At 43.2% G+C, this 144,179-nt stretch overlaps 3 protein-coding genes and 1 long non-coding RNA gene across 9 annotated transcripts; 2 read left to right on the top strand and 2 right to left on the bottom strand.

The window, feature by feature from the left end:
* Positions 1 to 10,270: 10,270 nt before the first annotated feature.
* Positions 10,271 to 26,497, top strand: LOC128407951 (zinc-binding protein A33-like). 3 transcript variants are annotated; one of them, XM_053377008.1, is made up of 7 exons: positions 10,271 to 10,489; positions 11,657 to 11,932; positions 13,080 to 13,175; positions 19,757 to 19,990; positions 23,905 to 23,924; positions 25,420 to 25,535; positions 25,695 to 26,497. In XM_053377008.1, exons 1-7 carry the CDS (start codon positions 10,286 to 10,288, stop codon positions 26,234 to 26,236), a joined length of 1,488 nt encoding a protein of 495 aa, XP_053232983.1. In that variant the 5' UTR covers positions 10,271 to 10,285; the 3' UTR covers positions 26,237 to 26,497. The 3 variants fall into 3 exon arrangements, with proteins under 3 accessions (XP_053232983.1, XP_053232984.1, XP_053232985.1); XM_053377009.1 differs by lacking the exon at positions 10,271 to 10,489 and adding an exon at positions 10,671 to 10,749; XM_053377010.1 differs by lacking the exon at positions 10,271 to 10,489 and adding an exon at positions 10,751 to 10,858.
* A 17,253-nt stretch (positions 26,498 to 43,750) lies between these two features.
* Positions 43,751 to 128,055, top strand: FLT4 (fms related receptor tyrosine kinase 4). 3 transcript variants are annotated; one of them, XM_053376961.1, is made up of 30 exons: positions 43,751 to 44,238; positions 71,581 to 71,677; positions 76,507 to 76,781; positions 83,984 to 84,096; positions 85,444 to 85,606; positions 86,844 to 86,983; positions 88,817 to 88,988; positions 89,892 to 90,009; positions 91,474 to 91,628; positions 94,349 to 94,511; positions 100,611 to 100,752; positions 105,134 to 105,242; positions 107,167 to 107,526; positions 108,192 to 108,338; positions 109,528 to 109,659; positions 109,971 to 110,077; positions 111,070 to 111,205; positions 111,803 to 111,907; positions 113,580 to 113,693; positions 114,859 to 114,947; positions 115,853 to 116,009; positions 117,474 to 117,568; positions 118,908 to 119,030; positions 119,846 to 119,957; positions 120,753 to 120,852; positions 121,186 to 121,291; positions 121,999 to 122,138; positions 123,038 to 123,158; positions 124,048 to 124,133; positions 125,849 to 128,055. In XM_053376961.1, the coding sequence occupies exons 1-30, from the start codon at positions 44,181 to 44,183 to the stop codon at positions 126,063 to 126,065; spliced, it is 4,152 nt and encodes a 1,383-aa protein (XP_053232936.1). In that variant the 5' UTR covers positions 43,751 to 44,180; the 3' UTR covers positions 126,066 to 128,055. The 3 variants fall into 3 exon arrangements, with proteins under 3 accessions (XP_053232936.1, XP_053232935.1, XP_053232937.1); XM_053376960.1 differs by having other exon boundaries at positions 43,754 to 44,238; positions 125,846 to 128,055; XM_053376962.1 differs by lacking the exons at positions 43,751 to 44,238; positions 71,581 to 71,677 and having other exon boundaries at positions 76,508 to 76,591; positions 125,846 to 128,055.
* On the bottom strand, positions 108,276 to 111,762 carry LOC128407948 (uncharacterized). Its single transcript, XR_008328937.1, has 4 exons — positions 111,473 to 111,762; positions 109,965 to 110,318; positions 109,599 to 109,688; positions 108,276 to 108,358 (listed from the first exon to the last, which is right to left on the bottom strand). It is a non-coding gene; the product is annotated as an uncharacterized LOC128407948 (long non-coding RNA).
* LOC128407942 (transmembrane protein 200C-like) lies at positions 112,596 to 143,935 on the bottom strand. Of its 2 annotated transcripts, XR_008328935.1 has the most exons (5): positions 142,435 to 143,151; positions 122,932 to 125,276; positions 121,725 to 121,881; positions 113,281 to 113,355; positions 112,596 to 112,757 (listed from the first exon to the last, which is right to left on the bottom strand). XR_008328935.1 is itself a non-coding variant. In XM_053376998.1 (2 exons), exons 1-2 carry the CDS (start codon positions 143,933 to 143,935, stop codon positions 125,063 to 125,065), a joined length of 831 nt encoding a protein of 276 aa, XP_053232973.1. In that variant the 3' UTR covers positions 122,931 to 125,062. The 2 variants fall into 2 exon arrangements, 1 of the variants encoding a protein (XP_053232973.1); XM_053376998.1 differs by lacking the exons at positions 112,596 to 112,757; positions 113,281 to 113,355; positions 121,725 to 121,881; positions 142,435 to 143,151 and adding an exon at positions 143,319 to 143,935 and having other exon boundaries at positions 122,931 to 125,276.
* Between the last annotated feature and the right edge of the window lie 244 nt (positions 143,936 to 144,179).

The raw sequence follows: 144,179 nt of genomic DNA, 5'->3' as shown, positions 1-144,179 counted from the left end.
CTTCCAGTTACTGGCTCCTTGTTCCCGATTTCTGTTTCCCTGATTTGCTGTGTTATTTCTTGCCAGAATTCCCTGTGCTATTGACCCTGAACTACTGTGCAACTTCATCTCTAGATCATGTTTAGGCCTAGACTGATTCTCTGTGCTTGACCTTGATTTGTTTGGACTGTATAGCACTTGTAACCCTTCCCTTATGGTAACTGGTGGCATGGGTGTAGCAAGGATTTATGTTGGAGGGCAGGCTTTATGTTGGCAGGGGCAGAACCTCAGTTAGTTAAGTATTTTGTATTGATTTACTTAAGACACCTGCTTCTTGGGAGAAAAGCGATGACAAAGCCTAGACAGCACCTCAAAAAGCAGAGACATCAACTTGCCGACAAAGGTCCGTATAGTTAAAGCTATGGTTTTTCCAGTAGTGATGTATGGAAGTGAGAGCTGGAACATAAAGAAGGCTGATCGCTGAAGAATTGATGCTTTTGAATTACAGTGCTGGAGGAGACTATTGAAAGTCCCATGGACTACAAGAAAATCAAACCTATCCATTCTTAAGGAAATCAGTCCTGAGTGCTCACTGGAAGGACAGATCCTGAAGCTGAGGCTCCAATACTTTGGCCACCTCATGAGAAGAGAAAACTCCCTGGAAAAGACCCTGATGTTGGGAAAGATGGAGGGCACAAGGAGAAGGGGACGACAAAGGACGAGATGGTTGGACAGTGTTCTCAAAGCTACCAGCATGAGTTTAACCAAACTGCGGGAGGCAGTGAAAGACAGGAGTGCCTGGCATGCTCTGGTCCATGGGGTCATGAAGAGTCAGACACAACTAAATGACTAAACAACAACAAGCTGCCCATGGACCTTGGGGTCCCAAATTTCAGCAGTGCCCATACCTATCACCTTCTTTTCTACATTATACTTGCAGTGCCCCCTGTGGCACCCCCGAGACTCTGCTCCCAGTACAACCAAACTAGCCGTGATGCCCTAAATCCACCTCTGCCTATTGGGCAGAATGCAGTGAAGGCTTATATTTTCTAGAACTGGGACCCTAGTCCTTGAGGGCCTCCCTTGGACAATGGGCACCATTACATCACCTTGTAATTTTTTTAATAGAACATGCCTATGGTCAAAAGTTGTATGAGTGGGGAAGGGATTCCAGTTTGGGACCAAGGCCAAAGCCCAAGTTAAAGCTCCCATTCTACCCACATCACAATCCTGATCCCAATTAGGGAATCCGTAACCACAAATTACTTTTTTATTTTAAAGTCATTCACACAATCATTTATTCATATAGATTTTTTTTAACCCTGCCTTTCTAATGCATATGCATTACTCAGCATGGCTTACAATAATTTAAACCATGTCAATATCAAACAAAATGCAGCAGAGGCAGCAAGTAAAACACAACCTTCAAATAAAACACAGTATCTGCCTGGCAGGCTAAATACCTGTTTGAACTAAAAGAAAAAAAGAAAAAGTATTAACCAACTGACATAAGACAACCACGGGGGATTGGACAGTTTCATGAGACAAAGTGTTCCACAGTATTAGGAAGCCTGTTGTGTTCACTAGACACAGAGTATGACCTCTTTCTTGCCTACACCAACCGTGCTTCCACCAGATACAGATAATAGCTTCCATGCTTGATATTAATGAGCAGGCAGCTAGGTATAAGAAGAGGTGATCCCTCAGCAATTACTGATTGCCAAATAACTTCGCATCTGTTTTAGTCAGTGGGCGACTTGTGTCAGAGAAGGCATTCTGAGCAGAACAACAGTACGATTTGTTTCAACCAAGTCATATGGTTGAATGCCTAGCAGCTTGGATGCAAAACAGTTACCCCCAAAATAAGAGAACTCCCCAGGTATATTGAAATACAGACACTTGTAGATTAAAGGAACTCCGGAAAAAAGTAGAAGATGGCTTGACAAGGGCCTATTAACTTCCATATTATCTGTTTATTGAGCATTCATTCTGGGGGTTTTGCACAAAGCTTGCAACGTTAGACAAGGTCAAACTTTCCAGTTCCTTTTCCTACCACTTTCCTTGTTGAAAGCCATCCAATTTAGACTGCTAGTATTTTTGGATTGGACTCAATACATACCAGAAAATTCAAGCGTTAATTATTGTTGATTAGGAGGTGTTGTGCAACACACCTGTTTCCCCCAAAGATTTTACTTTTTTGTGATAAGGATAGTGGCAGATAAAATGGCTGGAAAGTGCAGGATAACACTTTCCTTGACTTGGCATCATCTAACCTCCCTGCAAACTAATCAGAATGAATGCTCAATAAATAGCCAACATCATCTAATCTTCCTGCAGACCAATCAGGATGAACACTGATAATAAACAGGGTCTCTGGGAACGTCCTTAGCTGGGGAAGTAAGGCTTCTTGGGCTAAGTGTCAAATCATCTTTAATTGTGCAACCTGAATGTGCCAGTATGAGACCAACACAGTGTCTAGAAGTGCCTTTACAGGTATGTTGATGTGTCAAGCTGAAGAACAGGATGGCATTGGAAGCAGAGGACTGGCCTGCTCAAGCCCTCCTGGAAAAAGGAGATCCCTCTCCTCACCACACTGGGATGCATTTTGAAGGCAATGTGACTACACATTTTATAGAGTGAAACTCAGCAGACTCTTCAAGAGGCCAAGCTCTTAAAAACAGCAATTCATTTTTGTAGAGGATTATAGATGATGGTGGGCAGGGGTGGGGTTGTTATGGAATTTTTGTTGTTGTTAGATATGTACAAAAGATAGAAAATGCTGCACTCATACACACACATACATATGATGATGCCCAAATATGCTTGATGGTAGGACATGGTTGTGGATGTTTAATTCCTCCTTCTGCCTATGACTCTGCTCTGTTTGCTTCCCCTGTACTTCTGCCCTGTACTTCAGAACCATCAACGCCACAGCCAGCAGCTGGCTTTTGAGTCCTAACTTTCTAACAACCTTCCTTCCTTTTGGTGGGCGAGAATGATGCAAAGGTTTTTATTATTAGTAGTAGTAGTAGTAGTACCACCACCACGTTGCTCAGCGACACTGCCCACGTTGATGAATCATACTGAGGCATCTGATCATAGCCTGCATTTTTAATCAAGGCTTATATTTTGATCAGATTCCTGTATTCTAAAAATGACCTTAAAGAAATATATATTTGTAAATGTTTGTATCTCTCATGCCAGGCAGAAACCATACTCTGGCAGCTGTTTATCTTCTTGATCAAGGGCCCCCCTGATCTATAGCAGTGTCTCAGGGTTGTAAAAGGAAATTACAGGCTGGGAACAAAAGGTCACACTGACCATACAAATTATAGAATACAATCAAGGTTGCAAAAAACAATTAATTATTGTGCCTCCCATTAAACTTGAGCCACATCTTCCTAAGGTTAAAAGGGCAAGAGCTAATACAAACATCAGCTGGCTAGGGAAGAGGCAGCTCTCTGAAACTGCTTTGAATCTTTAGAATTTAGCTTAGCTTTTACTAAGTTCCCTTTCTTCTAAAAAAACTATATATGTTATGAAATATATTGGCTTAAATGTAATTATGCAAAGGATTTAGAAAGTAAGAAATTATAGAATCATAGAAGAGTTGGAATAGACCATGAGGGCCATTGGGTCCGGACCCCTGCCAGACAGAGAGACGCCATCGGAGCACTCCTGACATATGGTTGTCAAGCCTTTGCTTAATGACCTCCAAAGAAGGAGATCTTTCATTGATAATGTGTGAGGAGGTGAACCCAAAATATCTGTTTAAGATAAAAATTAGAACCATTAGCCACCATCTGTTTTGGAGTGAATAGGGCAATAGGGCAAAAGATGAAATGTTAGTTAAGGCGCCTAGTCTAGGGCAAAAGGTTATCTGGTAATTAAGGTGCCTGGTCGAGGTAAATGTAAGATATATGACTACTTATTTGCCAATTATAAATAGAAGGAAATATAGCTCTTTGTCTCCCATAAAAGGTAATAGGAAATGGGTGTATCTTTTATGATTGGTTCTAGCAAACAGCCAATAGGAATTTTAACCAGGCTGATTGGACAGAGGCAGCCAAAGGAGGAGCAAGGGGGCTGAGCTGAGGGAATATAAGTGCTGGCCATAAGGGCAGGAAGCCAGGCCAGAGCTTGGTAACCATATACCACTGTGCCTCTTATTTATTTGTCTGACAAATAAATTATTATTTTAATTTCTCTATTGCTGCGTTGAATATTTCATTCCAGCTAAGCGTTAACCACAAGCAGGGTGCTACATTTTATGGTGCCTCTGTGACTCGGATAAGTGGTCTGCTGGAACGCAGCCCCTTCGCCTTACTGGGCAGGGTACAAGAGGGAGGACCACTAACTGCTTACCCAGCGCGCACTGGAACATTTTTTCCAGGGGAACGCAGAAGTCTCGTCTGTCTGATACCCTGCTCACCGACGGCGACGGACCGGGGGGAACCAGAGAAATAAACTGGGAACCAGCTAAGGGTAAGTGCACAAAGGGTTTGGCCCTCCAATTAATTAGGAGGAAGAGAAGTCCTGATCAAACTTCTGCGTCTCAGTAAGGGGAAACTGAGTACGCTACATGGCTGGGTACATCAGATGGTGATCTGGTGTAGGGAAAAGGGAAAGGTTGGGAGGTAGAGTGTGGTGAAGTATCCAGCGCATTGTATGTGTGAGAAAGTACAATCTGTAAGTGTGGAGTGGGTACTACTTCGTTTCTCAGTAAGGCGAGTGTGTGAGTGACTGAGTGGATACTTCACAGGCCCATATAATGGGAGTTGGAGGTTCAAAGGGGGGAAATACACCTCTTGAATGTATGTTAAATAATTTTAAGAAAGCCTTCTCAGGGGCATATGGAGTCAAAATGACGCCAGAGCGCTTGAGAACGTTATGTGAATTAGAGTGGCCGAAACAAAATACTGAATGGCCATCTCAGGGAACCTTTGATATAAATTTAGTAAGCAAACTTTGGTCTAATATCGCCAAAGAAACTGGAGGGTGCCCAGAACAATTTTCATATATAGATTCTTGGCTGAGCACATTAAATAAAAATCCTCCATGGATAAGGGAATGCAAAGTCCAACGATGCAAATTATTGGCTGTAAAAGCCGAAGCTAGGAAAGGAATCTTGCCAAATAAACTCAAACCCATTTTTGAGGGACCAGAGGAAGAGGTGCTTCCACCTCCACCCTATGCTCCACATCGAGGGGAGCCTAATCCAAACACTCCACCAGTTGTAACCCCAAGGCAAGAAAGTGGAATGAATAATGGGGGTGGAGTCACAGAACTTGATTCCTTGATAGATTATGATAAATATCTTCAGGAGGCCTTGGAGTCCTATAATAAAGCCCAAGCAGAAGTGGTTATTCCACCTGTGAGTCCCAGTAGAACTCCATCTACAGTCTCCTTTAGTGGAACAACCAATTGCCCACCCCAAACCCCTGTACATCCAAGTCCTAGAGAATTATTACAGGAGTTACAGGGAGACCTTGATCGGTCAGCAAGCAATACAGCAAGGCGTATAAAGCTGCTAAAAGAACGCCTTGGGACAGATACCATCCCCTATGATTTGAGGCCCCTAGAGCAAAGCGAAGAGAAAGGTCACGTAGTAGCCCCTCTTAGAAGAGTATTTGATGCACTTGAGGAGCCTGTGCTGGTTAACGGGCAACCCAGACCACGGCCACCTCGAACTTCGACCCTCCAGTACATTCCATTCACAACTACGGATCTGATGAATTGGAAAACACACACCCCATCATTCGCAGAAAAACCTCAGGCTATGATGGACTTGGTGACTTCAATAGTAAATACTCATAGTCCTACTTGGACAGATTGCCGCCAACTCCTGAATACTCTGTTCACCACTGAGGAAAGAAGAGACATAATTGAAAAGGCACAGATATATTTGCGTGAGCAGGCCAGAGTGGGAAATATTTTTAATATTGACCGTCATCTCCAGGATAACTTTCCCTTGGAAGATCCTAATTGGGATCCAAACAATGCAATTCACCTGGCCAGGCTTACCACCTACCGCCAGACGCTTGTGCAAGGTATCCGCAGGGCATGCCAGAAGCCCACTAATATGTCTAAAGTCTCAGAAGTAGAACAGAAACCAAATGAGAGTCCGGGAGACTTTTTAGAGAGGCTGCAGGAAACCTATCGTATATGGACTCCTTTTGACCCTGAAGCCCCTGAAAACAGCAGAATGATTACTGCTACTTTTGTGGCCCAGTGTGCTTCTGACATTCGTAAGAAAATTCAGAAATCAGAAGGATGGGAAGGAATGCTGATGAGCCAAATTATGGCCATTGCACGCCGAGTTTATCGGAATAGGGATGAGGCTGAGAAACAAGAGAAGAAGAAGAGGCAGAAGGAAAAGATGGTAATGCTGGCCACAGCAGTGATGTGTTACCCATAACACTGTTTCGTGTTCAGTGTGCACCCACAAAAGACTTAAGTTGTCACCTTTTGAGCTCCTGTATGGGAGGCCGCCCTCCTTTGTTCAGGATATTCCAGCTGACCTCAAACAGATAGGAGACCATGTGACACAGGGACAAGTGCAATCTCTCTCCCGTGTTTTTGTCTCTCTCCCGTGTTTTTTGTTGTTGTTTATCTTAACAGGTGGGCCCTCAAGCACACGCCTTGCAGCATTGCCGAGCCGATTCATCAGTTCCAGGCTGGCGATAGCGTATGGGTGAAAGAGTGGAAACGCGATCCACTTGCACCTAAGTGGCGTGGACCTTACACCATCTTGCTCTCTACTCCAACAGCGGTGAAGGTAGCTGAGGTGACCCCCTGGATTCATCACTCCCGTTTGAAGAAGTCCGAAGGCAGTTGGACGTGCAAAGGTGACCCCTCTAATCCTTTAAAACTGACTCTCTCCAAAAACCCCTGTATCTAGCCCTACGGGGAACGGGCTAGGTCACGGGCAACATTAGACGACTGGCCTGCTGCAGCCACAACCTGGAAGCTGGCTGACCTGCGCACGCCTGAAGCTTGAGGAGCATCTGAACCAGCGATTGTGAACAGGAAGATTCTCTTATACAATTGATTGACTGCCCCCCCCCGTGGAACAATTATCAGAGATATTACTCATTGGGGATCCTTGGGATATATGTTTTGGTCTTGGTGGTTCCCCATTTCTGTCACTGGAGGAATTATATTGGGGCTAATATTTTTTGTTATCACAATAAGGTAATCTTTTGTGGAAGGAACGCATATACTAGATATCAACATGATTTTATTATTAATCCTGATCCCTTGGGAAGGGGAAGGGTCCTTGAATCTGAGCAAATTTGCTAAATATGGATTCCGCCATGACCACAATATGTGGGTAGGCTTAGCTGAGATGGTAGCCAATGTTACAAATAGGACCAATTGCCTTGTTTGCTCTCTTGGGCCAGATGATTCAGAGGGAGGTATGCCCTTATTACCAATACCATTAAATGCCATTGGTATGGTAAGCGAAATGCCACACCAAACAGAAGTACAGAATTTCCCCGGATGGAACTCAACTAAACCAATACGAGTTATACCTGTACAAGGGGAATTCTGTGTACATAAATCATCAGAGGCAGCTGATTCTACCATGATAGGCTCTTCTCATTGCCACTATACTTGGGATTATATTAAGAATAGTCAAACCTGGGCAAACGGTACTACTTATCGAACTTGGAATACCTTGCCCTGTGCACCTCCTTTTATTCATGCATGGAAAATGGTGTGGAACATAACTGTGACAGAAAAAGGCAATCTAACATACTGCACTGTGAGCTCTATGCCCCTTTTGATATTTCGCCTTATGCACTCCACGTACCAAAAACCTCAGACCCGATGGTTGTGGTGGATATGTGGAGAATGGGCATACAAGAAACTCCCTTCCAAATGGAGTGGGACTTGTTTCCTGGGATGGGTATTACCACCAATGTGGATTATGCCCACTAGTTCAGCCAAGCGTACACGAAGAAACGCTGATATTTCTCATATAGCAGGAGGAAGTACCCAAAGTTGGAGCGATACTGATGATTGGCCACCAGAGCGCATTATAGCCTATTATGAACCTGCCTCCTGGAATCCTGATGAGCTCATACAAGGGGCACGGGATCCTATTTATAATCTAAACAGAATAATTCGGTTGCAAGCAGTAGTGGAACTTGTAACCAATGCAACGGCCCAGAGTTTGAGACTTATTGCACAACAGTTGGATGAAAGTAGAGCCGCCATTTTGCAGCTGAAAATGGGAATGGATTATGTACTTGCCAGGCAGGGAGGCCTATGTGGAGTCTTGAACTTGACAGGGAATGCCTGTTGCTTTAACATTTCTGATAATGGTGAGGCAATCCGTGTGTTGGCCACAAAGATGGAGAATATAGCACATGTCCCAGTACAAACATGGGAAGGATGGGATATGGGATGGCTCACCAACTGGTTACCAAATGTCGCAGGACTCAAAGGGATACTATTGTCTTGCTTGTTTTTCTTGACGGTAGTAGTAATGGTTTTGTGTATGGTGCCATGTATCATTTCATGTTTTAGAAGTACAATTAGCAAGATGATTTCAAATGAAACTCTACCTCATATCATGGCCCTATACAGAGTTTTACCTCAGGAATATGATGAAGGACAAGCTATCAAGGACACTTGGGAAGGTCCTTGAGCTTGAAAGGGGGGAATGAGGCATCTGATCATAGCCTGCATTTTTAATCAAGGCTTATATTTTGATCAGATTCCTGTATTCTAAAAATGACCTTAAAGAAATATATATTTGTAAATGTTTGTATCTCTCATGCCAGGCAGAAACCATACTCTGGCAGCTGTTTATCTTCTTGATCAAGGGCCCCCCTGATCTATAGCAGTGTCTCAGGGTTGTAAAAGGAAATTACAGGCTGGGAACAAAAGGTCACACTGACCATACAAATTATAGAATACAATCAAGGTTGCAAAAAACAATTAATTATTGTGCCTCCCATTAAACTTGAGCCACATCTTCCTAAGGTTAAAAGGGCAAGAGCTAATACAAACATCAGCTGGCTAGGGAAGAGGCAGCTCTCTGAAACTGCTTTGAATCTTTAGAATTTAGCTTAGCTTTTACTAAGTTCCCTTTCTTCTAAAAAAACTATATATGTTATGAAATATATTGGCTTAAATGTAATTATGCAAAGGATTTAGAAAGTAAGAAATTATAGAATCATAGAAGAGTTGGAATAGACCATGAGGGCCATTGGGTCCGGACCCCTGCCAGACAGAGAGACGCCATCGGAGCACTCCTGACATATGGTTGTCAAGCCTTTGCTTAATGACCTCCAAAGAAGGAGATCTTTCATTGATAATGTGTGAGGAGGTGAACCCAAAATATCTGTTTAAGATAAAAATTAGAACCATTAGCCACCATCTGTTTTGGAGTGAATAGGGCAATAGGGCAAAAGATGAAATGTTAGTTAAGGCGCCTAGTCTAGGGCAAAAGGTTATCTGGTAATTAAGGTGCCTGGTCGAGGTAAATGTAAGATATATGACTACTTATTTGCCAATTATAAATAGAAGGAAATATAGCTCTTTGTCTCCCATAAAAGGTAATAGGAAATGGGTGTATCTTTTATGATTGGTTCTAGCAAACAGCCAATAGGAATTTTAACCAGGCTGATTGGACAGAGGCAGCCAAAGGAGGAGCAAGGGGGCTGAGCTGAGGGAATATAAGTGCTGGCCATAAGGGCAGGAAGCCAGGCCAGAGCTTGGTAACCATATACCACTGTGCCTCTTATTTATTTGTCTGACAAATAAATTATTATTTTAATTTCTCTATTGCTGCGTTGAATATTTCATTCCAGCTAAGCGTTAACCACAAGCAGGGTGCTACAATACCACCAAGGAGATCTCCGGCCTAAAAACAACCAGGTGTTTCCGTGTTTATAATGTATATACAAAATCACTGTGAACAGGTCAAAACCTTAGCAGGATTTTAAACACACTTGTAATAAAATAACAGAACGTACAGATAACTTAGGAAGATGAAAAATTGGAGAAGTACTGATATGCAGTTGAAAATAGAATTAAAAGGGCCCATGGAAGGGACAGGGGAAAAATCAGGAGATTCAGAGTAATCTCGAGATTTGGATTTTGTTTTATGTTTATATCTTTGAAAATCAATAAAAACGATTATGAAAACAACCACCACCAGGTGCCGAGACTGCCCCTTTCCGCCTCCCGCAAGGGCAAGCCTGGTGCAACAGCCAACCCGCCGCCTCGCGTCCTAGTCACGCTCTCGAGACCCGCCGAGGGCCCCGGCGGAGCAGATCTCCCTCGCCGGCCAATGGAGGGCGACGCAGCCTCCCAGGGCCTGTCCCAATTGGCGGGGAGCGCCCGTCGCTCAGCTACCGCGGGGCAGGCGCGCCGTGCAGGGGAAGTGAAAGTTGGAGCGCCTGGGCCGAGGGGTCCGTGGCGCGCGGGGAGCCAAAGCGCGAGAGCGGGCGGCGGGTGGGGTTCCGGCGGAGGAGAGCGGCGTCCCCGTCAGGCGGTGAGTCCGGAGCCGGGGCTCGGCGGCAGGGAGCCCCAGCGCAGCCCTTCTCCTCTCCCGTGGCCTGCGCAGGGGGGAAGAGGGATTTGGGGGGGGGGGAGCTGGGGTCTCTGCTCTCCCGACTGTCTGCTTCGCGCCTTCCGTGGGTCTTCCGACGTAAAGGCTCCTTTTTGCCTTGAACGAGCAGCAGTTCGACAGGTGTTGCTTTCCTTGCCGTGGAGGTGTTGTGCTGCATTTTTGCCTGTAGGGCAGCTGCTAAGGTGGCAACCTCCTATTTATTGTTATTGTTACTACATTTATAGCCCACCTGTCCTCCAAGGAGCTCGTGGTCTCCCTCTCTCCATCTTCACCTCACAACAACCCTGCGAGGTGGGTTAGGCTGGGAGATAGTGACTGGCCCAAGGTGGCTGAATGAGGGTTTGGACCCTGGTCTCCTGGGCCCTTGTCTGACATACTAAGCTGGGGTAGCTTACAGCTTCCTTCATCTCTGACCTTTGGCCAAGTTGGCTAGGGCTGTTGAGACCAACAATGTATGGAGGGCACCCTTTCTAAGCACTACACTGACTTTGCGTGTAGGCCAGTGGTTCCCACTAATAATTCTTCTTATTCAAAAAGTGAACTTCTGTTCAGGTGGAGGAAGTCTAAAAGGCCATTAACTTGGTCTAACTCATTCTCGAATTGCCCCCCTTAAAAATCAAATTGCCCCCCTGTGGGGTGTGCGCCCCATGTTGGGAACCATGGGAATAGGCAGAAATGCATCTGGTGCTGCTTTTCTCCTTGGCACATCTGAATTTGTAGAGGTCGTCCTAAAACTCTTTTATTACTGCTGTTAAAGGCCTAAAACAGGCATCCCCAAACTCGGCCCTCCAGATGTTTAGGGACTACAACTCCCACCAGCCCTAGCTAACACGACCAGTGGACAGGGATGATGGGAATTGTAGTCCCAAAACATCTGGAGGGCCGAGTTTGGGGATGCCCGGCCTAAAAGGACAGCTGTTTGTTTCTGTACCTGCCACATTTTAGCATGAGTGTGCAACAGAACCATGCACACAGCTGGCTTGTTTGCATGTGTTGCAACCGCAGGGTTTTGTGAATGTGCAGGAGAGGACCTTGGAGTCTGGGGGTTTGTGGCAGGTAGAGTGAGGAATGTATCTTGTGTCTGTGCAGGAAATGGCCCATAGGAGCGGGGAGCAGAGCCTCCGGGAAGAGCTGACCTGCGCCATCTGCTATGATCTGTTCCGAGACCCAGTCATGCTGGAATGCATGCACCATTTTTGCAGGGAGTGCATCCAGAGCTATTGGGATAAGAGCTCAAAAGTTGCGACCTGCCCCCAATGCCGGCAAAAGTTCCCCACCAGGTCCTTCCGTCCCCAGTACCTTGTTTCTGGAGTAGTGGAGACAGTTCGGAGGTGCACCTCTGAGGAACACAAGAAAAAAATGCAGGTGAGCAGCTAGGTGGCAAGACAGTGATTATTACTTCCTTTCCTCCTGGAGTGCTTCCCTCAATGAATTGTGGGGCTTGGCATTTCTCTCAGGTGGTCAACTTAGCTACAAAACAGGATGGTCAGATATGAAACTAGGCAGGGGTACCTTGTACAGTAGTATGAGGGTTGCTTGGGACTGTACAGAAAGATTCAAGGAAGTGTGGGACAGACTTGTTTGGACCAAGAATTCTGGACAAGTGGAAAATTCCATTTGTCACCTTCTGATTCTAACAGAATCTCCCATCAAGCAGTCTTCCCTGCAGCCTCTGAAGCAAAGACAAATACCACTTTGACAAAGATATTTGTGTGTCTTTTTAAAATCTCAACTCCCTGTTTCCAGCTCAGTTTGCCAGCAGATGGCTTGCCTGTCATTTGGCTGTGCAGAGCCCAGTGGATTTCTTTCCCCTGCATAATTTGCCTTACTCCTACCCCAGCGTCTTAACTCCCTGGGAGTTTCAGTCCAATGGCTGATTGTATTCTTTCTGTAGTTATTCCTCTTTGCTGTCTTGGGTCATTGCAACACTATTGTTTGCACTGGACTACCACATCACGAGAGGCGCTTAATCAAAGGTCACAGGTTTCATATTCTGTTGATTCTGCACAAAGGCTAAAAGGCATGTCAAATATTCCGGGAAGGTAAATTCCCATCATAGGCCTAGTGTGGGATTTTCAGCTTTGTGGATTTCAAGGTAAGTCAGTGACATTGAGCAAGTCATGCTCTTGTAGCTTAATTTACAGCTGGGGTTATTGGAGAGTGAGGTTTGGGATTGGCAAGTGAATAGAAGAGGAAAGGGTAGCAGTTGATCAAGCAGTAATGGAAGAACAGGAAAGCTGGGGCTGCAGAAGTCAATTCTAAAGGAGAAAAAGAACATGGCAGTTATTGTTAAGGGTAGTACCATGGCTTTTATTTAAGAAACTCAGGGAGGAAGGACTTACCTCATTTTGCTCTTCTATCAACCCTATGAGGTGGGAAAGCTGGCTAGGCCAGAAGTTTCGCATCCTTGCTCTGTTTATTATTATGCCATCCTGGCTCTAAAATTGATAGGCAGAGACTGTTGCACACATAATGATTAAGTGTTCTATCTATCCATCTATTTCATTCTTAGACACACCTCCAAGAGGCATTTCAGTCTTGCCAGGTGGAGTGTGAGAAACTGATGAGAATGAAGCATGCAGCTGAAGAGAACATCTGCACCCTGCTGGTACCAGTACATTCCCCACTTTTCCTTCTGTGGTCGCTTTTGTTTCGTGTTGGCTTGCTCAGATGAGAAATGCCAAAGTTTCTAAAGGTGGAGGCTTCCCTACAGAGGAAGAGATGTGTTGCTCTTTTGTATTGCCGGTGAGAAAGGGCTGGAAGAGATCAATTGGGGAGTCTTAACTAGAGAAAAGAATGGACAAAAATAGAAAACAGCTGAAAGCTGGGCCTCGGCAGGCATATCAAATCAGCAGGGCTGCAATTGGGGCGTCTTGCTGTTTTGTGACCGCCCATCTTAATGGTTGCTTTAAATCACAGGCAAAAAGATAAAGCCGCCAAATAAATGACAGTTACTTTGGGGTTGGAGCAAACTAATTATCTGCCCAGATAACCATTGATCTGCTGACGCACCTCAGCAGAAAAGAAGATTAATACCTCTAATTGCAGCACTTTCACAGAGGGAGCTGAGCAGTAGGGAAATTACTTGGGAGTGGTATAGAGAGAGACAGCTGAAAGCCAAAGAACCTCAAATTTCCCCATGTCACCAGGCTTCACATGCCAGATTTCACTTAGTCAAATCCAACCTGTTGGGTTTTTATCTTGGGGAAACAAGCAAAATGCCTCTTAAATAATAGAGGGAAGAGGGAAGCTTTTGTACACCAGGGTTTATGACACAGAATTAAACAAGACAAGTTGATTTTCTATAAGCTTCTCAGGGTCACAGACAAGGAAGGTGGGATTACCCCAAGGGCCTTTGGACAACAATGCCCATCAACACTCCCATCAGTCTTTTCCAAGCATCTTCAGGCAGGGGTATCAGAGCCACCTCAGCCTCTCCAGCACCAAAGCAAGTAAGGACCGCAGTGGGAGTTACACTGAACATGCAGCTGTTCTTAAACAGCTCTTAGCTGGACAGGTGGTAGGGAGTGTCACACAGCTGCTTGGATAACCCCCACCCACCTCCACCACCACAGCTTCAAAGTTGGAAGGAAGGAAGGGTTGGCTGCTCTTCATGCTCACCATGGGGTAGCACCTCACTCGCCATGCTGAGTGGAATAATGGAAACCCCTTAGGGCTAGAGCGTTGGTGTAATAGATGTCCTTCTTCACAGAGCACAGAGTCAAACAAGAGGCAGTGATGGCCACCAATGCAAATGGCTTTAAAATAGGATTCGGCAAATTCATGGAGAGGACAGCTGCTTGTGGCTACCAACCCTGAGGGATATGGTCTCCTTCCACTGTCGGAAGCAATATCCTTCTGAATACCAGTTGCTGGAAACCAAAGGAGGGGAGGACGCTGTTGTGCTCGGGTCCTGCTCATGTGTTTTCTCAATTGGCATATGTTTGGCAACTGTGAGAATAGGGTGGTGGAGTCAGTGGGCCACTGGCCTGATCCAGCAGACACTTCTTATGTGGTGAGCTTGCAGCTGGGGATTTGCCAACTAAGCGTAGTCCCTGGCTAACATCTTGGGTTGCGTCTTCCCAGTGACTTCTGTGTATTGGCAACTTTGAGAGTTGTTGGCACTAGTGACTCTCCCAAATTGTGTTTTTCATTCACAATTATTTGTTCAGCTCTAAAAGTCCAAGGGAGCCGTGCCAAGCTAATTCAAAACAGCACCCCATAGAATCTCCAGTAAAATTGTCTGTCTGCTGCTCAGAGCAAAGAAATATGTCAGCAAGACTCCTGGCAATGTAAGCACTTAGTAGAGCATCATTAGCTGGTAGGGCAAGTCCTAGACAGGAGCCAGATGGTTCAGCGACTGCTAAAAGCAGCTGATATCCGGCCTGAGCAGGCGCTAGCTTTGGAGAGCTGCCAGTCCTTGATTAAAAAGGATCCCGATCTCGCATGTCTCATTCTTTCCTCCTTTTATGCTAGATATGTTACAATTATTGTCATATTTAAACATAGTACACATTTGAAAGATAACATCGCCCCTGAAAGCATTTAGGTACACTCTTTATATATTTAAGCCTATCATGCTCTTTCCGAGCTCATTGTGCACTGTGGCTTTTTCACCAGTCGAGGAGACACAATGCAACAGTTCACTCTAAAACAATTGTCAGGGATGCCTAGAATGCCAATCTGAAAGCAACCAGAACCTGTGATCAGAAAACGCAAATTTTCTAATGAAGCAAGTTATAGTAACTGGCATACAGATTTTACACACACACACACACACACACACACACGAGTGTGTTGGTTTCATTATTATTTTATTTTGAAGATTGACCAAATGGGCAGATAAGAAATGGTTATGTGTTCATATGTTATGCATTGAGTTTGCTTGTTCTGGAAAGCTGCTGTTGCTAGTGCTCAGTGGCATGCGCACACATGCAATATATTTTTCGCCCTATAGGACGCACCTTTTCCCCTCCAAAAATGTGTGTGCATCCTATGGGGCGAATGCAGGCTTTCGCTGAAGCCTGGAGAGCGAGGGGCATCGGTGCGCACCGACCCCTCTTGCTCTCCAGGCTTCAGGAAGCTATCCCTCCAGCCCGGCAAGCTCCCAGAGCAATGCCAAAGCTGTGCACAGCTTCGCCATCGCTCTGGGACCCGTTCTGGGGGCTGGGGTCGGGGGAAGCTCTAGGTGCGTCTAGGTGCGTCCTATGGGCCGGTGTGTCCTATAGGGCGAAAAATACGGTAATTTTGCCACCTATGACATGGAAATGGGTTAGATACATCCTTATAGTCCCATGGAAGAAGGAAGAAAATGGTTGCAGTTGCAACAATGTGTAATTGCTGTTCAGACATCTGTCTCTAAACAGTGTGGTGACCTTCTGACTTTCACACTCCCTTATCTTCTCCTTTATTTGTTACTCTGTTTATATCCCACCTTTTCTCCAAAGAGCTCAAAGTGGCATATATACTTCTTCCCCTCTCCATTTTATCCGCACAAGAACCCTGTGAGGTAGGTTAGACTGAGATGCGTGACTGGCCCAAAGTCACCCCATGGGTTTCATGGCTGAGTGGGGATTTGAACCCTGGTCTCCCAGGTCCTAGCCAATACTCTAACCACTGTTCCATGCTGCCTCTCTCTTTGCACATGACAGGATGAGAGCGAAAGCTTTCACTTTTGACTGAACCAGTTTCTTGTTATATATGACTTCAGGAACTGTGGTCTATTTCAAGGGAAAGCTTGGGTGATCTTTTTAAGGTAGGATATGAATAAGCATTTCCCACACATGTTTTCCTCTTTGATCCTCCATTTGTTTGAGCCAGCAGACTTTTGGATTCTTACACTGCTTGTAGACTTCACAGAGGTAGCTGGTTGGCCATTGTAGGAAATGGGAAACTGGAGTGGGTGGAACTTTGGCCTGATCCAGACAGGATTTTCTTATGCTCTTATCTGTTTGTACGAGAAGACCCCCATGGGTTTGGGGTGGGGATAGTTAGTAATTTCCCAGGAGGCAAAGGCAGTGTGATTAGCAACACAAATGGATTATCCTGCACCAACCGTTCTAATTGGTGGGGATTGAAGGTTGGATAAAGATACCCTACCACAAGCAGGGTTGAGGGAAAAGTGAATGAGCTGTGAGTTGGCCTAACTTTAAGAGACATAATATTGTTTTAGTTGAGGCTGAAGTCTGCCAGCAACATCAAAAGGACTTGGGTGGCCTAGTTTAGGAAGCATTACTAGACACTATTGATATTGGCAAGCTGCAAGTAATGTGCACTTCAGAAGGAATAATTTGAAATCAAAATGAACTCTAATCACTGATAATGCATACTGATGTTCACTATGGAAACCCTCATATGTGATGTGTAGCAAAGACTTTTTAAAAATGGCAAATCAAATAATGAGAGACATGGATAGAGGATATATCTATTGAGGCTGTTTTGATGCCATCCGTGAAGTGGCTTCACCTGGGCCTTTATATTTCATACTAGTCATGTCATCAGAAATTTCAATACTGTACAGTTGGAGGTCAAAGATGGACAATGTGAATGATTAGTACTTTGATAGTATTTCTTTGTCTCTGTAGTGAAAAGACCTGAATTGCTTGCAGGGGAGTAGTAAATTGGAGAGGCCAAAGGCTGTAATAGATGGGTGGGGTATAAATAATAAATAATAAGAATAAGAATAGTCAATACAAAATAACCCAGTGCTACCAAGAATACAGAAGAGGTGAGGGAGCTTTTGGTTATTCTTCTCCAGTCCAAGAATAGGGGCACCACCCACCACTCCATTTCAGTCTGGTGGGCTCTGGATAGAACATTCCACCTTGTGAAATTGTTCTTCAGAATTAGATGCTTTTTATTCTTCAGAATTAGATGCTTTTGCACTACACAATTTACAAGTGCTCCCACTGGTGAGTTGCTGGAGGTTCTGCTTCAAATTCTAGACCATCTTGCTGAGAAGCTGCTTTTAGGATGGGCTTCTGGAGTGGATCTGGTCTCCACAAGACACCTGTGGCCAAAGCTCAGCTCAAATTGGGGTTCTTGCACTCCGCATAGCAGAGATGAGCATCAGCGGCACCATTTGACAGGAGAGGAGTGAGTATCTCAGACTCTCACTCATGCTGCCGTATCGATAAAAAAGAGAGAAAGAAATAGCAGGCTTTTCTTCCACTCTTTACCCCCTTATCTGAGACTCTGCCTCTCCCTCTGCACTTCTTATGTGGAGAAGGAAAGCTGACATGTCTATCCGTTTCCAAACCTTCCTGGAGTTCAGAAAATGCTCCTATCTCTTCTTTGAGTTCTCTGTCAAGCATGGAGAGAGAGAGACAGGGTCTTGCAGGAAGCTTTGAAGGATAGAAACAGCAGGCATCTCTGGAACTGATTACATAAGGTCAACTCCTGAGGCAATTTATCAGAAATTTATCAGGTACACTCAGCAGGAAGCAATCAGAGGAATAAGCCATAAAGAGGTATGTGGCGATCACACAGGGTCCCCGGACGTTTGACGGTCTATTGACCCTGTGCCACCACTCTGATTGCTTTCTTCGCTGCCACCAACCCGTTTCTCACGGGTACACACAGAGTCCAGTCAGTTGTTAACATTAACAAATAATCAAATTTATTTTATAGGCATGAACAAGCTTATGGTTTCAGTTAATTTTTCTTGTCAGTTTCTTAATCTTAGTTCCTTAACTGTCCTATTCGTTCCTAACAACTTCAAACTGATTATCCCAACTAACTATCTGACTCCACCTAACAATTCCTCTCACTCTCTCGCCACACAACTCGACCAACCCACAGGCTGTTCCTCCCTCTTCCTTCTCCAACTCCCCACTCTCAACTGATTTTCACACACCTCCAACTCCTCCTATCTGTTTCCACTGGCCAATCACATCACACTCATTTTAACCCTTTCCTTATGACCCACCTAGGAGGCAAACGCCACAAGGTAGCTTCTAATTAAAACTGTAGCAGCTCTGAAAAAGTTTAATCCATGCCGAAAAGACTGGCAATGCAGTTAAGCTTTATGGGGCCAAACAGTTGCCACCAGTCAGTCCTGAAAAAAGACAGGTGGACCAAAGAAAAATGGTATTGTAATGAAACGGCATCAGCAGTTTCTTGTAAACAGTTCTTGAATGGTGGATGGCAATTCCCGATTACCATATTTTTCGCTCCATAAGGTGCACCTGACCATAAGACGCACCTAGTTTTTAGAGGAGGAAAACAAGAAAAAATATATTCTGAACGAAATAGTGGATGTATGATTTTTGTGGTTCATGCTGTGGCCACAGACATGTGATCTGATGGTGAATTTGGGGTGACCCAATGCAAAATCCTGAGGATCCATGTGGATCCGTGCTTTGTAACCACATTTTTGCACCCAGGAAACAGTGGATGTGTGATTTTTTTTGGTGCCGGCTGTAGCCATGGACATGCTATGTGATCTGATGGAGAATTTTGGGTGACCCAATGTAAAAATCCTGAGGATCCATGGGCTTTTACCTCCCCCCTCCCTGGCAGCCTCTGCTAGCGGCCCTTATCTCTCCTCTGATCCCACCGATCAACTGTTTCCTTTCAACACTCCCTTCCCTCTTGTTTGCCTTAGTGTCTTAGCTGGAGCAGTTTTTTGCTCCTCCTTTTCTTCTAATTTCTCTTCTTATTGCTTTAGTCTTCCTGTTTCCCCTCTTTGCAAGTTTGCTGTCTTTATCTCCCCCCTCCCAGGCAGCCTCCTTTATCTCTAGCGTCCCTTATCTCTCTCCCTGATCAGCAAACGATCAGCGGCTTTGTTTCAACACCCTCTTCCCTCTTTCAAAAAAAAAAAGCATGATCTGCTTTTTGCCCCTGGGCAATTCAGCTCCAGGGACCACACATTTGCTCCATTAGATGCACAGACATTTCCCCTTACTTTTTAGGAAGAAAAAAGTGTGTCTTGTGGAGCGAAAAATACAGTACACATCTGTTATGGAAGCAGCCTAGCTTTGTGACAGCAAAAATCGCTATGAAGCCAATGAACATGGATGCAAATGTTTTATATTAGAAGGGCCATAGGCTGCTCTCCCCTTGACCAACACCATATTGTGTTTTCTGTCCCGCAAATGTTTTGGCTTTACAATCCTCCTTGAATTACACAGAAGTCTGTGGATGTGGCTGAACGTGCTGCTTTCATACATAGCCCTTTTGCTGTTTCAGACAACATCTCGTGAAGTGAACTCCAAGATCCGGGCAGAATTTGAGTATCTTCATCAGATCTTGCAAGAGGAAGAGAGAGCTGTGCTGACGGGGCTGGCCAGAGAGGAAGAACAGTGGTTGATGAAGCTGGACGGAGATGCCACACGTCTCAGTATGGCAATAACTGAGCTGAAGAAGAGCATGGAGCACATTCAGAAAAAGCTTGATGAGCTGGGGAACTCATTGCTGCTGGAGGTGAGACTCATCATGCTTACAAGGCTGCGGTGGGAGGAGTTTGGGTCATGGGTGTCGGAGGCAGATTTGTATTTTCTCACGTTTTCTCAGCCATAGGCTCCACCCTCTCCACATTCCCAGACACGTATCACACTGCACACTGGCAAACGCTATAGTTTTCTTTTCTTTTCTTTTAATTTCTTTTTATTAAGTTCTTTTTTAAAAAAACAAAAACATACAAAGTGAAGGAACAAAAACATACAAACGAACAACAAAGAAAAAGAAAAGAAAAAGAAAAAAGACAAAGCAACCCATAGAGAAAGAAAACAAACAGAAAACAAACCAACATCAATTTATAACATAACATTGATTGACTTCCCTCCATCTCGGTTTTGGGCTATATAACCACAATACCTTTCTGCGGTATCTTTTTACAACCTCTATACATCGCAGGTTTTATGTTACACCTACTGTGATTTTAATATTTCCTAAATTTGTTTCTATGTATGTTATGAATTTGTTCCAATCGTTAATAAATTTTACGCTTTTTTGATGCCTGATTTTTTGTGTCATCTTTGCTAATTCTATATATTCGAATAACTTAATTTGCCATTCTCTAACAGTTGGGATGTTAGGGGTTTTCCAATTTTGCGCTAGCAATATCCTGGCGGCTACCGTTGCGTATTGGAACATTATTTGGTCTTCTTTCTTGATCTCCTCTCCGACCATTCCTAGGAGGAAGGCTTCGGGTTTTTGGGGGAAAGTATATTTCAATTTTTTTTTAATTCATCATAAATAAGTACCCAAAACCTTTTCACTTCTTCACAAGCCCACCACATGTGGTGGAAATCACCCTCTTTCGTTTTGCATTTCCAGCATGTTTTGTCCCTGGTCTTATACATTTTTTCTGATTTCACAGGGGTGATGTACCATCGGTACATCATTTTTTCCATATTTTCTCGGAGTCCAACACATGCTGTGAATGTCCTTGTTCCAAAGTTTCAGCCACCTATCGTAATCTAGGTTGTATCCAAGGTCTATGGCCCATTTGACCATAACTTCCTTTATCTCTTCATCCTTTGTATCCCAATCTAGTAATTGATTATACATTTTGGATAAGAGTTTGGAATTACCTTCTAGTATTTCCACCTGGTATCTGGACTTTTTCTCATTCATCCCTGTTTTTTTATGTTCATTCCATAAGGCATTAATTTGGTGAAATTGTAGCCAACCCGTTAATTTATCCTTTAAATCTTCATATGTTCTAATTTTCCATCCTTTATCTGATCTTACCAAGAGGTCTTCATAGGTCCATCTTTGACTTTCCATGTTTAATTTTTTGATTGTTAGAATATCAATTGGTGATAGCCACCAGGGGATGTCTTTTTCTATAAGTCTTTTATTTCTGTCCCATACCTCAAGCAACGCTCCTCTAATGATATGGTTAGAGAAGCCTTTATGTACCCTCTCTTTATTGTGCCATAGATATGCATGCCAACCAAATCTGGTGTTAAATCCCTCTAAATCCAACAAATCTGTGTTTTTCAAAACGATCCATTCTTTGATCCAACACAAGCACGAGGCCTCATAGTATAGTTTCAAGTTCGGGACGGCAAACCCTCCTCTATCTCTTCAATCTGTAAGTAGTTTAAATTTAATTCTTGCTCTTTTGCCCTGCCAAATAAATCTGGAAAGGGTTTTCTGCCAATCTTTAAACATTGTCGTACCTCTAATCACCGGGATGTTCTGAAATAAAAACAGCAGTCTTGGAAGAGTACTCATCTTAATTGCGGCCATTCTTCCAGACCAGGAGAGTTTTATCCTGCTCCAGGTATCTAAGTCTTTTTTAATCTCTCTCCAGGTCCTAATATAGTTATCTTCTACTAGGTTTATGTTTTTCGTGGAGACCCAAATACCCAAATATTTCACCTTTTTCACCACCTTGATTCCTGTTTGCAGCTCTAACTGGGTTCTTAAATCTTCAGCCAAGTTCTTTGTCAGCATCTTGGTTTTAACTTTATTTAGCTTAAAACCGGACAGTTTTCCAAATTCTTCTAGTAGCTCTAGAACTTTACCGATACCTTTTGCTGGATCTTCTAACGATATTACCAAATCATCGGCGTAGGCCTTTAATTTATATTCTTTTGCTCCAATTCTGATTCCTCTTATTTCTGAAGTTTTCCTTATTTTATTTGTAATTACTTCCAGCACCATAATAAATAAGAGATACCTATAGTTTTCTATGGATTGATTTACCAAGCAAGGGTGTCATCTTGTATTTCATTCTATGCATTCAGGAAGTGGGGTGAGGCTTAAAAAATCCTGGAGTCGGAGCTGGAATGGACCTCAGAGGTCATCTAGTTCAACCCCTTGCTAGTGCAGGAAATCCACCATGGCAGCATACCTGATTGGTCACCATTCGGCCTTTGTATAAGATGCAGTGAGACCTGGGAGTGGGTCATGGTTTTGTGGGGGGGGGAATGCGTGTTCGAAGAAGTCTTTCCATATTTTAAACTCCGGACTGAAAATGTTTGTCTCTATCAATAATATGTTTTTCTGCCCTAGACCAGAATTAGGCCTTGTCAATGTCTGCCAGATAACATTGTCATAGAAGGCAAATAACTGTTGGCCTTTGCATTGAGATGTAAAGAAGTTTATCTGCCATTAAAAGTGTGGCTTCCCAATTCCCTCTCTCTTTTAAACAGAGGTGAGACAGTGGCTGGAACACTTCTCTCACCACAAAAAAACCCCCCAACATTACAGCTTTCTATTTGCCACTTCCAACATAAAGGAAAACGTGTGCCTGCCATTTTCTTCCCCAGCCTCCCCTCTTGCCCCATGGTAAGAGGCAGCCCTTTCCATCTCCCTCTAAGATTGAAGTATTGCTGGTTGCTTGGTGTGATGCTTTTCCATAGTTGGTTGCCACGGTTACTGCAGCAGGATTGTGCTGTGAAGTGACCGAGGTAGCCTTTGCTAGGAGGTTTAAGCTTGCTTCTCCAGCAGGATCTGCTTGTGCATGCTGTGAGAATCATGGTCCTTAACCTCTGACAGGCATAAAGAAGCAGTTCAGGCTTGGAGACCGGTTCTGTCGTAAGAAATAGCTACTCTTGGAAGTAGGGATGAAGTGCTTAGTTTCAGCCAAGGTTACTGTATTGTGTGCCTTCGGACCATACTGCGCTGTGCTGTGCAGGTCTGCATGAAAATACTTGCGTGTTTTTTCTAAATGTCTCAAATACTCCTTTCCTTACCTGTCTCCTTCCATCATCAGACTCCTGTGGGGTGGCTGGTAGTGATACTCCCTTGGCTTTTATTTTACTGCTTGTATATAATTCTGAAATTTTAAATGCAAGCTGCCTTGAGGGTGCTTGTTAGAGCCAAAAGGTGGGTTATCATTTCTTTTGATAGGCAAGTACATGTATGTCCTCACTTCTCAGTCAAGATTATGCATATTTTCAGCCTCTTTGCAGGCCAGAGGTACAATATGACTAGGGAAATGTTGTTATGTGTGTATGGCATGCTCTCCTGACAGCTGACAGTGATACCATCTAGGTTCCAGGCTTTTGAGTCTTGGTGATATGAGGAACCTGCCTTCTCTTGCATCTCTCTTTTGCTTACAGAAGCCAGTGTTTATATATCAGAACTAGCCCATACCCCTTCAGAATTTGCTGCCACCTCATTCATTCATTTATTCATTATATTACATTTATTTACCAACTTTCATCCGTCATGCAACTCAAGGCAACATCCCATGTGCTTCCCAGGCAGCCGCTTCAAATTGTAGGGCCATAATTATGTTTTTAATTGTCTGTGCTTCAGTACAGATGCAAAAAATGGACAGGAGAATTTACTTGACAGGAGAATTTACTTGAGCTGCAATAAGGATTAAGTGAGGGGTTTTGTTAATTTTCTCCTTTTTTTTCTTTTTCTTTTTGCAGGTGGAAAATGTGTCTGTTAGGTACGTGCCTGGAAAGAAAAAAAGCAGCTTTTGTTTTCATGAGCCTCTTATTTTACCTGCTCAGCTGGCGGGGGGGGGCGGACTGTTATCGCTGTAGCTTTTAAAGCATTGGAAAATAATTATTGGGAGCAAAGCTGTTGGGGAATATAGGAGATCTCTCCTTCTGGGCATTGTTGCATAGATGTGCTGACCTCAGGGTTCAGGATGTGAATGCAAAAGCACTGAGGTGCACCCAGGATTTAACTGCTTTCATAAGGTCCTCCCACATTACTTCAATGGTCTTCTGGGGCCACTATGTTTATGTTCTAATAGCCTCAGAAGACGAGTTGCCAGAAATCACAGGTGGGCAGAGTGTTGTTTGCCTGCTTCCTATGGGCATCTGGTTAGCCGCTGTGGGAAAGGGAAGCTGGAATCGGGGCCTTTGGACTGGTCCTGCTGGCCTCTTTTTGTGTTCGACAAGGAAGGTTGGCAAATGAGCCTAAATAAATTTTGCAGGTCACCAAGGCGAATGCACCTCACCTGCCATATAATGTTGTCTGTCAGCTGCTTGAAAACCTTGCTTTTTTATTTTATTTTATTGTAGCCTGGGAAAGCAAGGATGAGGGGACAGGTTTAATGAGCCACCCAGGGGCTGTGCTTTGGTGGCCTGCCTTAAAATGATTATCGCTCTCTCAAGTTGTGGAGCTGCCAAGCTTCTCTAATGGCTAAACTTGGGCGAATCTCGCATGCACAGCCATATCCCACCTCTTGGCTGAAAGATTGCCAGAGCAATTCATTTCCCAGCTTACTTTGCTGGGGAGAAAGGAGAGCAAATACATCCATATAAGATAGGTTTGAGACTGCTCCTTGGCTGCTGTCAATGTTGAGGAGAATTAGGGCATTTGGCTCATGTTTCTAAGGAGTACTGTGCAGAAACTGGTGGATTCTATTTTATTATCATGCATGTTTCCATTCTGGAAGTTGGCTTCCATGGAACTTGTGGCTGACCACCTTCTGTCTCTCTAGGCAGTAGGCTACTTAGCCACTGAGGCAGAGGAGAACCAGTGGCCTGCTTATGTCAGAATCCACCCCACTCCAAGGTGCTGAAACCCCTAGGAGTTGCGTCCTTTTCCAAAGATACCTCACTCTTGAAATACCTGCCTAAGAGGGGTTGTTCAGCAGAGATAGTGTTTTGCCCTTTGACCTAGGATCCCAGGGAGTACTTAGACTGCAAGGACAGGAGAGGCACATCTTTTGTGATGGCCCCTTAGCTACTGTTTTTAGAAAGCTAGAAGGAAAGGGGGAAAGACATGATTTGGCCCCCACAATAATTTGAGGACGCTCCCTGCCATTATGTGCGCCAAGCAAATGGCTCTGGCCAAGCCACAACTGCCTTATTGTCCCATCCTTATGCTGGATGAAGCACTTTCAGATTGGTTAGGAGTCACTTTCTAAACTCCAGAACTTCCTTATCTGGAATCTTGTTTTGCTCAGCAGACATTTCTTTCTGCTCCAGGCCAGCGGTGCAGGTGAAAGAGTTGACCGCCTTTAATATAGAGCAGCACAAGGACCGGTATGATGGACCTCTGCAGTTTATATTTTGGAGAAGGATGCTGAAATCGATCTGCACAGGTGAGTCACGCCCGCCCCCCAATTGCAACAGAGCATACTGGGGATATGGGAACAGAACAGAGTTCATAGACTCGTTTGACGACACCCTACCCAGTTTCTTTCTTAGAATTCTCATTAATTTGATTAATAGTTGAATCCTGGTATATTCTCTTCCTACAGCTCCTGTTCCTCTGACCTTGGACCCTGAATCAGCTCACCCTAACCTTGTCCTCTCCAAAGACCTGACGGCAGTGACAGAGAGGAAGACGCCCCAGTCTGTGCCCAGAAGCCCCAGCCGCTTCCTGCAGTGTGTGAATGTGCTGGCGAAGGAGTCCTTTGAGAGTGGAAGACATTACTGGGAGGTCTGGGTGGGCACCAAGACCAAGTGGGACCTGGGAGTGGCAGCGGACTCAGTGGACCGGGCAGCAAGAGTCAAGCTATGCCCCAAGAATGGCTACTGGGCTATACGGCTGCGGGAGAAGTCTCGTTATTGGGCTGCAGCCTCTCCCTGGGTGCGCCTGAATCCTGGGCGCTTGCTGAGAAAAGTAGGTGTCCTGCTGGACTGCAAGGCAAGGAAGGTGGCCTTTTATAATGCCGAGGACATGTCCCTTCTCTTCACCTTCCACCAGGTCAGGGCACGCAGGTTCTACCCTTTCTTCAGCACTTGTTTCGGCGATGGCGAGAATGCTGAGCCCATGAGGATCTGCCACCTGAACCTGTAGGAACATCCTGAAGTCTGATTCCATTCAGCAAGACTTGGTGGGTCCCTCTTGTTTCCTGGGAACACATAAGATCTACCTTGTGTGTCTCCCCGCTGTGATGAACAAGTTAAGGGAAACTGACTGGTTTTGCAAAAAGGTTTAAGAAAACCACAACCCACTCTTCTATTTCATAGGACAAACACCACCTCTTAGAATGCATAAAACAATATCAACATGATGGAATGTATTAGAATAGATATTAAAGCAGATGATTAAGAAGAATCAGTCGGTTCCTGGTTCATTTTCCCCCCTAATTATAATTACGTCCCCTTCTCCAGGTTAATGCCTTCTTCTGTCTGGTGTACTTAAAGGGCCTTGTGCTTTGTGGATGGTGCTGCCTGGTCATTTCTGCCAGCTGTATAAGATAGGAATACAGCCCAAAGCACTAGGGGTCAGTAACACATACAACCACAACCATTGGACACTTTGACCTGCATTCTGACTTACACATACAAAAACACAGGTGTAGAAAAGCTGGAGCCAAAAGTGATAATGGCAGAGACTAGGATAGTTTGTTTGTTGGTTGCATTCATAGCTCGCCTTTTCTCCAAGGAGCTCAATGTGACATATATGGTTCCCTCCCCTTCTCGTTTAATCTCCACGTCAACTCTGCGAGGTAAGGTAGGCTGAAAGACAGTAACTGGCCCAAGGTCACCCAGTGAGCTTCATGGCCAAGTGGGGATTTGAACCCTTGTCTCTCAGGTCCTATTCCAACACTCTTAACGACTACACCACACTTAAAACTACTCCCAGGCTCTGCAACACATACACTCATGCAATAGCACAGCACAACATAATCGTTCATACTAGTTGTGGAGGAAATTAGATTGTCAAAATAAGACTGGGCACAGTGAAGAGCTGAATAATGGTGCTGAATAAAGCAGTGCAACCTAAGTGGCAACAAGAATGGCAGATTGCAGGAGAGAGGATTGGGATTGGTGCACCTTCATGGACTAAGTCCGCATTGGCAGAGCTATGCTCCATGGACGAACCATTGAATGATAGAATTGCAGCACAGTAGTTCAGAGTAGCTTGTATATTTGGCAGAGATGCATAAGAGGCCTTTGTGCCAGTTTTGGCCTGTACCTGGACGTCACGGCTTGTTTTCATTATATTTCACATCCTCTTGCCATACCGCTTTTTAAAAATAATAATAAATGCTTGCTTCTGCCCATTCTTCCACAAGAGTTTTCAGTTTCACAAGCTGTCATTGTTTTTGCAGCAGTGCACAAAATGCTCAATCAATCAGTCTTTTACCCAGTGTTGACACTGAAGAATTTCTTCATACGAAGAGTGGAATTTCCTTTTGCAAGGGTGTTTTTTCAGTGGGTATAAGGAGTTCCTGTTCTTGGTGCAGGGCTGCATTTTGCCAGCAGAGGGCTCTGCATGCTAACAGAAGGCGCTGAGTGATGGGGTTGATGCTCAGCAGTTGCTGCATGCCTTTCATATTTGGCATTGAATTCTTAGCCAGTTATTTGCAAGATTGTTCTAGCATGCAGCAGCCTTTCTTTATCAGGAGCCATATAGAAAGGGTTAACAAAGTTATCTGCTTGTCAAAATTAGCTATTTCAAAGTATAGCAGACTGAGTTGTCCTCCTTCTGCCTGCCACTAAGATAGTCAAATTTTACAGTAACAGCAATTTTACAAATCTGCCTCTCAAATTTTACTTCCATCGCTGCCCCCAAGACTTACTTGGTCATAAAAGATCCAAAAATCTGCCAATCTGTTTTAGAATTCTTTACTAAATCTGACAGTAGTAGTTTTTTTTTAAAAAAAATTGACAGTGTACAATTAAATTAATGGAGTTGAAAAACTATTAATTTAGTTTTAATACAGATATATGTATATATAATTATAGTTTTAATTCTATTAATTTTTACTTGTTTTTAAATTTATTTTTTCTGTTTTTAGCTGTTCTTATAGTAAGCTGCCTTGAGTCCCTTTGGGGGGGGATGCAGGGTATCAACAACAGCAACAGCAATCCTGCAAAACAGGGTGGACCAGCTGCTCAATTGATAGAACACAATAACTTAAGTATTTAAATGAATATTTTCCCATCAAATGTCCAGTTTGACACGCTGTATTAAACCATTATTTTGGGTTTATCACAATACAAACTAAATTATCTTAGCAGCCTACACTGTTCAACCTATGAATCGGAAATTAAAGTAACATCATCAGCACAATAAAAGGATAGCTATCTGATTGCAGCCTACTTTCACAGTACAAAGATGATTGCTTTTTAAGAAGGGCGCTACATCCTTTAAAAACAATTTTAAAAATTACATTCCTAGCAACTGAAAGGCTATTTGAAAACTGGTCATTTAACCCAGTTCTAGCTGGTAAAGTTGTTCCAGAATACATCCTTATGAAGGAGCTTAATAGTTTTAAATAAATACCTACTGATTGCAACTTTCTCCAAAAAGCATTAGGGAGGGATAGAGTCAAAGGCTGCTTTCGAGTCATTGAGAGCCGTGAATCGGCTTCTCTGTGCTTGCCAAGGTATTTGTTGATAATGCGCTTCAGCAACAAGCATTGATCAATAGTTGAATAGTCATGACTCTTCCACTCTGAGAGATTCAGTGCCTGTCTCATGCAACCCATGCGCATGAAGCCATTGCACAACTGCTCTGTGTTAAGCATTCAACTGCACGAGGGAAGCTGAGAGGTCACACTTGATGTGACTGACTGAACCCCTTTTAAATGAAGGCAGTGGCAATTTGAAGCAGGGACCAAAACTGGTGCTGGGCCTTTCCCCTACCAAGCTGTGTCCATCCAGATAGAGTTGGATTCCCAGCTCCCATCATCCTTGACCATTGGCCATGCTGGCTGGAGCAGATGGGAGTTGGAATCTAACCTGTGGGTTAACCACCAAGGACACACACATTGTTGGGGGCAATTTGCTAGTCTTTGAACCTGGCCAGGACAAATGTGAATGGGGGGGGGGGAGGCAGTAGATGCAAGAAGAGATCAGCTAGCTCCCCCCGCCCTTTCCCTGCTTGAAATTGCTTCCACCCCTGCAATGTGGTTCAACTGAGTTTTGAAAACACAAGATCCCATCTAGATCTGCCCCACAGCCTTCCTAGTGCAGCTTTAGTGGCTAGTGCACAACTGTACTGCACAGGGGTTAGAGGCACAATGTGCTTGTTCAGGCTCCATTGCTTCTCCTTGACCTGCTAGAGCTATTCTCCACAACTTTTGGGGTTTTTTAAATATAAAAAATACTGTTCTCAAAATGAAAGATGAGAGTCCCATTCATTTGAGGAATGTAACAAATGGCGCCTGATTCTGCTATTTGTTTAGATTCCTAAGACTGAGGTTGGAGTGACAGGTTTGGACTCTTTTCAGAGCTGCTTTAATACTTGGAGGAAAGGGGCGGGGGTTGGGGATCACCTCCTGGCTAAGAAACCCTCGTCTGTCAGCAGCCTTTCTAATGGGTGAGATTATATGGAGCCTTTCTGTAGCTCAAGGCTTTCAACAAGCCTGGTGGATCCAGGCCCAGTGGGCAAAACAAACATATCCATTGGCAGAAGCCAGCAGCTTTGAGGGGTGAGACACTGGTTGAAGATACTGTACTTGATGGATTGGTCACAGTTATCTAATCTTAACAGCAGCCAGGGATTGCCAGTGTCCTATTATTTTACCCTGGCACTGAATGAAGCAGATCTGTTCGTTTTCCAGAAGCTCATCAATCTGGTTTAAAAGTGTTACAGGAAGGCCCAAAGGCTTTGTGAGAAGGCTCCTTCCCACTTTCCCAGTGCATAGGTGCGGCCTAATAGGAAATGTACATTCACATCTCAAACCTGTCCTCATTAAAACTCAAAATTTTAATAAAGCATGCCAAATGTATGTGAAGTCAATGATTGTAAGCTTGATTACAAAGTGTGAACAAAAGCAGTAAGTGGGATAGACAGAAAGTGTGGTAGAGGTATTGATCCAACCAAGTGGCCTTCCTTCAGGGAAATTCAGAGGACAGTGTTTCAAAATTCAGGTGTGCTACACCTCTTCTATTTCTTAGGACAGCATAGGAAACAATTAGAGGTAGCACATTTGAATTTTGCATTACTGTTCGCTGAATCCCTATAGCGTCTGAAACATATTAGGTCAACAAATCCCCTCCTTTCTTTGGTCGGCCCCATTGCCTTTTGCATTTGTTGCTACTTGCTTTATTTTGAGGGCAGGTTCCCATTTTTGCTGGGGCTTTGATCACTCAATGTGCTTGTTTTTGCACAGTTTGGAATATTTTAGTAATGACTTGGAGCATGTAAGGAAGCAGGATAAATGCATTCCTGCAGCAAACAAAAAGTACTAAGCTTTTCTCAGTTCTGAGGTTCTTACAAATGGTAGGAGCTTGTTCCTTTTTAAGTGAAAGCTGAGGAACAGGGCACTATGGTTCACCTTGGGGGGAGCATTGTTCTCATGCACATGCACCCCTGCAGATGTCCGTGCATCTCCTTGCATGTATATCATGGTATCTGGCCTTAGCTCAGTCTGCCTCTGACACATGTAAGCCATATCTAAATTTTCTAACAATACCTAAGTACAGAAGAGTTTTGCCCTCCAAGATCCTAGATGACAGATTTACCCAAGTTCCCTTCAATGGCAGATACGATCCTTGTAACCATTTAGAGTTTGAAACACTCTTAGGTCTTCTACTAAAGCTTCTGTCAATGTTAGAGAACCCATAACGGGTGGAGGAATGCATAATTTATCTCCTTAGGAGGCAGCTTCCTGGTTGATCCTTGGAGACCCTTTCAAGTGTCTACTTTGAGGGGTCTAATAAATCCAGTGCTTTTTTTTCTTAAAAAAATGTTTAGGGGTACTCTCATTTTCCTACTCATATTGAAATACTGCCCCTCAATGAGGCCAACTTTAGATTCACAAAATGTTTAGGGGTATGCGTACACCCAGAAAAAAAGCACTATGACCAAACAGGTGCCATTCATCATTTGAATGTTGTAATTAATTTCCCTTATACCTGCTATGATTGTGAGTTCCCAACTTTTCACTGTTAATAATTAATCATTGGTTCTACTGAGGCTGTGATTGTACACTACTTTTTCTTTTGTACTTTATTTAATGGTTGATCAAGCATAATAAATATTTGATTGATTCAATTGATTTACCTAACCCATTCTTATGGAGCAAAGTCTTGTGGAGCAAAGCAACTTAGAGTTGACAGAGATGCTGACTTTGTGTATAGCAAACCAGATTGGGTTGGGGGAGAATAATTTATGGAAGAATGTGTGTTGCAGATACTGTATTATTTGAAGGTTGGGGGTGGGGATCTCTTTGAGGTGCATCCATGTGACTGCTACCCACGTTATTGGTTAGGCACTGTAGAATATAGTCAAAAATTAAGGAAGAATGCTTGGGAAAGGCATAGAACCCTTTCCCCAGAAAGTGCTTAGGCTGAATGGAAAACTTACTGCTTGTGCTGGTGCTGTGAACATCACCATAAAACTGAGTGGATGTATCCATATACCAATACAGGCTAATTTCCCTTTAAAAAAAACTTTATTGAAAATTTTAAAAACAATTACCAAACATAAAGTGTTGTCTTCCAAGACAAATACATGTACAGATGTTAAGTATTGTATGCAGTCATACACATGGCATCAAAACAAACTTGGAAAATCTTTGTACATTACTGAATAAGTTTGCATCTACAGAGTAGACTTCAATCTAAAGCATTAAGATAATTTATGTTGTAAGTGGCTGCTGTAAGACAGAAGGGAGATTACTGTACTATTGTTAATAAATGATATAAATTAAAGAGTCAAGCCCATCTTTGTTGTTGTTCCTCTTATCACCACTCAATGGTGAGTTAAGCATTCCATAAGTGCCATATTCCACACATATAGGGTCCGAGATGTGGGTTACAGACAGTGGAGAGAAGGCACACTGCAACAGCACCTCCCAGCCACACAATAAACAACCCACAGATCTTAAGAGATAAGAATATGGACCATAGCAGCCAAGCTTCTCTTTTCCTGCTCCTGATTCATTTCATTACATTCATGTCCCACCTTACTGAATGGAACCCAAAGTAGTGTATATGTGATTCTCAGGCAACCACCCATCCAAGCACTGACACACACACACACACACACACACACACACACACACACACAGCCTGCTTAGCTTTGCATGCTTTCAAACCATATCCCCTCAGAGGAAGTAAAAGGAGTGGGCCATTATCCCATGGTTGCTTCTTCAAAACATCCTACATGGAGGAGCTGATCTAACCTGTACAGTGGTACCTCGGGTTAAAAACTTAATTCGTTCCGGAGGTCCGTTCTTAACCTGAAACTGTTCTTAACCTAAGGTACCACTTTAGCTAATGGGGCCTCCCGCAGCTGCCGAGCAATTTCTGTTCTCATCCTGAAGCAAAGTTCTCAACCCGAGGTACTATTTCTGGGTTAGCAGAGTCTGTAACCTGAAGCATCTGTAACCCGAGGTACCACTGTATTAGCTTAAGTATACATGTCACATTCAGCTCGCCAAATGGCCAAAGTCTGCCATTCCCCTGCAGTGACCATGCAATAGGCCACCATCTGTTTTCTCCAAGGTATGCGCCCTCTGTGTATGATTTGTACAAATCGGAAAGGGAGCTGCTTTTGGACAGAAGGAATACTCTCGGTGGGAGAGTCTCTGCTGGGTGTTTATTTGATTTTTCGTTCTCTCGGGCTGTTATGCTAGTGTGTCATCTTCCAAGAATCAGCTTCTTTTGTGTTAAACAACAGCTCTGAGTCTTGGCCTGTTCCTTCCAGAGTCTCAAGCCATTTGTAGCTCCACCACCCAGCGTTGCCTGTGCGGGACCCAGGGAGTTTATGCAACCCATTTTTGTCTGTGGATGTCCTGGAACAGAGCTAGCTCCCTTACAGCCTGCTGGCCACAGATGAAATGAAAACAGAATAGCAAAGGGGTTGTTTGTTTGAGATCTCCTGTGGGGAAAGGAAAAATAAAGTTCCTGGGGATGTTTTGTCCGTGTGCAGCCTATAAGAAAAGGTGAAGACTGTTTAATTCAATGAAGAAGCTGGCTGACCCACACATATGCAGCAACAAGACTAAATCTAATGTCTCTGGAACAAGAAAAAAAAATCATTTTTTCTTTCCTGGCTGTACCAACACAACAGTGATATAGGGTTAGCCTGGGTGATTTGTATAAATTTACCTTTACAAAAGACTTTACAAAACAATATTAACTTCTGTTTTTTAGAAGCCAGATAATTTCAATCTCTGCTTTAAAAGGAGGGAGGATTGGAAACGGCTGGCCCAAGGCATTGCGCTGCCTGTGACAGAATAACAAATGCCAACTGCCCCACTCCCCAAGTCAAGCTGCAAAATTCTCAAGGCTGACCAGATTATTTTGCAGCCTCCCATAATCTCAAAATCACCTGCTCATCACAATCTCCATAGTGATATTTTGTTGCTGCCCTGATCCATCTCCTGACCTGAGCACTTCTGACAAAAGAAACAAAGCATACCCATTTACAGTGGTACCTCGGGTTACATATGCTTCAGGTTACAGATGCCTCAGGTTACAGACTCCGCTAACCCAGAAATATTACCTCGGGTTAAGAACTTTGCTTCAGGATGAGAACAGAAATCGTGCAGAGGCGGCACAGCAGCAGCGGGAGGCCCCATTAGCTAAAGTGGTGCTTCAGGTTAAGAACAGTTTCAGGTTAAGAACAGACCTCCAGAATGAATTAAGTACGTAACCAGAGGTACCACTGTACCTGGATAGTTACCTGCTCTGCTCCCGCTTGCCTTTCTTCCTTTTTTTGTTTTTTGTTCTTTGTTCTTTTTTTGCTTCCATCGCTGAGCTAACCAGGCGCTCTATGGTAGCCTAACATATTTATGGAGCAGGAATTTTATAGAGGGCAATTAGGCACTGCAACACACCGGCTCGTCATGGGAAGGAAATAACGCTAAGCACATGTTTTGATGACGAATAAATGAAGAGCAGGTTTAGAAAGTTTCCTTTTCTTACTGAACTTACATGATTCTGGAAGAGTGTTCTGTACTTGAATGACAAATTGTGGTGTTGGGAGAGCATTAAACAGTTTTGTGGTGTGTTTTTTTAAAAAAGGGGGGACATAATTTTATGCACATTCCCTGTGCAATGGACTTGGAAGGACTTGTTCCAGTTCCCAGCATGCACTTCTTCTTTGCTCCATGGGATATGCCCTTGACCCATCTGCCTCCCATACAAGGAAGAGACTTGTATTGGGAGAGAATGCTCTTTGGGTCAGGAGGGGAGGAAGCACATTGAAGCCCCTGCTGGGGTCACTGTGAGGAAATGGGTTGCTGACAAGCATTTTTTTAAAAAAACAAAACAAAACCCTGCCAACATGTCAAAATATCTATATATTAATCTGTTTACCCCAGGTGATACCATAATTCGGGCCCTGTAGCCCCTTTCAGAGCTGGCAGTGTGGTTGAAACAAATAAATTGTGCTGTGGATGGATTGTAAGTTTCATATGCTGTATGTGCAGATGAAATTCTGGCTTTTGTCTGTTAGAGGATGTATGGGGCAATTGTATAATCTAATAAAATACACAGAAACAAGCACCATTCATGAACTTTTATGTGTCACCTAGTCCTACACTGAAACACATTTTAAAAATAACCCAAAGCTTTCCTGTTTTTCCATGATCTGTGCTTACTCCCCCCTGCTCCCCCTATTAAGAATGAGAATTGCTTTGGGTATCATGCAAATCCTTTTATTTTCCAAACACAGGGTTGCAATGCAGCTCTGTGGGTTCATATGCTTAAGTTAGCAAGGACAACCTAAAAATCAGTTTACCACACGCCTTTGGTGGTCTGGTGCAAGAAGGATAGGAAGCTTCTCCTATGTTTGATCTTACTGTAATGACAGTGGTGCATCGCTACATACACGTGTATCATACAATCCATAGTCTGATAGGTGGATTTTGCACACACACCGGGACTGTGCCATCAGCAGGGACCAAATTTTTCCAACCCCCAGGTATGCCTCTGCCCATCAGTCCCAGCCAGCGCAGTGATGGAAGTTGCACTGCAAAACATCTGAAGGGCACCAGGTTGGTGAAGGATGCTTTAGGGTGCTTTCACTGAGGGCAAACATAATTTATCAGGAGACCTCCTTGGGGAGACAGCCTAGAAATATGTAGTGTGGCCTACCAGACCCTCTGTAGCAAAACATTTCTGTGATTCTAGATAGGGCAGTACTGGGGTTTGGAAAAAAATTCTTTTCATTTTGTAAGACTCATGTACAATATCATTATAAAACTGGAAAATGCTTTAATATGTTTAGTCAACTCTTCTCCTTAAAAATAATAATAATTCAGGGAAAGGTTGTAATTTTTGCCAAAAATATTTTAAATATTTTTCTTCTCTTTATTTGTATGTGTGCAAATAAAGTGTGGCCATTTGTACAATCTCTCTCTCTCTCTCTCTCTCTCTCTCTCTCTCTCTCTCTCTCTCTCTCTTACTCTCTTTATGTATGTCCTGTTTCTTCCCCCTTATCTCTGAGTTGTTTGCTACCCTGATTTCAGTATTAAGCTGCCTCACTTTTCCTAATTAGCTACTTTGAAAAGCCTGAACGATAGCAAGAATATTGTGGAAACAAAATTTAAAAAATCCTTCCAGTAGCACCTTAGAGACCAACTAAGTTTGTTATTGGTATGAGCTTTCGTGTGCATACCAATAACAAACTTAGTTGGTTTCTAAGGTGCTACTGGAAGGATTTTTTTTATTTTGTTTCAACTACAGCAGACCAACACGGCTACCTACCTATAACTAAGAATATTGTGCATCATCTCATGTCTCAGGTCTGAAAGCACATGAAGCTCATTGCTGAAGCGAAACAGGTCTAGGTCTGGTTAGTGACTGAATGGAAGGCTGCCTGGAAGCCACTTGGGTTCCATGATGGAAGAAGGGTAGTATATAAATGTAAGAAAACAAATAAATCTCAACTCTCAAAACAGCAAGCAACTAATATGCGCTTTCAGTCCTTTACCTTATGTTGTTAATTGGTCATACTGGGCTTGTCAGGGGCAGTATTTTTCAGATTATAACAACGAAGAGTTCCTGTTGTTCACTAATAGCCATTTATCTACAGCTTATGTGTAAATAAAGTCCTAATTGCTTCCCACCATTAGGTGGCAGTGTGGTAAAGCTGGGTATTGAGACCTTGGCGATTGCTTGCATGGCGTGCGATTCAGCCATTTTGCATATAACAGATTGTACTGCCAGGTGACACCTTGTCCCTGTCCTTCAGGTTGAACACAATTTGCCCCTCCCCACAGTCACACTATTGAGGGTCAGATGTTACTCAGTTGCCAAGAGACCAGATAAATATGTGGAACTGAAGCCAAGTTCTCATGATCCCCCATCCTTTGCTTTCCACTGCCATCAACGCTCTTTTCAGCGCAATGACTCTTTATTTCCTTTGGTGTTTTAATATATCCCAGTGCCATCTCTCAGTCTGTTTATCTCTCTGTCACACTTTTGTTACCTCTCTTTCCCAATACGAATGTTTGCATTAATTCTCACTCTTTACAGCCCAGTAAAGCACTCACTGTAGCACCAGATTCTGTGGGGGCAGGCAGTCTCCACACACAAAGATTCATATTGGTGCCACAAACAGAGCAACAAAGGCATTTCAGTCTTCATCAGCTCAAAGAGACAGGAAGTATAAAAGGTGTCAAGTGATGTGAAAGACCTTCTTCCTGAGACCCTGGAGAGCCACTGCCTGTCAGATTAGATGGTTCTGGAATAGATAGACATGGTAACCTTGTTTGTAGGTAATGCTAAGCCAAACCATGGCTTAGCACAGACAAGCACATGTGTGCACTCCTGGGGAGAGGAGATTACAACCACTTTGCTCTACTTCTGGTCAGGTTGCTGCTGTGCTACTCTGAGCTAAGCCGTGGTTTGGCTTAGCACAGGGGTCAGCAAACTTTTTCAGCAGGGGGCCAGTCCACTGTCCCTCAGACCTTGGAGGCTGACCATGTATGGAGGCCCACAGGTCCCTCACTCTTGCTCTGAGCTGAGCACATCCTCTGGGATGGGACAGGAGAGCCATCAATAACATAAGCATTCAAGGAACCATTTCTTGTTGCACTCTGTTGAATCCTACTCGTGTGTCTAGGTGTAGGTTCCTGCCCCCTACTTTGTGTTCTGGGTCTCTGCATCATATTGTGTCTTTGGCCTTTATTTTGGTAGTCGGCTTGAAAGTACTCTGGTTCTCTGAACAGGTTGAATCTATGTTCATTCTTACAACTAGTGTGGAGTTCAGTTTCACATCTTGCTCCTGGAAAGGCCTGCTCCCTGAAGCCTTGCCCGTGACACTTCTGAACAGTTGTTACCTGTTGCAGCTTGTGGGGTCCAAAGGAGGAAAGGCTTGGCTTTACAGAGAGATTGTTGGATCATGAAAAGCAGGGGTCAGCAAACTTTTTCAGCGGGGGGCCAGTCCACAGTCCCTCAGATCTTATGGGGAGCCGGACTATATTTGGGGGGGTGTGAAGAAATTCCTATGCCCCACAAATAACCTAGAGATGCATTTTAAATAAAAGGACACATTCTACTCATGTAAAAACACACTGATTCCTGGACTATCTGCAAGCTGGATTTAGAAGGCGATTAGGCTAGATCTGGTCCCCGGGCCTTAGTTTGCCTACCCATGGCTTAGCATGTCATCAGAACTTGGGTTCATGGTTTAGCTCTCCCAGACAAACCATAAACAGCAAACCGTAATGCAAACATTGGTTGCAGGTCATGGTTTGGAGAGAGCTAAACCATAAACCTGAGCTCTGATGATACTCTAAGCTATAGGAGCCAACTCCTAGGAGTCTTTGCCCCCCAATAAATATTTGAGGGCCCCCCACTGTGTCATGTGATTGATTATGTGGGGCAGGGCTTACCTGCCCCCCACTCCAATCTTTTATTCAAGTGGCACCCCTGCTCTAAGCCAGACCATGGTTTAGCTCAGTTCAGCACAGCAGCAGAAAAACCGGAGAAGCATAGCGGTCAGTCTCCTCTGCCAGCCCTGGTAGTTGATGGGAGACATGGGAGGAGTCAGAGGAAATAGGAAAAAGGAGAAAAGAATATGCTGAGAATGTGCCTGGATGTTACAATGAAGATCTCCTTTGAAATAAGTTATATCTATTCTTAAGTAGTTATGAAAGACTGGGCAGAGAGGCCAGAGCTACATTTGGTGCCTTCCCCACCCCTGCTTTCTATGAATGCCTTCCAGGTCTTTGTCTCATTTATGACTAGTGTCAAGACATTGCTCAGCCTGGCCCAGGAGCCTGTGGCAGTAGCCAAGACTATAGCTGATCTAATACATGAGAAATGAGAATAAGAATGGCCCAACATGAAATCCAGTACATCTCCCTCTTGCTAAATGAGAAAAGAAGCTTGTATAGAGAAGTCTGCTGGTTCATCTGGGCATAAATAACTTTTTGTGAAGTGAAAGAAGTTGAGCCTTGCGTTTCCTAAGTTCTGTAGACGTACAGTCGCCTCTCCACTGTTTGTGAAATTCATATTGTTTCTTTGATCATGGTGTCTGTTGAGTAGCTGTTTTTGTTTTTGTGCAAGAAACATCCCAAGAGACTCAGGTGACCTTTGTACTGTTCTTTAATGGAACTTGTTAGAGCAGTTCCCTGCTGACAGGCATCCTTCCAGACTCCACTGTCATCTCGACTGGCACGACTGAAGCCCCTCACCAGCAGTGACATGCGGAATGAATATAGGTGTTGAAGCAATGTGTTTTCTCGTCTCCGAAGGCTTGCTTGACTAATGGCCTGGAAAGGGAATGAATAGCAAAGCGATTAAAATGTGCACAGGAGGACCTCTCAAGGCTAGGAGACCGGGTAATAAAATGCAATGCTTAACAAGTGCAAAATTATGTACAAAAAAACCCCTTGACAGGCTTAACTGTCCTTAACAGAATTCTGGGTTCTGAAGTAGGTCTTGCCATGGAAGAGAGATTATTATTTAATTGTGGACAGCTCCCTGAAGACTTGATGCAGTGGGCTGCAGCTGTCAAATAAGCAGATGGGGCATTGGGAGAAAATATCACAATGCACAGTGTCTGCCTCAAGTACTGTAAGGATATGACAGACTAGAAATGTGTCATGCATAAACCACATTGGACCATAGAATATTTGCTATATGAGGCAGTGGCTTTCAGCTTAGAAGTTAGATGGGGGAGGGGGGGATACTATAGAACAGGGATGAGGGATCTATGGCCTTCCAGATGTTATGGAACTATAGTTCCCATCAGCTCCAGGCAGCATGGACAATGCTCAGGGGTGATGGATGCTGTAGTCCAGCAACATCTAGTGGGCACCTGGTTGGGGAAGGCTAATCTAGAAAGTGACAGGTTTTCTATCCATTCCATAGATGCATAAAAAATTGATGAAGAAAAATAAAGCAAACAGAAAATATCTTGCAATGTTAGGGGATGCAATGACATTATCATAACCCAGATTCAAAAAGATGAACAGGAAACATTTTTCTCATTGTGCACTGTTATTCTTTATGGCTGAGTTGAATGAGAATCTAAGTAGCTTTAAAATAGCTGTAGTAGAGGTCTTTATCGCCAACAGTATCTGTACTGGATTTGAAACTGGTTTTTTATATGCAGTTGTTTTATATACATTTTTTATTGTATTGCAAAATCACTTTGAGATGCCTCAAAGGGAGCTGTTCATAAACGAAATAAATAACAGCAGTAATATTGGTTCCAGGGGGATAATAGTAATCTGCGAGAGATGTGAGCATAAATATAAAACTCCTGTATACAATCCTGTTCCTGCTGAATTCAGTAAAACAAGAATTCACTAAAACAAACATACATTTAAAAAATCTGGAACCTGTGCAAACATGAGCAGAACTAAAACCTTACAATTATGTATAAAGTATTTATATTAAACGTGGGGGAAAGCCCTATTTATTTGATTCTAACTAGGGCATAGATTGCATGAAGGGTTTTTGAAAGAAACAAATTGCAGCAGAAATTTTAATAGTTGCAGAAAACAGTTCTCATGTCTCTTAGACTCACCACATTCATACTGGTGGCATACATAAGAAGGTAAAGGGATGCAGGTGGCACTGTGGTCTAAACCACTGAGCCTCTTGGGCTTGCCGATCAGAAGGTTGGTGGTTCGAATCCGCACAATGTTCTTTGGTACAATGTTTGAGGTGCCTCACACATGACTCTGTCCTGCAAAAAGCTCGGTTTGAGCTGGTCTTAACTGTAGGTCACCCAGTAAAGTCAGGAGCACTGTAGCCTTCTGCTGTGACATGCAGTCTTTCAACCACTGCAGGGGCAGAAAATAAAGGACATGATACTCTACGTAGTGCTGTCAATCTATGTTGCTCTGCAAGGCTAAAGCAAACCAGGCTTCACTGTGTCCCCTGCCCATCCACCTCCAATCAAGCATTTATTTACTGTGGCAGAGAAACTCAGGGTCAGAGTGTAATCCACAATATACCTAAGCAGTTGTACTGATTTTAATAGGACTATTCAGAAATAGGTTGTAGATTGAGGTTACACAGGCATATATGTCTGGATTCCTACATACACTCAGTCAGAAGGATGCCATGTTGACCTCTGTGGGACTTACATGTGACAAATAAATGAAGGGCAGGTTTAGAAAGTTTCCTTTTCTTACTGAACTTACATGATTCTGGAAGAGTGTTCTGTACTTGTTGTTGCCATGTTGACCTCTGTGGGACTTACATGTGAGTAAACATACATAGGGTCAGCTCTTAGAATGTTTAATACTTCTGGGGATTAAGGTAAGAACTGGACATTATATATGCCATTGGCAACTAGATTTGTATACTGAAAATGATTAATACTACAGTGGTACCTCGGGTTACATACGCTTCAGGTTACATACTCTTCAGGTTACAGACTCCGCTAACCCAGAAATAGTGCTTCAGGTCAAGAGCAGGTGCTTCAGGTTAAGAACTTTGCTTCAGGATGAGAACAGAAATTGTGCTCCAGCGACGCGGCGGCAGCAGGAGGCCCCATTAGCTAAAGTGGTGCTTCAGGTTAAGAACAGTTTCAGGTTAAGAACAGACCTCCAGAACAAATTAAGTACTTAACCCGAGGTACCACTGTACTACTACTACTACTACTAGCCATTCAGAAATAGTTAAGACTATGCAGGAGGGCTTGATGCGGCAAATCTCATTATGATATAAACAAGACACAAGGTAAGAGCTACAAGCTACTTTGCACCCAGCCAAATATGTGTCCCATGTTGCCACCTCATATCCATGCTGTGATCACCATTATTCCTGAAGAGGCTTGCACCTGCAGTGATGCACTAGATATATCTTGGAGAGCACAGGCAACCACAGCAGAACCCCCACGCGGTATCCCCATATGTTTACAGAGGCATATCTTAACTTTCATACATGACTGCAAGACACATGGTGGGCACATGGGAAAACATGCTTCCTATGCAAAGTGTGAAATGGCCTTCAATCCTTTAAGCTTCTAAAAAGCCCGGAATTCTGTTATCTGCCATCAAGGAATTACTTAAGAATAATTGCCTTCTCTGCAGGACATCCTCAAAAGGATAACATCGCATAAGAATGGTGGACAAAGCCTGCACTTTACAGGCTGTCAACACCTGTAAGTCCACAAAAAGAAAATTGGTAATAAGCTCCGCTTTTAGAATAAGTTGGTTGTATTCTCCGCCAACTAGAGCAAGAGGCTACTGGACTCATTGTTTTCTAGCATAACTGCTCTTAAGTAATCACAGCAAAAGAGCAGCTTGGCTGCAGATGCCAAGAAGTGGTCCTGATCCTTGGCACAGCTTGGCTGCCTTTGTCCTTACTGTGCTTTGAAAGGTTAGTGATGCACTTATTAAAGCAGACTTCTCTAAATTGGGGGGGGGAGGGAGGAGGAAAGGAAACAAAACAACAAACAGCTGGAGGAGGAAATAGCAGGTCAGGTCCCCGAGGCGCTGGTTTCTGCAGATGGAGAGAGATCTTTCAATGACTCCCATGTGTTTAAAACGCTTTTTTACATGGTGAGAGCTACAGTGTGTGCTTATCTGTGTGTTTCACACACACATATGAATCCATGTGTATGTACCTGGACATGTAGTGGCGAAGTGATAGACATACTTATGTCAAGCATTCCGTAAGTTTGTCCCGATTTGCACATTTGTATGGCTGGGTGACCCCCCCTTCTACTCATCTATTTCTGCAGCTGGCAATATGCATGGCAAGTGTGTTTGTTAGCATGGAACCAAAGTCAGCAAGTATGATTTTATAGGGTCACTTAGTGCCCCTGTCCACATGTCTATGCATTCCTGTCTGTGCACTTGTTCTGTGTTACTGGGATTGTTGCACGGCATTTTCATGCTTCCCTTTCTCCACGGAACGAAGGGTAGTGTAGGGTTGATTTTATCTTCACAGTAACCCAGAAAGGCAGGTTAGGCTGAGGGATCATGACTTGCCCAAGGGTCACCCACTAAGATAAAAGGCTGGGCAGATATTTGACATCAGCTCTACCCACTATTTATGTTATCTATATGTCTTATGTTGCCTTTGCGTTATCATCACTACTTTTTATATAGCAGGGATGGTGGACCTCAGTCCTGGGGGTCCTCTTCAGGCCTCTCTTCACGATCTACCTGTTGGACATGCCTGCTCTAAGGCACAGGGCGCATTGCTTATCCACGTGGAATCACAAAGTCTGCACGCAGGTAGTGGAGTCCACCCCTCTTCCCATGGTCCCATGGAAGAGACTATTTCTGGTGCTTCTGGCTTTGCACAAAAAGCACAGCAGGAACTGGAAGAGCATGTTCAGGAGTGAAAAGGGATATAAGCAAGGAAGCACATTATACTATGGATGCCACTATTTTTCTGGCAGAGCTCCTGCTTCTCTAACACGGGCAGCGTCGGCAATAAAAATAAAATAAAATCCAACAGGTGAAGCTTTCCCCTCATCGAATGCCAGTGTCAGGAAATTGCTCATTTATGGTATTGTCCCGTTGTTGTTGTTTGGTGGTTGTTGTTGTTGTTGTTGTTGTTGTTGTTGTTGTTAAGCGCACACAGAACCGGCGTCCTCAAAAGAGAAGACTCCAGACGCGCCCCTTTGCCTGACGAATCCATTTGCCTTTACAGTGGTATCTCGGGTTAGGTACCACTGTATAATAATAGCAAGGCGGTGGTGGAGCCTCTCACCTGCTCCTTGCCGCGTTTCCCCCGTCCCACAACGCTGCGTCTGTCCATCGCTTCCCTCAGCAAATTTCTCGGCCTCCCACGGGGAGCCCATCATGACTCGCGACGTGATTTCTCCCGCCGTCCAGGCCCCCCCCCCGCCAATTTTGCTCTAATTGCGCGCGCTCCCCTCACACACCTTAACGCTCCTGCCCAACCCGTCGTCGAAGAGCTTTTATCTCTCCCCACGCCCACCCCCTCTCCCGCAGCAATCCCTTGGCGGGTGAGGGAGAAACTCCGCTTTCCGACCCAGCAAGCCCCACCCCACACTCGGTGCCCTTCTCGTCGTCGTCCCCCTTCTTCACACTTTCCCCCCTTTGCCCACCAGCCCGCCCGCCACCTTCGCTCCCCGCCCCCGCCGCGCGTTTCCCGCCTTCCTTCCGCCCCTCACACCGGCTGGGCTGCCTCGCGCAAAGACGGAGCAGCTCCCCGCCGAGCTGCTGCGCCGGGGCAAACTCGGCCAAGCCGCTCCAGCGGGATTTGCTCCCGGCAGCGGGAGGAAAAGGAAAGGGAAGCGCGCCCGAGGCATCGAGTGAGCGCGTCCGCTTTGCTTGAGGCGGACGGAGGAGGCGCAGCCTTGCGCCGGCCCTCGAGTAGAAGCAGCCGCGGAACCCCCGTTGCCAGACGTGGCTTCGCCTGCTGCCGCAGCCCCTTCGCTGGAAATGAAGAGAGTGTGCACGCTCTCCTTCTGGCTCTGGATCGGCATCGTCTCGGAAGCAGGTGAGTGAGCGCAGGCGCGCCTTCGACGGAGCGCACGCCGGCGGCGCCGCGCAGCTGCTGCGGGCTGGCAAGGGATGGGACGGGGCGGGGGGCGGCGGGCATCGCCTGGCTGCGGGATGAACCGGGGCGGAAAGCTCCAGCCCAGCAACTCCGCGCTCCCTCCGCCCGCGTGCGCGGAGTTGCCCCAGCGGCTCGCAACCGCCTGGCACCGGTGAGGACGGGCATCCCCTGGCTCCTCTCGCCCTTCTGCTGCTACTTGCACGCTCTCCGTGGTCTCGGTCCCCAACCTTGCCTTTTGCCTCCCTTTCTTCTCTAGATAATATTTGCCACTTTTCAGCTTTCCCCGCTTTTATCACTTCTTTGGATTCTGAGTCCCCAGCTGTGCGCTCTTCCTCTGTCCCTTCATTCCCTTTCTCATCCCTTTCCCTCTTTTGTTCTACTCCGCCGCTCTCCGGGCAAAGCATCTGCCAACTTAGTAGTGCTGTACCCGCTTCCTTCGACGACTTGTTCATCTTTTTCGACTTCAGCTGGATGACCGAGCGCCATTCAACCACCAGAGGGCACTCTTGGGTGACTAATCTTTTCCTCCAGCTGCACGCAAAGTTCGGGCAGGAAAGGGGGCTTTAGACATCCCTTTGGTTTAACCCCGCAACAGGGATCAAACCTGCGCTGGTTCCTCAGGAAGTGCCTTCTGGTGTGATCCTGTACAGTTTATCCTGCCTTTGTGTTGGTTTTTTCCTTTCTTTTCCTTTTTAATGCATTGCCTGTTGTTTGTGTGCTGTGATATATAGTCTATGTGCAGACCGAGACACATAAGTTGGTTCAAGTTACTGCATTTATTACCAAAACACATTGACTGGCCCAACGCTAGGGCTGCAGTCACAAAGTGAACAAAGTGGGACCATAGGGGCCAAGTCCTAGGGGCTGAGGTCCCTTCACCCTCCCCCAATAAAATATTGGAGCCCCCTCCCAATTGATCAACATCGCCATTCAAATGGTGTGTGCACACTGCATATTGCTATTGATTATGTGGGGTGGGGCTTACCTTCCCCCCAAATATTTTATTCAAGTTAGCACCCCTGAGTGGGACTTTCCTTCTGAGTAGATCTATACTGGCTGAGACTGCATGAGATGCCTGCCAGACTTGGGAGTAGGGAGGTGGTCTGCCTGCATGTCAGAGCTACTAATAAAATAAAGTTGTAGGTAACATTTGCTGAGATGCAGAAAAAGTTTCTGTGGAGGAGGACTATGACACATGATTTGCTAGCGTTCAGGTGGGAGGCTATAAGGAACCAAAGAGACCACAGCAAAAGTCATAGTGCAGGAAGCTTTGCATGCGGTAAGATCAATTTTTGCAGTGTAAGACCATTTTCTATCATCACAGCTCCATGATTCATCACTGTTGTGGTGCATTGTTTATTCCACAAAAAAAGTGATTTAAAAGCAGGGTCTTAAGCATCTGAGAGGTATAGAATGCAGCACCATGCGCATTGCAAGTCCAGACAGCTGCTGCTCAGCAAAGGTGCTTTTAAGGCATAGTGCTTTGCAGCTGGAATTGGACACTGTGATGAATTATTTGTGGGTGATGTTACCTTTCTCCTACTAACCTAATGGGTCTGAACAAGGCTAATACACACTGGGTTGCTGCCTCTGGCGTGGAGTGCAGCACAGTGCACATGCTTGGTTTTTCATGTCCTGATACAAAGAGAACTGAGTTGATATAACTCTTCCTTCATAAGGATCAGAGTTTCTGTAAGGCAGGAGGGCAGTGTGGATTAAGAACACCGCCTTTCCTAAACAAATAGCTAGAAAGGAATGAAGAATAAACAGGTGTGAGATAAATCTGGCATAGGGGCTTGAATGTGTTCTGAAAACCAATGGTGGTGATGTTCAAACCCATGTTCAGCCATGAAGCTCACCTGATGACTTTGGAGTACATTAGTTTCAATGGCACACATTTTTTTATAGTAGCTTTAACACTCTTTCTCTGTCTCTTATGCTATCATGAATGTCTGATGATCAGGTGCCACTATTGGCATACTTAGCTTTGATTTGTAAATATTTCCTTTTACATCCAGACAGTATTGCACCATAGTTCAGGGGTGGGGCAGGTGATTTTAGCCGGTCACTTTGTCAGCCTGTCCTATCTCACTGGGTTATTGAGAGGCTAAAGCAGGAGAGATGACACATAATGTTAAGAAATGTTAAGTTTTGTGATTTGAGTGAGCAGGTTTACAGACTCCTGTATTTGGGCTCTTTATAATAGGGATGTCTAAACTGTGGCCTTTTAGATGCTGTTGGACTGCAGATCTCCCTGGCAGTAGTGGTATAGTGGGGGGGGGAATCACAGGGGTGGTTGTCCCAGGTGCAAAATTCTTAGAGGTGCAACATTTCAACACCCGGTGCTGCCTCAATACAGCTGCATGCTTCCATTGCTGAGTTCTGTTGAAAATGGCTTCTCCATGTAAACCAGGAAGTGTCCTCTCCAGGCAGCGGAATTATTTCTCTTTTCTTAATCTCTGCGGCTGTGATCTCCTGGTGCCATGGGTGTCATTAGGAATGTGCATGCGTACTCTGTCCTTTTCCCTCCCTCCTTCCCTCCCTTGTCAGCCCTGGGCACTGGCAACCCACACTATGCCAATGCATACCAGCATGGGACAAGGCCCATTCTTTGCTGGCTCCTTATTTTGTATGATAAGTTGTAAATAAACAGGCACAGTCGGTTCTCCTCAGGCCCATCCAGCCACTTGGTTAAGGGTGCACCAATTTGTTCGGCCTGCAGTACATAGCTGGACTGCAGATCATACTGACTCGCCTGGCTCCATGGATCAAGTCTCCATTTACAGTGAGAGTGCTAAAAGCATCCTTTTGGCACGAGGCCAAGTAAAACTCAAACCTACCGCTTCCAGGAATGTAGCTGAGGGAGGCAGACAAATCCTTGTAGCAGACGTAGTGGAGCATGCTGACATGATTGCAGAGGGCATATGGAATATATTATTGCCGCACTTTTCCCCGATAGATCCCCAATTGCCGCAGCACCTGCTGCAAGGACGACGCTTGACACAATGTGTTAAACAGATACCCCCTGCTCCTTGTAGCTTGGGACTTGGTGCTAGGCATTCCGATGGATTGCAGCACGATCATAATTTCTCCTCTGTGGGCATAGAAATACTTCTGCAGCTGCTCTGATATCCAGTGACTGTTTAAATTAATCCCAGGATTTTTATTGCCTCTGGCTATCTTAAAGCTTTGTTTCTTATTTCAAGCTGCTAATGAGGTAGGTTGTGTTAGTCCCATTGGTGGATTTCTCCTAAGGTCAAAACTGTAATGGTGCTTAATGAATCGCAGTGGTAGCATTGCTCCTCCAAAGTGCCTCGTCATTAAAAGGACACAGCCAGGCTCAGCGCCGAGGCTGGCTCTGTGTTTTAAGCCTGGTTCTACCCAGCGGCACAGGAAGCCTCTCTGGCACCTGGGGTGGTGCACCCATAGGGGCGGGGCAAGCCGCCCATAGGGACGGCACGGGGAGTGCGGCACCCATAGGGATGGGGCAGGGCACCCGGCACCCATGGAGGGGATGGGATGGGGCACGCAGCGCCCATAGGGATGGGGCGCACCACGGGGGCCAGGGCCTCAGCCACCCTACAACTGGTGGGGGGAGGCAGTGGGCAGACATTGTGGAGCCTGTAGGTGTCTGAGATGCGTGGCTCGGGCATGCTGCAGGCCCTGCAGTGAGTGCCACCCGCCATTTTGTCACCCCCTTCAGTGGGGACACCTGTGGTGGACCGTACCTACCGCACCCCCTTGCTATGCCCCTGATTTCTACCCCCTCACAATAATAAGTCTACATATACTCACATGCTTTGCATCCAGAAAGTCCCCACACACTTTACCAGTAGGGCTGGTAAAAGTCAGAAAAAGTCAAAAACTCTGGAGAGTCATTATTAGTCAGTGTAGACAATACAGTGTAGGCTGTAATGGTCTGACTTCCTATGCTCCTATTGTGCGTGCAGACAGCTTACAAAGGGAGATTTCCAGTCCACCGTCCCACCTTATAATTCCTCAGTCCTTTTAGTTTTCTTCTTCTTCTTGCAATAGCCTTCTCATGTTACACTTGACTAAGACATTCAAAGCCAGCTCAGCACAGTTGTGGCTACTTGGCAGTGAGGCCAAACCAAGAGATGATGGAAAATCCAAAACAAGCTAGCAAGTGTCCAAATGGAATTCCAGTTATTGTGCTACAGTCCATTGATGCCCTTCATAAAAAAGAGACAAAGATAATATTGCTGCAAAATCACAAGGATATCATGAATCACCAGTCACTGGAGAGACAAGAAAGAATGCAAAGTTGTGTAATGCAATAAGGGCAGAACCTGGCGAACTAACTTATTGAATCTGCCCCCCTCACATTCTGCAACTGTAGTCATCCACTTGCCCTCCTGACTATTTCCAATATATTAAACAGTATTGCTTTTCCACAGTTACTCCTCCTATATAAATAATGCCTCTTCACTTCTCTCCATCTGTGTTATGAATTTACAGCAAAGATTTATCCCCCTTTCCTCCATAAGAAACCCCAAGTTATCTGATCAGATAGGAAAAAATAATAACCCAATATGTTATTCACAGAAAAGAGAGTGGACCTTCTGGAATTTATCTTTAGACATTAGGAAGTTTCTAAAGGATACAGGGATTACCTTTTCATAGTAGTAAACCTAGAGTTCACCAGATGTCAGCTTCATAATAGGAAATAACCTGTTCAGCATACTGGAAGTGTGTGAGTATAGTTGTCACATAGGCAAGCAACTGTAAACCTGTCTATAAGGAGATAAAATAATCACTGAATGCTTTCAAGACATGCATATGCTTAACTTCCTGGCATGAACTTAATAGAGGTACATAGTCAACTGTTTGCTGTTACAAATGGGTTAAATTTATACACTGCTGAGATAGGCATGCACTGAACTGAAGTTGGGTGATACATTATAGAGATCAAACTGTGCCAGAGATCTGAACTTTATGTAAAACTGAGTCACGCACTATGATTAATCCAGGTATCTGCAGGTCCCTGGCTTTTAACAGGTAGCCTGCAAAGAGTTAAGTGAAGATGCTTAGCTATGATGCCAGGCATGATGTCCAAGCCTTTGCTGGCGGAGGTCAGCAGTGGTTCATGGGAAAGGAAAAATTGGCAGCTGGGCCGGATGTCCTGCATTTCCCCTCTTCCTGCAGCCGCCTGAACTGCGGTCCTTATTTAGCTTTCCTGATGGGCAGGAGGAATCCGATGGCGGAAACTGTCATAGCCTGATAACAGTTCAGGGACCCCTTTATGATGGGTGTCTAGGTAGGCAATGGGTCAGTTTTCATTTTGGTGAGGATGGGGGAGGAGAACAGCATGCCCGGTCAACTCAGGCATGATTGACACTGGCCATTTAATATATATTTTCCAGGGGGAGAAAGTATCTGCACTTCAGTGTGTTGATCTGCTCACTTACTTGTACACAAATCACGCTGCATTTCTAGTCTGAAAATAATCCAACAATGAAATGATGACGTCTTTCAAGGAGGTGTTTTTTTCCCCTTTCTGTGGGCGGTTGAGCCAGCTGACTCAGGGAGGAGTTCATGGGGAGAGGGGAAAGGGGGATCCTGGAGTAGAGCCTTCTGGCTGGAGTCCAGGCCCGGGCAGAGTTTTCCACTGACTTATGGTGACAATGTGTCAGCAAGGCCAGCAATAACAATGGCATGGTACATGGTGACGCAGGGCTTGTCAGAAGTGAGAGGCAGTCAAGAAGGAATCTGTGTACAAGCAGCATGAACAAAACATTCGGACGTGTATTTTCACCATACATGGTGCTTTGATATGATCTGTGTACTAGAGTCTAGGTTTACAGTTACATACAAAACAAACCCGTATTAGAAGTGCTGAAGTAAATATATTTCCAATAAAAGGAACTCCACTATATTTGTATTGACTTCTGCCATTTTTTCATGGAGCAACATGCTCCATGAGAGCTAGGTCAGAACTAGGCAAGCACTGATGATTTGGGGGGTAGCTATGGTGAAATTCATTGTGGACATCCTAATGATCACCAGTGTTTGCCCAACTGTGACTTGAAGCTTAAGCATTTCTGTGTCAGTGGTTTAATTTTGCATGTGGTGACTGATACATTTAAAACAAAAACCAAGAAAGGCTGCTTGAAATAAGAGATAGGAAACATGCTCCAATTTCCACTTCACTGAAGAGGGCAAAGTTACTCTGGATTTAAAACAAGACAAGATGGGGCATGCAATTTTGCAAACATATCCAATTAGCATAACTCATGTCGTTCACCAAATGTTGGTTTTTCTGGCTCCAGAATTGTAAACTGCACATTAGTAGGCAAACACAGTTTCCCAGTTTGCCTAATACCGTTAATGCATGGATAGGCAGGGCATTAGCAAGGGAGTGTTACTGGGCAAGAGTGAGTGCTTAAACATTTTCAGCTCACCAATGTCCCCCATAACCCTTCTCTCCCACCAGTTCCCCACCCCTCTCTTTCTCTCCCAGCTCCCAGCTCTCTTTGCTTTGCCCAGGTGGCTCCAAGGCCATGCAATAGCCCATCAGTCAAGCAACAAGTCCAGGAGAATGGTTGTAGGGAAGGGCTAAGCACTTCCAGCCTCTGATTCTCCTCTGTAAATACCCGCTGCTGCATCACTGTTGACTTTGCTTGCTGAGTTAAACTGTACATATACCCCGATTTTATGTATTAACAGTGCACAGGATTATTTGAGTTGCAATAATAATAATAATAATAATAATAATAATAATAATAATAATAATAAATTTATTATTTGTACCCCGCCCATCTGGCTGGGTTTCCCCAGCCACTCTGGGTGGCTTCCACAGAAACCAAAAGTACACTAAATTATCACACATTAAAAACTTCCCTGAACAGGGCTGCCTTAAGATGTCTTCTGAATGTCTTCTGAATAAACCTCTAAAAGGCAACATGGAAATAAGTGACTGTTATGTCCAACAATGGCTGCGCGCACATTACCCTGGCTCCAGTGTGCTCTCATTCTGGAGGTACACCTGACATTAGCCACAATCCATATCTATCATGTAGTTCTTGATTGTAGTGCATTGGATGAATATATCCTTGCCAGGCAAATGCAACTTGAAATGCAGCAGGCGGGCATGTCTCATTGTGTTTTAAGTCACTAATATGTACATAGCCTACGTATTTTGGAAGAGCCTACGGCCTATTCCAAAGAGTAACCATATTTGCTCCAACTTGCTGGTTGTTCTGTTTTCCTTGCAGTTTTAAATCTTTCCTCATTTCCACCCTAGCAGCACCTGCAGGAAGGAATAAGGGTGATCAACCAGAATAGCTGATGGGTCTAGTCTCAAGAGATGTAGACAGAGCAGAAAGGAACATAGGAATGCCCCGCAGAGTGTTCCACAGAAAGAAGGAAGGAAGTTTTTATTACTAGGCTAAATCCTAAATTTCTTGTTCTGCACTCAATGACGTCCGAGGGACTGTTGGCTGATTGAAATTGAGAATGAAAATTCCAAGAATCACTGCAAGGGCCTGGGGTATGTAAAACGTTTGGCAAACCAGAAGTTTTCAGAAATTGCACATTAGTAAGTTGAAACTGCACTGTTTCCACAGGTAAAACTGAGATGATGTGGACAGCCAAGGCTCTTATGGAATATAGGCCCTAAATCTAGAGGAGGAAATAGCTGTATTTTAGTCCTGTTGAAATAAGTGGGTCAAGTTTAGTCATGGCTAAGCCTAATAAGCCTGACTGTATTAGGGCCAAAGTATACAAGGATTTAGTTATCCTTCCTCCACATGCCTATATTGCAAATTATAAAATGTACAATTCAAGTACATATGCGATTTGAGAACCAAATGTTTCAGCCTTGTTATTTGATTTTCTGATCAATCATTTTATTTGCATGCCATCTTTCCATAGTTAAAAGTATGCACGAAGCAGATTACAACATATAAAAAATGCAAAACTACAAACATAAGAATAGTAGTTATAAACAATAAACAAAACATCAAAAAGTACACAACCAAACTGAACAATTTCCACATAAATCATAAGATCCAGTATAAAGATATAAAAAACTAATATCAACAACAGCAGCAACCCCCCTGCAACAAAATCCCCTAAACAGTATCCTGGCCCCTGATAATAAAATGATATTTATTTTATCGGTTGGATCATCCTTTATATTTTTATTTATACAGGCAACAACCAATTTATGTGGCCCGAATGACATGTGCACACGCACAGCACCGAACCTGGAAATACCCCAAAATGTCATAAAGACATCACAAAAAGGGGCGGAATGGGGTACGGGCAGAGCAGGCTTATGTGTGCTCTGCCAACACATGGGAGGATGTGGGATGTAACCCCCCCCAAAAAAACGAGGATTGCCTGTATACTAGGGACTGCACCACTGTTTTGGTTGCTCACCAACCCCTGCCTGACCACCTCCCCTTTTCAACCCCTCTCATCTTACACCTGGCACTAAACCCATCCCCATCCCTTTACACCTAACCCGAACCTGCCTTCTCTCTGTTTAGTTTGTTATTCTATTTTTACTGCCAGGAAAGGGGAGACTTGCTTTTGAGATTTTCTGCCTCAGATACCCAATAACTTGGTTGGCTTTGGATACTATGCACCTTGATTTGAGTGTGTGTGTGTCCATTTATTGCTCCACTTTTGGGCAGCAAAATGTCCTGAGTTGGCTCTGTTTCTGCTGGTATTAATATTCCAGGGAAAATATCCTTGAGATAAGAATACAAATGAAGGGAGCAGGGTAAGATTTACCGAAAGGAATGAGAGTAGAGATGTATTTGAAAGAGGTGCTTTGCCCAAAGTATTGTCCAAAATATATTTGGGAGGAAAACGTGTGTGTGTGTGTTTTAAAGTTAGTACCTTTCCTTGTGCCTTCCTCATTCTCGAAGAATGAGCATCCACTGCCTCATGCTGATATGTAGCTTTGGCATTCTGCTTGCTCCTGACTTTGCAGTTCAGTGGCAGAGTCAGACAAGGACTGTGCTCCCAGGGCTTGGCATTTCCCAGTATTTACAGCTCCCTCCCCACCCCCAGCTGGTTAGACAAATAAAATCTAATGCCGACTGAATCCCTAGCTCTCTGTCCTCAACAGCAATAACAAGACTGGGTGGCATTTCAAAGAATTTATCCGTAGGAGATGGCTTGAAATTAGCTAGCATTGGAATATATTCTTTTAATTTGGGGGGCTGGAAGAGAAATGTAATACTTTCTTTGTAATAGACTGGAGACTCTGGCTTAGCTGCTGTTTAGCTAGTATTGCTATGAATTGGAAAGATTGCTTAGAGCATTGACCTCTCACTAACCCCTTCCCCAATCCCAATGAAAACATGTTTTATTGCAAGAGTAGATAAAAGGAATCATAAATAAATGTGGTCTTGCGCAAGCTCTATGCTACCTGCCCAAGTGCAAAAATATGTGTTGGGTCTGACAAGTTTGATTAAAAATCAATGGCTAAAGTTCCTGCTTGCACTAAATTTACAGTTTTATAATGTTTTAAGAGAAGAGAGACTGTATCATCCGCTTTACCATACAAACCACCAAGCTTTGAGAAAAAGATTCAGATCCATCGCTGATACAGCAGATTGGTAGAAATGAAAGTTTCTAAATTCCTCCTTGCAGCTGCAGTAGGGGGTACATGGGCCCAGGGTACCCATACCAGTAGGGGGTACATGGGCCCAGACTAGGCCCATTTTTATAACACTAAATTGTGGTTTAGTGTTCTATCCAAACCAGGTGTCCAATTAATTCATCAACACAACAGATTATAGAGTTTTTGGAGACCACACTGTTGTGGATTTCCCTATACCTTTCTGCTACATCTTGAATGAATGAGACCAGCTAGTTCATCTGATTTTCAACCCCTTTCAAGCACACTCAGTTATTAAGTACAACATCTTTGTTAGTAATTACCATCCTTAATTGAGTCATTAGCATATATAAACATTTCCCTGCTATTGTATTCTACTTGTGAGTACCTCTGGAGTTTGAGTTATTGTGTATGGAAACAATTTTAAATAGGAAAACAACAATCAGTAGAATTAGAATTTTTTTAAAAAAAAAATTGGCGATTTATGATGGCCTGCAAACCATTTATAAAAAAATATTTTCAACTTGAAGTTCTAACTATGAAAATATGATTGATCTGAACACAAGTAGCCTGTTGAGAAAGTCATAGCATGGCATTTCAATGGACATCTTTTTTGTTTGAGGGACAAAATGAATTTCATGCCTGCCTGTGATTATTATTAGTAGTTTTAAGATGCCTGAGGTATCTGTGCAGATTCATTGACTGTCTCTTTGAACTTGTAATCATCAGGATTTGTACTCTGCAAAGGTTGCACTATTTGATTGTTTTATTAAAGGGGGAGGTAACTGAAGTACTTCAATCCTGGGAGGCTGCAGAATAAAATATTAGATATGCATTGCTTTAAGAATTAATTATATGATCAAAGCATTTTCCATCCATTTCCTGCTCTCTATACTGCTATGATTATAGCTCATCTCTCCACCAGAGAATTCAAGAAAACTGTAATGCATTTATAAACCTAAATAGGGAATAATGTTTGCACATTGGGGGGAAATGGTCTGTTTCAAAGGCTATAAATTTAGCCAGTAACTCAAAAGTAATGAAAGTAATCAAGGACCAAACCAGGGATGGCACCTCCTCACCTCTCTGTAAGTGCTCGAGCATTTTTCACACCTTTGTGATGTGAACAAATTCAACAGATGAAGTGTTTCCCAATATGGAGATATGAAGTATCTCCTGTTAGGTTTCTGTGTCAGGCAGCTGTTAAAAGAAGTCACAGGAACACTGATCGAAAAAGGCCACACCTATATTTAAAGTACTTATTCAGCTTTAATGGTAATGGTTTTCCACAAAGAATCCTGGGAACTGTAGTTTGGTAAAGGCACTGAGCTCACAGACCTACAGTTCCCAGCACCAGCTCCCAGGATTCTCCATGTGTGGTGCAAAGAGTGCTTTGAAAGTATGGGGTGAATGTAACTAAAGAGAACTGGCAGTCCTAGAGAAAGAGATGGCTAGCCCCATTGCCATCAGTTGTTGGCAGGCCAGATCCAAAAGGAAACACGTGCTGTCAGATGTGCAAAGAGCACCCTGCCCCTCTAACTTAAAAGCAGCACATATTGAGCTCAGCAGAGGGATGGAAAGGCTGCTGACAGCCCAGATCCGAGAGGAGGCCTGCAGGGTGGCCCTGGCTGACCTGGTGGCTCTAGGCCGGACATGTGGCTACCTGACAGGCTAACTTTGGCCTAGGACATCTCCTCTCTGAGAGGATGGAGCCGGGGAGGGAAAGGGCACTGCGGTGTGGCAGGGGGGAGAGAAAGGAAAGCTGACAGGGAGAGAAATGCAAACATGGCCTAGCAGTTATGGTGTGGGGGAGGTGTGGAGGAAGATGAAGGGTAAACCTGGCAAGAGAACTCAGGAAGTCAAGCTGAAGCAAAGTGAGGGGAATGATGAGATAGAGTTTCCTGGAGAGGGCTGGAGAGAAAGGCAGACAGATAAACAGCCAGGAGGACCCAAGGAACGGATGCTGTTCCCTGAGCAAAGTCCTAGAGGGCGCTACGCAGCTGGCAACTTGCCAAGGCCTGGTTTCTGTTCTCTCTCTCTCTGTTTCCTTATGCCTTTTGATTTTACTTCAAGGACTTCCACATATGGCAAACATATTAGAAAGAAGAGGTGTCACTGCACCCCCTCCCCACTACTGTTTTCTAAACACTAAATATTGTTCATAATATCTAGCAATGTGCCGGTAATGCTGCATATTTCAAGGGAAGGCCAGGCGTTAGAAAGGTCAGGTTATATTCCTCAGCCACACAGCCATCAGGCTTCCTAAAGGCTGCAGCTTGTAGTGCTGCCTCTTATGATATCAGTGCTATATTGTTCTGTCACATCTTGGTTGCCTGTGTACACTTTACTGCAGGGCTGCCCAAGACGTTTTGGAACCTGAGGCAAACCACAAAACGGCACCCCCTCTCCCTGCCAGGTGAGAAGGGGTGAGTTATAATTCCTGTTACGTTATTTTTATGAAGAATGCATAGGTTATATAATAGGCCTGCATGGGGAAGTTTGATGTTTTTATTGTAAATTGAAAATAACAATGGTGGTGGGTTTAAAAATTTTTTTGACAAAATTATACTGACCTATAGTTAAACAGCAAATTATCCAGTACAATTATACTTATTGATCTACCTCATGGTGATATTGTGAACATGGGGTTGTCATTTCTCATCTAACCTAGCATTCCTACCAAAAGCTTTGCTGCAAGGAAGGATATCCAGGATATGTGTTGCCTGTTCTAATGCTGTAGGGCTCAGGATGCAACCTTTTTCTGGGTGTGGTATTGCTGGGTTCAGCTCCATTCTACAGGAAATGAACAAACAGGAAAGGCAACAAGAGCTCTATAGCACTTGGAGCAAGCAAGAAATGCAGGGCTACCCATCTCCTTCTTGCAATGTAGTCTTTATAAGTGTTGAGAAATTAGGTGTATAAATGAGACCTACAACAAAACGTTGCAATATATTTTCTCTCACACACCTCTAACAGTAGCGTTCCTGTTGAGGAAGGGGGCCAGCCAGCCAGTTAACCATGTCTTCCTCCAGCTTCCTAAACTCTGCTAAGGGCTCAAGCAAGCCAACTCTTTCTCACTCTTCCATTCTTGGTTTTCCATTTTTCTTTTCCAATTGACATTCAACATTCCATGGCTCCTGATGATCATGGAGCATGCTTAGTCTGCATTGAGCTGTTTGGGGGCATGGGGTTGCCCCATTTTGGTATTTGTGGACTTTTAAATATTGTTTGTACTTTGGCAAACTTTGGGGTCGCCCTGAGCATTCTGATACCTCCCTTAGATTTCTTAGTAGCATTTTCTATTGGCATGAGAGCACATAAGTTCACCAGCCAAATTCAGGCTATGGATTTTAATCCTTGTTTTAATTCTGCCTGAGTTTTGTAAGAATAAATGAACTGCCTGTGGTGGTGTGTTCCACTGTAACAATTTCCACAGGAGTAGGGATGTTAGTTTTCTTTAGCAAAAACAGCAAAGTCTTGTGACAACTTTATTATAGCATAAGCTTTTGAGTTCAGGTGCATGAAGTGTTATCCTGTCAATGCATCTGATGAAGTGGACTGTAGTCCACAAAAACTTATGCTGTAATAAATTTGTTGTCCTTTAAGGTGCTGTACTGCTTTTTGTTCTTTTTGCACTATTGGCTCTGAATAAAGGGCCTCAGACTCCCCCCCCCCCGCCCCCGGAAATTTGGCATTTGTAAGGTTTTTTCATTCTGTTTATCTCCCAAGACAGTCCCAGGAGGGGTGGGGTTTTTGTTGCTGTAGTTTTGAAGAACCTAAACAGGCAAACTGATTCTGGTCTCTTTCTCCAACTATAATAATGTTGTCTCAAGGAACAATTAGAGTTGCCAGATTTCCCATATTATTATATCATATTTCAAAATATCCCAACTCCATAAAACAGGCACTCCTAGATTCTTGGCATGGCCCATTTTGATCTAGTGGTTTCATGACAGTTTCATGTACAGCATTAAAATATCTGCCTCCCTTCCCCATACTCTTGCCCTAAAGTATTAAGAGCTGAGACCAAATTTCACCATGTTGTTCTAGTAGCTATATTTAACCAATAGTTTCACAGTTTTCAGATGGGAGACAGGCCTCCCAGAGAATATATGGGCAGCTGGTAGGTTTGAGAAATATGACATCTGCTCACTCAGCCCAGTAACCAATTCCTTTCAGTTGTGTTTCATCTTGCCCAGCATGATGTATTGTCATATCCGTCAGTATAACTTGGGTGTCTATGCAGTAGTCAGGTGCTGCATGTCTTTATTGTTAATCCGAAAGGTCAAAGGAGCTGCCACCTCTGCCAGTTATTGATGTGGACTTCTAGCTTCCGCAAACCTCATTCTTTGGGGACATTAAAGCACTGATACCCAACTGACACCTTCCCTTTCCCTTCCTTTATCTGCCCATGCATCCCCAAACTACAATGACAATTCCAACTCTGAAGTTGACTGCCATCTGCATCCACCCTTTGTTATTTTAAGGAGGGTCCTTTATGACAAACTTTGAGGAGCCCAGCTTTAGGATGCTGCATCTGCTCTGTAAGGCCTACATTGCCAGAGGAAGCAGCTCTCAAATTTGTTTGGGCTCTCATTTAGGCCACCTAGTTAGTCGCCATATACACCAAAACAAAGGATAAGTACATGTCCTTGAATTAGGTGGATGGCCTATTCTGGGAGGGGTTGCACTCCAGCAAAAGTTTAGGACTCTGGGAGTACTTCTGGATTTCAGCTTGTCACTGCAGTCCCAAGTGGTTTCTGTGACTAGGCCTGCTTATGTCAACCTTAGGCTAGTACATCAGCTGTAGTCATTCCTAGGCTGAGAATGTCCTCACTTCTCCATGTGGTAGTGACTTTCTGCTTGGACTGCTGCAATGTGCTATATGGGGAGCTGCCCTTGAAGATGGCCTAGAAGCTGAAGCTAATGAAGAATGTTTCTGGAGGCTGGCATCTTCAGCAAAAGAGATCTAAAGTGAGATGATTAAAACCTGCCCTCTATGCTTTCTGAGCAGGGAAAGTTGTGAATATTGCTGCTTACAACACTGGATGTTCTGAAGTTCCACCTAGAGGTTTTGTGCTTTTCTTTATTTGTATAAATACAGTTTTATTTTTTTCCAGACCACAAATTATTTCTAAGTGTCATTTAGCTGGGAAAAGCTCTAATCTTCATTCCATATCTTCAAAGCATTGCTTATATTGAGATACTTATTTAATTAGTTAATGAGTAGACTTTACAACATTTCAGTGGTTTTTTTCTCCCAGAATTTTAATTTAATGGTGACCGTTTATCTTAAAACTTCTCTATATTGTCGTTGTGGAGTAGATTCCACTTTGGAAAGGAGCTGGACATTGCCCGTGTTAGGAACTATTTTAGGATAGGTCTGGGAGCTCACAGTTTAATTAATACCATGTGGAGCAGGTTGGAGGACATTAACTAATCCTTTACTTATTTTGTTTATCATCACTTGGGATAAACAAAGACTCTGGACTAACTCTCGGCATGATTAACTCTGAATGGGTGGGCAGACTTGACCTTGTTATAATCAACACCTTGTAAATTATGGCAAAAGTGTGACTATTAGCTATACATTAGCTATACATTTCTAAAAGTGAGGGTGTTAGCAATTAATCTTGTATGAGACGGGGCAAGACAGTGATGGAAGACTTAAAATTAACCCCATGTGGAGCACACATGGGATACTGTCAGATGCCCTCATGTGAGAAACAGAAAAAGGATATTGGCACTGATCCTATAAAAATAGTACACAATATAAATGGATTGTGTGCCTCTGGTGTGGATTTATTTGTTTACATGCATATTTAGTATACTTGAAAATTTTCCTCGCTTGCTACGACTCAGAACAGTTCACTGTATATCTCCGTATCTATTCTTTAAAATAAACTAAAAATGTATAAGTAACATGGTTAGAATAAACCTGTCTTCATTCTTATCTGTATTTGTTGAAACTTACAGCATCCCAGAAACATTTTTGTGTGTGGAAGCAAGCTTCAGAGTTGGGGAGTCAACATAGGGTACATCAGACTAGTAGCCCTAAGTGTATCAATCCGACACATGGAGGGCACCATCAAGAAGTCAGCTAGCTTGGCTGACCAATCAAACTGCAGAGAAAAAAGTTGCTCTGGAGTCAAACAAGCATATCAACAAACTGAGCTCTGGTCCAAGCCTGCCAGCCTTGCCCCTTCCCTCTCACTACCTTGCCTTCTCCCACTGCCTCTTCTTCCTGATTGCTACAGAAAGCATCAGTATCTGGGTTACTGAAATGGAAAGCTGGCTGCAGGCTGCTTTGTTAATGGTCTCTAGGTGGAGGCAGTGGTGGACAGGTGAAGGAAGCAGTACAGGAGATGGGGAACAAGAGTGATGGGCTTGAATTAGTACTTGCTGTTGTTGATTACCTGACAGGAGTTGTGGAAGCAGCCATAGTGAATGGAGCCCTGTTTGTCTTTTATTTCCGCTTATGGCATTTACCGCCCAAACAATGTAGATCTTTATAGGTTCACAATGGTAGCTAGAACTGTAGCTTGATAGCTATATTTCCTGAAATTGTGATACAATACTGTTTTAGCAAATGTACCTATCAAGTAGCATCACTATTGTGCTGTTGGTTTTACCTCTTTTTTGCCCCCTAATTATAAATGTAGCTCTATTTTGTGAGACCACTTTGGGGCAGCTGTGGCTGTTAAAGTCTGAAATAAATCCTTGGAAGGTGTTTGTCTGTGTGGACCAACTTTGTGTTTATAGAAAAATGATTTGGTGCAGGACAGGGTGGAGGTACAATTCCTGCCACTACATCTGCAAAGGAGAAGTGGAAGAACGCACACACTTTGAACCAGGAAGACAAAATCTGTGGCCTCGTCCTGACACTTCTGGTGCTGACATCACTAGTCAGCAGTAACCTCTACTCTTGTTGACACAAGGAACAAACCCCAAAGGCCGTCTAGACATTGAGTTGGCTGCCAACTTATTCACTAATATCTGGAAATGCTCAGAGATCCACTTGGAGGCAAACCAGGGGGAGAAGGAGGCTTGAGAAGGGAAATGCCATTTCCCGTGTTATTTTTTTAAAATGGATTCCATTCCCTAGGCCAAAGCTGATTCTTGCACCTCCCATTTCCCCACCATCTGCTGACTGTGAGGTTGTGTTTTCTACAGATCAGTTAGATTTGTTGTGAGACACTGGCGTTATATGCAGTATAGGGTTGGGAAGAAAAGAAGTGGGGGGGCGGGAGAGAGGGGGTGGTGTAGTGTTGAATGTCCTCCTAAGAGAGGCTCAGTTGGTACTTGGTAGGATCTTTTGGCACCAGGTGAAGATCTTTTTATTCTCCCAGGCCTTTCAATTAAATGCTCTGGTGGGTTTTCAATTCTGAATGATTAAAGCTGGTTTAAAGTGATGTTATACTTCTCTGTGTTGGTTTTATGCTGAATTTTGTAAAATAGCATAGACATTATTTGTTTTAGCTTATTTTTTATTGCATTTTGTTTTGGGTTTTAAAAAAATATATATATATTAAGTTTTGTAAACTTCCCAGAGGATTTGGTCGATGGCAAGTATAGAACTAATGTCTAAATAAAAAAAATTAAAATAAAATAAATCTTCCGCGGATCAGTGGCAGCTGCTAACTCTGCTAGGATTGGCTGCATTCATGAATTCCTAAGTGCTGCTGATCCCTGTTGAAAATCAGGTTTGTATCCAGTGCAGATCAACTGATGGGCAGTGCCTGCAAGCCCTGTTTTCATTCTGGATCTTCCTTTGCAGCTTGACTTGAGTTCAATACCAGACTGCAAAAGAAGAAAGGAAAGAATTGAGATCACACTTAGAGCACTTGCCCAATTCTTTCCTTTGAAGCTGGGTCAGGTGATTGACAAGTGGGTGCCCCTGCTCACTTGTCAGAGTGGCCCACATGAGTGTGGGAGCCAAAGATGTGGCTGACCAGATCCTGTTCCCTAACCCCGCCTGTGTTATTTCAATCAGAAGGGTGAAGTGGACTTGAAGAATGCCGTAATTAGGGCTTGCTCTTCTAAGCCTGTCACAAAACCAGCCCATGGTTTCAGTTATTATCAGACTGGAAAGGGAGTCAGCACAAAGGGCATAGTGTGGACTAAATACTTCACTGAGAGGAAACTCTGTGAATCAGCAGATCTGCCAAATCCTCCAAGAGGGAGGCAAAGGGAAGTGCAAAAAATGCTGAAGCATTTTGAGACTTAGGGATGAGGATGCAGGAGAGGATTTCCTGCTGGCAGGAAGGGAAGCTTTTAAAAATGGCTCTGAAAGGTCTTGAGTATTTCATCCTCAGCTTTGAAATTCTACACAGCTCCCATTTGCTTCTGTGATCTTCCCACTTAGCAAAACAAAGAGTCCGTATCCCTCTGGCTCTGACCAAACACCTGTTTTCGAAACTGCAGAGTGCATAAATGGAATTAAGTGTGAAAGTTTCTTAGACTGAGCTGTCATGAGCTGTGGCAGCTGAGTGATGATAGGTATGTGGAGCTGGGGACACAGTCATGCAGCCAGGGGTTGACTTTATGGAATTGCCCCCTCCCTGAATAACATGCACATGCAACAAGAGCACTGGGAACAAACTGGGAACCAGCACATATCATCTGCTGCTCATGGGTAGGAACGTAGTGTTTAGAAGATAAGCACAGAAAGGCAGAAATTGATCATAAAAAAAGAAAATCCAAAGGCTCCTATAATAAAGGGCAGGGGATAACCAGGAAGGACAAAGGAAGAATTCTGTGTAAGCCACTCACACAATTAGCCTTTGGCAAATTGCAATAAATTGCCAACATCCTTGGACCAGTAAGGAACAATTGTTTTACTCACCTCTCAGTTTGCCAAAGGGTGTTTCTGATATGTACTAGTCACTGGCCAATGTTATGCTGTGGGGTAAGGGTTCATAGTCCAGGAGGGCCAACTTGAATAAGATATTGGGAAGCGTGTGTCAGATAAACTCCGCCCCACATAATCAATCACAAGACATGGCACGCACACACCATTTGAATGGCAATGTCCATCAACTTGGGGGGGCAGCCCCCTCAAATCTTTTATTGGGGGGCGAAGGGACTTTGGCCCCTTGGAGTCGGCTCCTCTGGTTCATACACATAACCAGGTTGTAAAGGACAAATAGTCACAGATCATAAAGCACTATGCAAACTATGTGTTTGCATGAATTTCTGTAGCAGATTCTGCATTACGATGCCAGTGTGGGCACAGTCCTACAATCCATGGCAAATGTATATCAGTTTCTGCTTGCAATAAGCATCAAGTTGCATCAAGAATATACTCATGCATCAAGTGGCATAAGAGCAGTGGCACAGAATAATTGCAAAGAAACTGTGCTATGACTGAGCAATCTGAATGTTCCACAGTAAGTCCAAGGAATCAAATGAATAGAAAAATAGGTACTGCCTAGGGAGGGCAGGAGGAAGCAGACCCCTTCTCTCATGACTACATAATCATTTATCATCAATATCTCTGTGAAAGTCCAATGCTTCTTTGTAACTTGGTGTTGAATATATTCAATATGAGGACTTGAAGTTTGCTATGAACTTTATCCCCACTTCTACCACCAAAATTTGAAATGGTGCCCTTGAGGAAAAACATGATAATCCAAACTTCCAACTACAGCATTAGTAAAAATTTGGCCCCATTGGAGGATTTCAGATTGATATTCACGGATTTCTCTGCCACCCATATGAAAATTAAAAAATGAGATTTGCTTATCATAATAAATATTGCAGCTGTTACATTTTCAGGTGGTTTCTTAAGATCTTCATTTACAACATTGCAGATAAATCTGTTTGAGTTCCCTTATGTAGGTTAGAGTAGTAAGGGTTACACGAGGGGCTTGTGAAAAAGTAACAGCATGTTTTAAAAGAGACAGAACCCCAACCACAAGATTGATTCCAGAAAAAATCAAAAAAGTATTGTGGCACCTCAAAGATAGGAATAAATGTATCATGGCTTAAGCTTTCATGAACTGATGAAGTGGAGTGTGGGCCATGCAAGCTTTTGCTAATACTGTAGTTAAAAGTGCTACAAGATTTTTTGCTTTTGCTGCACAAACTTAACACAGCCACAGGTACCCCTGAAAGAACTCAATTGTGCATTTTCTCTCTCTCTCTTTACAACTCATGACCTGTGCATATCTTGGTATTGTTTAGTTCTCATGGGTGTTTTCTGTAATGTTAAAAATCAACTAAAAACATAGGTGGGATGTTCACTCCCCCCCTTCCTTTGTTTTAGTAAAAACAAATTACAGTGAACAAAAAAAAGTAACTGGACCATTAAATCTTGTTGCTAACCTGTCAGTACACCGAGGACTCTTTCTGATTATGCATGTTGCAATCATTAACAAATGCTGTTTTAGGGAAATTACCCCCCCTTTCCCAGCAATGAGCTATCCATATCAAGAATAAAGAGGAATGGAAACATGCCAATAATGATATGGTTATGCACAAGATATCTTGAGTCAACAATCTCAATTAATAGAAGACGTTTGGTGACAAGTACATTTAAGCAATGGCAGACAATGAATCCACTTTGGATAAAGACCCTTGTCTGCAGTTTGCCCCTTTAAAAACCATAAACTGAAAGATCAAGGATAGGACTAGGAAACCCAGTTTTCCAGAAATAGACAAGGTGTCAGCGGCTACAGAATCCTGCTTCCTTTTTCAATGTCCCATCAATCCAGTGGTGTTTATTTTACTATCCTGCTGCCAGCTCTCTTGGAAACCATCTTGAGAAAACAAATATTACTGGAGTTGCTGCATGCCTTTTTAATTACACTAATTCTTTCTCCAGGTTAATAGTATGTGAATATTAGAATAATATATGCACATATGAGACACAATGACTCATACTTTTTACAGCTGCATGGATGCTATATGTTAACTCGTCATCATGTATGCCTGTGAGCTCACTTGGTTTCCTCCATGAGGCTCTGGAGAAAAAACCCAAAGGATGAAGGTCACAGCATATAAATCTTGGAGAGAGAGGAAGGGCATTATAGTCTAGCAGGAGTATCTCCTTCACACCTTGGGGTTTTACTTGAGACACAAACCATCTGCATGTCAGTCAGCTGCCATTTCATAGCAGACCTCCCTGCGAAAATCAACTGTCTGGAGGGGCTTGTTGTGCCTTTGCAGGCACCAGTGAGAATTTCAACCTGGTGGGGTCAACTATACAAAGTGTCTATACAAAGTGGTGATTTTGGATTAGAGGGAATAGAGTTGCAAATGAATCTGGAAGAAGGGATTTTTGAATTTGAGGATCAGATCCTGCCTTTGTGTTTACTTCCAAAGCTGTGAATGTAACAGCAAAATGACTACCCAAAGATTGCTGTCAACCCTCTGAAATGCGCTCAAGCATCCAGTTGTTGCCAGACAACCATCATTTTAAGGGGCTTCTTGTTTTAGAGCAGAGATGGTCACCTTTTTTCGCCTGAGGGGCACCCTTGGTCAAGTCTCGCAGTCCCCTTTCTTGAGCTGATCCAAGTAGCTCAGCTAAGTAGGATGCTGTCTCCCCAGTTATCAAATGATTAATCTGATAACAGGAACAAAACCTGCCCTCTCCTTTACTCCACATACTTTGCTGCTTTAATGTTCTTTCCCCTCCAGCCAGCTTACTTCTGGTATCAGAACTAGGCTGAAGGGGAAAAAGTTTTAAAGCAGCAGAGCATAGAGAATAAGGCAAGAACAGGCTTGATTCTTGTAGGGTTTATCACTTTAGAGCCAAACTGGCAAGCATGAATGCTATAAACACGCATGCATCTGGTTTGGTCCTTCCTCCAATGCAACATTACATCTTTAGTTGCTACTGGTTCAATTTAAAATGTTATATTTACAGCCCAAGAAACCATGATTCACTGGTGTAGGAATGAGTGAAAAGCTCTACCACTCCCTGCTCTGAAACCTTCCCTCTTCTTCTTCTTGTGTGTTTAGCTGCAGAAGAACTTTCCTGGTTTGTTAAGACATAGTTTCCTGTGATGTCTGAATTCAGAAACTTATCCTGAAGGGAGCACTTAAATCAGTTTCCCAGCTTGACATCACGGTAAACCATGGCTTAACAAACCAGGAAGTCTTATTTGAAGCCAAGCATGGGAGGGGAGAAGATAAAACATGCAAGCTCATTACTTAAGAATGAGGTGCCAGGATGCTCAAGAACAGGGCCAACCATCCAGATGTGGAATCAGAATAACAAGCCTGACTTATAACATGTGCTTTTCCAGATTATTACAAAGGCAATGTACCTAGAGCAGCAATTATGATTGTCAGTAACTTATTTTGAAAGCTCCTTTTTACTACGGCAAGAGACAGCAGTTAAAAGGGAACAAAAGATGAATCAAGGAATGTAGGACACATTGATAGGAGGGGGGGTTCCAAGATGACTGGTCAATACTACTGTCATCCTATGTTTCCCGCATTCCACCCCCCCAAGTACAATAAATGCAGTTTATGGTGTATTCCAAAGGATAGTTTGTTCCTTTTCCTGTTGTACTTGTGGAGAGCCTCAGACAGGATACATCTGCAGGAATCCCAGAACCTAAACCTGCACAGACTGTACATTTTCTTTCTCTTCCCCTCCCACCCCCTGCAACCCTAGTATAGTGCTGTTGCCTAACAGGTCATAAAGCTAAGAGAGGTGTCTTCAGGTTTTGTTATTTTGCATCCTTCCTTGTATCCTCCACCCAGTTCCACGGGACAATATTTGTGCCCAGCCCTCTGATCAGTTCTCATGAGCAGAACAGAGGAGCACCTATCTCTGCCCCAACCATTGTTTGCGTGTTTTGCCTTTACCTAAAGGAAGCAACATGGGTTAGTTGCTGGCAGGGACGTTGTTTCTAACAATGTGTTAGATAAATAAATAAATCCCAGCATTCGTAAGGAGGGGAGCTGTTTCGCAAGAGAGCCATGAGTGACACAGTTACATCTGCAGTTTCCCCATCTTCCTGCTGATGTAGCTCCGCTCTTTGAGAGCACCAACAAAGAATCCCCAGCAGCAAAATTTGTGGAAGCATAGAGAAAGGTTTAGTGTGCAAAGAAAGATGGTGTTGTGCCTTAAATATGAGAAAGCAAGACATTTCACATAGGTTTCTAGAGGATACTTAACCCACGACACTTAGAGCTGTCATCCTTCAGAACCAATTACCTCCCTAATACACACACACATTGAATGCAATCCTATGTATGTTTACCCAGAAGTAATGGGGCTTGTATCTCAGTAAGTTTGTTTAGGATGCAGCTGCAGTGACCCATGTTTTAGAGGCAAGGAGGTCTCTCATTATATAGTGATAATGTCCTGCTTCAATGGGGGGGGGGTGTCCTCAAGCCCTTAGTACACTGATTTCAGTCCCTGTTATGATTCTCCTCAGAACACCTCTAAACATCTACTGAGGGACAGTGAAATTGTTCCTGTGTCAATAGTGTCTAGCCATCTGGAGCCCAGAATTTATACTGGAGGCAGATATGTCCAGCAGTAAATTGGATATAAAGATTTGTATTCAGGGCGGATCGGAATTATTTTTGTTTCAAAATGGTTATATTTTCATGGGATTTCACAAAAATGCTTTCATTTATTTTCATTAACACAGAACACATTTTTTGTACAACATCCAAAAGTTTTCCCCACCCCTTCTGTCTTTTCAGTCTAACTGTTTTGTTAAGTGATAGCTTCAGGGAGAAAAAAGATGCTTAACCCTTTCTAACTGTACCTCTTCCCTTACTCCCACTCAGTCATTTTGTTTTCTTTCATCCTGCACTGCAAGTTTAGAACAGGTTCCCATCTTCCATTTGCAATTCCATCTCAATGTCAGGGATGCAGGGCTTGAACTAGGAATCTTCATGTCCAGGGAAAGGATCTAGTTTTGTGAGCAGCCAAGCATGTATTACATGTGCTCAAGCCACATAGACTTGTTCATGTTCATAAAAATGATTTGCATGAGCACCCCAGGCTTTCCTATGGAGGGAATTATTTATTTATGTTCACAAGGACTGAATCCCCATTCTGCACCTCAAAATGTACCCTTGCCTGAGAAGAGACTGGGGAGGTGTTTCATGTACACTGCATCACAGCCAACTTCACACTCCAACTACTTCTAGATATATGTCATTAATATTTATTTCTCATTTCATTTCTATACTGCTTTATATTTTTACAGAAAAATCTCAAAGCGGTTTACAACACATTAAAACATCAAATAAAACCATCCAGAATAAACATTACTAAAGAAAGTCAAATATAAAGTATACATTAAAAGTGACATAATTAACAGGAAACTAAAATATTATTTTAAAGATATCAATATAAAACATTGTGAGGGGGGTCAACTACAGAAAACACATTTAGCATAGCAAAGTTCACAAAAAAATTAACCATTTCAAAAGAAAGCATTACTAAAGGAAGTCAAATATAAAATGTACATTTAAAACATCATAATTAACAATAGAATAAAATATTATCATAAACATAGAACATATCCTCTGCTGTTGCTGCCAAGTCCTGCCCATAGTAATTCATGGCAGGTGGAGGCTGCAGAAACTCGGGCTCAATGACCTGGGTCTGCACTAAGAGAGTTTCTGATGTACGTGGTGTTCTGTATGCACTTCTGTGAGAGGGGTAATACTCCATGTACATCCTCATTGCACATGGCCATTGTCATCTTCACATTGAAATGAGGTGGGAATGCAGGAGTTGCGTGCACATGTCAGAATGCTCACAAAGCTCAAAAATCTACAATACTGAAAATTAGATGTGTAGCTTGGCAGACAGAACAAAGCCTCCAGATACTAGGAGCCAAGACTACGCTTGCTCAACTGAGCAGTGCGTTCCTCTTGCTTTTAGCTTCAGGGCCTAACAGTTCAGGCCACTAACTCCATTGGAGTGTCAGGGGCTGGATTTGGGTGTGGCTTTAATTGAGGAATGATATGAGGAATGAAAGACACAAGTTAACCATTAAAAAAAAATTAAAGCCCTTCCTCTTGACTAACGTGGTGAAAATGAAAGCCAGAAGAACTTCAAAAAGCAGAAGGCAATAAAAATTTGTAACCGTGACCCTGATTCCTTTAAAGTTAGTGGTGGGAAAATGCATGTATATAGGGACAGACCTCTCAGCTCAGTGTCTTCTCCATCTACATTATCTTTCATCTCTCCATCTCACATACTCACATGCAGCCTTGTGCGTGATGTACATGGATGCTCAGTCTTGCTCTGATTCTCCATCTCATTATTCTCTTATTACAGTTCATTGGTTGCTGCTGAGTGGCCATGTGCTAAGTGCACCACTGAGGGTGTATTCTTGCTTTACTTTACATGTTTTGCTTTTTTGGAAGCCACCATAAAGGATGCTACCTCAATGGTTTTGCACAGTGAACGTTTTCCATAGGGGAAAGAACCTCTGAAAACTAGAAGTCAGAAACTCATCCACCTATGACAAGTATTGGCTCCTGGTGCTTAAGGACACTTCCTGAGCTGAATGCACTGATCAAAGCTTTCTCTACTATTTTGACCTCTAAGTAGTCCACCACCTAAGACTAGGCCTCTGTAGTAGCTATGTTACCAGCACAACTATGTATCTGACAAGTGTCCAGGTACTTGTATGCCAAGGCCGATGGTTGACCTATCAGAGCGCTGATCTGACTCAGATCTGCCGAGCATCATGTGCTTTCAGACCATTCATTGGCCCCTCTGGACCTACCTATGCCCACTGTGGGAAATGAACAGTGGAGGTGCTATAACTTCCACTTGTTGCATCTGGGTCCTTGTCAACTGCTGTAAAGTTTTCTGAATGGAGGGAATCTGAGCATTGTCTAAAATATAGCCCACCCTAGCAATAGGGTGATGCGTGTTCCCTCCACCGCCACCCTTCCTTCTGGAAGTTTCTTCACACTTTAGAAATCATGGTTCTAAATTTTGTGAGCAAAGTGGGGCAGGGGGGAAGCCACAATAAGAAACTTGAGAGTGGGATGTGACGGATCCACCCCCATCCTGCCATTCTGTATTGCTGCTGTGGCTCCTGTCGCTCCCATTATTACTCCTATTACTCCGGCCGCTACTACAGGAAAAGCATGGTTGGGAGACAAGCATGTCCGGCAGAGATAGAAGCTCGAGACTGCTGATGCCAGCCCAGTTTCTAAAGATATACCTAGTCAAATGACTACAGTCTGTGTGGCTTCTTGGCAGGAAGGAAGTGTAAAACAATTAAAAGGAGCAAGGATGTCTACACAAAACTAGGTTTTGGACAGGTCATTCTTATGACCTGGGTGCTGCCGTGCACGTTTCTCAGCCGCCTGTGGGAAATTGCTCCCCAAATGCCTTTTCTCTTCTGATTCCCTGGTATTCCTCTTACCTGCTTTCCCAGATTCTAATTTAGCCCGGGGGAGCATGCCCTTTCTCTTCCTGATTGCCGTCCCCCTCAGCATCCCACTGTGGTTGTAAGCATATAAGATGAAGCGGCCAAGGAATGCAAATATTTTAAGTTCCTCTGGCCATGGTGCTTCTGAAAAACAAATACTGTTTTACTTATAAAGCACCATGTATATAGATGTTCGAAGTGTGATTTATTTCTTATCATTTATTAATACTGTAAGGGGATATTGCACTGCTTAACTCATTCATTAAAGTAGCAGTCAAAAGTGTTACTGGGATATGAATCAACATAAGTTCAAGTGCTTACAGATATTTTCTCCTTTTGTAAAAGAGAATGTGTGAATTTAAGGTGACAGATCTTTCCTGCCTTTGCAGGATGCCCGTAACCAGTAGACTGAAACTCGTGAAGCAAATCTTGATATACTACTACTAAGTGTTTCCTCCAATGTTAATTTATTTTCTATTTATAAAACACTTTTAAAAAAACACCTCTTTAAGTTTTGTGCAGCCTAAGGGCTTATCCACACTTACCTTTCTGCTGCTCTTTCCAGACACAATCTGCGCTTTAAAGCTCTGTGTCTGAGCACCGTTTTTTTTTTTTTTTGCTCTGCAGTTTCCCCCTCCCACTCTTAAAAACTCAGTCAGAGCAAATGGCAATCCAAATGGACATTTGCTCCAGTTGAGCACTAAAGAGTAGGTTTGGGGTAGAGATGGGAAGGCCTGGGGTGGGGAAGAAAAATTGGGGGGAGGGGACCAGCCCCTCCCTTTTCCGCCCAAAGCCGTTTTGTTTTTTTCCAGTTTGGAAAAAAACAGGGGGGAAACCTGGTTTTCCAGGTTTTTCCCCGGCCTTCCCTTCTCTAGTTTGGGGCAAAAAACAAAAACAAAACACGCAGACACTGATCTTTTAAGTGTGGACCTGTGCCTGGAAATAGCATGGCCAAAGGTAAGTGTGTTGTTGTTTAGTCATTTAGTCGTGTCCGACTCTTCGTGACCCCATGGACCAGAGCACGCCAAGCACTCCTGTCTTCCACTGCCTCCTGCAGTTTGGCCAAAGGTAAGTGTGGATAAGCCCTAAAAAAGAACAATGTATAATTACAACACTGAAACAAAAACAAAAACACAACCTAAAACCTATAAAACAACAATATAAAAACACATATAAAAGTGAATAAAAAAAATTAGTCAAACCTGAAATATCAAACGTAGTTAGCTCATGATGGATGATTGATAGAACTACTAGAGTAGATAATAATGAGTGACTGTTGTTCTGTACTATGAACTTGTTTCTTTCTCTCCCTAGATCTAGTGAGTGGCTATTCTATGACCCCACCCACACTCAGCATCACAGAAGACGAATACGTGATCAACGCTAAGGACACACTGAATATTACTTGCAGGTAAGATTAAAAGAACAGTGCCTTTCACAGTTGCCAGCTGTTGTGCCAAAGATTCTGAAAGACCTTTCAAAGACACTCAGTGGGAAACCTCTTTCTGGTTTCTGGACTGGTGGAAAAGCTGAACTTAAGTTGACTGGTTTGAATACTTGGGACAGAATTGTGGCTCTCCATTTGTGATGGGGGAATACTGGGTCAGGGCAGCCAAGAACTGTCAATCATAGCCTATTATACAATCAGGGGGAACACTATACATTATGATCACAACCTCCACATTTACTGATTACAGACACTTGAGGGCTTATAGTAATAGTTGACCAATGGATTTTAGCAGGCTTTTAAGAAAATGCATGGAATTAGTATTATTTTCACCTGAGCTCCAAAATTCAAAAAAGCAACAATAAAAGCAAGTTCGAGGGCATATATTATCAATGGCTGAGTGCCAAAGAACATTGCAACTCACTCTGCATGCTGAAAGAGTCTTGAACAGCCCACATAGCAATTCACTTAGGAAATGAAAAGGGCTTTTAAAGGTGTATAATCATTACAAAGAGCAATCCCATCTTAGTACTGCATGCTTTCCAGCAGTTTACTTGGAAGGAACAGGAATTAGGTTTGTAGGTCTTTGCTGTGGCAGGCAACCATGCAGCCAGGACCTAAAAATTAGTGCCCGTTCCAGCATGCACAGGCAATGTGGTCATGTAGCTGCACTTTCCACAGATTCCTTCAACCTAAAGCCTGTGTTGCCTGTTCTTTTCTTCCCCAGGAAACCCTGATCTGCACCTTTAAAAATGTAGCATAATTTAGTATGGTTGAGTGCACATCTCCAACCTACTATGTACCCACTTACCTTTTTGCACATATGCCCTTATCCTAAGCCTGTTGGGTAAAACCCTTCCTTCATTGCCTCCTCCCAAGGACAGAGCAGCAACTATGCTAAGGTTCCAGTTACAGAAAGGTAGCCGTGTTGGTCTGCCATACTCAAAACAAACAAACAAACAAATTTCTTTCCAGTAGCACCTTAAAGACCAACTAAGTTAGTTCTTGGTATGAGCTTTCGTGTGCATGCACACTTCTTCAGATACACTAGTGGGATACGTGGATTGTAGAGGGTTCTTAATTCTAAGACCCTTGGGTATAATGTCCAGGTTCTTGCATTTAGTAAGAAAGAAGATATCAGTCTGTACCTGTGCAAGTTTCTTGGTGAGGTTGATGGACTTCCATTTCATGCGGCTCAATGTGGTGCCTTCCATAGTTCCAGTTACAGAAAGGTAGCCGTGTTGGTCTGCCATACTCAAAACAAACAAACAAACAAATTTCTTTCCAGTAGCACCTTAAAGACCAACTAAGTTAGTTCTTGGTATGAGCTTTCGTGTGCATGCACACTTCTTCAGATACACTAGTGGGATACGTGGATTGTAGAGGGTTCTTAATTCTAAGACCCTTGGGTATAATGTCCAGGTTCTTGCATTTAGTAAGAAAGAAGATATCAGTCTGTACCTGTGCAAGTTTCTTGGTGAGGTTGATGGACTTCCATTTCATGCGGCTCAATGTGGTGCCTTCCATAGTTCCAGTTACAGAAAGGTAGCCGTGTTGGTCTGCCATACTCAAAACAAACAAACAAACAAATTTCTGAAGTGTATCTGAAGAAGTGTGCATGCACACGAAAGCTCATACCAAGAACTAACTTAGTTGGTCTTTAAGGTGCTATGCTAAGGTTATAGCTTTATTTATCTGACAGAGGCTTACAGGGAGCAGGAAAGTGTCTTATTTCCAGTCTGAGCTCTTATGTGCAAAGCTGCCCTTGCCAAAGCAAAGAGGCTGATCTGTTCTTTGAGTTATCCAAGGGAATCTTCCCAAATAGCAGTTAACTCTGTTTTGAGCCAGCTCATCTTTAAATCCCAAGGGGGATATGACCAGAAACCCGCCTCATGCTAGGATGAAAACAGCAGGAAGGAAGTATTCCTATCTCCTGCTTCCAGACCACATATTCAATGCAACTTAAAGCTGGTCAACAGATCTGGAAAAGAATGGGGCCCATATCCTTCATCAATAGCATGGCTATCCTGCCCACCAACACTTACCTCCCCCAAAGTTCAGCTTCCGCATTTTTCATTAACTTTCAGTGATGTGGAAGAGCCATAGCTCAGTGGTAGAGCTCATGCATTGCATGTAGAAGTTCAGTCTCTGGTGCCTCAACTCCACAGACCAAGATCCCTGCAAACCCTGCTTGTTCTATCTGGGTGATTTGAAAGCAAACAGCGAGGACAATGGCTCAGGGGTGTGTGGACACAGTTGGTCAGTGCTGCATGCAAACAGTGCTTTCAGTAGGGAGCTGCATCTCTTTACTTGCTCCACATCTAAATGTTGTCTATGATGTCAAGCTGTAGGGCACATGGGGAAAATAGCCTTGTGGGCAAAATGGTTTCACCAAGAAGGAGATTTACCATATCATTCTTACTTACCTAGTACCGCCATCTCCACTACCTTCTCCCTGCAACAGCTGCTTAATTTGAATCAAATTCCTACTTGTTCAGACGTCTTTAATCTTGCCCAGCTGTGCCTCAGAGTCTCTCCTCTGGAGCATAGACCATCCTGAATGGACATGGTTCACATTAGTGAGAGCCAGGGGAGTTGAAATGCAGAAATATGCAACATCTCGGCCATGGGGGAAAACATGGTTGGGAGGATGCTCAGAGGAGCCAGTAGGAGATTTCTGAAATAAAACATAATTATTTCAAGTGAGTATGAAGCAAACGCTCTCCTCAGATTTCACTGGAGAATTGGAGATAGATTTGTTTGTCCATGTTGTAACTCAAAGAAGAATGTTCTGGCTGCTGCTTGTGAGCAGCATTTAAATTTACCTTAACCATCCCAACTTTCTCTGCAAACCTCTGAAGTTTTTGCCTGTTTGCACATGTAATATGATGCTGGTTTTCGTTTACTAAGTAGCAGTAGAATATACACAGTGCACCAACTGCTAGTTCCTGTCCAAACGTTGAATCCAGAATGACTGGATATTCCCCATTCTATTTTGTTATCATCCTGACCTTGATTCCACTCCACATGCCTCACACTTTTACTTGGAGAATTTATACAAATTAGTTTCATAACTTGAACATGTTCAGTTTTCTGTGCTCTTTGGGGTACCATATATCTTCAACCTGTCCTGTGCTAGTTATTGATGTGAAGAAACTTACATGTGCATTGATTACACTACAGCATGAAAAGGAGTCTCGATGCGATTGTATACTTCCATCAGGCTTTTTGTTCTGTGGTTTCAACTATGAATATATAGGCACATGAGCATTGATAAAACCACAGTACAAAAAGGAATCTGGATGTGTTCAAGTAGTCACATCAGGATTCCTTTTTGTGGTATGATTTCATCAGTGTCTGCACACTGGCAACTAATAAACGGGGCAGGGGGTTATGTTGAAGTGAAAACTGTAACAATGCACAGCCATTGAAAGTCCAGGGAAAAAACCCAGAAAATTAATCACTAACTCATCAGTGCAGCTCTGCCAACATGATTAGGTAATTTGGAACCCTGGAGAAAAATCTCTGGAGAAATTCATATGAGGATAACTTCACAAGCATCCCTAGATTAAACAAAAAGATTTAAAACAAATTCCTACATAAACATGCCTTGGGCAGCTTCATTATAGAGAGGATATAAAAGATGCATGCAATTCTTATTCAAGAACTGAGAAGTAGAGCATATGGAAACTGACAGCTCAGCTCCAATAAGAGATGCATAAGAAGCTGGTACTACCAGGCCTTACTTTGTACAACATGGATAAAGCAAGTACCTAATCAGTCAGCATTCAGACAGAAGTGTGAACTTCTGCTATCTGCAGTTTGATAATGTGACTGTACAGTGGAGTCTTGTAATTGCCGCAATAGAAAAGAGGGAATATGAACACACACACACAGAGTCCAGCAAAGATAAGCAGTAGCCAAATATAATTAGTGGCATGAAATAACAGGATGGGCCTGCCTTGCAAAAGTGCCTGGAGGAATTTTGCTGTTGTGGATTGTCAGTTTTCCAAACTATCAGCATCTCTAGAAGCTGGGAGCCTTTAACTGGGATACTTCTGTGAGTTGGATGACACAAGGACTGTCAGCCTTTGTAATCAGATGAATGTAGTGACCACCACTTTCCCTCTTCCTCTCAGATGATGAGTGGGCCTTGCCTGTGACATTTCACTGTACTTTGGGAATGCTCACCAACCTTCAAGGTTCAGTACAATTGCAAGGGCAGGCCCACTCTCCTTCTCCACCTCTAAGTTGGGAGACAGGCTTAACCCTGGAAGTGCTGGACTGTGGAGAAGCTTGCAAAGCAATGAGACATCTTGCAGCTCTGTAATTCTCTCCATGGTGGCATTACATTTGTGACACTTTTTGGAAAAAACAACAACCATATATATGCTGTTTTTATAGTAATAAATAATAATAAATGCTGAGAATCATACACTAAATATTTCTCACTTCTACATGCTTAGTGTGCTAGATAGAAAGGGTCAAGCTTTCTTCACAGGTGAGAAGTTGTCACACTTAGGCTGTGTACACATTCCTATTTACTCTTCATCCAGTGTGCTCCTACCACTGATTTGGAAAGCAGGGTACATACGACATGTTAGCCACAATTCACATCTATCTTGTGGATTCTATGATTCTGTATTAGAGGAGGAATGCAGCTGAATCCCTAAATTTGCAGTGCAGACATTAGAAATGGAGTAGTAAAGGAATTTTAGAATGCCATACCTTTTATCGAAGGCCATAGTAACACATCTAATTCTGCTTCTGTTATTCCTTTTGTTCTGGTGAAGAGGGCAGCACCCCCTGGAGTGGTCGTGGCCTGGAGGCCAAGAGGACACCGTCCAGATTGGGAAGGAGAGCGATTCAGTGGTGTTGGTGAGTCTCGACGGTGTCCAAACAGTCAAGGAAGAGGATTGTGAGGGCACTGACACAAAGCCCTACTGCAAGGTCTTGACACTGACAGGGACTCAGGCTAACGACACGGGCTACTACCGCTGTTACTACAAGTACATCAATGCCAAAATCGAGGGCACCACTGCAGTCAGCACCTATGTATTTGTGAGAGGTAAGAGGGTAAAAGACCTGCACAGCCAAAACAGATTGAACTCCAGGTGGAAGAACGTATTGGCCAAACTGCATTACAGCCTTAAAAAAAATTTTTTTTTTGTTGAAACTCTGTATTACATAGCAGGTTGCTTAAGGAAAAGCTACTTGGAGTTAAAATCATTGTGAAGAGACAGAGGTTACACTGTCCTCTGAAAGGGAAAGGTTATCACAGTTTCAAATGATGTAAGATTGATGTGCCCATGTGCAGTTTTGCCTGCCTGCCTGCCTCTATCCTGACTTACTCTATCATGGCACAGCAGTCAATTTGCAACGTTGATACTGAGTTCCTACACCATGCTGTTAAGGCTTCTCTGTTATCTAGGTCAGTAGTTTCAGACCCAGGGAGCCCACTTTTAACCTAAACATGCATTTGGAGACCCAATTCTTTTTTTCCTTTTCCCTTTTTGTGCCATATATTTGCATGGCAGTATTGCTGCTGTTTCGGCCCACATTGGATCAGGCCACAACCCAGTTGTGGACCCCAACCGCCAGCTGAACACCAAGGATCTAGGTGGGCTGGAATTACATTAAATATACATAGCCGCATATGTTGTTCTGGAAGGGCACCACCTGTACCTTTGTGCATCAGATAGAAGGACAGTGTTAAGAGAGGCTGCAATAGCAGCTACCCAACCTATTTGCAGCAAAATGTTTACCTGAAAGTATGTCCTTCTATTTTCAGTAGAGAGCAGGAATTCTACATCATGACTGAAACTCCATGCTGCCTATGCAGACACACCGTGTTTATTAGTTTATTGTGTAGAAGACATTGAGAGGGCACCCGGTTGGGGAAGACTGCTCTAGACTACTCAGATGTTGCCTGTGCCCTGGGCGTAAGGAATGGTGGGGGTGCACAGCACAAAGTGATAGAGGCTGAGGACATACATGAAATAGTTTTTATTGTTTAGGTTTCTATGGTGAAATTGCTTTGAGTTGTTCTAGTGATTCATAAATGGAATGAAATAAATAATTGAATAATAAGAAGGGGGAACCCCAGAGTATATAGAGGAATCTGTAAGAGAAATTTGATGTTTCCCCATCCCCACCAGTTCTGAGGTGGCAAAGGTTCCTCCCACGCCCATCTCTAGCACCTGGTCATCCTTCACGTCTGCAAATGCTTCTCTGTATTCTGGTTTCCTCTCTCATCTGCATAACGATGATTAAATCCAGGGGAGTTGAAGAGGGGTGTCAAGTCTTCTGCTGAGAACAAATCAGTATTCATCCTCTTGTGTGGGATTTCTGATTATAGGCTCTGACTAGGGGATTCAATTACACTGGTGCCTGGGGTGAATGTTTCTGTCAGGCTGGAATGCAGGAATTTTTAGTTCAATGGCACCCTAGAACCACAGCAGTGGCCTTGTCTAGGTTTTTTTGGTTGTTTTTTTAAAGAGAGGAATTAAATCAATTGTTTGGAAGGGAAGGGTGAAAAGCAGGAGCTGTTTTGAATAAAACTGAAGCAGAGAAGGATGAAAAACTGTAGTGCTGGAGTCAGAGAGGGTGTAGGAGGCAGAGATTCTCTTTTTCCCAATCGCATACTGTTTTGCCTCTGGCACCTGAATCATAATTTGTGTGTGATATAGCTGGATCTTCCAAACTCCCTAGATTTTTGCCAGTTAATGAAGTCATGATGTGCTACATTTTCTGCTTTTAAAAGCCTTAAAATCATCCAATGAGTATGTCCTAACTGTCAGTCAAGAATAATTTTAGTTTAAAATTAGGAAAGATTGTGCACTGGGGTAAAAATTCTAGACTCTCTTGTTCATATAGACCTCACTAGTGCTTTGTGATTTTTGTGACTGTGAGGACATATTAATTATCTAGATTTCTTTAAAACACAGATGCTGTAGGATTCTGAGAACACTTTCTAAAGCATTCCACTTTTCCAAAAAAACAAGTCCTAACCTTTCGTCCCCATTCACCAACTCTGTTTGTAGGATCAAAAGTGTAACTTGAAGGAGCAATCCTAATACCCAGACGGGTTTTGCTGTGCTAGCTCTTGACTGGTACAGCAGAGAGGTCCAGATTAGACCCCTCACCCCTTCCCCACACAATAATACCCCTTTCTAAGGGTTTACACTGACTACCACCCACTGCTTTTAGTGAGTGCAGTGGGGAACCAGTGGGTGGACTAGAGTTTGCTCTCCCCCTCACCCACGCCAAATGAAGAGGCACATCTTCCACTCTAGGGCAGTGGATTGCATGTTTGGATTGTTCTGCCATCTACCTAGTAAACTTGGGGATGAGTTTCAAAATGAGATATAATAATTCTAAAGCACAAAAATGCATTCATCTGGTTTGTGGTGGCTAAGTGAAGAGCAAGCATGTGCTGTGCAGAGTGCTGTGGTGAGCCGGTCATATCTATCTGTTTCAACACAGATTGGCAAGCACCAAAAAAAAATGACAATGCAGTATTACGATTACATCTCTGTGCCAAAAATCTGCCTGTACAAGCAGTAATGAGAAATTAAAGCAGAACATAACATCTGAATTGGTGACTGACTTTGCCACTGGTGTTCTGCCTCACCTTATTTTCTTAAGAGTCTTGGCTGAGGGCCTTTGTGAAATTATATTTTATAATGGAATGACATGGACTTTTACTTGCAAGAAATACTCACATAAGTATCACTGGCACTTTCCATACTGGTTACCCTGGCACATAGTTCAGGCCACTTCTAGTTCTATAGTTGTGGTCATTACAATTATCAACAAGAAGATGCATGTCATCTGTGATGTCACTAGGCAGGGTGGGGAACCTGTAGCCCTCAGGATGTTGTTGGACTCCAACTCCCATCAGACTCAGCCAGCATGGCTATTGATTATGGGAGTTGTGGTCCAACAACATTTAGAGGGCCAACAGTTTGCCCAGTTTTGTTATAAGTGAAACCTGTGCATTCTCTGTCACTTCTCCACTCCAAATCACTCTCCTAACTTCTTTCCCCCTGCACACTTCGAATTGCCTGTTCCCCCTGGCAAACTTGCATTTGGAACTGCAAAGAGAAGGAGATAGAAAGTGCCTGCATGGGCAATTTGGAACAAAGAAGGAACGAGCGAGAAGGAAAAAAACCCCTAAGCCTTGCCTGGTCTCTTCTCCAAATTCCCCACCCGCAATGCTGCTTTTCTTTATAAAGTAAACAACAGTATATTAATACAGCTTATTGACACTTATTTGATTTTACTTTTGCACAACAATCCATTCATGGGTGGTCTTAATTTTTGCTATACTTTGGGATGAGAATATCTGACCAAAATGTGCTGGGAATCACAACCACATGGTAGGCTCCCATGCTGCTCAGACCAACTTTCCTTGCCAGCATCATTGACCTCAGAGGAAGGCAATGGTGTTGGTACTCAGGTGACCCCCTCTGTATGAATGTTAAAACATGGAGCACCACGGGAACCAGGAATGCAGAAGTGGTCCTGATGCCATTCCAGCAGTAGGTGAATTGGCCCTCAGATGTTTGAAATTATAAGATGCGATAAGCTGATGGACAGGGTCTTCATTCAGCACTGGCCCCCAGTCCTTGCCCCACACCTCAGCCCCCAAACTCAAAGCCACACTTTAGCTTTCTCCTCCATAATAACGTTCATCATTGCTTCTTCTCATGTGCATAAATACATGCATACATCATTTCTTTCTCCTAAGCATGTCCCCCACGAAGTTACATGTGTCCCGTCCCCCCATAACTGTCCACCCTTCAAATACTTAGAAAACAGGGAGTCAGTGTTCAAAGAGGAATTGCAATTGCTTTTGGGTTATGTGGATATTAGTGTAGATTATGGACTTTGGATATTCGGAATCTAGTCTAAATATAATATGGGCAATTAATAGTGAGCCCCTGTGGTTTGCCAGCTGAGCAACTGTTGCTGGTATTTTAAAATAAATCATTCTCCGATAACAAACTCAAAATAACAATAGCCAGAGGCATTAGAAGTTTGGCAGGAATTTCCCCTCATGAATGTTAGTTCTCTCTTAATCTAATCTGCCCTTGGTCTTTGCTATGAACATCTGTGGCTGCTCTTCAAATACATCCTGGAGGAATATTTATATAAAAACACAGAGATGGAATAAAATCCAAAACCTCTAGTCAGGAGCACTTAGCAGCAAAGAAGCTGATGTACAACACTGCCCATGAAAATATGTCTCAATCATGACCTCGTGCTACTATTGTAGGATGGTGAAATGGGTTTCTTCTCTCAGTTTAGAGCTAACTTGCTCTTTGCTAGCATACCGGGGGCCTAAGTTGGAGATTTGTGTATATGTTACAAACTTCTGAAGAACAGTGGGAGGCAGCGTGGTTAGAATGTCAGACTAGGATCAGGAAGACCTGAGTTCAAAACCTCATTCATTATACGTAGAGTCTTGGGCCAGCTGCTATCTCTCAACCTAACCTCCCTCACAGGGTTGTTGTGAGGATAAGAAGCGGGGCAGGAAGACCAGTGTATGCTGGCCTGAGCTTCTTAGTGGAAAGTTATAAATGTAATAAGTACATAAACTGTGGTCCGAAATCTGAGTTGTCAAAGGGATGGGGAATGGTACTGTAATGGTTATAGGGGGTTGCTCGTGCGTAAGTTGCCGCCACTCCTGGCTAGGTTGCCTGGTTGAACCTTTTCTGTCTGGACAGCCCTTCACTTCGTGGCTGCTTCAGTCGCTAGCAGAATCCATCAGTGGGCGTTTCTTGAACCTCTTCCAGCATAGAAGTTCTTTGACGTCAAGTCTCTGCCTACTCCCCCTGCGCGGAAGTCTTCTGCGCAGGGTGGGTGTGGGCAGCGGAGGACCCGTGCTCTCCCCGCTGGTCTCCGGCGAGGAGTCCTGGAGCCCTCTCGCCGATTCCCCCATCTGCCCCCCTTTCTCCCTGGTGTCACGCTGATTTCCTTCCCCAGCCGATGAGCTGCCTCTCTCCCTGCTGGGCCCTTCTCCAGCATCGCTTTGGAGCCTTGCCTCCGCCTCTAGCTCCGATGGCAGTTCCCTGACAGGTACATTTATTGTCACTGACCTCCTAGGATAGCTTCTGCAATTTGCATCATGTCTCTAACCCTAACCCTAACCTTAAATTTCCCTTCCGTTCTCCAACTTCTCAAGGATGTCATTGTTACAAAGGCAAGAAGTGCCTTCCTCCAAGTGCTTGCTACCAAGTTTATACTTGTTTTAACTCTGCATTTAAGGGTTGTGGCTCAGGGAATAGAAGATCAGCTTATTGAGCTAGGTAGACCAATGGTCTGACTTGTTATATAAGGCAGTTTCCTATGTTCCTACATACTGAACAGCCATTTAAAAAATATTCAGACAAATGATCATTTTTCCTGTGCGTGTGTGTGTGAGAGAGAGAATATAATCAACCAATACAGCAAGTTTTATTATACTATGACAGACCCAGTACAATCGAATTAAAACACCAAAATCATACAGTTTCTAATATTCACTGATTTAAAATACTGTATATGGCACAATGAAAACAAATCAAGATACCAATTAAACTGAAACAATCCCTTTATGGTTCTCTGCAGCAGGAAAGAGAGATCTTCCATTCCAAATTGTTCCATTACATTATTTTGTTTGTGTTAGCCAATAAATAGGTAGCCCAAATACCATTCACAGGTACTTCCTGGGTATTTTAGTAGGATGGGAGTAGATAATTAATTCTCCTCATCTCTATGAGAATATAATGATGATAGCTAGGACCTTAAAAGGGTCTGGGGCCTGAGTCCAGCACTCTCTCTGCCTTTAGGGGCAATGCTAGAGCACCTCATGGACACCCACACAGTTGTCATGCATAGGTGGGGAGCTTCACTGTAGCCCATGAGTGACAAACATTTTAAAAAACCCACCTTCCATTTTTTCTTCTGCCTTTTAAAGCCAGAGTTGGAATCTGGAGTCCACATTGACACTGGATACGACTGTGTGGGTTAAAGAAGATTGCCAGCCTCTTCACATATGTGGAGAAGGTTCTCTGAAGCTTTCTTTGTGTCTTCGTTTTAGCATTTGAATTTGTGGTTTTTAAATTGGAATTTGGGGAATAGGGGTTTTGTTGTTTCTACTATGCTAAGCTCATGGCCACAACAATGGATTTGTATAGATCAGCCTTAACTACAGGAATTCTGTAAGCAAATCTGGCTGCATGAAATCCAAGTTGCCGTTGAGCTATCGTATGGCTTGCTCCCCCTGCCCCCTTATTCCCTTTCCTAAAATTCTACGCTGCAGGATAATCTATTAATTCCAAATATGCTGAAAAAGAAAGGAGCAATAAAAATTTCTTGAATGCTTCTGTTGGGAAAACAGTTTTCTCTTAATGTCAAGAAAGACAATAAGCAGGAGCATTCTAAGCTTGGCTGCCGATAAATTGGATTGACAAAACAGACATGAAATGCAGTTGGCCTACTTTCCTGACTCATGTTATTGTTCTGCAAGTCAGGGCATGAAAATTGCTGAGTTATGAAGCTAAAAAGATTGTGGAAAGGCATTATTCATGCTAAAGAGATTAGCAGTAGTACCCATATTCAGACTTGTACTTAACTAATTTCCATCCTGTCCTTTCTCTGAGGGGCTCAGAAAGGTATATATGGGGCTGTCCTATTCTGTCCTCTCAAAACCCCTGTATAGGTTATTCTGCGATAGACACTTCGGTTGAGCAGAGATTTGAATCCAGATCTCCCCCTTTCAAATCAAGCACTCTGTCCATTATAACTCACATCTGAAGTGATTACTAGAACATACTAGCACAGAGCACTGAATTCAAAATAAGAATTAAGCAGACAACCTAAATTAACAAAAACAGCTAAACATATTATAGCTACACACAGGTCTGCTGCTTGAGTTAATGGAAACATAGGCAGTTTCCTAAAGTTTACTATGATTCCCTTTGCTTTCTGGGTGCCTTTTCATTGTTGTTGTTGATTAAATGAACTGGTAACCTAAGGTTGTAATCCTGTATCCTTTTTGCCTGGGAGTACCACCACTGAACTAAGTGGTACTTATTTTTGAGTAGGCCTGCATAGATTTGCACAATAAGGCTGTTCATACATTTCCCATCTCATATTTGTACCTGACTCAGTACAATGTCCTGCAGATTTTAGCTAACTTTTTTTTTTTTAAAGCAGCAAGGGGGGGAAATAACTATATTTTCCCTGTTTTCTCCAATTCTGCGGCTCTTCTTTCATTCTCAGATTATGAGCGACCATTTATCAATAAACCAGAGGCTCTTCTTATCTACAAGAAGGAGAATATCTGGGTCCCATGCCTGGTATCTATTCCAGACCTTAACATCACTTTGCTCTCGGTAAGAAATCTCCCTGTGGGATGACTCAGGAATCTGCCTTATTTCAGTCTGAAGGGGAACAGAGAAAACACCTGGGGGTGTGTATGTGTGAAAGAAAAACAGAAAAGAAAGAAACCCACTAAAGGTCTTGTCCTTGCAAATCTGGATGAAATCCCTGGATGTAACCCCTGTGGATGTTTCCCAGTAACAGTTGTGGCTCCCCCATTTTGGACTCCTTTGCACTGCTGATTTCAGAGTTCCTTCAGATTGCTCTGAAACAGGGATGGGAAACCTGCCACCCTCCAACTCTCACCAGCTCCAGCCAATATGGTGCATGGTCAGGGGGAGGATGGGAACTGCAGTCCCAACAACATTACAGATTACCCATTCCAACTCTACAGTGTTAATGATCTTCTATGAAGAGATACTCCAGCATTATAATATATTATAATCTGGAGAAGGAAGTGGAACTCCTAGGGAGGGGAGGAAAACGTTTCTCATATATATATATATATATATATATATATATATATATATATATTCAGTTCTCTCTAAGGCTTCATTTTCTGGCACACCAGCATCAATTTATGCAGTTCTCCTTTTCTGGAGCTCGTACTCCACTTTCTGCAGGCTGTGAGAACCATTTCACATGCATTGTTCCACCAAGTATACACTTTTCTGGGAGATGCATCCAATCATAGCCCCTGATGTTTGTTCCTGTATGATGCATGTTTTTGAAAATACACCTTTGCTTACATTTTACAGTTTTACAACCTATTTGGTGCACACCCAAATATAGCATGCGAAGCAGCCCTTTGCTAAAATGCATAAGCTGCAATCTTTTAAAGGGTTTCCCAGTTCTTAACAATGCTTGAAATCCTACAAGAGTCCTGGGAAACTATGGAAAGGACCAGCACACTGTTTCATTCTCATGAAATGCAAAAATAAACATTAGTCCTGGAAGGCCAGAACCAATTTCCATTACCTGAGGGAAATGGCAGCCTGTGCACAATGTAACTTCACCAGTGTCATAAATTCACTCTTTGGTTCATTCCTTCACTCTTTGGGCAAGCTGTCCTCTCAGCCATTTTTCTTGCCTCTTCCTCTCCTAGAATCGCAATAGTCACATGACCAAAGCTTCATTGGAAGTGCATTTGGATTTATGTCGGTAGACACCCCCCCTCAAAATAACCCACAGGGGTCACATACTGTAACAGAAAGCTGTCTATAAGTTTGGAGGGATTTCCCCACCCCCGTCAGGTGTGAAATATTGGAACTGGTCTTGAATAGCTCCTCAAAGAAATGGAGGATGTAGCAATAATGATATCACCCTGCACATCTCTTTAAAAATATTTTATCTGTTTCTAGACAACCTCTCCCATATATCCAGACGGGAAGAACATTCTTTGGGACAACAAAAAGGGAATGCTGGTCCCCACTCACCTGATCAAGGACTCCTTGTTTGTTGAGTGCGAAACTTTCATTGATATGAAGCCCCGCAAATCAAGTTTCTTCCTTGTCCACATTGCAGGTGAATTTTGGAACAGCGTCTGTCACTGTGACAATCAACCTCTTAAAAGTGCTCAGGCAGTATGACAACCATTTTTCACACATGAGGCTTCCAGCCATTCTTGCTGCAGTCCCTTTGTAATGTGATTATGAAACCTGCTATGACCAGAAGGCTTGTTTTGTAAATGCCTCTGGTTTTGCCTGCTACATCATCAACAAAACAGCTTCAATTGTCATGCCCATGGCTTCAAGCCATGATTGAGGGATTGATTTAGAAGGTGAGGAAGGCTCCAGGCACAGGCTCCAGGCACCGGTTCAGGACCTAATCACCCAGACAATCACCTCCACTTCCCTCTGAGCCATAGGCCCCTACGGCAGCACAACTGCCCTTACTCCTTAAGGGCTTATTAGTTTCCATGCCTGGTCAAGATGCCACTAGATGTGGATAGGCATTGGCTGAGTAGTGTATCCCTCCAGGAACAGGGCCTGTCCCTTTAAACTTCTCCATCCATCTCAGTGAGGGCAGAACCCAGCAACCAAGCCAAAAGTAGGAGACTTGGATGGGTTTCAGGCATCATCAGAACAAGTAGTCACTGCGGAGCTGTCTGAGGTGCTGCCACTCCAACATGACCTCCCCCTGCCCGTAAGTCTGATAGATGCACATTTGTGCCTAAGTACAATTGTGAAAATGCTAAATCTTACATATTAAAAACCAAAACACACATGCATTCACAGTCTTGGGAACAGGCAGCCGGTGGCATCAGAGAACATTTCAGACTAAGGTAGGATGACGTGAAATGAAATTAAAGTTTAAAAATAAGGAAGCAAAATAAGCAATGTCTGGGTGCAAATAAACCCTCACATTCTATCTGTTCTGTCTACAATGGCAGTCATCATTACCCCTTCAAATGGGCACATATTCCTTGTTCAAAACGCACTTTTTGATATGGCACACCCTCATTCCTATTCCCTGCATATAACTTGCTATATTCTGTAGGATGTCAATTGACAGTTGAATAAGGAAGTAATCAACAAACTTTAAGGCAGGGGGTTTGACCATCCAGAACCACAGTAGTTTTATAACACAGACAAATGGCTACAGAATTAAGCAATATATATGGTGGGGGGCATCTTAGACCAATGAGCGTGTGTTTTGTGGTCTGTTTTAATTCTTTTATACAATTTTGTAGCAAGAGTTCTGTTCCTCCCCCCAAGGAAAAAGTGTATTTGTTTAAGTAGTTGCCTTACTTTTACACCAGGGAATGAACTTTATGACATCCAGTTGTTTCCAAGGAAGGCCATGGAGCTTCTAGTGGGAGAAAAACTATATCTCAACTGTACAGTATGGGCTGAGTTTAATTCGGGAGTTGATTTCCAGTGGGATTACCCTGCGAAACAGGTAGGAATTGACATTATCTTATTCAGTTTTGGCTTCTATGGGTGGTTTGTGTGCACTACTTTTAATTTTGGATCCATGGAGTGGAAGCGGAACACACACACACACACTCCAATTCATGCATAGTTGACAAACCTAATTACACTGGTATAGTCACATCTGATGTTCCTTGTACTCTCTGCCTTGTTACTTGCAGCCTTCCTTTCCTCCTAAATTTACTCCCTGCAGAGAAAAAATGAAAGAGCAATGCCTTCCAGAGTACATGCCAATTCAGTCCAGTTTGGGGCATGTTTGCGTTCACAATATCCCTGACACCTCCATCACTGCTGGGATGGGCTGCAGCTCTCTGGCACAGCATCTGCTGTGCATGCAGAAGATCCATGGCATCTCTAGGTAGGGCTGAAACCCTGAAGAGATGCTGTCCGTCAGTGTAGACAGTACTGAGCTGGAGGAAGCAATGGTTCTAACTCGGTGAAAGGCAGCTTTCTGTGTCACAACAGCCCTACTCATATGTTTAAAAGAATGGGCGTAGAGAAAGACGTGTATGTCAGCCCTGCCCCAAAGGTCGCTGTCCACATAGGCTCCATCCCCAACATTTCTGGGACATTTTGCTGAGCTGGCTAAATGGTTTACCAAGGAAGATGTAGAGTGAGGCTCCTGTGCAGGAGTTTCTTTGGGGAAGCAGGCTAGACTGATAGAAAAAAGAGACTTGCCTCCTCCAAGTCACAGTTAGAGTTTTTGCTCCCGTATTGACCCACCTTGTAGACTTGCCTATGCTCGTCTTCATCACTCCTTTTTCTTCTTGACTCCTTATCTGGCAGTTTAATAATAATAATAATAATAATAATAATAATAATAATAATAATAATAACAACTTATTATTTGTACCCTGCCCATCTGGCTGGGTTTCCCCAGCCACTCTGGGCAGCTTCCAACAAAGACCAAAAATAAAATAAAATGTCACACATTAAAAACCTCCCTGAACGGGGCTGCCTTCACATGTCTTCTGAACGTCAGGTAGTTGTTTACCTCTTTGACATCAGATGGGAGGGTGTTCCACAGGGCGGGCGCCACTACCAAGAAGGCCCTCTGCCAGGTTCCCTGTAGCTTTGCTTCTCGTAATGAGGGAACCACCAGAAGGCCCTCGGCGCTGGACCTCAGCGTCCGGGCAGAACGATGGGGGTGGAAACGCTCCTTCAGGTATACTGGGCCGAGGCCGTTTAGGGCTTTAAAGGTCAACACCAACACTTTGAATTGTGCTTGGAAACGTACTGGGAGCCAATGTAGGTCTTTCAAGACCGTTGTTATGTGGTCTCGGCGGTCGCCCCCAGTCACCATATGTGTCCACACAGTTGTGCAACACCTCATATGTCTGGAAGTTCTTCTATGCATGCACAAAATATCCCACACAGCAAGCTAACATGTCAGGGGGAAACTTTTTAGCCTAAAACGCTCCTTGAAATGGTGGTTTTCCTATACACAAAGAATTCTCTTGTATGAAGGAACATCCAGTCATCTGAGCTCCGCCTGCAAGCTGATGTGGTTTAGCCCAGATACAAGTTTACTTTACCAGCTGGGATTAGGCTTTTGACTACTCTGTCATTCCCCTTTTAAATCAGCTTTCTCCAACCTGGTGCCCTCTGGGTATTGTTGGACTACAACTTCCAACATCCCTGACTGTTTGTCTTCCGGCTGGGGTTGATGTGAGTAGTCCAAAGTACCAGGAGGGCACCAGGTTGGGGAAGCCTGCTGCGGTGGGGAGGGTGTCCTCCAAGCTTTATATTTCCTAATATCTTATATGTTTATTCCTTTCCTTCTGTTGCCTTCTTCTGGCAGATGAACCGGAAAGTCACAGAACTGCCTGAGAGGCGCTCCCAGCAGACACACACTGAACTTTCCAGCATCTTGATCATCCAAAATGTGAGCCTACAAGACCTGGGAAAATATACATGCAAGGCTAGCAATGGGGAGCAAGACTTGAAGGAGAGCATAGATGTCATCGTACATGGTAAAAACCATTAACTCAGGATAAGAAAACCTTGTAGGTGCTTCTGGTGTGTTAGCATGGTGGTAAACAGTTTAAAGGCAGCTGGTGTCTTTGTGAAACAGTGGAGAAGATCAGACAAGAAAAAGGAAGCAGTGGAGAACTTCCTGTGAAGACTGACCTTTTGTCCTTTGTTCCCTGCCATATGAAAGTGTGTGTAAGTGTGTAAGAAAGAGAGAGAGAAATTATTGTGTGACACATCATGTTCTCTAGGATTATGGCATGGCAGAGCAAAGATCCAATGCTCCTGCTAGACAACAGCAAAGGATACTCTATGTTCCCAGAAGTAAGCTGACATGATTCTGAGTTAAGTCATGGTGGTACTGATACCAAACTCCATATTATCACTGAGATGTAAGAACAGATGTTCCCCCCTTTTTCCCCCTAAGGACTTCCATTTTTATAGCAGCTGAAACTGTCTACTTGCCCTCCCTGTGCCTATGTCATTCTATAGGTAGTAACTATAAACTAACCACCACCCATACAAAGAAAACTTTTACTTGAGCTGAAAAGTTCTGGCAAAAGTAGCGGTAAGCGTTAGTTAAAATCTCCATCCGATGCAAGGTTATTTGCAGGATAAGGCATGGTAGCATTGTCAATGTTTCAGAAAGACAGGTCCCGTACCTTCACGGAGCAAACTGTGAATCATCGTGAACAACTGTTCTCATGTCTGCACAAACGCATGGATACACAGATTCAGTATCTAATGGGCATCTGTGCATATGTGATGTTTATTTCCAAGCAGTGCATACTTCTACTATGTGTATGGATTAATGCTATCTAATCTCTGCTGTAGCTCCAGCATGCTCATCTCCAGCTTTCACCCTGCTTTCTTCTTCTTCTCTCTTATCTGTCTGGTTTTCACAGAGAAACCCTTCATCAATGTGGAGTGGAGGAAGGGTCCAGTGATTGAAGCAACAGCAGGAGATGAAATGGCGAAGCTGCCGGTGAAAGTGGTTGCCTACCCCCAGCCTGAGTTCCAGTGGTAATGCACTCCCCCTCTTAGCATATGGGCTTAGCAGGCTTCAGGGCTGACCTTTGTAGAGAAGGGGGAAAGAGGAGGAGAAAGGCCCCTGTCTTACTGAAATCGATTTTGTGAGAGGAGTGACACTGCCCTCCCAGACAGCTTGAGGGTTCTGATGTGGAGGTCTGTTTCAAAACCTGAGCGATTCTTCTTGACTTCTGTGATCCTTAAGCTTGACTCATTACCTAGCATTTTAACATTGTATAGCAAAGCAGGCTATTCTTTTCACCGGAGACATAAAAATTCTTCCTCGTCTTGTCTCCAGAGTTCTGGCAGACGTTAGAGGCAGGGAGAAACAATCTTTCTCATCATTCGCTTTGTTGGCAAATGCACGCCACACAAACACACAAATGTTCTCCACCCACACACAAGTGCTGTCTCACATTCCCTGTGGCTATGTAAACACCTGTTAACACTTTCAGAAAGCTGAGGCCCTCCTGACTAAGGGAAAGTCGTGGAATCTGGTACTGAGGTGGCAAGTGTTTGGGTCTAGACTTGCACCTCAGTCCCAGTCAGAGCTCCCTGGGGGTGCCACATATATCCTGATCTCATTCTGATCAGCCAGCTGGTGACAGGACAGCAAGGAAAGTGGAGTTAGGGAAGTGGATTCCATCTCTCACAAACTCACTTCATTCTGTCATATCAGCTTGTGCTGTGTGTAAAATTATAAGTAGTATAAGCCCTTCACTTCAGCCCCTTGCTCAGCTATGTAGCAGTGACTTGCCATAAATGGTACTTTTGCAAGATGCCACAAGGCAGTGAAATGTCACTTCACAAGGGCAGGACACGCCTGTCATTTTAAATTTCTCTCCTTTTTTATTTTTTCCAATCTAATGGTCAGTTCTCCATACTTCCATTTCAGTTTACAATTTTAAAAAAAAATTCTTAAGAAAATTTATCAGAATTTTAGTACGCACTTCTCATATGTACATTTTTGTATGCAATTTTACCTATTAAACACAATTTTGCAAGTGATTTTCCATAACATTTTTGAATGTTCTCTTCACTAATGTATGTATTTTTAAATACACGTATTTACCCTTGCATATACATTTTTTAAAAACATTCTTTGGTTTGATAATGCATTGCAAAATTTGGAGAGGTGTGGAATTTGAGGAAAAGCTGTGTTTTGGGATCTTGTATTGTTTTAAGAAATGCAAATTAAGTAATTTGACATTACATTGTGAACCAAACCTAATTTCCCCTGCATTTCATACATCTGAATTTTGCCTTGGGTGGTTGTCAGTGTTTTCCCTTTGGCCAGAAAACGCAGCAAGCTTTTCCTGGAAGGGGAGGAATTCGTCAGAGGTCTCCCTTTGAGGAAATGCCTCCTGCCATGGACTGAAGCCCTGTGACTGCCTTTTGGGAGGAATGTGCTAATCCACACACACATACGCCTCTCTCTTTCTCTCTTCTTCTGCCCAGGTTTAAGGATGGAAGGTTAATTTCCAACAGGCAGTCTCAATATTCCCTGCAGATCAAGGATGTGGCAGAGCAGAACTCTGGCTCCTACACATTGGTTCTGAAGAACGGGCCGGCTGGACTGGAGAAGAGCATTAGTCTCCAGCTGGTGGTCAACGGTAAGGAGGTTGGACTAATGGGAGAGGAATGTCCTGAAACCCTGTGCAGTTCAGCAGATGTTTGTACCTGATGTCATTTGGCCTTGTGTGGTTGTTTATTTTAACAAGTCCGTGCTATAGAGGATGGAGGCCATAGTCCTTTGCCCCTCACCCCTGGCCCCAGTCCAAATTGGCCCCATGTGCATCCTATTCACAATGGGAAGGGAGCTGTCATTGGCAAGAGGGGAGCTGGCTCTGTCTGGGACATGGCAAGGGCAAAAGGGCTGGAACCCTTCTTCTCCCCACACAAGGCTGAACAATGAGGAGGACATTGCATCTAGAATGACTCCTTATCAGTTTGTGTTATCCTTCCCCCTCTGGGACTTCTCTGTCCTTTCAGATCAGAAAGTTATAAAATGAATGCCACTGGGTCAATGGCTTCTTTTAAATAAAAAATAATATATAATATGATGAGTAGGGCAAGGAAAGAGTGTCAGGTTTGGAAAGGGGGGACCCTCTGTTCAAATACCGTTTCCGACTTCACATAATGGCAGCAGATCCATGTCTCAGGATTTGATTGCCACCAAAATCCCTATATAAAATGGTTTAGTGCAGGCAGGTGGGAGAAACTGAAATCTTCTCCCACCCCCATGTTCCCACCCCCACTGACACTACATTCTAAACAAAGTTCTCTTTCATTGGGGCTTTGTTACCATTGCCAAGGAAAGGCTAAAAGGTAATTTGGAGGCAGGAAAAACAATTTCACTTCTCTCTCCCCCCCCTCCCTGAACATTAAATCCCTCCTCTCCGCCCTTCTCTGCTTTGTAGGGATTCAGCACCACCAGTCTGGGTCACATTGTATTTGGCCAGGGGTAGGCAACCTAAGGCCTGGGGGCTGGATGCGGCCCAATTGCCTTCTCAATCCGGCCCGCGGATGGTCCAGGAATCAGCATGTTTTTGCATGAGTAGAATGTGTCCTTTTATTTAAAATGTATCTCTGGGTTATTTGTGGGGCATGGGAATTTGTTCATTTTTTAAAATCAAAATATAGTCTGGCCCACAACATGGTTTGAGGGACAGTGGACTGGCCCATGGGTGAAAAAGGTTGCTGACCCCTGTATTTGGCCCTCAATAGCAGCAGACAGAAGAGTGAAATGTGGGAGGGGTATGAGGAGTAAAATTGGGGGGGGGGGTCTCATTCAGGCTACCAAAGGATCTGCAGTCTTCTGACTCCATGATGTCAATGCAGAAGAAAGAATTGCAATAAGTGAGTTTTCCTGGAGCTAGTCCAGCATCCATAACATGCCTGGCAGTCACATCACTGTAGTGTTTATAGAGGAAGAAAATAACTTCACAGTGTTTTAAATTAGGATTGGGCAGAAGGTAGATTGGGATCTAATGGCAGACCTTTGGATGATTTGCAGCAGATCAGCAAGGGCTTCTGATTCCCAGCTGTCTAACAATAGCAACAGTTTAAACTCTGCACACCCTCACCCCCATGCACCAAATTAGGTGAAAAAGAACACCAGGAGCAGGATTCTCCTGACAATCCCTGTCAGCAGAAGCCCTGAACAAGGACTTTTGCCTGTGCAATGAGACTTCCCCACCTCTCCTCCCACCCACCATGAACTTGGTTCAGAGGGGGCTGGAGAACTCCAAGAACAGCACACTGAGGGAGAAGAGGGGGGTCATTTGGCAAGCTGAAATGCTTGCACATTTGGAAGTCTATAATAGTGCAGTATTGAATTCCACCCAGTGAATGGGTGTTTTGTGTGAAGGACTTGTGAGCTTGGTTATGGGAACTGCTCATGCATTCCTAGACTGAGCATGTGCTCAGAGGCTCCTTGTTCCTTAATTCTGAACTTACATCCATCTACCTGATCCACTAATTTGCACCTGGTTCTGGTTGGTGGTCCTTGAAGTTGTAGTAGAAAGCAAAGTAGATCTCGCAAGCCTGACGCCCACCCAGCCATACTCTAAATGCACCCATAACTTAAGCTCAGGTCATTTAATCCATTGCATTTAGTAGATAATTTCTTAAATGAGAGGTGTGTCAGGTAATTCTACATTACCTGCTGGTAGTTCATCATTTGCTTGCTCTCATGTAACAGTTGCCCTCAAGCAATGATGTGTCATTCTCTTCCTCAAAACAATGACTTCCAACAGGGGCAGGGAAAGACCGACGTACACTGCCTCCATAGTGCTATCCTGCTTAATAGAAGGCAGCACCAGCATTGGCCTGTGGGGTGGGGTGGAGCCGCAGATCCACCCTCACAATGCCAGCATCACTTACATTGCACCTTACCTGTATGGAACCTCCCCACCCCTTCGCCACTCTCACCTGGTAAGCAGCAACAACCTTGCTGCTGGGAAGCTAGTGTTGCAGCTCCACCCCACTGGGTGAGGCACTTTTGGACAGAGCACGGCACTGGTGAGGTCGAGGCTGTACAGGAGCACCAGCTGAACCAATCAGGTGATCCCACCCTGACATTGCTGCCCCACTCCAGCCCTGCCCAGGTAAGCTGCAGTGACATCAGTGCTGCTGGGACCTAGAGCAATTCTAAGGGAGAGGAAGGAGTATAATTACTACTACTACACAGCAGCAACACAAGGTTGGGAGAGGAGGGAGAAGATTGAGGGAGATAGTGTGGGTGAGGATTGGCAAAGAGAGCAGCAGAGGCAACCATCCCAGAACAGTTATTATTTACAAGGCTGATACATCAACATTCTTCTTATTTCAGTTCCTCCACAAATCCATGAGAAAGAAGCAACTTCACCCAACATCTATTCCCGTAAAAGCCGACAGGTGCTCACCTGCACTGTGTATGGCATCCCGGCACCAGAGAAGATCCAGTGGCAGTGGAGGCCTTGGACACCCTGCCCAATGTTCTCCCGTCACAATCTGTAAGTGACTGGCCTCCTTTGATCTTTGCCGTGTTCTTAATGCTGCAGCAAGGGAGGAAGACCTTGGCATGTTTCTTCATGCAAATGCATGTGGGATGGTCACCACAAGAGGGTCACTAGGGATGTGCATCGGATGAATGCCAAAGCGGGCTACTTTGGACAGATTTCAGGCGTCTCCGAGCTAAAGTGGTATCTCTTCAGTATGCCCCAAACCGAAGTGGGTTTGGGGCACTTCAGTTATTTGGATATTTAAAATGTTGCTGGTTATGTTGTAGAGGTGTTCCTAGGAAAGTATGCCATTTTCATAATAAAATAGTTGCCCACAAAATCAGAGGGAGAGAAGCAAATCCCTTTTAGTTCTCCCCATCCTCAAAAGCACCTAGCACAAAAAACATTTTGTATTTTGGCAGGTTTCTTACAAAGAGGGGGCTGTCTGGTGTATGCTATTTGCATACAGATTGCATACAAAATAAGAAGGGAGCTTAAGTGATTTCTTTTTTGACCATCCTAAAATGGAAAAGCCTGCCCATGCAGGAAAACCACTATGGCTAGATAAAAAGTGCCAGAGTACATCCCCTCAGAAAAGGCAAACAAGAGAGCAAATTTCATACACTTCTGCCAAAAGGTAAAAGAATTGTAGACAATTCTGTTTTTGTTTTTAAAGGTGCCTAGTACAAAAACTAATGGAACTATTTCTCTGTAATTTGGCAGGCTTTATCCACTAAGCCTTGAAATTTAATGCAAGTCCATTAAAAATGAAACTGTTTTTTGTTTTCCTATTTGTTCCTTGCAAATTTGGATTTGGACCCAAACCAAAATGGGTAGCCTCCATGTTGCTGCTGCTGTTGCTAGCTGTTGCTGCTGCTGTTGCTGCTGCTGCCAGGACAGGCTACAACAATTAAAACACAATGTTAAAAATGGATTAAAACAACTTACAGTAACAGAAATAAAGCCATTTGTGTGCAGTGGCTTCTTCCACTTACAGGACAATATTTCTCCACACTGCCTTTTGGAGAACATTTGTAGTGGCATGGAGAGTGGTGTGAGTACCTGTCCATTTGAACATAAATAATGTTGGCCAGGAGCTAAATGCAGCCTGTTCCTTCACTTTAAAATCTATGAATAAGACCTAATTCAAATGTCATAATAAGCTGGTATTATCACCTTGATCTCAGAGAGGTAGTGTTGTCCAACATCTGTAGGTAAAAGTATAAATGGTGGTCCTTGTGCAAGAGCATCAGTTTTTTATTCATATGAGTGGAGTAGACAATGAGGTTTACCCTCCTGCCTGCATCTTCTAGTCCCAAGAGAGGGGGCTATTCATTTGGCTCACAAAATGCTCCCTCCTTATGGGTGTGACTGGAGTGGCATGAAACCTGACTACTGGAAAAGAGATTCCATGCTTCTCTAGCAACTAATTGTGCCATGGGGGTGCATTTTAGATTTCTCATGGAGCAACATGAAGGAGCAGGGTTAAGAGCAGGGGTTTAGGCATGTTTTTCTTCTGGTGTTGAATATGTAAAAATGTTGCTGATTACTCCTGCATAGAATTATCCTGCTAGTGCTTTTTCTTTGATTTCTCTGGCCACTGAGGGCTGAACTATTGGTTTAGGTCCAAACTAGGCATGCCATGGGAGATTCAAGAACTGGATGTCTCATTTTTCCAAAGAAAGACAAGCAGCTACAGAGGGCTCATATATAGATTGAAACTGCTGTGTTTGGGAAGGGAGAACATAGCAGTACTGTATGGGTAGATGTACGTTTTTGCCCTCAGAGTTGATTTAAATCAGGGAAATGTAATGCGGGCACAGGGGTGTTAAAAAGCAAAACAAATAATTCCCCCACAACATGGCAGTGACAATCTGAATGTGGGACCCTGTGGCTACTTTTAAATATTTTTAAAAGCTGTGGAACCTGATCCCATAACTCCTGTATCAATTTCAAGTTTGGCCCTTGGTGTCTGAAAACTGGTTAGGATCTAGGCCCAGTTTAGAGTGGAGCTGAGAAGCAATTGTTCACAAACATGAACAGGCCAGCAGCTGCATGAAAAGGCAATTTGTAAAGTGGACTCAACTCAGCCATTTGACAGAAAAAGAACAAGAAATGCAGTGGTCTAACATGAAGAATCGCCTATAAATAAGTGGCTCTTCTGTCTTCACAGACATCTATCAAACCAAATGCTGCTTTGCCTGGTGCAGTTTGCACCATCTTAGGAAGCTGTAGAGATTTGTTACCCTCTTCAAAAGATTTGTTTCTGAGCATGCTAGTGGCAGAACTCAAAACTTGCCTGCTGCTTGTCTGCAGGGACAATGGAGGCAGAAATTATTACAATGGCAGAGTTGTGAGGTTTTCGATGTGTGTGGGTTTTTCCTGCAGAAAATTTATGTAGCTGCCAGAAAATGTCTAGGTAGGAAGTGGCATCTAAGGCGTTTAATACTCTATTTAACAGAAACAGACTTAGAAAGATCGATGGGAGTCTGATACAAAGTTTTACAAAGATGTGTTTCAATGCCCTTGTTGCTTACCAGAACAATATCTCATAAAAACAAATCTATATGAGTACTGCTGTATAATTCATGCACCTCAGAAGGTTCTTGTAGTGCTAATAGATAAAGGGGTTTTTTTAATAGTCAGAATGCAGAGTGAGATGATCCAGTGGCTGTTGAAAATAAAACTAGATAAGAATATGTTTGGACCCAAAAGTGTTGGTGAAATGAAAAAATGGGTATACTGTATAAAGAATTCCCTAGATGACAAAATCCAGGTTTGGGCAAGTACAGAAAAAGTTGCACAGGCAGTAAAACCTGGATTAGTTACAGTGGTGAAAGTTCCCAAATTATTGGTATAGGAACTCAAGAGTGGCTTGTTAGAGCCATGTGGCTAATTCGGAGCAATCAGCTTAGCCTCTTCACATGCTGAGCTTCTCCTACAGACTAGGAAGAAAGGATAGGCTTGATTACCTAGTTCCTCCCAAGGTGAGGGGAAGTGGGCATACCTAAGCCTAGCAAAACAGCTTACCCTGTGGTATTAACCCCTTCATGTGTTAATTAGACTTAAGCAAGTTGGTTATATGCGGCTGGTTATCCCACACAAAGAACTTATGCTACTTCAGTAAATTCCACAAAGACCCTGGCAGAAGCTTGAAATAGCAAATCTGTCAAAGTAAGGTGTGAAAGCCTGCAAAAGTGACTGAACAGTATGTGACCCCAGCAGTGGAACGTACGCTCCTGCCACCTAAATTGGGTGTGTAGGGCATGGCCTAAGGGGGCAGGGGCGGTGGGAGCCTGCTGTGCCCAGCCAGGAATGAGAATGCTGCCTTGGCGCCATCCTCACACAGCACTGCCCAGCCGAGGAGAGGGGCAGCAACACCGCTGCTGTGACTCTCCTCCTTCTCTCCGCCTCCCGGGTCAGACCTGGCCCAGAAGCCGGAGCCAGGCCCAATGAGGGAGTCTGGGAGGGGCACCTAGTCATGCCCCCTCTCAAAACTGTGCCCAGGGCCATGCTCCCCACACACTACACCCCTGTGTGACCCCAAGATCATATTTGATTCAAAGTGACAATGAAGCTTCAGTAAAAGCTGAGTGAATGTAGAAGTAGCAGATTCATGCAAGTTAAAGTCATAAGGCAGAATGTATGGAGCTGTTGTAATACTAAGTGATAGGAAGAGTCATAAAAAGTTTTGGACTCCAAGATGCCTGTGACTACATCAAGAAGCAGAGAGATAAAAAGAGCCCATTAGATTGGGAGAAGAAGAATGTGTGAGAGAAAGAGAGAACAAGAATACGAAGCAATGTGGTCCACTTTGTTTCCACTGTGTGGAGGGAAACAGTTTTTGGAAACATTAACACAGAATTGAAACATAGGGCAGCAGCCATTTAATAAATGAGAATTTTACTGGCCTTCGGCATTTTAACTCCAAAACAAATCCCTTAGTGCAACGGTTCTGAGAATGTGAAGTAGGCCTGTCTCCAAGGAAACTTGGGCAGCTTGCTAAGAAAGGCTTGAACTGCTTGTTTTCTCCCAGACAGTTTAGTATCTGTGCTTCAACTGGGTGAGAAGCAGGGTGCTTATTTTCCCTGTCCCAAGCAATGTAGCCCAAAGAGCTGTGGAGGCTGCTAAAAAGGTAAAGGACCCCTGACAGTTAAGTCCAGTTGCGAACGACTCTGGGGTTGCGGCACTCATCTCGCTTTACTTGCCGAGGGAGCTGATGTTTGTCCACAGACAGTTTTTCCGGGTCATGTGGCCAGCATGTGGCCAGAGCAGCACACGGAAACGCCATTTACCTTCCCACCGGAGCGGTACCTATTTATCTACTTGCACTTTGACACGCTTTTGAACTGCTAGGTTGGCAGGAGCTGGGACTGAGCAGCGGGAGCTCACCCCGTCACAGGGATTTGAACCACCAACCTTCCAATTGGCAAGCCGAAGGCTCTGTGGTTTAGACCACAGCACCACCTGCATCCCTTGTGGGTGCCCCATAATTTTCCTTTTCTCTTGCTGGTTGACTGGAGAAGCTTGTGGTGATCTGCAGTGGCATTCAGCATGCACCAGTTTGGAAGAGGCAGTAGTGCTAGAGGTTCTTTTCCTCATGGAGGCCCTGTTTGACCAGGTGTGACAGACTCTGGATGTGGCGAAAGTAGTTGTGGAACTGTCCTTAGAAACAAGGACAATTTATATGACCTCTATCTTTGTCTGAATGGTTATTGTGCAGGAGACAAGCTGCCTCCTGCTCCTTTGGGTACTGCTGGCAGGACATTTTACAGCAAAGGTCTATTATTATTGAGAAAGAAAGATAGAAAGAGGCCTCTAAGACAGACAGGAATGTGACAGGGAAGCATTATTGACCCAGGAGGAAGTGGGGCATCTATAAAAATACTGATGCCGTAAATGTACTGTTTGACTGGCTGAGGAAACAAGGGCATTTCCAGTCCCATCAGAATGCTTTGTGGCCTTGTCAGGAAGGAGAGGAGTTGTTGAATTATTAGCACTGTCTCCCAAGGCCACAATCTTTATGCTTATCCCAGCTTCAGAGGATGCATCATGATTTCCTGTTGTTTAAACAGATTCTCACTCTTGTTATGGTACACTAAGTGTGCTAAACATCTGTCCCCTCATCTTCTCTAATGAAGGCATGTTGTTTGGGCGGAGGAGCACACTATCTGCCAGATGTTAATTTGGGTGCCAGAACTATCCAACACTCTCAGAAATGTTTTAGGCCACCAGTTGTCCATACCTGGTCTACTGCATACACAGCAGTGCAGACACTTTATCCAGGTATCCACATTGAATTACATTTGAACCCGACTTTCCAGCAGACACCTTCTGACACATGTTGCAGGATACCACACCCTGTAGCATACTCTCTCTTAACTCTCAGTCAACGTCCCTTAGATGCGTATCAATCCCCTGACCTCCCACATTAAAAACTCTTTCAGGTTGTGTGCACACCATATATTTAACACGCACATCCACACAGCATGGCATGAAGGCTATATTCTTCTCCTGCTTTTGCTCCCCAGACACTGGCACACCATATGGTCAGGGTTCCAGGCAGAGGGAGGGGCAAGGTGCAGGGAGCTTAACTGTGCAGGCATGGCAAAGGAGCCAGTCCAGTGCTCTTGCCACACCATCACCCTGCCTGTACCACCTTGAGCTTCCTGCACCTTACCACCCCACCAACTGCTGCTGGCTCCATATAACAATCTGATAGCTGTGGGTATATGAAATATCCTTGCATTTTTACCCCTTTTTAAAGCAATCTAAGCTAGTGGTTATGAAATGGAGTGAATTGTTCACTACATGAAGAGAAGTGCTTATATTCCATCTCTTCTGACTCTCTTGCTATCACTGGCAATCCTTGATTTCTCATACTGTGGGAGAGGGAGAACATTTTCTCTTTATCCGTTTTCTCTGTACCATCTAAAGTTTTATAAGGCCATCTCGTGCTCCCCCTTAGCCATTTTCCCTCTCCTCCTAATTATATTATAGGCAGCATTGTATGTTAATGCCCTGTAATCTTCCCAATAACTTCTTTTATTGGCAAACCAAATCTCCTGTTTCTCTCTGTCTCTTCTTCTTTCATGGCTTCTGGATAAATAGGAGCAGGAGGAGGACTGTCCGGCGCCATCAGCGAGACCGGATGCCCGAGTGTAAGGACTGGAAGGATGTGTCGCAGCTGGATGCTGTGAATGCCATTGAAAGCATTGACACCTGGACAGAGTTTGTGGAAGGAAGGAACAAGGTGAGGACACATGTTTCTCTTTGTCCTTTCTGCGCTGGAAAGAGGTAGAAGCACCTCGAGCTCATGAGACGGAGCGTTCTCAGGCCAAACTGTTTTAGCTGATTTTGCAACATGAAGCCAAATTGTGAGTTGACTTCCATCATGTGGTCAGTTAGTTATGCAGCTAAATGATTACACATTTAGTAACCAGTTTTTGTCTTATCTATACGTTTATATGAAAAACCAAAGCCAGTTTTGGATAACTCGTTAAGATCCTTACTACCAATTATGATACTAGAGAGAAAAATGAGGTATAAAATGTGAAGACTGACATTACTGAATACATTCACATGAAATAAAAAATAGTTCACAATGCAGGGGGGGAGGACTCTGAAGAAATGAAGGCTGCAGAGTGTGAAGCTTTCATAGCTGTCATGTACTCCTAATATGCCTGATGTTACTCAAAGGTTAAGAATGCACCAGATTTATGTGAATGGCACTGGCAAATTTGGGGACAAACGTTGTATGAATGTGCAAAGGAAGGAATACTAGAGACAGTGATAATAATGATCTAAATTTGCATTGCTTTCAGTGAATTCAGTACTGAATGTATGCTTATTCAATAGAGTGATTTAAAAGGTGAACATTAAATTAGAAGGTATTGTCCACTGTGGTTGTTTAAAGACAGTTCCATGAGTCAGAGCATGGCTTTCTTCATAGAGGAATGAGATCATCTATGAGCAAGCTGAATGGAAGGCAGAGTGCAGTGGAATATTCTAATGCAATGAATGTACAGCAATCTTCATTCTTCAAAATAAATTCACTGCTGACATCCAATAAATGGCTGAGGAAATACATGAATTTTGAGTTAGTGCCAAAAAGACAAAAGACATTCCATAACTGGGGTGCCACCACAGAAGATGCCCTACAATATTCATTCCCAACTCCATTCCATAAGAATATATATCACAACTGTTTTTAAGTCTCAGGTCAGCATTCTGATTATTAAACTACACTTTGTCCCACGTTAAGCTATATTCAGTGAAACTGCTGGAAATTTAATTTGATGTCGCAGTGGCAGAACCACCTTGGTACTGCTAAATATAAGGGGTGGGTGGGAATTGGAATTGAGAACTTGAGGTGGAATGGCAAGGAGAACCCTTTTCCTATCCTTATTTTTTGCTCCCAAACTACTGTGCTTCAGCCATTTTTCTCCTGGTGGAAATTTCATAATGCCACTCAGAAATGGTGGGACAGCTGAGCTAGGATATTTAAGGGGCAAAAAACACAGGCAACAAGAGTCCAACTCTTCCTTCTTGCTCATGCTGTGCTTTCAGTCGCCCTACTCACCTGCCCCCTACTTTCTCTCGATTCAGCTACCAGACTCAGTGGGCCATTATGAATAGTTTGGCCCTGTACACTATTCCAGTACAAATATGTGAATCCAAATGTATGAAGTGTTGCTTTGAAGTGTGAGAGGTTCCATTGGATATTACACTATATTTCCTTTCTGGAATGATTTTTTTTCTTTCTCTCCTGTCCTGATGCATGACTAGCTGGCATTTAAAGGCTGTTTCTTTCCATCCCCCCTGTATAAATGCCAGAGTCATGTGTGCTTTTCTATGACTAGTTTCCTGTTGTAGGTGACAATGTCAGTTACCAAACACGCGTGCATAATAGTGATGCAGGCTAAAGAACAAACAAATGGTTCCCAGTTTCCTGAAGTCACTTCCTGTTTTCATACGCCCCTCCAAAATCACTTCCTGTTCCAATTTCAGTCAGGAGTTGGAAAGCAACGGAAAGGATGATGGGAAGGAGAGAGGCATGTTTCGTGCTCTGATTCAGGCTGTGTTAATGGCTATACCAAGAGACAGTCTGTTTTCTGAACCTATCCTAATAATAGACAAGTAATTTAACATATATTACATTCACTTCTTTTACTTTCCTTTCTCTCCTTCAACCCATTTCCCCCCCTGCTTTGTCCTTTACAGGATCCATTGCCATATATATTTCTTTATTTCCTTCCCCCACCCAAGTTACTAGTAGGGAAAGAAGCATGAATAGAAAACATTTGTAAATAATTTGCAATTCTGACTCAGCCAGTCAGTCCCTCAAATGTTTGGGTTTTGGAAAAGAGAGCCGTAACACTCCTGGAGTGGTGTCTCCAAAAGCTGTCTCGCATTTCCGTTATGTGATGGCATTTTTGCATTTGTTTATTTTATTGTTGTTAGCTACCTGAATCATATTCGGTGGAAAGGTGGGCTATATGTTTCATAATATGAGTATGCCAGTATAAGAAAATAGCTAGTCTTTTGGCCTTCAAACTTTTGCTAATGGAATTGATACTCCAGAACATTAGGAAAGTCTCCTGTCTATGAACGGGTCACTAGATGCAGCTCTGGGTACCACTATTTAAATTTGTTTGTTTCATTGATACCAATTTAAGTAGAGGAAGAACCCAAAGTTGCTGGTTTTTCCACTGAGCGATAGAGTGGCTCTGCTTCCTTTCTTCTTCCTCTGTGGACAGTCTGATGGAATGGCTGCTACTAAATGACCGCTGATGCGGGGAGAAACCTGATGGAGCTGGTTTCTCAGCAGAGCTAATGGAATGGCCCTGCTTCCCTCCTTCATTGCAACCTGAAGGAATGTCTGTTACAAGACAACAAACGAGGAATAAACTTCCCAGGGTTAATTGATTTCATTTGATGAATGAATTTCTAACCAGCCTTTCAGTTTACAAGAAGGATTCCCTAGAGCACAGACTGAAAGCCACTCCTATGTAGTTTCTGAAATAGAAGAAAGCAGGACTATGCGGATAGGTGGAATAGGCTTATAACACCAGAATAGTTAATTTCCAAGCATAGGTTATAAGACAAATTGGAAGCAATAGGAATTAAATCTAGATGATGGACGTTGTGCATACCCTGTTGTGCATGGTTTTGTACTGTTTTGTACTGTAGAATTTGTTAAATATTATATTATTTGGTTTATATTATAAACCAAAATATTATGTTGGTTTAATTGCACTAGCCAGCAGCTGTGTTGACATTTTGTGGACCACTGCATATATCATTAAAGGAACTGGAGCTATCCTTCCACAGATGATCTGCAAAGGTCAGCAGAGCAGATCCATCTTAGAGTGAGCTTGTCCACGTTTGAGCATTACTTAGCTCTTAATCTACCCGCCCCACATTCAAATTAGACCGGAGTAGTCTTTCCCATTCATACTAGCAGGCATTCTCTTTTGTGTTTGTTATGGCCTTCTAATTTCTTGATTCTATTATGCCAGTTATATATATATATGAGACTAGACTCCTGACTCACTATTACTAGGATGCTGGAAAAGAAATGAAATCAGTTGTAAAATTTCAGCACCCACTTTTCAGATGGCTGCCCAATGTAATTGGTGTAGAAATTTTTCATGTGTTTTGTGCAATTTTCTGGTTTAGTGCAAATCTGTGGGATCAAAGGCTGGGGGTGGGTGGGGGAATCCTGCATTCAGGAGTGCACCAAAAACAGTTACGGGCACAGCTGGAAAAGCAATGAAAGCACTGAGGAAGTAGCAGGCATGGAAAGGGCAGTGGCAGAAAGTGACAATTGATTTACCCATCCAAAACACACCAAAACAAATGATCTGCAACCCTGGGTGAAGTGGTTTGCAGCCAAATTTTCCCCAGTTTATCAAAGTATCCCCGTATTGCGTAAACCTAAATTTACAGGGGGAAAGCCCTGAGATTGGTGTTGTTTGAAGGTGATATCATGTGGACTAAGCAAATTAAATGGGGATGCAAACAGTTGCAAACACACTGAACTGTAGCGTGGACCAGCCTAGTGGTCCCACCCATACATTTCTCATCTGTTGCTTTTCCTATAGTTTGCACTACATCTGCAATCCTCTCTTTAAACAGGGACAAAAGATGGCATTTGTCTGGTGTACATCTCTTTGTTCCTGTCCTCGGCTTCTCCAAAATTCTGTGTCAGGTCATTATGTACCATCTGTTTGTGTAGGGCTACTAACCCCCTTTCAACCTACTTCCCTGTAAGCAGAATGGCAGCACATAAATAAAGTTTGCTGCCCCTGATTTAACCCTTTTTATTGAGGGGAGTGTCTCAGTGCAACAGCAGCATTTCAGTAGGGGAAGTGGTGAATGGAGATCACAGGACAATGCTGAATGATAAGCAAACTATCAGTGGAAACAAAATGCAGAGATAGGAGAAACTGGACAAAAATTGAATGGGTGGTGCAATCATACCCTTAAATATTGCATCATGCAATTCCCCAGAGCATAAGAATGAAGCTAGAGCATCCTCTTCCTTCCTGGAAGGTTGGTAAGAAGCTGAGAAGTCTTGCGTTTCCACATTTTAAATGTCATTCATGTTGCCCATTCTGTTTCTTTACCAGACGGTCAGCAAACTTATCATCCAAGAAGCCAACGTTTCTGTCATGTACAAGTGTGCAGCCTCTAACAAAGTTGGCCGTGATGAACGGCTCATCTATTTCTATGTAACTAGTGAGTATCTTAAAGCATGTATGTGTGGGCGGGGGGGCTGTCAAACCTTTGTCTTTCCTTCTGACCTTCGCTCACAGACCATTTGAATGGTTCATGAGTGTTTTTAAAAGCATTACTGCCATGATGTGCTCACAATCAGACAGCACTCTGTGTGTGTGTGTGTGTGTGTGTGTGTGTGTGTGTGTTTATATGGCCTCCTCAGGGACCGAAGATACAGATCCCTGGAAGACATGGACCTTTTAATAAGGCCTAGTGGTGAATTAAAATTTTTCTCAGATTTCAAAATCTGTACAGTTTCAGATTATCAGATTTTTAATAATATAGGAGTTCCCTCAAACTTTGTCAAAACGTTGGGTTTGAGGGTAAATCTCTAACTTTGGTTCTTATAGTTTAGTCAGTAGAGCCACACATTTGCCACCTCAATTTGTCTTTCATCATCATGATCAGAATTTGAGCTTTGTAGCTGAAAGATGAGTTTTCAAGTTGGGATTTCACAGAATCATAGAATTGTAGAGTTGGAAGGAACCCCAAGGGTCATCTAGTCCAACCCCCTGCCATGCAGCTGTCTCAACTAAAGCATCCTTAACAAATAGCCATCCAACCTCTGCTTTAAAACTTCCAAGGAAGGAGAATCCACTGTCTGTAGAAGGAGACTGTTCCACTGTCAAACAGCTCTTACTGTCATAAAGTTCTTCCAGACGCTTAGTTGGAATCTCCTTTCTTATAACATGAAGCCATTTCTTTGGGTCCTAACCTGGAGGAGAATAAAACAATCTTGCTCCATCTTCCAAGTGACAGCCCTTTAGATATTTGAAGATGGCTATCATATCTCCTCTTACTGTCATCTTTTCAAAGCTAAGCATACCCAACTCCCTCAACTGTTTCTCATAAGGCTTGGTTTCCAGGCCCTTTTGAAAAATTCACTTTGCAGATGTTTATATTTGAGCATTCATCCTTTCATTTGCGATTTCATTTTTTCAAACTGGCTTCATCTGTAACAAAAACATGGGCCTCCACCTCCTTAGTACAGTCTGCATCCAGAATAAAAAATATCCACTATAAGATGTTAAAAAGCCAGGCTGGTTTCCACTGCAAATAAGAGTATGCAAGAGATGTCCTGGAGCTAGAAAAGAGAAAATACAAACTCAGTTCCTCTCTCATGCTTCCTGTGAGCAGATATTTGCTAGTGAAGAGATCAAAGCTCCCTTCCACGAAAATGCTGGAGCATGCATTTCCCAAGTGTTCCTGGTGCAGTAGCACCCCCTAGTGCCCTGTTGCTGAATAGACTCTCTGTGGTGTCCCAATTTCATTACATATTTAGGAAGTTGGGTTTTTGTCTCTTTAACAGATTTCTTCAACCAAGTTTGGGACTACAACTCCCAAGTTTGGGACTACAACTCCCAGGAGCACCCAGTGGACTGTGCTATGGAATCAGCCTCCTGACACTGGTGTCACTTCTACTTCCCAGAGTAGAGCAGCACAGTGGCAAGGTTGGGGCTGCATGATTGCACCGGTGGGAGCTCCAGAGTGGCTCTGCTGGTGTGCCAACACAGCCCTGACCTTGCCACTCATAGTATAATAGTAAATCATAGTATAATAGTAAGTCATAAATCATATTATACTAAGACATAGTATAATAGTAGTGATTTCCTCTTACCAGTGTTTGGCTTGTAGCTTTATTCATTGGTGGCTTTTTTTCATTCTTCTCTGTGTGTGGACAAAGCCAAACCTTTCATTCAGCATATTTGAAGCAACCATTGTGCATGCATTTAAATAAACACATACAAGTAAGTGGTTTCTCCCATTCCTTAACCATACAGCCTTGAGCACATAGAATAGAATTCCATAAGCATAGTCTGAGACTGGTATTTCAGCTTTTGCAAGTCCGTCACACATCTGTTTCCTTGTCTTGTTTTCTTGGCAGCCATCCCAAATGGGTTTGAAATTGAATCACAGCCTTCAGAAGAGCCCATTGAGGGGCAAGACCTGAGGCTAAGCTGCAATGCTGACAATTACACCTATGAGAACCTGCAGTGGTACCGACTCAACCTTTCGACGCTACATGATGAAGAGGGCAACCCGCTGGTCTTGGACTGCAAGAATGTCCACCACTATGCGACAAAGATGCAAGGAGAGCTGCATTTCAAACCCAACTCCAATTACGCTGCTTTGACACTCACCATTCCAAGTATCTCACTAGAGGACGAAGGGGACTATGTGTGCGAAGTGCAAAACAGGGAGAACAGTGAAAAGCACTGCCACAAAAGATACATCTCCGTGCATGGTAAGGACCACTCTGAAAGTACTCGTCAGGTTAGTTGGCAGGACTTCATGATGCTGAAAGATGTATGGAAAAGAGAATGTGGTGGCAATGGCTATAGGGAATTGCAGCCACTAGGCTGCAGCCTAGATTGAGATATAATCTTTGGGCCACAGATTGATCCAGAAGGCACTTCTTTTTTGGATCATATATTCTTATTAGAATCCTGAGACAACATAGTTTGCACCAAAAGAAATAACAAGGGCAGGTGCTAGCCCTAATAGCTGGAGAAACATCAAGAAAAGGAGAAACTTAGACTAGGCGAAAGTAATAATTCCAATGCCAAATAAAATTATGTCCATTCATATGTCTGGTTTATTATTTCTGTATTTTTATGAGGCTGACTCATGATTTAAAATATCCAGTTTTACAATAATAAGGTTCATAGTGGTCCTGAACACTCCAGGAGTCTCATACTGGCAACAGCAGGAATCTTGTTAAACTTCTTACTAAAATTTCAAATATTGTTTCATGATTAACAAAATGCCCCCTGTCACAGCTGTAGTCCAGCTACATCAGAAGGATCAAATGTTTCCCACCCCTGCTATAGAGTGTTTCTTCTTGACTGTTCCACCAAACTGTGTTTTTGTGGTTGATCACCTTCATTTACCATAACGTCCCTCTTTTAGCTCTAGAGGTCCCCAGGTTGAAGCAGAACCTGTCAAACATCTTGGTGAATGTGAGTGATTCCATAGAGATGCGCTGTAAAGTGGATGGCACACACATTCCAAACATCAGCTGGTATAAGGATGAGAAGCTTGTGGAAGAGGTCTCAGGTATGGCTGGTTGAAGATATCTGTGGGGGAGGGAATGAGTGGCGCATGAATTTTCCTGCTTCCTAGTGGAGCCTTGCAAGGCTCTGGGTTGGGATATTCAAATTCAAATTCAGGCTGGGTTGTATGCCCAGGCAACGGTGTGTTGGTGCATTCAGTTCAGTTACATTTCAATTCAGTTACATTTATATGAATTACATTTATATCCTACCTTTCTTCCATTGTGGAACCCCAGGCAGCATACATATGGAATCCTTGTGGTCACCCATCCAGGTACTGACCATACCCAGACCTGCTTAGCTTCAGCGTCATGTGGCCTCATGTACCTTCAGCCCATCCCTTGGGAAATATGGGCAGCAATCCCAGGGAACTACTTGCATGCATGTAAAGGAACCACAGGCAATGCTTGAGCAGTCACTTCTGTTTTTGCTACTGAAATTCTGATAACTATGGGGTAGGATAAGATTAAACCACTTACCTCATCAGTTGTGTGCTTAAAAGCTACAGGAAAATATTTGACTACATGGGCAGTTCCCATTCACCAAAGTAAATGGTGCATTTGGACCCCAGGTTCATTCTACCGACCTGCACTGGCAAACCGATCAATTTCAAAATCTCTTAGAAAAGATTTATGCCATAAAGATCATGGAGGAAAAAAATTGTTCTATGGTTTGTTACTTTACTATTAATGTGTGTCATGTTATACTCTTTGACCACTGAAAACCTCCACAAGCTTTTTCTACCTGTATAGCCTTCAGGAGCTATCTAACTAGTTTCTGACTTTTATCAATAATGAGGTGGGCTAAAATAAATTCCAAAAGAAAATTGAGAATTGTAAGAGCTGCAAAAATTAAGAGTTGCAGAACAGTGAATTGTAAGCCACAACCTGGGATTTGTTTATATCTCCGTACTGGCACACTGCATTTTGTGAAAACTACGTACTGCATCTGGGGGCTACGCTTTCACAAATATTACTTCATTGCTGAGGGATGAGGCATATGAAAGTGACCAAGTGCTGATTACAACAGCATGTGGTGAGCAGTGGTGAAAAGGACTGGTCCCAGTTTGATTTCCATACTCTAATTTTAGTCCAGGCTTCCGCTTTGAACTAGGCCAAAGGCCTGAGGATCCCAGCCCTCCCTAGACACCACTAGTTCACACCTGAAAGCCCTTCCCCTTCTGCCTGTTTCAGGAATTGACCTGGCAGATTCCAATCAGAGGCTGAGTATCCAGAGGGTGAGAGAAGAGGATGCTGGCCTTTACCTGTGCAGTGTCTGCAATGCCAAGGGTTGTGTGAATTCCTCCGCCAGTGTCTCTGTAGAAGGTACTATTACTAACTTCAACCCCCTAAGCCTGTAGAGGGAAATGTTATTTGGAAAGAAAGCAAAAGAAAGAAAGAGGGATCCCATCAGAATAAAGACCATGCTGAGACAACAGTACAAGATTCATCTTCCTTAACCCAAACTATTAAAAAGAAATCATATTCTCCTATATTTATCCCAACTGGAAGGAAATCTAGAATATTCTCAACAATATTTCCTCTGCTGTCTCTTGAAAATGCCCTTGGTTTTGTCATGTGCCTGCTTTAAACTTTATTCTCTTGCTAATTCTTATGTGGTTCTTTCTGACCTGTAGGCTCGGATGACAGGACCAATGTGGAGATTGTGATCTTAATTGGGACAGGTGTCATTGCCATCTTCTTTTGGATTCTCTTAATCCTCATCTTCTGTAACATCAAGCGAGTAAGTCTCCTGTGATACTTCCAACAGAGCCTGATTTGGTGAACAGCAAACAGAATCATGAACAAGAGATGATCCCGTAGATCCTATAGAACCTCAGGCCTGGGGCCCAAATGTGGCCTTCAATGACTCTCTATCTTGCCCTCTCTGCAGGCCACACCTCTTCACTGGCCAGTCTTCATGCTTCAAGTGGTTTTGCTTGGCTGGAAAGTGTCCTTGAACTATGATAGTGCCTTTTGCTAGTCTTTATAGACAAGAGAGAGGGCTGTACAAGTTTATGTAAAAACTAGCCTATTACACAAAGGTCAAAATCCACCTCCACTCACTACTAGCATGTGGCCCTTGAAATGTTGCCCAGAAGGGAATGTGGCCCTCGGGATGAAAAAGGTTCCCTGTCCCTGCCATAGGATGGCTTTGTCTCCCTCCTCTACATTCCCACTGCCTTATGTTTGCAGTTCGCCCCACTCACCTAAGGTAGAGAAGTATCTGGTTTCCAGCAGAATGAGAAATTGCCTTGGCAACCACCGCTGAATACAGATTGCATTGCCATGGGAGGATAACCAAGGATAAGCCATCTTGGATGCCTTGGCAGAAAGGCGGTATATAAATGTAAACAATAAATTAGGGTTCTCCTTTTTTAAATAACTGCAGACCCATAGAATCATAGAATTGTAGAGTTAGTTTCCTTTGTTTCAACAGTCTGGTTAGTTTAGCTGAAGGATGAACCCTTGTTGTGTACAATTTCTTGTGAAGGAAATGATTTAGAGGGAATTGGATAAAATTGCAATATATCCTGAGCTAATAGTAACAGTTTTCTTTCAGTTGGGATGGAGGGACTGAGACATGGATGTTGAAATGTCAGACCATCTACTTCCCCCTTTTGCTTTGTCAAGCAAAGCCCAATGTATAGGTTCAAGGCATAGGGAAAATTGCACAGTAATAGGGGCCCGTTGCAAAACAACAGATTTACCAGATTTATCTCTCCCTCCCCGCAGCCTGCTCATGCAGATATCAAGACGGGCTACCTTTCTATTATCATGGACCCAGGTGAAGTTCCCTTGGATGAGCAATGTGAATACCTGCCCTACGATTCCAGCAAATGGGAATTCCCTCGGGAACGACTTCGACTCAGTAAGGTTCAGCATGTTGTTTGCTGCTAAGTGAAGAATATGTTCAGTTCTTTTTTTTTCTCCTTTCCAGCTTGCCATTGCAAATCCAATTGCCATTTATGAAAGTTGGTTTGCACCACAAAATAACTAAAGAAGCCATTCTCTATTCAGTCTCAGAATGCAGCACATTCTAGAACAGCCCATGCACCCAGCCTCTGTAGGGCTGCCAGAAATGCAGGCATTGATGGAACGATTATGAAGTTCTCATACCTATGCAGTATAGCCTCACCTTTCCCATGCGCTCTGGTCAACAGCAGCAAAAACGACACCTCGTTTTCAGCTATCTGTTTCCTTCCTCTGCTTTGTTGACTCTGCGTCTGTCTCACTTCCTCCCCTCTCTCTAAAAATACAGCCACCTGGAGATGGTGAAAATGCCATTCTTTCCTCTTCCTTTTTTCACACCTTTTCTTCTTTTTGTCCCAGTTTCCTGTTTTGTTTTGATCCCATTCAATGACTGTTGCAGTCATTACATGAAATGAGTTCATCTAACTGCACCCTGGCCATTTTTTTTTTAACGCTGTCTCTCTTCTCCCCCCCCCCCAAAACTTTCTTTTTTCAGGTAAAGTCCTGGGCCATGGAGCCTTTGGGAAAGTGATGGAAGCCTCTGCATTTGGAATTAATAAGAGTAACAGCTGTGAGACAGTGGCAGTAAAAATGCTCAAAGGTAGGCATGATAAATGACATCTAAGTATTACTTGTCTGTCTAAAAACATTCACTTGGTTAATTTTTTCTTTCTGGAAGTCCATTTCCCTATGATTTAAGCAAATCCCTCATCATCTCCCAACCCTAACCCCCAATATGTGCTTCTGCCAGCAGGGTCCACTAAGCCGATCTTCCTCTGTAGAAGTAATTAGCTATAGCCTTTTCTGAATCTTCAGTTTCTTTGCCTTTGACTGTTTGTCAGTCAGTAACTGCTAAACAGTGCCCCATTCCTCCCAATACAGCTGGGCAGGGAGTAAAGGGAAGGTGGCCTTCTTCAAACAGAGCTGACCTACAGAGGCTCTAAAAGTCAGATCAACATCAGATCAAATAAAATGAGGGCAGAGAGGATTCTCCATAACCGGTTAATATAGATGACCCAAGTGATAACTTACTATAGCATGCATGGAGCCAGTTGGTGAGCCAGCTGTTTATATTGGTAAAAACCATTTTGTTATTGGATTATCAGATGGGTACTCAATACTATGGTAAGTTACCACTAGGTAAACTGTCATCTCTGTTCTCCCAGTGGGCCAATGAGTCTCAGAACAAAATGTTACAGTGCCCAAAGATTGATTACAGGAGAGAAAAAGATCAGCTGAGATAATGTAACAAGGAGGAAACAGATGTAAGTGACATACTCTAATGGAACAACAATAGAATAGTTAGCTCAGTAGACAAGAATAGCGTTGCTCAGATTCTCCAGGTAGGAACCTTCATATAGCAGCTGTTCAGGGAAACCTCTGGGTATACCTTGCGCTGTTTGTCAGAATTAACCACGGTGCTGCAGTCAGGCATTAAGCTGTGGTTCCATCTGTTACAATCAGAACCAAAAAGAATCCAAACCCCTTGAAATTAGAGCTTGCCATTAATGTTTGTAGTCATAATTTCAAATGGTCAAGAGCAATTCAGGTAGGGATTTCTGCAAAGGCCACCCAATGTTCCTGTTTCATCTCCAGGGCTTGTGGACATCCACACTTGGCTTAGGGGACATGGGGGTGGGAAGTCTGGCTGCATGAGTATAACTTAGCACTACACTGAAATCCATCCCATATTTATAATTATTTTTCTTAAGCTTTCTTAAGTTTCACTTATATAATAGCAGAGCATGACACATTTTAATGTACTGGCACTGCCGTACAGGCCCAGTGAATGTATGATGGTGGCTGCATTGTATGGCATTCTTAAAGTTCAAGCCTATACATGTTTTCTTAGAAGCAAGTCCCATTGAGTTTAGTGTGAATACGTTTACTCCCAATGTACTGAGCTGAAAGAGGCAGATATTTGAATAACAAAGCCTTTGCTGCACTGGTGTCAACAAACAAAAAAGAACTTACTGTCAAGAGACGTTGTCCATGCTATGCAGTTGCAAAGACTACGCTTTCCTCTCCTCTCTCTTACAAGATGGGATGCTGAATGAAGAAGTTAATATTTTGTTTTGGATGAATCATATCAAGCTCTGCAATGTAACATTTGCAAACAATTTCTTAAAGCAAGCTCTATCTATCTATCTATCTATCTATCTATCATCTATCTATCTATCTATCTCAGGAATGGTTTTGGGTGACAAACATAGATATGAGCTATCTGGATGCTAGAAGTGGCAATTAAGGGATAATTGTAACATTGTTTTCAGAGGGAGCTACTGCAAGTGAACACAAAGCGCTTATGTCAGAGCTGAAGATCCTCATCCATATTGGAAACCATCTGAATGTGGTTAACCTGCTGGGTGCCTGCACCAAACCTAACGGTAAATATTGCAGCCAAAGCCAGGGAGGAGGGGGTTAACAGTGTGAATGTGGTTAGAAAGACATGGCACCAGCTTGGGATAGAAATAGCCACAACTCTATTGGCACAGGCATTGGGCATGGATCCTGAATCAGCTAACCCAATTGCTGACTGATATCGCCATTAGAGTCATACAAGGTGAGAGGGTAGCCTCCACTGATGCAAATCTAACAAGGAAATCCCACCAGGATGCCATTCAGGATGTTCTGTGGTCCAGGTTTTTGGACAGAACCCTACCCCCTTTACCAGATTACCTTGAGTTTAGCCTGATATTTGGGGGGTGGAACACCTACCCAGCCCAAGCTTTTGACTAAGGAGGCAACCCAGTACCTTTTTTTACAAAAGTTGTGACAGCTGCTATGAGGAAGGCAAAAAACCCCGAACTGGCCCAATACATCTGCAGGCAAATTCCTTCCTGCTCATGAATACAATGACTGAAAAATTCAACAGCAGGGTCCTGTACATGCACTGCCCTTTTCCCATTGGGCAAAGCCACAAAATACAGAGAGGGTGAGTGGGATATCCATTCCGGACTGTGCTGCTGGATAGTAATGTGGCCGACTTTTATGCCTTGCTGACATCAGCTAGATATGTGGGGTGATGACCTCCCACCCTTGGTCTCCCTAGTTCTGCACCAGGCCGCAACTGCTGCCACTGTCTTGACCACCTTGCATGTAAAAGAAAAATGGTATGAGAGCCATCCCACATTGTCCCTGTACAACAGAATAGGCAACCTCAGGCACAGAGGTCAAATATGGCCCTCCAGGCCACTCTTTCTGTCCCTTGAGACACTCCTGAAGCCACATTGCCCCTGCTCTGCTTCCTCCTTGAATCCTTTTACCAGGCTATAATGCATATTTGAATTCTGATCATGCTTCTTGCTCACCCTGATGGGGTGTGTGTCAATAAATTAACATTTGTTGTGCCACCCACTTTTGCTCCTGGCCCTGCCCACCACTCCCTGTGGCCTTCAGAAGCTTGTCTAGAGAGGAACGCAGCTAGAAGAATGCCTTGCACAGGGTATATACCATGTGGGTAGTATGGTGTGAAAGACAAGGCAATCCAAATTTCTTACGCTTAAGCCTGCCTGAAAGAAACACACTTTCTTCTTGACTTCTCTACTGCAGGTCCCCTCATGGTTATTGTTGAATTCTGTAAATATGGAAACCTCTCCAATTATCTGCGGACCAAACGGGAAGGATTCAGTCCTTATAGGGTATGTGACTGACATTATCTTGGCAATAATTCTAACTCTGTTTTCATAGGATAGGCTGAACATCATCATCATCATCATATCATTGAAGAAAGATCACTTGCTTAAGCACGTTTCAGTCCCTCTGAACAAACAGCTGCTGCTTCCCCTGCCCTTGCCCACAGGTTTTGCCTCCTTTACTGTGTCCCTCAATTTACTTTTTTCCTTGCTAGGCCCACATTCAGTCTAGGGGCCTGTGCTGGAGAAAGGAGATGAAGGGGGTTGTGGTGTTAAGAGCGACAGGACAAACCAGGATCCAGCATCCTTCCTCACCTGCTCTGCTCTTCCTGCTTCACACTTTCCCCTGCCAGGAGGCCCATAGGCAGCATACCTCCAAATGTCAGTTGCAGGAGAACAACAGTGGTAGAGGACTGCTGCCCACATGCCCTGTTTTTGCAGCCTTCCCACGGGCATCTGGTAGGCTGCTGGAATAGATGGACATTTGTTCAGGGCTTTCCTGATGTTCACCATAATACTTTACAGCTCAGTAACAAATGAGCCTTCTGACAGCTGGGTCTGCTTCTCCGCTTCTAGTCAGTCGCTCCTAAGTGGAGGTTAGAGCTTCTGGGCTGCTTAACCTGAGCTGAGATTGAATCACTGCAGAACAAGCATGAAGGCTTTTCCACACTTCCACTTGTGCCATGCCTAAAAAGTATGGATTAAAGCAGTTTTCCCCTGGTCCCGCCCCTTTCCAAAGGAAAACCCAGTGTTTAGCGATAGATCGGAACAAATGGCAATCTGAGGGAAACCCAAATCGCTGTTTGCTCAGATTGAGCACTAAATAGAGGGAAAGCAGTGGGACTAGGGGAGATGTGGATAAGCCCACAGTCTGCCTCATGGTAATCCTTGTGATGTGGTGTGCTTCCTAGGAAAAATCTCCCCGACTACGTGTCCAAGTTCGTTCTATCGTGGAAGCTGTCAGAGCAGACAGAAGAAGTCGGTCTGGTACCACTGACAGTGCAATTCTTAATAGACTTCTGATGAACAAGAGCCAGGCAGCACCGCCGCCACCACTCATACAAGAAGGTAAAGAACTCACTGAATCTTCATGGGCGGAGGGAAGTGAGGAATTGACATTTAGGGAACTTGAAAGGAAGTGTACAGGATTGATTTAAGCACGCGTGAGGGTTGGGCCAGTGGCAGAGTGGATAATGTTCCTTTTAGAGACCTGGAAGCAGATGGAAAGGGAGGCAGCCAGACTTTATGGGTATTCATCACAGTTCACATGCAAGGTGGGAAGAACTTGAGGAACCAAAAAGAATGCACTGAAGAGGAAGCTGGGGGCATTGGTCCTTAGCGCCCCTAGTCTGTGTAACAAGTGCATAGGAGCAGCCTACACTGAGTTTATTGAGAGGTGCAAAGGGTAAGATTCCACTCTGTTCCTTGACCATAAAAATCTAGGTTAGAGAGTATGGAACAAAGTCATGGAGGGCCCTGGACCTTCCCTTGGAGGCCTGATGCTCCCTTCAGCAGGCAGTCAGATGACCATGTATCATCTGCAACTTAAATGTGTCCCCTTTATAGAAATTTTGAGGGCATTAAAAAACATTGAATGCTAACAATATTTGTAAAAATTAAAGAGCTTTATACAGCTTTACAACTGCACAAACATAAAAAGTGATTGTTCTAAGCACTGCATGAGGACAGTAACAAATTCAATCACTTTCATGCAAAATGCATGTTCTTAATGTTGATTAGTAAATATAGATCCAATTCTCAGACCTTTCCTGTTTCTCTGTTAGTCTCCCAAAGCTTTTGTAGGAGCAAAGGAATCCCTTCTAAAGAGAATGATTCCTAGGCTTTCCTAGTACAGTAAACCACTGTTCTTACCCCATGAATCTATATAACTTTCCACAATAAGCTACAGAACTACCTAAAGATGATTAGCCCCTGGTCAAATGGCAAGCTTATAAATCTACAAAGGTCAGCAATCTGCAATGTCTTAATCAGGCAGTACCTCAGCCAAGTAAAATGATTTTCCTGGAGGCAGGCAGTTTTCCTATCTGTCTGGCACTGAAATACAGTTTTCTTCATCAGGAAGATACTAAGCCCTGTCTTTATTCTCAGCTATAGGCCTCACATCTGCTTGAAGTGTCTCTCATAATTAATAGCTCTGTAGGTTTCAGTACCACCTTTCCATTTATGCAGAGACAATGTCCCTAGTGCAGAGTCCTCATCAATTGTATAAAGTCAGGCTGTGCTTTCAGCAACACAAATGGTTAATGATAATCATTTTTAATATCAGGCATACAGCTACACAGGCTTAAGTTCTGTTGAGCTTGTACTTAACCATGCATAGCTTTGTCTTTGATTGCCGTCACTGATCCCAGTTATCTGTCCCTACTTAGCCAGCAAGTCTAAGATTTCTCTAGGACACTCTAAAAGAAAATCACTTTAGTCTAGGCAAAAGCTGGCTGACCTGGAGATAGTTGTCTTTTTCACTGCCACAAACCTTCAGAATATAACTTCATTTCTTGCACATTTGTACAGTGGATGATTTGTGGCAAAGCCCTCTGACAATGGAAGATCTGATCTGCTACAGTTTCCAGGTGGCACGTGGTATGGAGTTTTTAGCTTCCAGAAAGGTAAGCACTCCACATACTTATCCTGACTCCCCACCCCACCCCCGTTTTGTTTTTGTTTTGTTGTTTTTTTTTTGGTCTATTGTCTTAACAGAGGGGATATAATAAGAGATTTATAAAACAATGTGTGGTGTGAAGAAAATGGGCAGAGAGAAGCATTTCTCCTTCTCTTGTACTAGAACTTTGAGTCATCCAGTGAAGTGGACTGACAGTAGATTCAGGACAAGTAAAAGACGGTACCACTTCACAAACTGCATAATTTGTGCTGCCACAAGGTGTGCTGATAGCCATGTACACACTTTATACACATTCAAGAAGGAGCAGTCTAACCATGTTTTTTAAGCCATGGTGGATGATATTTAGTACATCCAATTTGAGAGACAGTACCCTGTATGCTAAAGGACGCGGGTGGCGCTGTGGGTTAAACCACAGAGCCTAGGACTTGCCAATCAGAAGGTCGGCGGTTCGAATCCCTGCGACGGGGTGAGCTCCCGTTGCTCGGTCCCTGGTCCTGCCAACCTAGCAGTTCGAAAGCATGTCAAAGTGCAAGTAGATAAATAGGTACCACTCCGGCAGGAAGGTAAACGCCATTTCCGTGCGCTGTTCTGGTTTGCCAGAAGCGGCTTAGTCATGCTGGCCACATAACCTGGAAGCTGTACGCCGGCTCGCCAATAAAGCGAGATGAGCGCCGCAACCCCAGAGTCGGTCACGACTGGACCTAAAGGTCAAGGGTCCCTTTACCTTTACCTTTACACTGTATGCTAATTGTGATCTTGTTCTCCGAGTGTATAGTAAAAACCATCCACAAACAAGGGAGAGGTAGTGGCATGCTTGGACAGTCACAAAGTTTGCAGAAGTACAAAAAAATCATTTGCAAAAATCCATAAAGGGAGGGGGTGGGTCCCAAAACAGTCCAATGAAGACTGAGCATGGTCAGTGGAGACAACAGGATGCAGACAGTTGGGGAAGAGGAACAGAAAATGAAGGAGGGGTGGAATGGAATATCCTGGATAAGGGCATGGCTGGAAAATTGATCCACGCTGCCATTGTGTGATTGTATTTCAACAGAGGGCTGTTGCTTTCAAGCCCTGCCTGCTCACATTGGGTGACTTGTGAGCAATAGATTAAAAGTCCCTCTCCCCAAAGGAGCTATTACTTGTGCTAAACACAAGGATTACTAGACTATCTTCATAGGATCAATGATCTGCTTTTGACTTACTTTGAGAGAAAAGGCCTGAATGAGATTTCTGTACTTGTTCATAGTTTCTGATATCCCAGCTGTCATTTCCACACTGGAATCTATATTCCTGATGATGTCTCCCCTTTTTTCCTTTTCCTTTAGTGCATCCATAGAGACTTGGCAGCACGCAACATCTTGCTATCAGAAAACAATGTGGTGAAGATCTGTGACTTTGGTCTGGCTCGGGACATCTATAAGGATCCTGACTATGTCAGGAAGGGCAGTGTGAGTTGTGGGTCATGGATATGGGGAACTGGAATCGGCTTTAAACGTTTATAGTCAGTCAGTGCCTTCAGTATATGTTTGCTTATGACCAATTCTTACTGAAATACAGAAAGGATGTTTATCGTCTGTTCTTATAGTTGATACGAAGAGGAATGGAGTAGAGAAATAAAATGGTTAAGAGGCTTTGTCTAATACACTTCCTTGGCACAAAATATGCATTTTGTTCCGTGTAAGAGAAAGACAGTATAGAGGGTAGCACTTAGCCTTGCCATCTGTAGTGTAGGGCTACTTGATTTCACCTGTCATCTGCAATAAACATCATGCTTCCCTCACCTGAAAGATGTTCATATGTTTTCTGCTTAGCTGTGCATCCGCAACCGAATTAAAGCCTAGGTCCCTATAACTGCTTTTGCTCACAATTATTTATTGCTACACTTTGTATACAGTATTTTGAAACGTGTGTGCAAAGCATCAGCTTTCTATCTGTTGTGGAAGTATTCATAACCTCATTGAGTTAGTGAGTGAATGAAGCCCAAGCATCTAAGGATTGCAGCTCCCATGATTCCCGACTATTGGCCTGGGGTTGATGGCCAGCAACATCTGGATGGCCACAGATTAACCACCTCTGATCTAGGTAGATAATATCAGGCTACAGCTTCCTAATCTGCACCTAAATAGATATTCACTTGATTTTGTGCCTGTCTGCACGAGCCACTATAGGATGTTCAGAGATTTTTCTGTGGGTTTTCTTATTTAGTTGCTATTAACCTTTTTCTGAGCTGTAATAGCCATTCACATTTATTTCTCTTCCATAGGCTCGTCTCCCACTAAAGTGGATGGCTCCAGAAAGCATCTTTGACAAAGTCTACACCACCCAGAGTGATGTCTGGTCATTTGGAGTCCTCCTATGGGAGATCTTCTCACTAGGTGAGCACTGATGAATAGTTGAACTCTCCCCTGGGCCACCCATACTTTTACAAGCATGTGACTTTGAAGGTAGGTGGCTGGAAGGGCCCCCTAAATCTCCTTATTTTACTTACCTTACCACTCCAGTTGCATCTATTCTGCTAATTATTTTGGGTTGTCATGCTTGTGCAAGGACTTCCACCTAAGGAATAGGACTCTTTCTCTCTGCATGAACCCCAACCTACCCAGATCTGTTCTGGGGGGTTCCTCTAACCATCCAGAGGAAATAGGGAGGGAGCTTGGGGGGAGGTAGAGAGAGGAAAAAGAGAGGAAGTCCCATTGAGCAGGTAGATGCAACACTTTGCTACATGTGACCTGCAGCACACCTGCTTCGGGCATTACAAAGCCTACTTTTGGATCTTAACACCCCTGAATGCATATCCCAGAAACCTCCTGTCTCAAATTCATCAACTAGGTTTCAATTCTATAGAATTTCTTTACAGAAAGTTAGCCTTTCCTTTTTGTGCATAATTTCCAGTTTTATAAAGGCCTGAACCAATATTGACTAGTTCTTGAGCAACATTTTGATTCCAGTACTTGTAGCTTTGGCCCTGTCTAAGTAGGCTACTTCAGATTCCTTAAAGCGAGTGTAAAATAACAGGTGAGACAGAGGAGCACTCACACAATATAAGAAAAACAGGTTCTCTCACAGTGTAAAAGAACAGGTGGGGCATTTTTGCAGATGCAAGAGTGCCTTCTTCTCTTTCATCTTTCCTTCATGCCCCTGCCTGACAATCTGTGGATTATCTTCTTCAGGTGCCTCTCCATACCCTGGAGTCCAGATCAATGAAGAATTTTGCCAGAGACTGAAAGATGGCACCAGGATGAGAGCTCCAGAATATGCCACTGCAGAAATGTGAGTCAGAGCACTTGAAAACATGGCCAGCAGCAAAATAAAATAAAATACTGTGGTCAACAAAATATAGTTCCATAGAGGTTCCCAAGGTCTGAAGCATATTTTCTTCCTCTGCTTTGGCCAGTGCGCTGAAGGTTCAACATGATATAGCCATTTAAACTGTTTCATTTGCTTCTGTAGTAACACTGCTGGTGCTCAAGTCCAGCATTTACCTTAAGGAGAGGCTTTCCCTTTGCAGCAGTTTCCAAATTCTAGCTTTGTATTTGATTGACAGTTATAGGATGAAGAGATTGATCAGCTTTATGCAAAGGCTTGTTCTGTTTTTCTCTGCAGTTACCGTATAATGCTAAGCTGTTGGTATGGTGATCCCAAGGAAAGACCAACATTCTCGGACTTGGTGGAGATCCTGGGGAACCTTCTTCAGGAGAATGTCCAGCATGTAAGTTCTCATTTGTAATCATAGCTCAGAAACCAGCTGCAAAAGCCAGCTATGTGCAAGGAGTTATTTTTTTGGTGAGCTGCTGAGTAAACATTTAGATACAGTGGAGATGGGGAGCCTTTTTGTCTGGCAGCCCAACTTTGACAGTTGAATGTGATTAAGTTTAGAAGACTAGTATCAAATCTCTTTCCTCCTCTCTCTCTCTTCAGAGAGGTTTTCCAACACACATGCTGCCCTCTTTTACCTTAGTGCCTTTCTAATAGTGCTTGGGGGAAAGCTTAAAACCAGAAATTGTTTCAGAAATATACATCCTTACTTATCTTGTACTCCTTGCCTGTCTTGTATCCCAGGACATTTGGTACAATTGGACTGTGGAGTTGATGCCACCAGCAAATAGTTAAATGGGTTGGATGACAGAAGTGGGTGTCCTTACCTTTTATTTGCAAGTCAGGAGATGGGGAGATGAAAGCATTGTTTAACTTTCTGATATAAAACAGTTTGATCTATTTGCTTTCCTTATGAAATTCATCTACCCATTATTCCTCAGAAGTATGTGTCTGCACAGCCGTTAACAGCTACCCTCTTTTTTCCTGGAGGAGAAAATGGGAGCAGGGGGAGAACTACCGTATATTCACTCTCATTGTTGCTGCTTCTGGCAAATTCTTCAATTTTCCTGGCACATAACTACTTATTTAAATTCCCATTAGGAAGGGAAGGATTATATCCCACTTAATGACTCTCAGAGTTCTGAAGATGATGGCTTCTCCCAGGTAGCTTCCTCCATCCAGCAGAATTCTGATGAAGAGGAATTTGACTTGAGGATGCACTGTCACAATATAGCAGCAAGGTAAGTCCCTGCTGAATCCTGGAAGAGTCAAGCTGAGAGCTGGCCAAACTTAGAACAAAGTATTATCTCACATCAAACATTTTTATACCATTAGGCTACAAACAATATTTTCAGCCATACCTACTTCTCATGGATGTTACGCATTTGACTTGGACCCCTGCCCTCCCCAAAATACAGTTTATCTGTTGCTTGATAATAAAACAGCAAGATTTGCTCTATACATGTCCAGATAATATACATGTGGGACAATAAATACTTTTTGCTAGACTGGAAAAGGTGGGTACCCCAAGCACTAAAAAATGGAAGGCCATTGATGCACAATATTTGTCTTCATCTTGGAGATGCAAAGTGACAGTAGCTATGGGGGTGGCATAGGAAGAGAGACATGTCATTTCCACCCAAAGCATCAACATCCCGAGTGACAGCTGGTGAATCCTGCTTCATGTTGCTACATTTAAATCACTGCTGTACTTACCAAGGTTATTCTAAGGGCTAAACCAGGCACTCTATGCAATATATGTGTAGCAGTGGAAGAATGGCAGGGGGAGGGGGATTCTTAAAATTTCTCTGCCATCCATATTCCTATTCTAAACCAGCCCTCAACCTGCTTTTCATCCTTGAGGACTGGGAAAAGTGGCTTCTCCCAGGCTACTTTTCCTTTCCTGAAGCTACATAAATCTGTGTGCAATGTCTACTTAGGCCTTAAACATACTTCCTGAGGAGCAAGGGGAAAGGGTAATAACACATTCAGACTGTGCTACTTTTTTCTGCAGAATTTTATGTCTTAACTGACCCAGTATTGCTGACCTGAAGAGCACAAAGTGAAGATTTCCTTATTTAATGTGTATGTTCCACCAGTATCTTTTCTGATTCACCCTTTACTTTATGTCCTTTCCCAGATATTATAACTGTGTGTCTTTCCCTGGCTGTTTAACTGGTGGGAATCAGATAAGGTGTCCATCCAGAATAAAGACTTTTGAAGAATTTCCTATGACACAAACCATGTATAAAGCACATCCGGTGAGTGGAGCAAAGTGGTAGTGAGACAGAAGGAAAAATTGAAAAATAAACAGTTCAGTGTATATTTGTCCATTACTGCAGTCTAAAGACAAGTTAAACTGTGTTTTCTGCCACACTTCAACATTCACACAAATTGCTAACACGATGATTTACAGTTGGCATGAAAGCTAGATGTGTATTGAGGAAACTCTTCTAAAAATAGAATATAGGGACTACCCATCCTCATTATATTTAGGCAACTACATCCCAGTTAAAGGTATTTGCTGTATTAATGGTGGTGGGGTGTGTTAATTCAAATCTGCTATTATTTTTGTGATTGGACAACATTTGGTTTTGTAAGTCTACTTCTGATGAAGAAGCACATACACTGCTTTCAGAAAACCAAAGAATTTAAATTTTACCTTCTGAAAATTGTCAGGTAATGCAACATAACAAGAACAAAACAACAGCAACTAATAATAGCTAATGATAATAAATACTAATATATAATATAACTAGAAGTACTTGGCAATCATTTTTAATGATTTTATGCAATTTTGCACACATTTTACTTACCAAGCAAAACTTAATTATATTAATTTAACCAAAAGATCTTTTGAATTCCGAAGTTGTGTTACAATTTTTTAGCACCCCTCATTTTTGAAAGTTGAAAAATTCAACATGCTCTATAACATGCTTATAAAAATTTGTACAGGCTTCTAAGTTTTACAGGCATATTTACAAGGCTGAGTTAAGCTCCACTCAGCTCATCATCTGCAGCTGTTCCCTGCCCTACATTTGCTTTTCCGTCTCCATCCATCAGAGGAAAGGTTCCTGGCACAAAAAAATTCAGAATGCTTGCTCAACAAGGCTGGCACTTCTAACACTTTTTTTTTCTGCTCCCTTGCAGGACAATCAGACAGACAGTGGGATGGTTTTGGCATCTGAGGAGTTTGAGAGGATAGAAAATAGACACAGAAAAGAAAGTGCATTCAGGTACTTGGTTATTTAGTTCTCCTCGCTATATCTCACAGCCCTCAGTAACATACAATACCCAGCGGTGTCCTCTGCAGCAAACCTCACTGCAGCCTCCTGTAAATGTGCTGGGAGCACAGAAATGCAAGCGCATCCATTCTCCTGTAACCTGCTGCTGGCGGCAGCATTCCTGATGGCATTTGTAACAAAAAGGGTTGATTGAGCTTAATGGCTTTTGAGTGGAGTCAGTTGACTCTGTGCAAGGAAATAAAGAGAGGAAGCATATTACACGGGCATGAAATATAGCAAGAAATCAAGGAGCTTTCCAGACAACCAAGCAGCAAAGGTACAGTTCTTTCAAGAAAACACTTTTCTTGTGGAAATGTCACATATTCCCAATGCTCAAACTGCTATATAATGCCATTGGGAAAATGTGATTCTTTCCCCAGCTAATGTGAAATGTTTCTGTAGTTGTTATGCATTTGACAGTGGATATGACATCAAATGACAACTCAAACCATCAAGGAACTATTTTATGGCTACTTTTAGAACACATAGAACAAAACTAGGCTAGGTTCCATTGATTTCAGGGAGAGAATTAATCTGTCTCTCCCATTGAAATAATTGAGACTTAGGCTGCTGCCAGATGGGGAGCTCCTAAGCTACAAGGGGAAGTCCAATTGACTTGCCATACTATCAGGAGTATTGCACTTGTTCTGTGTACACATCCTGTTATGTTTCATTAACCATAAAATTGACTGAAATAAACAAAAAATAGGGACAAACATGATATTCACTGTAATAATTATAATGAATATGTGCTGAGTTGCAATAGGTTCACTTTTCTGATATGTCACTGCCCATGTCAATACTCTACCCTTTTTAAAAACATGTAAGAGTAGCACTAAAGGCATCTGTACCTGTGGAAATAGAACCACTACTGAGAAAAGTCAGACTTCCTGAAGTCTGACAAAGGAGGGAAGAATCACAGAGAAAATACAAGATTTATTAAAGCTCAAAGTGTAACTCAGCTGATATTCAAAACCATTGGTGATACTTAACTGGCGTATATGGTTCCTGGCTTTGTTCAAATCCTCCCATAGAAATGGCAGATAAGAACAATTAAATCCTTGGAGGCGAGCATGAGGTACATCGCTGGGAGGTCTAAAAGCAATAAGAAAATCAGTATACATAGATACATGTTATTTGGGTTTTTTTAAAATGAAACTCCCTACTTTGAAGAAGTGATATTACAGTGCAATCCTATAAGCTCAATGGGGCTTACTCTCTAGTAAGTCTGTTTAGGGATAATCTGCCAGTAGCTGAATCCAGTTTTCCTATATGAAATCAAGCTCCTGACAGCAGTAAGGTTTACCAAAAAACTACATTCTTGCATCTCATTTCTGGTGCACCACCTTCACTTATTGGAAAGATGCTCTCTGCATTTATTTATTTATTTATTTATGCATGCATGCATGCATGCATGCATGCATGCATTTTATATACTGCCCTATACCCGGAGGTCTGAGGGCGGTTCACAGAAGTCATCTATCATGTAACTTCACACATCTTGTAGAATTACCAACCTGCTAAATGGCTAGCTGTGCTTGCCCTGAACTTTCTGATGCTAAGAAGCTTTTTTTTCCCTGGACAGTCAATTAAAATACTATCTCTTACTCAGAAGAACTGACTTCCTGTCTCTTGCTCTTTCTTTCTTCCCCCACCCCCAACAGCAGTAAAGGATCCAGTCGAAATGCAGAATCAATAGTGGATCAATCAGATCTGAGGGGTAGGTGTCGGCCATCGTACCAGTCCCAGCTCAGAGGCCAGACTTTTTACAACAGTGAATATGGGGAACTGTCAGAACAGTCGGAGGAAGGCAGCTGCACTCCACCCACTGAGGGAGCCAGTCCCTCCCTCCTCCATGCTTCATTCTTTTCAGACCAATACTGAAGGGAAGAACAGATTGTGGAGACACTCTGCTGAGAGACTACACTTCGCCCCTTATGCAGCACTACATTTGTTCAGTGGAGCCCACTTTCCCTTCATCCTTGAGGAATCCACAGTAGGAAACTCCTGTGGAACAGATGGCGAACTCCTTGGATGTGAAGATAGATGCCAAGCATTTTGATGCGGGATATAGTCCTTGCATTTGGCACTAGCACACTTCCTTGATCTGATTCTGTATTTGCCCCCCACTGCCCTGCCACCCTCAATAGATATTGGATGCAGTTCCCTGGGTGAAACAGGACTGTTCTGCCACCAGATGGATGTGTGTAGAGAGCTGCAGCCTCCACTCAGTATTCAGCCTCCATTCAAATACTTTGCCGTAATAAGCTTCATTTCAGGTCAGATAAAAATAGATGTGTCTTAGCTGAGTTTCTTCCTGATATGCAGCCTTGTTTGCTTCTACTCTTGTTTCAACTCAGCTATCATGGGAGGGGGAAGAAGCAAATGAATGAATTTGGGCAATGGAGGAGCAGCAGTATTTCCAGACTTGAAGAGTCCTGCTTCACTAGATATAGACATTCCCTATAGACACATCAGTACAGAACTATATATTACATACTTAATTCTTGTATGGTGTTACATATTTCATTTATGTTAGACACTAAGCCTATTATAGATTTTATCACATCACCATTCCCATGTCTGTGGTGGCATTATTGTCTGCTCTAGTACAATCGGACCACTTTATCTCTGCGCAGTGGGGGATTTGGTGTTAACTAGTTCAAGGTGGAAATTAATTTCCTTCACTCTCTACTGACATGTACAGACTTGGAACCCATTTATGTGTTCAGTCATCTCCCACCCCACCCCTGAATCACTGGTCAGCTATAAAATGTTCTTTATTGGCAGCCATCATTTTCAAAAATTTAGTGCCCCTTATGATCCCATGGCAAAGTGTGGAACTTTGTCTTTGTGGAAATGAATGCAACCTTATAATAATAGAGAATCTAATGAAACCCTTAACTGGTGTTTTTAGCTCTGTCCCTCTACTTATTCTCCTCTACCTCCCAATTCCTACATCCTTACTTCCTCTTCCCAAGATATCATATGTTAGAATAAATAGTACAAAGTAAATTTCTGCAAATGTATCTAATTTGCATTATTTATAATAGGAGGAATACAATGCAGGTCATTTTGTTAGTGCAAGCTGTTCTGCTTGCCTAATTAAACAATCTACCCTATCCTCTTGCTGTCTACGGTTCCAGGGGTTCTCCTGACACCTCATCCCTGAGCCAATGGGGGAGGATATGGGGCACTGAAGGGAAGAAAGCCCCATTGCGCTAGCAGAAGTCCTTGTGTAGTCTTCCACTGGTGGATCTGGTTAGCTGAGCCCAGCCCTGAGTCTGGAATTTGAGGATATTACTAAACATATACACACATTCGCATTCTTCCCTGACACAGTCCTTAGCATAGTTTTCCATCTTCTAATTGTAAACCATTGCATCAATGAGGTTTTGTTTTTTACATAAATGAGAAATAAGTATAGAGTCAATCTGAACTTGTTTGTGTAGTTGTTCCCTTGCATAGCCTACGAGCCTTTCCCTCCCAGCTCTAATTCTGAAGGACGCTGCCATAGGAAAATGTCTGTGAAAGCCTTATGAAATGGCTTTTGACCAGCTTGTGAACTTCACTTTGTAATTCTGTACAGTGTCAGAGGCTCCCACTCTCAATTGTGTCTCCATGTGAAAGAATTTCTGCTTGCAGGCCAGGCTTCTGTTTATAGAACTGATAGTTTTGGTTTAGCTTATTTTATTTTTTTCATATTGGGCATATGTTTCCCCCCATCCAGATTATATATATTCCTCCATAAGAGGGCTTTATGCATTTATACATTTGTAATTATCATTGTTCATGCCTTTTCTACATTCATTTGTATCTTTATGAGTGCACTCAATGTCTTGTCCCTTTTTTATTACATTTCCTATCTACATAAGTATACAGTTGTGGTTTAGTTATTATCAGGTGTGGAAGGGATGAAAGTCTCTTGCCTCAGTGTGTATTATATATTCTGTAGAAAGGGGGAGGGGGGCTCAAAGAGATATATAAATGGTGTACAAATGGAAAACACAATTCTACATGGAATATTTCCTTCCTTTTTTCTGTTAGCAGAATCCCATTGACCTGAACAGCTGAGAACTTCACAAACTGGACCCATTTCAGTTGTACTTTTAGTGCACTGAATCACTACCAAGATGCAGATGAAGTCCCCCTGCCTTGAGCAACGTAGATACACATGCAAAGCTGTAAATCTAATCTAATCAAGTGTTCCAGATTACAGGAAAGCTGAAAGATCATGTTGCAGGTGCCTTAGGACCAAACAACCTGTTCATTGAGCATTCATTCTCATTTCTTTGCAGGAAGGTTAGATGACCTTGCATCAAAGCAAGTGTTATCCCATACTTCCTGGCACTTCCCTTACTGCAAAAAATCTATGGGGGTGGGGGAGCAGGTTGTTGCACAGTACTTCAAAATCAGCTGTAATTCTGCAACCTGAATTTTCCAGTATGTGATTGAATTCCACTCAAAAACAGTGAGCCCTTAGTCTTAATACCTAGTATAAAAAGATAAGGGACAGTGTGGAACCATAACAAGTTTAGTGTTCTATGAGCATCAATATGTGACTTGCTCATCCTGTAGTATTGTTATAGGCATTGGTGGATCTTTAACGGGGGAAGAACTCTCGATTAAGTGATTTTGGGGTGCAGCTATACAGCATCCAGGAATTGGAGCGTTTTGAAATGTGACATTGTTCCTGCAGTGTTTACATAAGAAAAACCCTGTTGGGTGATGCCAAAGGCCCATCTAGTCCAGCATCCTCCTCTCACAGTGGCCAATCATATAGTGTATCTGGAGGGGTGTGTGCATCCACCTCTCACAGGATTAAAATGTCACAAGGAAAGCAGCCCTCAGTGTTAATGTGTGAAGAAGCCACATTCTAGATTCCACTTCCAGTTTTATTCTCTTGCAATACTAAACTAGCAGTAGTACTTCCATTTCATTAAAATAACTTATTTTAAAAACTATCATCTTTTTTCTCTTTTGTATTTGGTCATATTCCTGTTTACCCAGAGGTGTAATTAGGGGTTTGCGAAATCAAGGACAACACGACACTGCTATTGCGGCGAGCTCAAATGTAGGAGAAGCTTCCCGTTTTTCTCACACCGCAACAGAAAGGCATGCATTTTTTTCCACCCTTCCTCTTCACCTCACTCTCACTCCGGATGCTTCGGGTACTTGGTTGTGTAAAATGTAGGAATTTCTAATATGGTATTGTGGTAAAGTGATGGGGGGGCACCAATACAGCTCCTTGCCAAGAGTGCAAGGGATCCTTGATACGCCTCTGTGTTTATATGCTGAATTTTACATGGCTTCAATTGCTTAAATAAAGCATTTAAAGAAATGTTTACCAATGTAGTAGCAAACTCTGTAAAGCATTAAGCAAACTGCACTGGTAGAAGGCCATATCAATTCTACAGAGGAAGGTATTATCCCATTAATGCACCAATAATTGTAAACTGGGTTTTTTTTTAAAATAGAAAAAAATGAAAACCAATTATAGATATCTCCGTGAGTATGGAGGGGCAATTTGCTCATGCTAGGTCAAATAACCAAGTGCCTCAGGACATGGTCAGTTCTTCCCTGTTGTGAAATAGCAGTTTCTTTACGATTTCTTGATGCTCACGATAAAGAGTAGGCAATATAAACAGATTGTCCCCAGAGAGGAATTCCCAAATAATTACACAATTTTGGGGAAGCAACTATTTGGAGCTCCTCATCATCCTTGTTATTTTATCTTGTTCTGAGCACTTTCACTACTACTTGCCTATTACTTTTAATATGTTACTTCTCCTGATGTTATTTGATGGGTAAAGTGATTGATGCACCCCAATTCACCATGGTCTTTTAATGGTACTGTTGTCTTCCTAAATTTGTAATTCAAAACATCCACAAAGTGTGCAGATTTTACATCTCCAAAGAAAAAACTCTTGTTTCTCAGTTTCTCTGTTCAGGACACCAGCTGCATAAGCACAATTACTGCAAAACTGGAAATATAAATGGATAACAGAAAGAATGGTGGTGGGGCAGTATTCTAGGACATAAAAGCAAATACAGACTTGCAAAATAAAGCATTCAACTTTTCTTTGTCCACTATTCTGTTGTTTCAAAGAGCATTTTAAAGCATATGCTATCTTCCGGATGCAAGGGTTAGTCTCACTTCCCCATTCTCTGATAAAAATGGCTGTGAAAGTCTGATTCTGACTGAGTCATTCTTTAAAAGAACATATCTGTTGGAAAGATCTGGCACAGGACAACACTTCTACTCCTGAATGAAACTCCCAACACTCTGATTGGATCAGGGACCATACTTGTCTGTAAGGCAGATTATACAAGCTGCTTGCATGCTGGATATGTCTTGTTTATTTGAAGCTGCAGCCTCAAGTTTCTTCTGCAACAAGGGTGAGGGACCTGTGCACCTCCAGATATAGCTGGACTGCAACTACCATCATCCCAAATCACTGACCATGCTGACTGGAATTGATGGGAGTTGGACTCCAACAGCATCTGGAGGACCACAGCTTCCTTACCACTACTGCATTCTACAATATATCTCTTTCTAGTTTTCACTAAGTGGAAGCATTAAAAGTCTGGGTAGTATTCATCTGATTCCCATTTCCCTTGAATAGATTTGCAGTGTTTTGAGAAACTCTGAGAAAGAATCAGTTTGCCCTCGGTATGGGCAAGTGTCTAATTTTAATGCAGACTCTAGATCTTAAATAGCATGAATATATAGAAAGGCACTTCGAAATTACAGGACTATTGCAGGACAAAACCGCAGAAAAGTAACCTCTTTTCTGTTGGATCTTCTGCCACTACTGTAACCTCTTAAAGGCACTGTAGAAATGCATCTGTTGTCTGTATGGAGTAATATACATTTTTAATCAATTAAGATGTATGAAAAGTCCCCTGTGTGGAAAAAATACTTCTGGAGTTAATTGAAATTGGCTGGTAAGAATCAAGAATTGTTTCTTAGGCTCCAAATTCACATTTGAGAGGGAGAAGGATGAGCTATTTATAGAGTGGTTATCTATAACTTGCAAGATCTTTGTTGGGCCTCTTTGGTGTCAAAGATACCCTGTGTGATTTGGGATTCTTCTCTAGTCTCATTTTCCAGTCTGTAAAATGGACTGGATGCACTTCCCCATATCATACATAATGTAACCAGATGTATGTGAATTTAAAGAAAATCCATATTTCCATAGCACTTAATAGAATTCCAAGCACAGTTCCAGAATGTACTTTGTTTTACTGCTGCTGTGTTAATTTTGATACAGCAATTCTACACTTTTATAAACAGGAACTATTGCAGTAAGAGGAAGCCTTATGACAGTCATGGGTTTGTGGACAAAAGTTGCCAAGCATTCTCCAGAATGTTGTTGGGTCCTCTACCACTTGCATTCCTTGGCAAATCCTTTATTGCCTTCTGAAGTGCATGTTCAGCTCAAACTAGGCTAAGGAAGCAGGACAGGTTTTGCTGAGGATCCCCTCATAATGCCACACCTTTAATACGAATTTAGTAACTATATATATTCACAAGGTTTTTAAGAATGTTTTCACACTTAGTGGGGGGGGGAAGCTTCTCATTAAGTTGGACCTGAATTAGAAAGATGAAATGAGATTTCTTTTCCATTGTCTGAATGTAGAGATAAATTAAGTCATAGACTCACCAGGATGATCTCAAAACGGCTTCAAAATAAGCCAGAAAGTCCTTTCTCCATCTTCATATTGAAGCTATTTTGATCTTCCCTGGTGAGTATATGACTTTAATTTTCTCTAGAACACTCATCAGTCTAACTCTGGCTTCACTAATTATCTACAAACACTGAAAGGTGGGAGAAGGCTCATTTCTCACAATGGAATTGATTAGAACAGTGTCTACAGGATTTGCTTCATAACACTCCTTAAAAGGGCTGGAGGCTTATTTTAAAACAAATCATGACAGCTCGGAGTCTCGGCCCCCTGTGTCTCATCAGTACACTGATGACAGTCAGCTTTACTTCTCTGTAATCAGGAGTGGCTGTGCAAGCCCTGGCCCAGTGTCTGATGGGGGCTAATAAGCTGAGTCTGAATCATGGCAAGATGGAGGCTCTGTGTGTGAATGACTTCTGGATCCAGGAGGTCAGTCAACTGCCTGCCCTAGATGGGACTATACCACGAAGGAGCAGCTACATTGCATGTGCTCCTGAATCTTGCTTTGTCACTGGAAGGTCAGGTGGCCTGTGTGGCTAAGAGTGCCTTCAACCAGCTGTGGCTGGTGTCACAACTGCAACTGTTTCTAGACCACAGCAGCCCAGGCATTGGTAATAACAAGATGGAATTACTGCAATGCACTCTAGGTAGGTCTCCCCTTGTGATCTGGAGGTTGCAGCTAGTGTAGAATGTGAATGTTAGACTGCTTGTGAATTCTAAACACTGATTGATTACCTGCAATGGGCTAAAACCAACCAAACATATTAATATTAATTAATATGTATGATTTACTGTTAGCACACTTAAAGCTGGTGAAAGAGTAGCATTTATTACTATTCTTTGACTGGTTTGATTAGGGCTATAAAACCCTGGTTATTGTTCTTCCAATCAGACCTGTTAAACAGTATGGATGCCTTCTATCCTCTCAAAGCATATTGTTGATAATCCATTTGTAGTGTAATCCTGCATGTGTCTACTGAGAAGTAGTCGCGCAATCCTAACTGTCATCTCAGAAGCTGTAATGAATTCAGTGGGGCTTACCTCCAGATACATGGGGTTAGTATTATAGTCATACCTTGTTTCTCGAACGGAATCCATTCCAGAAGTCCGTTCAACTTCTGAAAATGTTCGGAAACCAAGGCGCAGCTTCCGATTGGCTGCAGGAGCTTCCTGCACTCAATCAGAAGCTACGTAAGCCGTGCTGGACATTTGGGTTCCAAAGAATGTTCGCAAACTGGAACACTCACTTCCGGGTTTGCGGTGTCCAGGAGCCAAAATGTTCGAGTTGCAAGGTGTTCGCAAACCAAGGTACGACTGTATGTCCTTCATAGCTTTGAACATAATGGGCAGTGCTTATTCCAAATTAATTTATGAAGAGTACAAGGGTGTGCTTTTGTGTGTGACAGACACAAGATGGCTTTAGTGACTGATCAGTATTACAATCAGCAAATGACTCTGAAACTTGCAAATCAGTTGTTGTTTTTACTAGACACACATCTGGACCAGTAACTGTCCCACACTAAACTTTAATGACTTAACTCATGTACTTACCAGCTTAAAAAAAATAAGCCATAAAATATACCCCAGAATATGGCTGTTCTTGTTCAGAAAACCTAAGCGATGATGAAGTAAGCATTTTGCTACACACACCTGTGCTGAAAATGTTTGTGCACACACAAACAACTGACATAGATGTATTCAGTGTAGTGATGTTGGTGGGGGTGAGCAAACTACTTCTGGACTGGGTCACCTGCATATGCAAAAGGGTAATGTGAGACCTTTAATCCAACACACAGTTCTGAATGCTAGAGTCATTTGCGCTCTGTCACTTTTGACTGAAGCATCCACCAGTTTGGGGTGTGATAATTCAATCCAACACGTACCATTTGTCCTTCCAGCAGGTGAGCTAAGGTAGCAAAGCTTTCCTGGGCATGGGTAATGTGTTCACTGTGGCATATATATTGGTAAATTGTCTGGACTATTGTAATGCAAGCTTTGTTGGGCTTTCCTTGCAGCTGGTCCAGAGTAGGGATGGAAGAATCTGTCTATTTCACATCTCGGATTCTCATTTTTCCAATCTTAAACCCAGTTCTCCACATTTTGCAGCAATTTGTTGAAAATTTTGAAAATTCACCAGCATTTTAGTGTGAATTTCTCCTAATAAACAATTGTATACAGTTTTCAGTAATGTACACATTTGTGCAAGTAATTTCTCCTAATACATGCATTTTTGTAAATATTAGTTGGCAAAATACAATGCTAAATTTGGATGAGTGAATTTTGAAGCTGTGCTTTGGTTTGCATCTTGTTTCAGAAAGTGTCAATTTGATAGATACTTACATACAAAATCTAAATAAGCTGACCAGGTTAACTGAAAAAAGTATTATTATTCACTGCCTAGCAAGGGCAGTAAGATCAGCTAAAGGAACTAATTTAGTTTTGCAATAATTACAGGCTTGTGGTAACATGGGCTTTTTCACTGGCAGCAGCAATGTTGTGGAATGCCTCCCTGCTGATATATAAGAGACCCCATCAGTATTGGCATTCTGCCAGCTCCTGAAGACACATCTGTTTAGGCAAGCATTCCCCTGAACTGAACTTCTGGTTTGATGGTTTCAACTGTGTTTTGGTTTTTAAAACTGCTTTAAAAACAGTTTTTTAATTGTTTGTTTTATTGCATATTTTAATTAAGGATGTTTTGGGCACAATTGAATTGTTATTGTGTGTTTTAATGATGTATTGATTTTATTGTTGTAAAACACTTAGGAACTATTTTGGAATATACGCAGCATATATATTAATAAGAATCATAGCTGTCTATTTAGCAGCTATTTCTACACAGAGCCTCATGCACAGCACATTATTGCTTGTCAGCAAGTGTCAGATATGTGGATTTCTTAGTAAAAAAAAAAATCTTAAAGCTATCTGTTAGATTGTCAGTAAATGGAAAGTACATGAGGCACGCTTGGTTTATTTTTTTATTTTACATTTACTGTATTCCCAAACAAATCTTTAAATGCTATAGACCTCATTTTCTCTTTATCCTTAGCATCAAGGAAAACCTATTATGGCCTATATACCTTTCTACTTTTCATTAAGAACTATCCACTAATCATATCTGTTCATAAAGCTTAGAGGAATTATAATGCTTCTTCAAAAGAAAATATTGTGGAGTCATTTAATTTCTGCCGAATGTCCTAGTGTTCTGATGTCTGGGCATTTAGGCGCACTCCTGTCCCTCTAGTGAAAACGATACTAGGGATGAGGCATAGAGAATCTGAGCTCATGCAAGCTACAGAAAAGATGATTACAGAGAGAATCTTGGATGACAAGGACTTAATGGAAATAAAAGCTGTACCTGGGGAAAAGTAGAGAGGCAGGTGGAAGAAGACAACATAGAAGAAACTGGATCCAAGAGACTGGGGTCTGCCCTAGTATGAAGAGAGAAGGGGTCTAAGAATAAAGTATGTGTGGTGGGATTTAAGATATTAAAGGACGGAAGGGTCAAGAAGAGTTCAGCTCCTTTTATTCTGTCAATAGATCTGCCACTGATTTGTGTGTTTTGTTTCCTAAGGACTTTAGTTTGTTCACCAATTAAAGTACATAATGTAATAAACACTAATGAATGCTGCTTTGCCTGATTAGAAAGACAGTACAATTGTGCATGGGGGGGGGGGTTATGTTCCAAGGATGGTGAGTATATGCAAACTCATGTAGTTCTGAACTACTTCCAGGCAACCACCTGTACCTTCCAAGCTTAAAAGCTCTCTGTCTTACTTAGTGGACTCTAGGATGCTTTTGTGCCAGCTCTGAGATGTTCCAAGTTCCAGCAAGAACATCCCAGAACCTAGTATGCAAGCTTAAAAGCTCTTTCCACCAGGAAAACTCAACACAAAAGGAGCTTTTAAGCTCTTCACCTTGTGTACAATTAATTTGTGCGATTTCAACCAGCCAGTTTTCAACCATACAAGGTTGAGATCGCACAAGTTAATTGCACACAAGATGCTATTGTACTGTATATGAAAATATTTCCCATTGGAAGATTTACTTTCATTTCTCTTTGCCCATGCAGGAGTGTTTGTGCTTTTGTATATAGCTGTGCTGCAGATTTACTTCTGAATAATAGCAGTACGTCAAGTTGTCTGGTTTGTTGTATGAATGCACCCAGTGTTTTTGTACCTGTTTCTCATTTTGATTTCTTAATGAATGGCTGGACTGACTTGATAAGGTGCTTTGACTCATTTGAAACAAAATAGTCGTAGAATTATTTACTTCATACAAATATAGCCCCATCTGTGTACATAAGCACATTGAAGAATTATATTAAAAAGCTGTGAGTGCCATTAGGATTGTAGCCAAAACAGAGCTGCTGGAAAGCAAGAGGGAGGGAGAACCAGGAGGATTACAAAGGAACAAAAAGAAAACAAACTATTGAGACCAACCAACCCCAATCCCCAAGGGGTTGAGATCATGCTCGATGGTCACAGCAAAGGGCTGTAGCTCAGTGGCTGAGTATCTGTTTTGCATATGGATGGTCCCAGTTTTATTCACTGGCATCTCCAGGTAGGGCTGGGAATGTCCCCTGCCTGAAACCCTAGCCAGCTGCTTCCAGTCAGTGTAAACAATACTGAGCTAAACAGACCAATGGTCTGACTTGGTAGAAGGCAACTTCCTATGCTCCACAGAATACTGTTATTATTTAGTGCATTTAAAATCACTCTTCATTCCAAATTTTTGTGTACGTTGGTTTTTTTTTGTTGGGGGGGGGTTGGTAGGGTTGGTAAAAGACCAGGGAGAGTGGAGTATGGAATGGAGTATGCTGGAAAGGAGCATAGGTGACTAACTGGCTGGAGCACTGGAGAGCAACATTTTTGCAGCTTCCACTTGCTGTAAATAATAGTGTTACAGCTAAGTTGTGCTGTTGGGCTAAGTAAAGAGCTAAAGCTTTCTTTCTAGGTTCTAATTGTTTGATAGTAGATAGTGAACAGTATGTACTGTATTTACGCGAATCTAACGTGCCATTGAATCTAATGCGCACCTCAATTTTCAAAACCTTGAAACCAAAAAAGTATTTGCTGCCAAAGGTAATATGCGCCATCAAATCTAATGTGCACCCTAATTTTCGCAATGTTAATTTGGCCAAAAAAGATGTGCATTACCTTTGAGTAAATACAGTATTTCCTTACTGGCTAGTCACTACTATCAGTCTTTTTGCCCTTTATTTAGTCTAATGTAGGTAGACACACCTTCTTGGAGCGAGGCTGTATTTGCTCAAATCTTCTGAACCTGACCCAATCCATGGATAATGCAAATTGGTTACAAAAGGTTACAAAATGGTGCCAACCAGTAAAATTGATCTTTAATAGTGTGCTGGGATGAGGCTAGAATTTTGTCCACTTGCTTGGGTTTCCTGCCTGCTCAGTTTGTACATTTGTAAATAGGCAGTTTATTACAAATGCCACACTAAGTCTCTAGTGTTACTTTAGCCAAACGAAAACTGCTCTATAGAATAAGATTTCCCTGGAACATCCTGCTATTCAGAGATTTACGTAGCACAAAACAAAATCTACATCTCCAAAACATTTCTAAAACTTTAGCTGTCACCCAGCAGAACCAAATGCAATGAAAACTTGTTATATAAACTGTTGTGATATTCGTTACATCCCTGCTCTAGATATTCATAAGCTCTATATTCACCTCTGATGCTATTCTATCCTCTGTTGCTGATATTATAGACAGATTTCATAAATTCTGCATAGGAAGGAATTTCAAGGAGACAAGCAGGCAGCTTTTGCTGCTGATTTTAGGTCTGGTGTTACTGCTTGCATGAGGGACACAAGGTGCTACCGTGACATTTACACATTTAGAAAAGCAGCATTCTTCCCAAGTATTTTCTGCTTTGCATAAAAGTGAACACTGTCAACTCCACTGATGCAGTGATACTTTACAGTACAGCTGAGCTGTCAATAAAGTTGCACTAGATTGGGAGATATTATTCACTGTAGAACTGTGAAATTTCTCTACAGCAATGAAAGCACAAGACCAGTTCTGAGCAATCATAGTGGAACAGCAAGGCATTTTCTGTATAACTAGTACTTTTGTTCTGGTGCCTGAGGCATAGGTGATATTTTGCAATTTCCCCTTCTGGATTGTAGTTTTGTAACCCTTTTTTATTTGCACAGTTTGAGCCTTTCCAGCGCCATAAGCCATGGTTTATGAAGCCAGGAACAAGCATCAGGAATGAATGCTTCTCCTCTGCTTCTCCACTCCTCCAACTGTGCATTGGGTTCTTTGGTATGAAAAGTCTATATGTATTAAGTCAAAGTTTCCTGCTATGTCCAAACCAGTGAACTCTGTCTAAATGTCAGCAAACCAAGAAAACAAGTGAGGATGTGATCCTGGCTTTATTTTCCTGGTTTGCTGATAGGTAATGGAGTACAGTATCCTGGAAAAAAGCATGCCTGTATACTGAAAAGGAGTGTAAAGGCAATGAAAAATCAGAAAAGACTGGCAGGAGAGATTTCACGTGCTTATTTAATTATTGTTAATGGTACGTTTCTTAACACAAATGTGCAGATAGCTCAGCCAAGTCTACATTATCTTCACATCAAACATCATGGATGCCCATCTATATGCAGAACAGATGTGGAGCTAAGGAATCAAACTGTGCCATGTGCACAGGACTGATTCCAAACAGCAGAATAATTTTCGCTAGGCCTGTTTCTGTGCCTTTCTGCTACTGGGTGGCACCACACATCAGTTATAAAAGACATGATTTGCATGTGGAAGAGCCTAGGTTAAACCCCTGGCACCTCCAGATGAAAAATAAATAAATAATGTGATGGGGAAAATCTCTTTCTGGGATATGAAATAACTTTTCCCAGACAGAATACTCAGCAATAGGCTAGATGGACCAAGAGTCTGACCACCTATACTATGTAACAGGTATAAAAATCTTCATTGTAGTCAGAGGGATCTAGCAAGATCTGCTAGGCATTGCAGCTGGTCACAGTCATCTGTGTGAATTCAGATACAAGATGGAATGTACAGTAACAAACACTCATTATAGAATGTAGTACAACGATAGAAAATGGATCGGTTCATTATAGCTCTATTATTTTCTTATAGCTTCAAGTAAAAGCAAATGTAAGTGGGCTAGACGTGAACTAATAAGGTTGTTCTAATTTTGCTATAAAATGCAAGCTGTTTTCCCCCAGAGCTGTCTCCTGATTCCTGTGACAGAACAAATACAGGAACCCATTTTTTCTGTTAAAATAATAAGTGTATTATTTTCAATAGCAAAGACGCATGGAAAACATTAAACATTGTCAAGCAATCTGCCCACGGTTAGACACAGTAAATATTTCTTGTGAAGGACACTAGTGAAATGTGAATATTTGTCATTTTTGTTGCTGCATAGTCCCCTGAGTACAGGATGAGGAGTTTTTGCAGAATGCTTAAAAGGCCATTAGTGGACCCACTGTGGTTCATCACCTTGCATTTCCCAAGCACGGGGTGGGGGGGGGGAGAGATGTGATGTGAAAGCAGAACATTCAGCTACCACTTCAAAAACATTTCCTGTATTATATTGACATTTCTATAGAGCTTTTCATAAATGACATCTCTGAGGATTTTACAGATCCACAAGTTATCTGCCTTTAGTGGGTTTTGTGGGTCAATGTTTGCTCTCACAAGCACGCACAATGCATACTGCATTTGTTGAAAGCCACCCAAGAAGAGGAGGGAAACTTGGCCCTCATTAAAGGAAAAATTAAACTAGCACAATGCAATTTGCTTCTAGATTCCTCACACTGGTGATCAAGTGTATCATTCACAACAAACACATTAGCTTCTCCAAAAGGAAACATTTAACCACACTGCTAAAGATTAATAATTGCTCTCAATGTGGGGCTTTCCATTGCTGCTAACAAAATAACTAGGCAGGACATGTCTCTGCAGAGCAGACAGGTGGTTATTTGCTTCAAAACACAAATATTTTCTGCAACAAATACTAAAAATAAAAAATAAAACAGTGCATTTAACCATCATAAATGTTAGATGGAAGGTTGCTTCTGAGTTTTCTTTTTGGATTTTTTGTGGCATCCATTTCTGAGGACATAAAAAGTGATCCGGAGTGGTTTCATGCATATTTATTTTATTTATCTGTGTACCCACTTTTCAGAGCAAAAAGCCTTCAGAAAGCAATTTAAAAGAATAAATTGGAATAAATACAAGTTAAAACCAATTAAATATAGCAAGCAATACAAAAAACAAGAACCCAACAGCTATATAAAACAGGAGTCCAATATGACAGTTAAAAGGCCTTCAGACTCAGGCTAGTCTTTAGCACATACCTAAAGTCTGTGAGTGAGGGGGCTGGCAAATCTCACTAGGTAGTGAGATACACAGTCAGGGAGCCACCCCTGAGAGGACCCTGTTTCTAGTATTTCTGATAATGGCAGGGCCAAGGCAAGACCTTAGATACTAATCTCAAGATAGATTCACATGAATGGGATGTTCCATATTGATGAACAAAATTACAACTACTTTACCATTGTTACATGTGGTGGTATTATTTATGTATATGGTGCATCTGCTGGTGCACCAACTGCAACCTTCTCTGGAAAGTTCAGACAGTAACCCATGCCCTTCTCACAGGCAAGCTAGGCTTGACTATTGAAATGTGAGGGGGGGGTTGGGGGACTGCCTTTAACATGACTCAGAAACTTTTAACTAGTTCAGAATGTAGCCACATGAATCCTGATGGGTGCTAGTATTTGCGTCATAGGACACCATTATTGTGCCACTTGCACTGGTTGCTGGTGTGCTTTCCAAGCCCAATTTGCCAATTTAACTTTTAAAACCTTAGACGGATTGGATCCAAGTAATTTGAAGGACCAAGTTCACTAATACCAATCTTTTCACGTTATGGCCAACAACTGAGGTCATTCTCACTTGCATGCCACCAAGATGGTGGGCACAATGTGGAGGGCTTTCTCCGTGATAGCCCATGACTCCAGAATTCACTGCCAGCTGGCTGCTATACAGTTGGTACTGTTTATAAATAAAAAATTATTATTATTATTATTAGGTCTTCAGAAAGGCCTTGACAACCCGCTTAGTCTCAGTGGCTTATTTATGAGTGATACCTTATGCTGCCATTGCACTTCTGCAAATTATGTTTTATTCCTGGGATGCATGTGTATTTATTATTATGGCTTTTATTAATGTTGTGAGCTTTATTGGAAGTTTTAGTATTGTATTCTGTTTTAATATTTTCAGGAAATGTTTTTATGTGTTGTTGTGTAAGCCACTTGGAGAGGATTTTAGTCATAAAGGCAGCCTATAAATATTTTTAAATAAGTTGTAGAAGGCTGATTAAAACTCTTAACAAAAACTGTGCTACAGCATGGACAAATTCCGTAGCCTCTCCCCTTTTATTGCCAGCACAGGTGACAGCCACAAGTCTTCCCCCACCCCAGTGATACCCTGATCTTCATCTATGAAATATTGATCGGTGTATGACCAAGATGGAGATGAATCTTTAACCCCAACATTGAAAAATGTGCACCCATAATAGCCAAATGAGTATTCTGTATGTATGAAACGTGTGGATGTAGATGAAACACATGCTAAGCCCATTCTTCTGCTGTGAAGTAAATGTGTTCATTCTCCACACTCTCAATACAGTAGTCACAATGAAGGACTACTAAGCACCAAGAGAGGAAAAGCTGGTTGATGATACAAGGTATAAGAAGAATGGGATGTTTATATTTAGTAAAATGAATCACAGTGCAATTCTAAGTGCATTTACTCATAAGTAGATTATGCTGTGTTTAATTGTATTACTCCTAAGTAACTAGATAAGAGTCCCTTCTAAGCAAAATACATGGGATTGCACTACATAATATTAACTTATTTATGTACTGCTTTTCAGTCAGGATTGGCTCTCACACCAGGTTCCAGTTAAAACCCACATAAAGGTACAATATAATTAAGGATATATTTGGCATATGTCAGGAAGTCTCTTCTGGTTTTGGCAGCTGGTGATACAGTCCAGGCTCTTCCCTTTGAATCAAGAGGGACAGAGCAGGAGGTGCTATAGACTGGCAGAGGGTAAATAGGCAGCTTCTGTAGCTTGACATTTTTGTGAATCCACTGTCTGGCCAGCATATTGCCAGTGGGACAAAAAGTTTCTCTTCTATCAGGATATGGCTTAAGCCACATTTAACCCCAATGAAATGTAACTTGGCATATGAGGTTTTAACTTATTAAAAAGGAGCCAGAAGAGACGTGCTTACACAAGGCACTCACCAACAACTTAATGCATAGGCATATCAGAAGGAGCTGCAGAAGAAATCTTGACGCCCAGGCAAATGATCCTCATGAGACCCCAACACACACACACTGCTTAGCCCGTGCGTGAGAAAGAAGGATTGGGGGAAAGCTGTGTGTCTATGTAAGAGGGATCTCAGGCTTCACCGACCTCTGGCATGTATTCCTGGTCTACACCAACCGGCAAAATCTTTGCAGGGTTTCAGAAAGGAATATTTCCCAGCCTTACCTGGAGATGAAAGAGGCTGGACCCAGGACCTTCTGAATGTGCAGCTTTAGCACTGATTTTGGCCCTTCCACCGGAGCAAGGCAAGGTGAATTATGCGGACTTGAGGGGACTTGGGTCCCAGAGAAATGTGGGTTGCGCGAAGGCTGAGGGGATTTCTAGCTCTCATCAGAGAAGTGAATTTGTGAGGCAATTTCCTCCTAAAATGATGGGGAGGAGTGGAGTGTCGTTAACTATTATGTCAACGTGTGGAAGGCACAGCATAATGCGGGAAGGAAAAGGGGGCTTATGGCTGGGAAATGGAATGGCCGGTGTGAGGTAAACGGACTGAGCGAAGGAGTGATTTGCTTGAGGGGGACATGACGGGTGTTGCTGCCCTGCTTTTGCTCCCTCGGAAGAGGACATAATAATAACACTGAGCTTCGATCTACAGGTAACGGCGGAGGAGAAAGGGTCAGTTTCTGTTGGGAGCACACACGCACGCCAGTCCTGCCTCAGTGTCCAATGAGTGCGTGGAGGGGGGAGGGGTTGCAGTAAAGCAATATAAGGAAGATACATATAGATGTGGAGCTGGTTCGCAGGCACAGCTGTCCCTGAGCCTGGCTGCCGTTTCCCTTTTCGACCTTTTAGGTCCCCAAGAACAGCGTCCGCGCTGCCGCCTCTCCCTCAGCATCCTGCGCAACCCAACTATTTTTAAACTAGCCCCGCCTCCGCTGCCTCAGTCCCTGACAGTAACGCTCGCGCACCCTCCCCTAGGAGTGGGTGTGACTTTTCACTCGAGTTCCCTCCCACCTCCTCGTGGCGGTGCGTGGGGGGAGGAGGGAGAGAGGACGAGGGCGAGCAACGGGTTGGCGCAGTGCGCCTGCGCACGCGGCGCGAGAAACTACCCGGCAGGTTGCAGTTGGTGGTTCGGCCGTAAGAACCCGCCCGGGCGCTGCCGGCTGCCGTTGTTTCCAAGCTGAGGGGGGAAAGGGAAAGGCTTGACGGTTGCTCGGTGGGTGGGGCTGCTGGCGCCGCGAGCTCCCTTTCGGCTGTTGGTCGCGCGGCCGGACTGAGCGAGGGGGGTGGGGGTGGGAAGAGGAAGAGGAGGGACCCGCGAAGCGGCCGGAGCCGAGTCGGCCTCCATGGAGCTTCCGCGGCTCCTGACTCCGCCGCAGTCGACCGCCTGGGGCTGGGGAGGGTCTGTGGAGGCTGCGCGCGAAACTGGGCTCCGCCTCGGGACCCGACAGCAAGCCTGAGGAGGGCCGAAGGCTCCGGGGCGGCCGAAGCAGCGGCGCCGAAGCGATCTCCTTGCCGAGCCGCAGGCTGTCCTGGAAGCGGCGGCGGCGGCACCGTTCGCCTTCTGTCTCTCTGTGCCCCTCGGGCGGAGCGGCGACGCTGAGTGACTGCTTCCCCCCCTCGGACGAGACTGTCGGCCGCTCCTTCCCCGCGGCCGCCCCCGGAGATACGAAGCCCCGCCGGAGCGACCGCCGCCACCTGCGCTTCTCTGCCTACCTTCATCCATCTCCTTGGCAGAAAGCGAAGCCCCAGGAGGCGAGCGGGCAGGCCCAGAGCTGCCCCTCTCTTCGGGAATCGAGTGACGGACTGCTCGGCCTCTGGAGCCCCATCCTCTGCTTTTAAAGCATTTGGATCCCACTGCCCCCCCTTCCTCGTCTCCTTCGAATAAGCTGTTGTGTGTCGTCTTCCTTGCAGCTGCTGTAGAGCTTAGGTTATTATCCCGGCTTCTTCGTTCGGATTCGTTTCCACCT

This window comes from Podarcis raffonei, chromosome 2 (genome assembly GCF_027172205.1).
Source record: "Podarcis raffonei isolate rPodRaf1 chromosome 2, rPodRaf1.pri, whole genome shotgun sequence".
In the NCBI taxonomy this organism is placed as follows: domain Eukaryota; kingdom Metazoa; phylum Chordata; class Lepidosauria; order Squamata; family Lacertidae; genus Podarcis; species Podarcis raffonei.
Note: the sequence above shows the minus strand (reverse complement) of the source record. Positions and strands in the feature narration are given on the sequence as shown.

Coding starts and splice junctions, on each gene's coding strand:
- LOC128407951 (XM_053377008.1), top strand. CDS start 10,286: ATGGAGGGCGACGCAGCCTCCCAGGGCCTGTCCCAATTGGCGGGGAGC. Junction 11,933..13,079: donor AACACAAGAAAAAAATGCAG/GTGAGCAGCTAG, acceptor TTTCATTCTTAG/ACACACCTCCAAGAGGCATT. Junction 19,991..23,904: donor GGAACTCATTGCTGCTGGAG/GTGAGACTCATC, acceptor TTCTTTTTGCAG/GTGGAAAATGTGTCTGTTAG.
- FLT4 (XM_053376960.1), top strand. CDS start 44,181: ATGAAGAGAGTGTGCACGCTCTCCTTCTGGCTCTGGATCGGCATCGTC. Junction 71,678..76,506: donor ACACTGAATATTACTTGCAG/GTAAGATTAAAA, acceptor GTTCTGGTGAAG/AGGGCAGCACCCCCTGGAGT. Junction 122,139..123,037: donor TGTCACAATATAGCAGCAAG/GTAAGTCCCTGC, acceptor GTCCTTTCCCAG/ATATTATAACTGTGTGTCTT.
- LOC128407942 (XM_053376998.1), bottom strand. CDS start 143,935: ATGGATGAAGGTAGGCAGAGAAGCGCAGGTGGCGGCGGTCGCTCCGGC. Junction 125,277..143,318: donor CACCAACTGCAACCTGCCGG/GTAGTTTCTCGC, acceptor TATTGCTTTTAG/ACCTCCCAGCGATGTACCTC.